Genomic DNA, 144,179 nt, shown 5'->3' with positions numbered 1-144,179 from the left:
AGAGCTGCTGTCATCACTGTGGGCCTCTTCTGTGGGGGGAGTGGACATGTCTGGAACCTCCTGTCCGGTGAGTTGGGTAGGGATCCTGCAGGGGTGTAAAGGCATGATTATTGCATCTGTTTGTGCCATCTTGTGCAATGAGTGGGTGACCCTGTACCCCAGTGCTTAAATTCTTGTGTAGGACCTTGTGTGATATTTGGTTTGGGTATCTGTGTGGGTATCTGTAGTAGACTTGCTTTGGTGATGGGTGTCCATGCTTTGGTGTTGCATGCAGGGCTTGGTGTTGGGATGTGTGGGTTGTGATAGTGGGGCATATGTGAGGTGTTGGAGTAATGGGGGTGAGGGTGGGGTATGTGATAGCATGCAGGTAGGGTGGGGGATGTAATAGTTAAGATTTCACTTACCAGAGTCCATTCTTCCTGCTACTCCTGCGAGGCCCTCAGGATGCAGTATAGCCAAGACCTTCTCCTCCCATTTTGTAAGTTGTGGGGGAGGAGGTGGGGGTCTGCCGCCAGTCCTCTGAACTGCAATCTGGTGTCTTGAGACCACGGAACGCACCTTCCCCCGTACGTCGTTCCACCTCTTCCTGATGTCATCCCTAGTTCTTAGATGCTGTCCCACTGCGTTGACCCTGTCTACGATTCTGCGCCATAGCTCCATCTTCCTAGCTATGGAGGTGTGCTGCACCTGTGATCCGAATAGCTGTGGCTCTACCTGGAGAATTTCCTCCACCATGACCCTGAGCTTCTCCTCAGACAACCTAAGGTGTCTTTGCATTGCCATGGTGTGGTGTGGGTGATGTGTGAGGTGGTGTGTGTTGTGATGTGTGAGGGGATGTGTTTGTGTGTATTGTCTGAGGTGCGTGGGTGTTGTGTGAGTGATGATGGTGTGTGTCTGTGGATGCTAGTATTGTTGATAGTGGTGTCTCTCTCTGTGCTTCTTTCTCTATTTTTGTCATAGGGGTTTGTGGGTGATGTGGGTGTGTGTTTTAGATTGTAGTGGGTGTGTGGGAGTGGTGTGTGTATGTGAATCAGGTGTGTGTATTTCGAATTCTCCAATGTGGTTGTGTTTTGTAAATGTGTGTGTATTTTGAGCGCGGCGGTGTGTACCGCCAGTGGAATACCACAGTTGAAAGACCGCTGCGTGGATTCATGGGTCGTGATAGTGTTGATGTATTCCTGTTGGTGTGACGGTGTCGGTTTTGTTTGCCAGTTTATCACTGACCTTTGTTGTGGCAGACTTGTGTGGGTGTCTGGATTTTGGTGGATTCCGAGATGTGGGTCGTACTAGCTGTAGCGGAATTCCGCCACCGCAGCGGTGTGTTGGCGGTCTTCTGCACGGCGGTAAGCGGCTTTTACCGCCAATGTTGTAATGAGGGCCATAATCATATACAATTTTTTTATTATGCTCATTTAGATTACTATAGTAAGTCTAGAAAAAACACTAATTAATGATATGCTGTGAGTGCAATGCATAGTCTGACTCATTTGTTTTCACCACTGTTCGAAGATGAGGATTTATACACACCATTTTTTATGATGAAGTATAAAAGCTGGGAACAGTAAAAAAGGTAAATTATATTCTTACTACATTGTAGTACAGTCTTACAATATAAGCAGTGTGTATTGTTATGTTTGTGTAACTTTGAAGACTAATGCTCTCATTATGACATTGGCAGTACATCCCTCTTACTGCTGTGCTGATGGCCGCCAACTTACCCCCGCGCTGGCGAATATCTGTTCACAATATAATGACACACACACACCAATCTGACAGAATGCAGCCACATACATAAATCCGCCAGACCAAAGGTCAGTGATAAAGTAGCGGTCCCAAAACCAACACCGTTACGCCAACAGAACAACGCACATCACATAATGACCCATGAATCACCACAGCGGTCATTCAACGGCCGAAAACCATTGACGGTACATACCGCTGCGCTCAGAATGGACACCCACATACAAAACAACACTACATTGTCCAATACCAAAATCACACACCTGACACTCATACACACACCACACCCACACACCCACACCACTATAAAACACCCACCCACAATACCTACCACCCTTAACGAATACAAATTATTGCCACCAGACTGACACCAACACCACTTAGACAACTAGACATACACACCACATTCAGCCATACACCCCTCACTCACTCCATGTCACACGCACCACCACATTACCTACCACACCCTCAACAACACACATCATACAACACCCATGGCACCACAAAGTCACCCCGATTTCACTGAGGAGGAGTTTAGGGTTATGGTGGAGGAAATTGTCAGGGTAAAGCCACAGCTCTTTGGAGCACAGGTGCAGCAAATATCTATAGCAAGGAAGATGGAGCTATGGCGGAGAATCGTGGACAGAGTCAACGCCGTGGGACAGCACCCAAGAACAAGGGAAAACATCAGGAAGAGGTGGAACGATCTACGGGGGAAGGTACGTTCCATCGAAGCAAGGCACTAGTTCGACACTAGGACCCCCACCTCCAACCCCACAACTCACAGCATGGGAGGAGCAGGTACTGGCAATACTGCATCCTGAGGGACTCGCCGGAGTTGGCGGAGGACTGGACACTGGTAAGTCATCTTTTAACAGTTATTACCCCCCATACCTGCATGCCATCACATACCCTCACCCTCACTCTCATCACTCCACCACATTCCACACACTCCGCAGACACATCTCCCTAACTCCAATGCCAGGCCCTGCATGCTGTGCCAATGCAAGGACACCCCTCCCACCCCTGCATGGACACTCATCACCAAGGCATGCATAGCATAGGGAAACTAACAATCCCGCAGTACACCAACATACACAAGCAAAAGCCCCATGTGACTACCTGACCGGGTTCTGGCCAGGTGTCCACTTGGCTCCACCAGCCTGCCCTGTGCCCCTTATCCTGCCGACTGCCGCCTGGACAGCATTTCGAGGCCCTCCTCCACCCGCAGGCACCCACCTGCGCCTCATCCCTGGTGCCTAGTGGTAGGCATCTCCTGTTTGTCGAGTGAGTAATCCTTTTGTGTTTTTGTATTTTGTATATGCCGTTTCTACTGCCGTTTTTTGCATAGCCATCTATTCCTCTGACCCTTATGATTCTCTGCGCTGCACGTTTCTGCCCCTGTTCCCCCCCTGTACTTCTTTTGCTGCCTGCTCTAACCGCCTGTTTTTTCCACCGGCTCCCGCCAGTCACTTTCTCCCTGCCGCTGCGTCCCCTGCGGCCCGGCCCCCATCACACACCCATTGGCCCTTCCTCCCACCTCCCAGCTGCTCCACCCTCCCACCCCACCTTCTTAATGGTGGCCTCTGCGCAGAGCCCCGTGTGATTACTTGACCGAGTTCTGGCCAGGAGTCCACTTGGCTCCACCAGCCTGCCCCGTGCCCCTTATTCTGCCGACTGCCACCTGGACAGCAGTTCAAGGCCCTCCTCCACCCGCAGGCACCCACCTGCGCCTCATCCCTGGTGCCTAGTGGTAGGCATCCCCTGTTTGTCGAGTAAGTAATCCTTTTGTGTTTTTGTATTTTGTATATGCTGTTTCTAGTGCCGTTTTTTGCATAGCCATCTATTCCTGTGACCCTTGTGAATCTCTGTGCTGCATGTTTCTGCCCACGTGCCCCCTGTACTTCTTTTGCTGTCTGCTCTCACTGCCCGTTTTTTCTACCGGCTCCTGCCGGTTACTTTATCCCTGCCACTGCGTCCCCTGCGGCCCGCCCTCCTCGCACACCCATTGGCCCTCCCTCCCGCCTCACAACTGCTCCACCCTCCCACCCCACCCTCCTAATGGTGCCCGCTGCACGGAGCCCCATGTTACTACCTGACCGGGTTCTGGCCAGAAGTCCACTTGGCTCCACCAGCCTGCCCCGTGCCCCTTATCCTGCCGACTGCCACCTGGCCAGCAGTTTGAGGCCCTCCTCCATCCGCAGGCACCCACCTGTGCCTCATCCCTGGTGCCTAGTGGTAGGCATCCCCTGTTTGTCGAGTAAGTAATCCTTTTGTGTTTTTGTATTTTGTATATGCTGTTTCTAGTGCAATTTTTTGCATAGCCATCTATTCCTGTGACCCTTGTGATTCTCTGCGCTGCTTGTTTCTGCCCCCGTGCCCCCCTGTACTTCTTTTGCTGTCTCCTCTCACTGCCCATTTTTTCTACCGGCTCCAGCTGGTCACTTTATCCCTGCCGCTGCGTCCCCTGCGGCCCCGCCCTCCTCGCACACCCATTGGCCCTCCCTCCCGCCTCCCAACTGCTCCACCCTCCCACCCCACCCTCTTAATGGCGCCTGCTGCGCGGAGCCCCATGTGACTACCTGACCGGTTTCTGGCCAGGAGTCCACTTGGCTCCACCAGCCTGCCCCCGTCCCCCTTATCCTGCCGACTGCCGCCTGGCCAGCAGTTAGAGTCCCTCCTTCACCTGCAGGCACCTGCCTGTGCCTCATCCCTGTTGCCTAGTGGTAGGCATCTCCTGTTTGTTGAGTAAGTAATCCTTTTGTGTTTTTGTATTTTGTATATGCCGATTCTACTGCTGTTTTTTGCATAGCCATCTATTCCTCTGACCCTTGTGATTCTCTGTGGTGCTGCGCGTTTCTGCTCCCGTAACCCCCGTACTTCTTTTGCTGCCTGCTCTCAACGCCCGTTTTTTCCACCAGCTCTGGCCGGTCACTTTCTCCCTGCCGCTGCGTCCCCTGCGGCCCGCCCCTCTCGAACACCCACTGGCCCTCCCTACCACCTCCCAGCTGCTCCACCCTCCCACCCCACCCTCTTAATGGCGGGCGCTTGCAGCGGGCGTGCCGCTGGCACGGCTGAGGTGCACCAGAGGCAAGTCCGTCTGCTTCTGTCCGCGCCTGGCCAGCGCCCAGCGCCAGTCCCCCTGGTCCCCCGAACCCAGACTCCCCCAGACTACATCACTCAAGTACCACACTCCACTCCCTCAACCCAGGACTACCCCCCGCCTGCGCCCAAGCCAACCCCAAACACACGCAGGGACCTTTCACCTGCTATGCTTGCCGGTTCTCCTGCTCCTCCACAAACACCAGAAACACCCACACGCCCCACACCAACCCCAACGCTCCCCACAACAACACCACCAGACACCACAACATCAACACCAAAAACTCCCACACAGTCCTCACCCACCCCAACAGACCCTACTCCAACACCAACAAGCCCCACAACCCCAACACACTCCACAACAATGCCACCACAACCCACAGCAACACCAACATACCCCACATTGCCACTAACACCCCCCACACCAACACCATCACGTACCACAACAACTACAGCCCCCACAACCACCTAAACTGCATTTTCCTAAACACCCGCTCCGTACACAAGCATGCCGTCGAACTCTGGGAACTTGTCACATCACACTCAGCAGACATTGCCTTCCTCACGGAAACTTGAATGAATCCCTCATCTGAGCCCGACATAGCCACAGCCACACCAGATGGCTACAAAATCCATCATAGAGACTGTTTAAACAAACCAGGAGGGGACATCGCCATTATTCACAGAAACACTATTAAGGTCACCACCAACACACACAACACCCTAAACAGCGCAGAACACATGCAATTCCTAATTCACATAAACGACAACACCACCCTCAGAGGAACCCTCATCTACAGACCACCAGGTCCTCGCCCCCCCTTCTGTGACGCCATCGCTGACACCATCAGCCCTCACGCCCTCACTTCCACAGACTACATCCTCCTCTGTGACTTTAACTTCCACCTGGAGAACCCCACGACCACAACTCACCATCCCTTCTAGACAACCTCACAAACCTAGGACTCAAACAACTGATCACATCACCCACCCACTCAGCAGGACACACACTAGACGCAATCTTCACCTCGAGCAACCACATAACCTGCTCTCACACCACCGAACTCCACTGGACTGACCACCACTGCGTACATTTCTCCTTCTCCAAACCCCCCCCACACCACCACCAACACACCACACCCTACCGCATGTGGGACAAGATCCCCACAGAACTCCTAAATGCCCAACTCACTCAGAACCCCCCCAACACCAACAACCCCAACATTGCTGCCCATAACCTCACACAATGGATCACAAAGTGCTCAGACTCACTCAACCCTCTCAGAAGAAACATCACCACCCGCAACATCAAGAACGCCCCCTGCTTCACCACTGAACTCCAAGCCTCCAAGCATGAGTGCCACAAAACAGAGAAAGCTTGGTGACAGGAACCCTCAACCACCAACTTCTCCACCCTCAAAACCACCATACGTAAACATCACCAACTCATACGTGCTACCAAAAAGGCATACTACAAGGAACACATAGACAGCAACTCACACAACTGCAAGGAACTCTTTACCATGATCAAAGAGCTCTCCAAACCCCAAGCCAGCAACATCGACCCCACTCGCACACTACACCTCTGCGACTCCCTCTCTAACCACTTCCACCTCAAAATCTTAGACATACACAACAGCTTCACACCACAGGCACTCACCACCTCCACCACCGACATGATCAGCAACGACTCACCCCCCAACCTACTACTCACCTGGGCTCCTACCAACGACGAAGACACCGAAAAAACTATGAATTCCATCCACTCAGGCTCCCCCTCGGGCCCCTGCCCCCACCGCATTTTCAACAAAGCCAGCCCAAACATCGCCCCCAAGCTTCGCGCCATAATCAACAGCTCTTTCGTAGATGCCACCTTTCCAGACTCCTGGAAGCACGCAGAAGTCACCGCTCTCCTGAAAAAGCCTAAAGCAGACCCTGATGACCTCACCAACTACCGCCCAATTTCACTTCCCCGCCAAGGTAGCTGAAAAACTAGTGAACACCCGCCTGTCTCACTTACTAGAGGAAAGCAACTCACTCAACACCTCCCAGTGTTACGACTCTGTCGTCCCATCTCTAGGGGGCGCTGTAAGGAGACTGTCAGAAGCCTGGGAATCACCTTGAACAGTTATCTAAAGTCCCTTGCTGACTCCTGTTTGTTTCTCTTTTCTCCATGGTGCACTTGTGTAGTACTACATTTGCTTCCTGGGACTGCAAATCCCATAATGCACAGCCTGGTAGTCAGGAAAGCCCGTATTCTGTTTCCCATTGTTTTCAATGGGAGAAGTCCAGTTGCTCCTTTTCACTGGTTCCTCTCCTCCAGGACTTGCATGTGTCTGAAACTACACACACCTGAAACCTCTCCTGTGCAGCCCAGCTTGGAACTGCTTATAAGCAGCCATTTCCTCAAGATCCCCGTCGTGCATTGGACTTCGATTCCTTTGTGTTACAGACCCTTTGTCGGATGGTGTTCCAGTTTTGTTCCTGTTCTGTTCCAGCTTGATCCTGTTTCCTGTTTCTCTGCCCTGCTCCTGATTGTTCCAGCTGGAGTTTGCTCCCTATCTCTTAGCCTTGTACCTGTTTGTGTCTGCCAGAGCCTGCTCCCTGTTTCTCAGCCCTGCTCCTGCCTTGTTTCAGCCTAATCCTTCTCTCTGTTTCCCAGTCCTGTTTACTACTCATCCCTACTCCCTGTATTCCAGTCCTGTCCTTGCCTGTTCCAGCCAGAGCCTGCTCTCAGTTTCCCAGTCCTATCTCTGTTTGTTCCAGCCAGAGGTTTGCACCCTGTTTTCAAGTCCTAGTCCTGCCTTTACTTCAACCTGAGCCTGTTCCCAGTTCTTGCCTCTGCCTCTTTGTTTGTTCCCTTCTGTTTCTTCTTGGTTCTTTGTGTCTGGTAAGTGTTCTATCAGTCTTCACCAGTGTATAAGTGTCCTCCTTTGTACTGGGGTTGGCTCCTGGTTTCCAGGAGGCAATTCCAGCCCCCATCCTTGTCTAGTGTTATACGTTGTCTTTCGTGCCTAACAGTGACAGTGTGCCATTGCTGTTTTCTCAGGAATCGCCACTGTGTTTCCAGCTGGACCCACAAGAGCGTGTCCTGTGTATGTAAGTACTATCCTTGTTTGTGCTCTAGGGTCCAGAGACAGAATCACTTCTGCTGCCTCCTTTCTATGGGGCAGGCAGGGTGACCATCTGTAAGAGCAAACTGCACACAGGCATTGAGATTCCCTGTCACTGTGGGAGGTTCTGCGCCCTACTTTGTGTACAACCCCAGCGTGTTTGTCCACTAGTATCTGTTTCCTGTTTGTTCACACAAGGGTTGCTCTGCTTTTACTTTCCTGTGCCTGTTCATAGCTGTCCTTTCTGTGTATGCCTTTAGCTGCTCTTCTTCCCCAGTATACTACCTTTTTAGGATATTCAGTGACCTCAAGGGGTGTCCCAAACAGAGTCCTGATCAAACCAGCCCGAAACCGTGACACCCAGTCTGGATTCCGCAAGAACCACAGCACTGAGACCGCCCTCATCGCATGTACTGACGACATCAGAACCAGAGTCGACAAGGGCGAGACCGTCGCACTCTTCCTCCTGGACCTCTCCGCTTCCTTCAATACTGTCTGCCACCAAATACTCTGCACACGCCTCCACAACGCAGGAATTCGACACAAGGACCTAGACTGGCTTGCCTTCTTCCTCGCCGAAAGAACCCAGAAAGTCCACCTCCCACCCTTCCACTCCAAAGCCACCAAGATCATCTGCGGAGTCCCCCAAGGGTCCTCCCTCAGCCCCACCGTTTTCAACATTTACACGGCCCCACTCGCCAATATCCTACGGCCACACGGAATCACCATCATATTCTACGCCGACGACACACATCTCCCTCACCCGAAACCCTACCACCACCAAAACCAACCTCCACGCCCGACTCCTTGACACCGCCAAATGGATGACAGCAAACCACCTCAAGCTAAACTCCAACAAAACCGAAATGCAACCTCGGCATCATCTTGGACTCTTCCCTCTCCATGACCCATCAAATCAATGCCATCACCTCCTACTGCTTCAACACCATCTGCATGCTGCGAAAAACCTTCAAATGGATTCCCACAGAGACCAGAAAGACCGTCACCCATGCACTCATCAGCAGCAGGCTAGACTACGGAAACGCCCTCTACGCCGGCACCACAGTCAAGCTCAAGCCAAAACTCCAGAGGATCCAGAACGCAGCTGCCCGCCTCATCCTGGACCTCCCACGCCATGAACACATCTCCTCACACCTCAGATCCCTTCACTGGCTTCCGATCGACAAGAGAATCACCTTCAAAATCCTCATCCACGCACACAAATCCCACCACAACACTGGACCAACCTACCTCAACGAAAGAGTGAACTTCCACACTCCCACTCGCCCCATCCGCTCCGCCGACCTCGCACTCGCCACAGTCCTCTGCATCCAACGCCCCACCACCGGAGGCAGATCCTTCTCCTACCTCGCCTCCAAAACCTGGAATTCCCTCCCCACCAACCTCCGCAAGACCCAGAACCTCCTGCTCTTCAGAAAACAGCTCAAGACATGGCTTTTCGAACAGTAAATCGGCCTCCTCCCATCCCTCCCCTCCTCCCCCCCCAGCGCCTTGAGACCGTTACTGGTGAGTAGCGCGCTCTACACATTTTTTTGATTGATTGATTGATTGATTGAAAGCTGGCAGGGTAACAACAACTATAGAGGGAAAGCTACAGAAGTACAAATGTCATGCACTTGAAGTATAATACATCAGTTGCATCCCCACAGGTATCCCAGCCAATGTCACTGGAGAGGAGATGCCACCACTATCCAGTTCCCCAACAGAAGAGGCCCCCAGTGATGACAGTAACTCTGAACTTGTGGATCTGGATGAGGTACCTGGCCCATCAGGGACCACTGGACAGTCGGTCATCCAAGCCCACTCTCAGACCACCACAGATCCTCCCCCATCAGGAAGCAAAACCACAGCACCCACCCAGTGTACCCACGCCTCTGTCCCCAGGACACGTCAATCAACAGTGTGCCCACCAGTACAGGGACCCCAGGCCACCCCCGCCCCCAAGACAATCAGGGACTTGGGGTCAGTGGCAGTGGGCACACCGTTCAGGGGACAGAGGCACAGGACAACAGAGAAACTGGGAGGACTGCTGTGCGCCAGGGGGAGGACAGGAGCTGGGAACCGACTCTCCAGGAGGCACTCTCCAAGACCCTGGGAGCATACCAACATTCCCAGGACACAATGGGAAAGATCCTAGACAACGTGCAGGAGAACAGGCGGCTGCAGGAGGGACAGTATCAGGGGATCAGGGAGGACTTGCAGGCCATTAAGAACATCCTGATCTCATAGCAGGGGTGCTGGCAGACATTGCCAACATCATGAGGGAGGCAACAGCACACCAGCAGGCCCCTACCACTAGCCAGTAATCTGAACAATCCTCCACTTCTGCTGCCGCTACAGGCCAGGAGGCCCCTCCACAGGAATCACAGGCCACCAGCATCCCTCCCCCTACAGAAGGGGAACCACCCCGCAAACGTTCCCTGCAAACCAGACAGAAGCCAGAGACACTTGCCAAGACCACCACCAGGAAATAAGACTCTTCTGATTGTCCCATTTGTGTCTCACTCTGTCACCTTGTTCACTTTGAACTGCAATTGCTCCCCTTCCAATGTCCTCATGGACACTGCACCTGTGCTACAAACAGACTGGAACAATAGCCTGAACTTTCCCTATCCTCCATCATCACCCCATTCCATTGCACTTTCCCTCCTATATTTTAGCACAACAATAAACACCCTTGGATAAAACTTGACTACTAGTATTTCATGTAATGCAAATTAGTATTGATTGAAACAGCTACAACCATTGCAAATGAATTGTACATAGTACGAACATTGAATTAATGACCTGTTGCTAGCTGTTGTGATCACATCAGGACAATGTTGTCATGTCACCAACATCTGTAAAATTAATATCCATAGGTAGCAGTAATTAGGGAAACAAGTGGGTAATGCCAGCATGGCAATGCCACTCAGAATACACCAATAGTCATAGAAATGTAAAGTTGCACTGTCTCACCTGTGTGTCATTGGAAGAACTGACGTATCACCAATGTCCTGTTGTCCACATCCTCATCCTCTGCCTCCTCATCCTCCCTGTCCTCAGGGTCGACTCCTGCCACAGGGTCATCGCCTGTCTCCTACTCCTGCAGAAAAGGTACATGGTGTCTGAGGGCCAGGTTGTGCAACAAGCAGCATGCCACTACTATCTCGCAGACCTTCTTGAGTGAGTAGCACAGGGATCCACCTGTCAGATGGAGGCACCTGAACCTGGTCTTCAGGAGGCCAAAGGTCCTCTCAATGATCCTTCTGGTTCACCCATGTGCCTCATTATAACGTTCTTCTACCCTTGTCCTGGCATTCCTCACAGGGGTCAGCAGGCATGATAGGTTTGGGTAACCAGAGTCACCTGCAAATATTGTGGGACAACATTTAGCCACACACTATCCTATATGGCCAACAGTATAGGCATACACCAACATATACCGGGTGGGAACCAAGGCTCACCTATTAGCCACACCCTGTGCCTCTGTAGTTGGGACATCACATTTGGGATGCTGCTATTAATTAGGACAAAGGCATCATGCACCGACCCAGGATACTTAGCATTGACATTGGAGATGTACTGGTCCACCAAGCACACCATCTGCACATTCACGGAGTGGAAACTCTTACGATTCCTGAACACTTGTTTATTTTGCCGGGGGTGACAAATGCAATATGTGTTCCGTCAATCGCCCCAATTATATTGGGGATATGTCCCATTGCATAAAACCCTGCCTTCACAGTGGCCAAATCCTCCACTTGCGGGAACCCAATGTAGCTGCACATGTTTTTTTATCAGGGCAGACAAGACTCTTGCCAGCACTATTGAGAACATTGGCTGTGACATTCCTGCTGCCAAGCCCACTTGGAAAGAACCAGTTGCTAGGAAATGGAGCACTGATAGTACTTGCACAAGAGGGGGGATCCCAGTGGGATGATGGATAGATGAGATCAGGTCAGGTTCCAACTGGGCACAAAGCTCTGTGATTATGCCCCTGTCCAGTCTATAGGTGAGTATAATGCGCCTGTCCTCCAGTGTAGCCAAGTCCACCAGGGGTCTGTACACTATGGTATGTCTCCATCTCCTAATCATCTGCAGTGGTAGGTATCTAAGGGACACAAGAGTGAGTAGGCTGTCACATTTTGAGCAACTAAACCACAACAGCAGTCCACATCGTGCAATCATGTTTTGGGACAGTTGAATTCAAATGTATGTGCCTATATATCCTGTGATGCGGGAATAATCAATAGGCCTGTGCACCCCCCCTGAAATGGCGACCGCCTGTCCTGTGTGGAGGGACAGGTGGAAGTGAGGCAATGCCGCCGATGTTTTGCGCCGTGGTGGTAGGCGGTCCTGAACTGCTGTGCAATTCCTCATTGGTTTATATTGGGCCCTATGGGGTACAGTGGCCAAAGGTGATCTACGCCGGCGGTGACGGTATGCACTGCTGTGGTCGTGACTGCCATTTTAGTTCATATTCCTCACTTGTTTCCTGACCTTCCATAGAAGAGGACCTTCATTGTATGTGCTGCTGTGACCTGTGTCTGGAACCTACCATGGCCGTGTGACAGGGGAAATGGCCCCAGCCTTCACTTCAGAGGAGTTGGAGCGACTACCCCAGTACAGACTGCTGTATGGTCCTCCAGACCAACAGGTGAGTACACTTTGGGCACGATGCATGTGGAATGAATGCATGGAGTTGTGTGTGAAGGCATCATGTAAGGGGGGTGGATGTCCTCTTAGCCATGCACATGTTGTGCACTGGGCTATGTGTGTGCCAATGGTGATTGAAACGGGTATGGTGGGCCATTTGTGGGACAGGCAGGACTGTATGTCTAATGGTGTTTGCCTGTCTGTATTGCCTCTGCAGTTCAGCGCCCATCATAAGAAGGGGATAAGGCATGCCATCACCAAGGAGGTGTAGAACCTGGGGGTCTAAGGCAGGTGGAGCACCCACTGTCGGAAACTGTGGGAGGACTTGAGATGCTGGGCAAGAAAGACCGCGGAGGCCCCGCTGTGGATGGCCTCCCAACGAGGAAGGGGTGCCCGTCGGACCCTGACCCCCACTGATGGCCCGCATGCTGGTGGTGGCATACCCTGAGCTGGATGGGCGTTTGACGGCATCACAGCAGCCACAAGGAGGTGAGTACAGTGGCTATCATTACAACTTACAGCTGGTGGGGTTGTATCCGGGTGGTGACAGAGGGGGTGATTCTAACCCTGGCGGTCGGTGTTAAAGCGGCGGCCAACCCGCCAACAGGCTGGCGGTCCAAAAAATGGAATTCTGACCCTGGCGGGAACCGCCAACACAGCCCGCCAACTTAACACTCCGACCGCCGCGGCGGTACAGACAAACAGCGCGGCGGTCACCGCCAACAGGCAGGCGGCAGACAATGTACCGCCCACACTATCATAACTCACCAATCCGCCACCTTTTCCGGGGCGGGAGCACCGCCGATAAAAACACGGCGGAAACAGACTACGAATGGGAAAACGCTCACCAAAACACACTCCACGAGTACGGAGGACAGCATGGAACCCGAATTAAACATCCTACCTGCTCTCGTCTACCTTCTCATCTACCACGAGTACGAAGTCCGGCGCAGACGACAACGGTGAGTACTGCACCTACGACACACGGGAGGGGGAGGACGAAAGGTTACGGGCACACACATATGCGACCCCCCCCCCCCCCCAACTATGTACTCACCAATGCAGAGCACCAAGTCACAGTGACACCACCCAAACACCCCTGAAAAATGCTAGGACATAATCATATTTGGAATAAATATTTATGTACCAAAAAGCTCCAGAAAATTAGCGTACAACCATGAAAGATATCCACAACAAAACAAATGACATACACATCAGTGTATAACTGAAGTACCAAGTCCTGCACATCCTACGAATTCAGCATGTCCGTGGGCCAAAGTCTTGAGAAACAAGGGCAAAGCCCACACAGGAGACCTGAGTCCTTTGGAGAGAACACTGCAGGGGCATCAGATGTAAAAACTACAGGCACCTCAGGGGGAAGGGAAGGGGGGGGCACCACAGCCACATGAGTCCACGACACCAGATCCACGAGGAGCCACCATGCCCACTGGACCATCCTGGGGAGTGCAAAGCCACAGTCTCTCAATGTCTCTACAGTGGGTGGGCTGCCCACTGGACCATCCTGGGGAGTGCAAAGCCACAGTCTCTCAATGTCTCTACAGTGGGTGGGCTGCCCACTGGACCATCCTGGGGAGTGCAAAGCCACAGTCCATCAGGTGGATGACAGTCTCCACTGGTCAAGGAGGAGGCATGGTGGGCACAGTGAACCATCAACGGTGCTTGAGACGGCGGTGCCCTGTTCAGCGGTGCTTGAGACGGCGGGGCCCAGCGGAGCGGTGCTTGAGAGGAAGGGCCCAGCGGAGCGGTGCTTGAGAAGAAGGGCCCAGCGGAGCGATGCTTGACAGGAAGGGCACAGCGGAGCGGTGCTTGAGACGGCGGGGCCCAGCGGAGCGGTGCTTGAGAGGAAGGGCCCAGCGGAGCGGTGCTTGAGACGGCGGGGCCCAGCGGAGCGGTGCTTGACAGGAAGGGCCCAGCGGAGCGGTGCTTGAGACGGCGGGGCCCAGCGGAGCGGTGCTTGAGAGGAAGGGCCCAGCGGAGCGGTGCTTGACAGGAAGGGCCCAGCGGAGCGGTGCTTGAGACGGCGGGCCCAGCGGAGCGGTGCTTGAGACGGCGGGGCCCAGCGGAGCGGTGCTTGACAGGAAGGGCCCAGCGGAGCGGTGCTTGAGACGGCGGGGCCCAGCAGAGCGGTGCTTGAGAGGAAGGGCCCAGCGGAGCGGTGCTTGACAGGAAGGGCCCAGCGGAGCGGTGCTTGAGACGGCGGGGCCCAGCGGAGCGGTGCTTGAGACGGCGGGGCCCTGTTCAGCGGTGCCTATCTCCACGGCGGGGCCCTGTTCAGCGGTGCTCTTCTGCACCGCGGGCCCTGTTCAGCGGTGCCTATCTCCACGGCGGGGCCCTGTTCAGCGGTGCTCTTCTGCACCGCGGGCCCTGTTCAGCGGTGCCTATCTCCACGGCGGGGCCCTGTTCAGCGGTGCTCTTCTGCACCGCGGGCCCTGTTCAGCGGTGCCTATCTCCACGGCGGGGCCCTGTTCAGCGGTACTCTTCTGCACCGCGGGCCCTGTTCAGCGGTGCCTATCTCCACGGCGGGGCCCTGTTCAGCGGTACTCTTCTGCACCGCGGGCCCTGTTCAGCGGTGCCTATCTCCACGGCGGGGCCCTGTTCAGCGGTACTCTTCTGCACCGCGGGCCCTGTTCAGCGGTGCCTATCTCCACGGCGGGGCCCTGTTCAGCGGTACTCTTCTGCACCGCGGGCCCTGTTCAGCGGTGCCTATCTCCACGGCGGGGCCCTGTTCAGCGGTACTCTTCTGCACCGCGGGCCCTGTTCAGCGGTGCTCATCCAGCAGGTCAAGGGAGCCAGACCTGGCCTGGACTCCCTGTTCAGTCGCCCTGGGACCGTGACGTTTCTGGACCCTTCGGGGACAGACTCCTGGCCTCCTTAGTGTCCTCCTTCCCAGCTGGGATGTGGCATGTGGGGTCCACCTTCTCCGCGCTCCTGCTGCCCTTCCGCTCCTTTGATGGGGCTCTCGGGCCCTTGCCTCCCCTAGATGGTGTGGGTGGTGAAGTGGCCGCACATTGCTCCTTGGGGGCAGCCCTGTCGGTCCTCGCACGGCGCTCCTTGTTTTGGCGGGTCCTCTTGCCGGGGGGGGGCTGGACGTGTCCTTGCTGCTGATCGATGTGTCACTGCTGGCAAAGGGTGGGCTCCAGAACCCAGGCACAACAGTGACACCCGAAGCTGGGCTGGTGGTGGCTGCAGTGCTCTTGGGACTCTTTGAAGATGGATGGGGGAGGTCATCGGGGGGAAAGAGGTTAAGGTTAGCCAGGAAATGTTTTTTAGGGCCAAGGTAAAGGGTAGGAGAAGTGGAGATGGAAGTGGAGGTAGAGGAGGTGGTTGTAGGAGAGTCAGGTGTGCTGTTATTGGGTGAAGGTGCTGGTGCTGTAGGCTGTCGTGAGGTGGATGGCTGTTGGGTGGGTGGCTGCCTGCGTTTGTGTGTCTTGGAAGAGGGGGTGACAGACACAGTGGGAGAGGACACAGGGGATGTGTACATGGCAGTGGGGGTGGTGACTGCACGAGTGTGGACTGTACTGGAGGGTGAGGTGGTGATGGAAGCACTGGCTGATGTTGGGGTGCATGCAGGTGTGAGTGTAGACGTCACAGGGAGGGAGGAGGGAGACGAGGAGGAGGGGGACACAGGGGTGGCAGTGGCTGTTGGCATGTCTGCATCTGGGTGTTGCTCGGGTGAGTGTTTGCGGGATCTGTGGTGCTTGTGTTTGGATGAGCTGCTCTTGGGTGTTGAGGTGTGTGCAGGCTGGTCTGATGGTGTGGATGGGATAGGCTGAGGGACAGGAGACAGAGAAAGGCTGGAGGCAGTAAGAAGAGGGAGGCTGGAAACAGGCACAATGGCTGCCGTCAGTGCTGAGGCCAGAGCAGTGAACGCTCGTTGATGGGCAGCCTGACCCGAATGAATGCCCTCCAGGTACGCATTGCTCTGTTGCACCTCCCTTTGCACACCCTGGATGGCATTCAAAAGGGTCGTCTGCCCAACAATGAGCGTCCTTACCAGGTCAATGAGCTCCGCACTGAGGGCAGCAGGGGCAACAGGGGCAGGGGCTGAGGTGCCTGGGGCGAAGGAGACGCGCGCCTTCCTGGGCACGGAGCGAAGACTGAGGGGCTGCTGGGAGGGCGGGGCTGGTGCGCTGGGTGGCGGCTGTACCTGTAGAGGCGGGGGGCACGGATGTTGCCGCCACCCCTAGGGAGCTCCCATCCGAGGACGTGTCGCTTTCGCTGCTCTCACCAGCGGTCCCCGTCGTGGTGCTCCCCTCGCCCTCCGGATCACTGGTGCCCTCGGTGTCTGTTCCTGGGCCCACCGGGGCCTTGTGTCCTGCAGCTCCCTCGTGCTCCGATGCCAAATCTCCTCCGCCTGATGATGCTAATGCACACATGCACAAGAAGATGGAGAGAAAGGGTGGGGGGAGTAAAAAGAAGACCAGGTTGAGTGCATGCAATGTCAACATCGTTGGCGGAGAGGACAGACACGGGTGCCTAATGCACTAAGCCGCGCGTTCGGGGTACACTACTCAGTACTACTGACTAAGACAACAGGCCAAGAGACGTCAAACGCGCACATGGGAGATGCTGGACCTTCAATGGCTGTACTTGTCACCCTACCGAGGTGGGGGCCGGGGGCACAGGGCCATGCCTAAGGGAGAGGACTACACTACAGAAAGCGCCCTGGCCTAATGTCACCCACAGCCCTCCTCCCCCACCCAGACGCCTCCACTGCGCAGAAAGATAGGAGAATGTGCTGATACTCACCCCCTTGTGTCTGCTGTGATGTCTTAAAGCGCCCATCCAATTCAGGGTAGGCCACCGCCAGGATCCGGGACATCAGGGGGGTCATGGTGCGACTGGCACCCCTCCTAGGTTGGGAGGCCATCCCCAGCAGTGTTTCTGCGGTCTTCCTTGTTCCGCGGCGGATGTCCTCCCACCTCTTGCGGCAGTGGGTGCCCCGTCTGTTGTGGACCCCCAAGGTCCGGACTTCCTTGGCGATGGCACGCCAAATCTCGATCTTCTGATGGGCGCTGACCTATTAGACATGTACAGGGTGGAAAGGAGAAAATCATCAATGGCCTGCATGTTAGATGTAATTGGCCCCCCCCCACCCACTTTGCCATATGGCACATGCTCTCATCTGTCGGGCGTTGCACTCCTCATTCGCCCCCCACCCCACCAACTTACATCCACCCCAATCCACACAGGCATAGCCCATTCCATTAGCACCCGGTGTACTCACTTGTTGGTCTGGAGGACCGTAGAGTAGCGCATACTGGGGGAGGACCCCATCCACGAGCTTGTCCAATTCTTCAGACGTGAAGGCAGGGGCCCTTTCCCCAGTCGCAGCAGCCATTGTATCTTCCAGACCGAGGTCACAGCAGCACTTGCAGTATAGGTCCTCTCCTGTGGATGATCAGGTCTCGAGTGATTAAGCAGATAGAAAATGGCGGTCAGGTCCGCGGCGGTGCGTACCGCGACCGCCGGCGCACTTCGTTATTGGCTTCTGAAACCCATAGGCTTCAATGTTAACCAATGCGGCTTTGCGCCGCGGTCTTCGACCGCCTACCGCCACGGTGTGCCCCGCCAGCTCAGTGACCTCACATCCCATTGTCCCACTTCACAGGTCAGGCAGCCGCCATTTCAAGGGCCCACATGGCTTAATTTTGACTGCGACACACAGGCCTAGGCCTTGCATTGCCACAGATACACGCCTTTCAACCCATTGCCATTCTTTAACTGTGCAAGCTGTCTGTACGTACCTGTGGTTTGGCTGACTCTGTGCTCCATGTTGTCCTTCCTAGGCACCGTCCGCTGGGACTTGGGATGAGAAGGAGGAATCCTCGCGTGTACCGACCGCTGGTGGACCTGTCGACAATGGAAGAATGCCATATAATACTTCGATACCGACTTGACCGTGCCACTATCCATGAACTGTGTGCCCAGCTGGAGCCAGCCCTGATGTCCCCCATCCGCCAACCCACAGGGATTCCCCCTCTGGTGCAGGTTTTGTCAGTCCTCCATTTTTTGGCCAGTGGGTCATTCCAGACCACAGTGGCCATGTCATCTGGAATGTCTCAGCCTATGTTTTCTAAGATTTTGAGCAGAGTGTTGTCTGCCCTGATGAAACTCATGCGGAGCTACATCATTTTCCCCGAGGAGGGTGACTTGCCCACAGTGAAGGGTGATTTCTATGCCCTTGGACATATCCCCAACATCATTGGTGCCATTGATGGGATCCATGTGGCTTTGGTACCCCCAAAAGACGATGAGCAGGTGTACCGAAACAGAAAAAATTATCATTCGATGAATGTCCAGGTGGTCTGTTTGGCTGACCAGTACATCTCCCATGTAAATGCCAAGTTCCCAGGGTCAGTGCATGACGCGTATGTGATGCGAAATAGCAGCATCCCCTATGTGATGGAGCAGCTACAGAGACAACGTGTGTGGCTAATAGGTGACTCTGGTTACCCCAACCTGCCGTGGCTACTGACCCCAGTAAGGAATCCCCGGACAAGGGCAGAGGAACGCTACAATGAGGCCCATGGGCGTACAAGGAGGGTGATTGAGCGAACCTTTGGCCTCCTGAAGGCCAGGTTTAGGTGCCTGCATATGACTGGTGGATCCCTAATGTACTCACCAAAGAAGGTGTGCCATATCATCGTGGCGTGCTGTATGCTTCACAACCTGGCTTTGCGACGCCAGGTGCCTTTCCTGCAGGAGGATGGTCCAGATGGTGGTGTTGTAGAAGCCGTGGAGCCTGTGGAGAGTGAAGAGGAGGAAGACTCTGAGGACGACACAGACAATAGGGACAGAGTGATACATCAGTATTTCCAGTAACACCCAGGTAAGAATCACCCACGCCATTTCACAATTGCTTATAGCCTCCTGCATCTGTACTTTCTGTAGTTCCCCACAGATGTTTTTTATTAATTTATGCCTTTCCCTTCCCTTCTCAGTGCTGTCTGACTCAGTACCTGACTTCTGCTTGGTTCGCCCATGAAATACAGCGTATTGACATTGGTATGTTGTCATGACTAATTGACAGAACAGAAATTGAACAGTAATATGTTATCCATTTGTTAATAATACAGCATGACTCAAAACAGGTTTGTGTGCAAAATGTGATTTATTTACAGTGCTAGATATTGGTACATGTGATTCTAAGGGTGATGTGTGGGGGTGGAGGAATATCCATGGCAGAGTCCAGTTCTCAGTCTCACAGGTGCATTGTTCTTTTGCCTGTGGAAGGATGGAGCATAGGCAGTTCATGGTTGGACAGGGTGGCAATGTGGGACAGTGGGAAGACTTGAGGGGGTATGTCCTGCTGGCGGGGGTCTTGACATCCTACTCTGTCTTTTTCTTTGGTCTCAGGCTCCTCTTATGGGGTGGTTGTTCTTCAGCAGGAGGTGGGGTTCTGGGGGGCTGTCGAGGTGTTGGGACCTCCTGTCCACTAGCGCCGGCGGAGGTGGTAGGCTGTTCCTGGTCCAGCCTAGTGACAGGGGCCCTGTGTGGTGCACCATGGTCCCGCAACGCGTCCTCTATCCTGTGGAGGGCCAGGACGATGGTCCCCATTGCGGTCCCGATGATTCTCAGCTCCTCCCTGAACCCCATGTAGCGTTCTTCCTGCTGTGCCTGGATCTCAGTGAACCTGGCCAGTACCGTCGCCATCGTTTCTTGGGAGTGGTGGTATGCCCCCATGATGGTGGTGAGGGCCTCTTGGAGAGTGGGTTCCCTGGGCCTCTCCTCCCCCCCCTGTCGCACAGCAGCCCTCCGAGCTGCCCGGTTTCCCCCGGCCTCTGTCCCCTGGCCGGTGTGCCCGCTCCCACTGCCCCCAGGTCCCTGTTGTTGTTGGGGTGTCGGGTTAGCCTGGGTGCCCTGTAGTGGCAGACACACCGCTGATTGAGCTGTCCTAGAGACAGAGGCATGGGCCTGCTGGGTGGGAGCTGTGCTGGTGTCGGCAGAGGGGGTCGGGTCTGGTGTGGCCTGTGTCTGGGTGAGGGGAACCGACTGCCCAGAGGTCCCCGATGGTCCGGGCTGGTCATCAGGTTCACTGTCGACAGAGCTGCTATCCTCAGTGTGGGCCTGTTCCGGTGGTGGGATGGACACTTCTGGACCCTCCTGGCTGGTGTGTTGTCGTTCGGGTCCTGCATGGGGTAAGAGAGTTTGGTTATTGTTTCTGTGTGTGCAATAGCATGCGTGTTGTGGGTGCCCTTGTCCCCCAGTGCAGGCATTCCCTGGAGGGAGGTGTTGTGAGGGTATTTAGTGGGGGGGAGGGGTTAGTGCAGTGGTCATGCTTAGGTGATGGGTGCCCATGGTTTGTGTTGGCATGCAGGAGTTGGTGTTGGGATGGGTGGGTTGTGCTGGTGAGACATTGTCAGGAAGGATGTGTGCTGGGGGGTTGGGGGTGAGGGTGGGGGTGTGGGTTGGCATGCTGGTGGGGTGGGGGGGATATAGTAGTTGAGATGGGACTTACCAGAGTCCATTCCTCCGGCTACTCCTGCGAGGCCCTGAGGATGCAGGATGGTCAAGACCTCTTGCTCCCACGATGTAAATTCGGGAGGGGTGGGTGGGGGTCCGCCGCCAGTCTTCTGGACCGCGATGTTGTGCCTGGAGACCATCGATCGGACCTTCCCCCGTAGGTCGTTCCATCTTTTGCGGATGTCCTCCCTATTCCTGGGATGCTGTCCCACCGCGTTGACCCTGTCCACGATCCGCTGCCATAGCTCCGCCTTCCTGGCTATACTGGTGTGCTGCACCTGCGAGCCGAAGAGCTGGGGTTCCACTCTTAGGATTTCCTCCACCATGACCCGGAGTTCTTGGTCCGAAAATCGTGGATGCCTTTGGGGTGCCATGGGGTGGTGTGGGTGAGGTGTGGGGTGGTGTATGTGATGAGGAGTGTGTTGGTGAGTGGTGCTTTGTGCTACTATGTGGTGTGTGTGATGGTGTAGTGTGCCTCAGTGTGTCTTGCTTTGGATTGTCTGCTGTGTCTCTCTCTCCTTCTCTCAGTAATTGGGGTCGCAGGGGTTTGTGGGTGATGTGGGTGTGTGTTTTATAGTTGGTTGATTGTGTGGGAGTGGTGTGTGTATGTGTATCAGGTGTGTGTTTTTCAAATTGTCCAATGTGGCTGTGTTTTGGTGATGTGTGTGTATTCTGACCGCGGCGGTGTGTAGCGCCAATGGAATACCGCGTTTGAATGACCGCCGTGTGGATTCGTGGGTCGTAATGGCATGGGCGTATTTCTGTTGGCGTGACGGTGGAGGTTTGGTCATCTCCAGTTTATCGCTGCCCGCCGATGTGGCGGGCTGCAGTGGAGGACGGATTTTTGGAGGTTTGGCCGTTGTGGGTCAGAATGACCGTGGCGGTTGACCGCGGCCGCGGCGGTGTTATGGCGGTCTTCTGACCGGCGGTAAGGGCATTTTACCGCCGAGGTCAGAATCACCCCCAGAGTGTCCTCGGGTGCCCCTAGGCCACGCCAGACATAGCAGCTTAGGTCATCTGGAGGCTAAGGGTTAGAATGGAATATACTGCTTATCTAGCTTGTTAGTATGCACTTCAGGGTAGGGCTGCATGGGTCTCAGGTGTGCTGCATTTGGCGGATTGTGCTCATGCCTTGGTGACTAGCCATTTCACTGGTAGAGCAATGCATACTGCATAGGACTGTTCCTTGTGTGTGAGTGTGCTGTGTACGCCAACGGTGGTGTTAGTGCAGTCATTGACCCAGTGTATCCTTTGTCTCTCTCTCCCCCTTTCTTGTTTTGTCATCCTGTCCTTATGTGCATTAGCACCATCTGGCGGAGGAGTAGAGGCACAGGCGACAGAGGGAGCTGCATCCCACAGGACCCTGGAGGCAGAGTCAGCCGAGGGAACCAGAGCGATGGAGTGCGAGGGGAGCACCACGGCAGAGACTGGAGGGGACAACACAGACTCAGATACCTCCTCCGATGGGAGCTCCTTGTTGCTGGCGGACACCTCTGTGACCACCCCACCTGCAGGTACAGCCACCACCCCGTACCAGCACCGCCCTCCCAGCAGCTCCTAAGCAAGTTGCCCGTGCCCGTTCACCCAGGAGGGTGGGCATCTCCTTTTCCCCACGCACCTCAGGCCCTGCCCCAGTGAGCCATGCTGCCCTGAGTGAGGAGGCTATTGACCTCCTGAGATCCATCTTTGTAGCGCAATCAACCATTGTGAATTCCATCCAGGGGCTGGCATCCTAGATGCAGCAATGCAGTGCATTCCTGGAGGGCATTCACAGTGTATTGGCGGCCCAACAGAGATCGATTCTCTGATGGCAGCCATTGTCCCTGTTTCAACTGTCCCCCCTCCAACTTTCACTTCTCAGTCCCATTCTCCTCAACCCATCCCAAGCACACAGGCAGACGAGCATGCACACAAGACAACACACAAGAGTGGCACAGGCAAAAACAAGCACCACACTTCATCCCACAGGCACTCACACAAACACCATTCAGTTGCAGACACGACAACATCCACTGTCTCCCCTGTCTCCCCCCTCCTCCTCCTCCTCCTCCTCCTCCTCCATCTCCCACCCAGTTACGTCCACACTCACACCTGCATGGACTACATCAATATCCACTACCAGAATCATCACCACACCAAGCAGAACACACCTCACTGGCAGACACCTCCACAACATCCATGCACAGGTCACCTGTGTCCTCTCCCACCGTGTCTGTCCCCCCTCCTAAAGAACACAAACGCAAGCACTCAGACACCCAACAGCCATCCACCTCACAAAAGCACACAACCCATGCACCTGCAGCCAAATCCAGCAGACATACACCTCTGACGACCACTCCCTCATTCTCCACTCCCATTACCTCTCTCTCCTCCCGTCCCAACATCCCTAAAAAGCTTTTTTTTTCCCAGGATGGCCTCTTCCCTACCCCTACCCCCAACCTGCACGTATGGGCAGGGTACCAAGGACACAGCCCAGCACCTCAGCAAAACAGTCCACGGGGACAGTTGTAGCACCACCTACTCGTGATGGTAGGGATACCAGACCAACAACACTGAAGGAGAAGGAGGCAGCACAACCTGGGATGAAAGGGAAGAGTCTGGCACCAGCTGTGACAAAGGGGAAGGAACCTGCACCAGCTCTGAAGAAGGGGAAGGAGCCTATACCAGCTGTAAAGAAGGGGAAGGAGCCTGTAACAGCTGTGAGGAAGGGGAAGGAGCCTGCACCACTAGGCAGAGAGGGGAAGAGCCCATCCACCCCTGCCAGAAAGGGTAAGGGATCCCCAAACCATGATCAGGAGGACAAGAGGCACTCTACGCCAGCGGAAGCTGTCAGGCATACACTGCCACCACCAGCAGCTGTCAAAGGGCCCCCACCACCAGCCGTGGATGTGCTGCCAACACAGAGTGCAGAGGCTGCCCAGGAGCCTCCCCCAACCACCACCAGCACGCAGCCATCACAGAGTGCAGGGGCTGCCCAGGAGCCTCCTCCAACCACCACCAGCACACAGCCATCACTGAGTGCAGGGGCTGCCCAGGAGCCTCCTCCAACCACCACCAGCATGCAGCCTTGACAGAATGCAGGGGCTGCCCAGGAGCCTCCCCCAACCACCAACAGCATGCAGCCATCACAGAGTGCCGGGGCTGCCCAGGAGCCTCTGCCAAACACCACCAGCATGCATCCATCACCGATGGAGGACGCCAGGTAGTCCACCCTCCAGGGGCTACTGTGCGGGCTGCCCCATCCAGAACCAGTGGGGTATTCACCCACTCGAGAGACTGTAGCCTTTCACTCCCCAGGACAAAGCACTGGGCATGTTGCCCCCTCCAGAACCAGTGAGAAAGACACCCATTCGAGAGATTGAGGCCTTGCACTCCCCAGGACAAAGCACAGGGCATATTGCCCCCTTCAGAACCAGTGGGCTTGTTTCCACGTCCGGCTGGGTGCCCCCCATCCCTCTGAGGTGCCTGCCTATTTGCAAACTGATGCCCCTGCAGTGATCTATCCGGATGTGCTCAGGATTTGAGTTGGGCCTTCGACTGTGCCCTGTGGCCATGTGGGCCCTTTGAACTTTGGACTGGGCATCATCCCTTTTTTATACAAGTGTACATATCTGCTTCATGGCAAATCGGATTATTAATTTTGATGTTGAACTGATTACAATCACTTTCGTCAATTCCTGTTGTCCTTGCATTATTCTGAAGATTTGTGGGGTCAAATTGTTTTTGTAATGCAGCTGGTTGTGTGTGTGGTGTGTGTGTGAATGGTGTGTGTTCTGCGTGTGTGTGTGTTACTCTCTTTTTCCTCACTATCCCTTGTGTGCTAAGCAGCAGTACTCACCATCATTGTCTTTATCGGCGTTGGTGTGACAGGTGGAGCATAACGTAGAAGATCACCGGGAAAACTTGCAGTTCAGGTTCCTTGGCGGCGTGGTTCTTCCATGTGTCTCCAATGGTGAGTACTTTCACTTTTGTGCTCTGTTTCTGCCAGGCTTTTGTTGGCGTTGGTACCGCCCCAGAAAAGGTGGCAGGGTCTTAATATGGTGGGTGGAACTTTAGCTTGGTGGTAGTGGCTGTTGTTTCCACCCTGGCGGTCGGTCTGGTACATGGTCTGTCTATCGAAGATATCACTGCCATGGTCATAATTTGGCGGAACTTACCGTCAGCCTGTTGGCGGCAATACCACCACTTTTATCACCCATCACCAGGGTCGTAATGAGGGCCTAAATGTTAACATAACTTTCTTTTTCAAAGCAGCTGCAGTTCAATATTGTTAGATATCTCAAAACACTTCTTGAACAACAGACTAGGGGCCACATGTATGTAGCTTTTTGCATGTCGCAAACAGCTAATTTCGCTGTTGGCGACGTGCAAAAAGCACATCGCAATGCACAAACCCAGTTTTGAGATTCGGTAACCTGGTTACCGAATCGCAAAATGGGTGTACGACTCGCAATTAGGAAGGGGTGTTCCCTTCCTAATTGTGACTTGCAGTGCAATGTAGGATTGTTTTGTGACCGCGAACGCGGTCGCAAAATAGTTGCAGTTAACACCCATTTCAAATGGGTGCTAACCCATTCGCAAAAGGGAAGGGGTCCCCATGGGACCACTTCCCCATTTTGAATGTCATTGAATTTTTTTTTTCAGATCAGGCAGTGGTCCTACGGACCACTGCCTGCTCTGAAAAAATGAAACAAAAACGTTTCATTTTTTGTTTTTGTAATGCATCTTGATTTCCTTTAAGGCTGCATTACAAACAAAAAAAACTGCTTTATTGAAAAGCAGTCACAGACATGGTGGTCTGCAGTCTGCAGCAGGCCACCATCCCTGTGAGGGCCGCCATTCTCAAGGGGGTCGCAAATTGCGACCAACCTCATGAATATTCATGAGGTGGGCATTTGCGACCCCCTTGCGAATCACTAATAGTGTCATGGACATTGTTGTGCATAAGGTTTTGCGACTCGCAAATTGCGAGTCGCTCTGACTTGCAATTTACGAGTCGCAAAAGCAAACGTACGTACATGTGGCCCATATTGCTTACTGGTATCCGTGGATAGTGTTTTTAAACCTAAGCTGCTCCTGCCATACCTTCCCATTACTTTCTTTTGCCTATTTCCTACTTAAAGTTTCAGTAATACAGCAGATTTTCAGCTAGTCACACAACCACTTACTGAATCATTCAGGTACTTGTTTATGCAAAGACTCACACAACCAATCACTTACTCTCGCAGCCTCTCACAGAAGCAGTCACTTGGCAATAGAGCCACACACATACTTACTATTTCACGCATACAGTAGATTAAAACCCCACTCATTCACTGAAACAGCTACTGACACGCCCATTCAATCACTCATAATCCACTCACATACCCTCTCAGTCACTGATACAGCCCCTTACAAAGCCACTCACATGTATAGTCACTCTCACACCCACTCTCTGACCCATACAGTTAATCACACACTCTCTGACTGACCTATACATCCATTTACACAGCAACTAACTCACCCACACAGCCAGTCAGACTAGCACTCACACTCATATAGACACTCACACTAGCAGTCACTCACCCATAGAGTCAGTCACACTGGCACTCACTCTCCCATACAGGCACTCACACAACCATTCATTCACCTATAGAGCTACTCACACAACCATTCACTCACCCATACAGCCACACACACAACCACTCACACTTCCATACAGCCACTCACACAGCCACTCACTCAACCAAAAAATTAATCACACAGGCACTAACTCACCCATACACCCACTCATGCACCATCTCACTCACTCATACAAGCATTTAAAAGTATCCCACTCACCCATACCGCTACTCATACAACCAGTAACTCATCTGTACAGCAACTCATGCACCCTCTCAGTCACCCATACAAGCAATCACACAGTCACTCACTCATCCAGCCATCATCACACCCACTTACTCACTGATGCAGTTCTCACACACCCTCTCACTCACCCATACCACCCTTTACACAGCCACTAACTCACCCTTACAGCCACTCACACTAGCACTCACTCACCCATACAGCCATTCACACTTGCACTCATTCACCCACAGAGCCAGTCACACAGGCACTCACTCTCTCATACAGGCACTCACACAACCACTCACTAACCCATACTGCAAATCACACAACCATTTACTCACCTATACAGCCACTCACACAACCACTCACTCCCCATACAGCCACTCACACAGCCACTCACTAAACCAAACAGCTACTCACACAGGCACTAACTCACCCATAAAGCCATTCATACACCCTCTCACTCACCCATAGAGCTATTCATACAATCAGTCACTCATCTATACAGCCTCTCATGCACCCTTTCACTCACTCACTAAAAAAGTCAATCACTCACTCATGCAGCCATTCGAACACCCATTCACTCACCATACAGCCAGTCACACTAGCACTCACTCACTCATACAGCCACTCTCAAAGCCATTCACTCACCCATAGAGCCACTCACACAGCCATTCACTCACCCATACAGCAAATCATACAACCATTCACCCATACAGCCACTCACACAACCACTCACTCTCCATACAGCCACTCACCCAACCAAACAGCTACTTACACAAACACTAACTCACCCATGTAGTCACTCATGCACACTCTCACTCACTCATATATGCACTCACAGTCACTCACTCATTCATACATCCATTCACATGCTCACTCACCCAGACAGCTACTCATTCAGTCACTAATATATATAGCCACTCATGCACCCTCCACTAATACAAGCACTCACACAGCCATTTACACACCCACTAACTCACGCATGCAGTTCTCGTACATATTCTTACTCACCCATACAACTCATTACACAACCAGTCATTCACCCACATGGCCACTCACACTAGCACTCACTCACCCATACAGCCACACACTCTAGCATTCACTCACCGATAGAGCCAGTCACAGGCACTCACTTTCCAATACAGACACTCAAACAACCATTCACTCACCCATACAATCACTCACACAACCATTCACTCACCCACATAGCCACTCACACAACCACTCACTCTCGCATACAGCCACTCACTCAACCAAACAGCCACTCACACAGGCACTAACTCACCCTACATCTACTCATGTACCCTCTCACTCAGTCGTACAAGCAATCTCACAGTCACTCACTCACTCACTCACACAGTCATTCACACACCCACTTACTCACCCATACAGCTACTCATACGACCAGTCAGTCGGCCATACAGTCACTCATGCACCCCCTCACCTACTCATACAAACACTCACAGTCACTCACTCATACAGCCATTCACACATCCACAGTCACCCATACAGCCACTCACACTAGCACTCAGTCACCCATACAGCCTGTCACACTAATACTCACTCACCTATAGAGCCAGTAACAAAGGCAATCACTTTCCCATACAGGCACTCACACAACCATTCACTCACCCATACAACCATTCACACAACCCCAAACTATTCCATATAGCCACTCACACAACCACTCACTCAACATATCAGCCACTCACACAGGCACTATCTCATCCACACAGCCACTCACACACCCTGTCACTCACCCATACAAGCACTCACACAGTCACTCATCTCATTCACTCATACAGCCAATCACACACTCACTGTGTCACCCATTCAGTTCTCACAGCCTCTCACTCCCCCCACAACCCGTTAAACAGCCTCTAACTCACCGATACAGCCACTCAGACTAGCCATAATGTAACCATTCAGCTACTCACACTATCAGTCACTCACCCATAGAGCCAGTCACACAAGCACTTGCTCTCCCATGCAGGCATTCATACAACTATTGGCTCACCCATACAGCAACTCACATAACCTCTCACTCTCCAATACATCCACTCACACAGTCACTCACTCAACCAAACAGCCACACACACAGGCATTACTCACTCATGCATCCACTCATGCACCCTCTCGCTCACTTATACAAGCACTCACACAGTCACTCATACAGCCATTCACTCATACAAACACTCACTCACTCATACAGACACTCACACAACTATTCACTCACTCATACAGCCACTCACACAACCATTCACTCGTTCACACAGTCACTCACTCAAAACATCAGCTACTCACACAGGTACTATCTCACCCATACTGCCACTCATACACCCTGTCACTCACTCATAAAAGCACTCACACAGTCACTCATTCCCTCATATAGCCATTCATAAACCACTCTGTCGCCCATGCAGTTCTCACACACCTCTCACTCACCCATACAACACCTTACACAGCCTCTAACTCACTGATACAGCCACTCAGACTAGCAATAACCTACCCATACAGCCACTCACACTAGCAGTCACTCACCCATAGAGCCAGTCACACAAGCACTCACCCTCCCATGCAGGCATTCACACAACCATTGGCCTACCCATACAGCCACTTACACAACCACTCACTCTCCCTTACAGCCACTCACACAGCCACTCATTCAACCAAACAGCCACTCACAAGGCACTAACTCACCCATACATCCACTCATTCACCCTCTCACTCACTTATACAGGCACTCACACAGTCACTCATAGAGCCATTCACACACCCGCTCACTCACCCATACGGCTACACATACAACCAGTCACTCACCCATACATCCACTCATGCACCCTCTCATTCACCCATACAATCACACAAAGTCACTCCTTACTCATGCAGCCATTCGCACATCTACTCCGTCACCCATGTAGGTACTCACACATCCTCTCACTGACTCATACAACCTCTTACACAGCCAATAACTCACCCATTCAGCCACTCACAATGGCATTCACTCACAGTGAGAAAGGGCCTCTTTTGACATAGCAGCCCCCACTTTATTCCTGGAAAATTATGTGGTTTCAAACTGTAAGTGCTCTGGGCCCCTGCTAAAGAGGTTCCCTGGGCCAGATCTCTTTCACCAAAACTGTACTATTTATTGTCACTTCAGCCACGCTTGTAAGCCTCTAGCAAATGGTACCCCTGGGACCTCGGGCATGCATACTGACGAGGGCCCCCCAGAGCTGTAGCACCAATTGTGCCACTCTGAGAGGCCCTACACCGGCCTCATGCAGACTGCCATTACAAGTGCGTGACAAGGTGCATTTAAAAGTTACAAACTCGACATGGCACTCACCAAGAGTGCCCTGTCCACTAATACTGCATGCACTATAGGTAAGTCTCCCCTCTGGCAGGTCTTACAGTCCTAAGGCAGGGTGCACTATAATGCATGTGAGGTAACATATAGTAAGTGTACAGGGAGGCCATAGCAAATACATGTGCTAGACACTGGTCATTACGAGTTCCCCAGCTACACAATGGCCTCTCTGAATACTGGGTTGTTTGCTATTAAACAATTCAGAACAATAAAACTACACTGATGCCAGTGGTAGATTTATTTTAATATGTACCCAAAGGTAGCCCCTGCCAAACCTATTAGCACTGATATGGTTGCTGTTTAGTTGTTACCAGCCTGACACAACCAGACATAGATCTGGACTCCTTGGTTGAGAGCTCTGCTATCAGGAGCCGGAACAAAAAGCTTTTCCTGGATGGGAGTATTACACCACATCCCCAAGGCAAGCACCCAGGCCCAGCACCCAGGTTTACCAGCTTTGCAACCTGACTCTTCTGCTAGCAGCAGATAGCTGCCCAGTGTTTTGTCCCCCATTTTAAGTGGGAAAACCAGTGGGAAAACTTAATTAGAGTAGGAGGAGTGGCCCCTCTCAGCCTGCACCACCCTCGCGGTGTGGCAGGTGAGGCAACCACTCCATTTCACTTTCCTCCATCTTGGATGGCAAAGCATTAGCCAATCAGGGTTAGGGACGTGACCTCTTAGTGGTCACATAGTGGGTGTAGCCACCCTAAGGTAGGTGGCCCCTTGGCCACTACCAGGTACTCCCCGTAAATGCTCACTAAGGGCCAGCTGTAGCAAGCAGTTTTGCCCATTCTGTGTCTATGGGAAAATGTGTTCGTACATATGGCCCTAAATGCAGTATTTAGTGGACATTGCTGAACCTACAGATCAGATTTGACAGACACAAAAAGACCAGCAACAAAGAATACCCAAGGCTCGGGAACAGAAGTCCTGCCCCAAGAAGGAAAAGACACCAAACTCTGCCTGCTGCACCCAGGACTCAACGATCAAGACTGAGGGGTTGACTGGACATCGAACAGACTCTAAGAAACTGCAGCAGACCTCCAACCTTCCAAAAATTGCTAACAACCTCAATCCAGAGTGAAGGGATCAGTCCCTCCACCCAGCAGGAAAGAATCAGTGAAATATAGTTCACTGACCAGCCACTGACCAATGAATACAGAATTAAATTCAGGGCTATTCAAATAACCCCTTGTCAGTCCTGGGTAGACTTTATGGACTATTCAGTGAAAAATGGGTGGTTAGAAGGTAATAAAGTACAATATTATGATGGACATTATAATTTACTTATGAAAGAACATCTTTTGAGCACTTGTTACAGTGAGAAACCACATCAGTTCCTGGTAGACATAGGTCCACTTTCTCCTCAGGTTTTGGGGAAGAAGACAGACCACTGGGTCAATGCAAAGGGTGATCAAAACAACAACTGATGGAGAAAACCAAAACAAAGAGGCCAAAAAGCCACCCCACCCCAAAGGAAAGATGGGAACCAAAATCAAAACAAAGGGACAGATATACCAAGCGATTTTATATTCGCAAATGGTGCGAATCACAACATTACACTGTTTGCGAATGCAGAATAGCCTTTTTCTGATTAATGAAAGGCATTTGCAGTGCAATTTTAAGGAATCACTAAAATAGCGATTCCCTAAAATTGCGACTCAATTTTGCGAATCGCAAATTGTACTTTGCTACCTTCTTACCACCCACCTATGCACATGTAACATGCATTTCCTAAATGCGAACTGGGCATTTAGGAAATGCAAATACCACCAACTCCAAGTTGGTGGTAACCATGTGCAATTCTAAAAAATGCATTGAATTTTTTTTTTTTTTAAGTGCCATGTAATGCGCACACATGTCACTAGGGAATGGGTGCGCTTCACATGTGCACATTTTTTTTTGGGGTGGGGTGCATCAAACGGGGCCTCAGCACCCTTGGATTTGCATTGCCTAATTTGAGAATTCCTAAAAAGAATTTGCTAATTAGGAAATGCAAAACCATTTGCACTTTTTGGGCCATCAGGCCCATAGGGATGAATGGAGGCCCATAGGGATGAATGGAATCCCATTCCCTAATACCGATTGTGAATTTTAAGAAATTGCTATTAGGGAATCGCTATATTCTTACATTCCATTTTGCATTTTTCGAGTAGCGATTTATTATCCTCGAAACCCTGTCGGGTACATAGCTCGCTTTATAAATTCTTGATTGATTGATTGATTGATTGATTAAAATTCGCTATTTAGGAAATGCTAAATGGTACGTTGATACATCTGGCCCATATTCTTTTCCTCGGGCCCCAAAAAACCTGTTGATGAGGGTGGGCCCAGAGACTCCCCACAACCTAAGGGTGGGTACAAAGGCAGGAGCTCTGATCCCTACAAGGCTTGCTGCCATGATTACAAGAATATAGGGCACCAAACTGGAGACCCTAGCTGTAAAAACAAGAAAAATGCTTCTACTTCAGATGCAGTAAATGAAGTTGCTAATCTCTAGATGGGATCACAGTTGTGGCTCGATGATGTCAGTGATCCCACAGAGAAAACATCAGTCACTGAGGGAGGAGTAGATCTATCCTTTGCTGACTGGCTCACTAATATGAAGAAATACAGGAAGCACCCTTTGATTAATGGGAGTAAGGCAGAAGCTTTGAGGGACACAGGAGCTAGTTTCACCATGGTGACCCAGCACCTGTTCCACTCAGATAAGTACCTGATAGGGAACTCATATCCTGTCATCAATGCAGAAAATGTCACAATGATCCATCTCATGGCAATGGTATCTTTTGACTGGGGGGAGTAGTTGGACAGATGGAAGTGGCTGTGTCCCCATCCACCCCTGTAGACTGTCTGCTTGGAAATGGTTTGGAGCAATCTCTCTCGGCTGAAGTAGAACTGAGGACTCATAAAACAATGCCTGGGCTCCCAGAACGAGGTTGTGACAAAACAAGGGCACAGAGCAATCTCCAGAGTGAAAAAGAGGTATTGAATCCTGAAAGAGCGGACCAACCTTCCAAGAGAGCAGACAAGAAGACTGATGAACGATCTTTTGAACAGATTGCACGTCAGAACCTCTCTTCTCAGTAAGAGGACTTGTTATCACCAGAGTGAACTGAGCCTGCAGAGCTTGGGTCTTACCACTCAGAGCTGCCCTTAGGACCAGGGGTCCTCTCTAGGGAGGATCTGTGCCAGGGACAAAAATCCTGTCCCACTCTTGAGAGCCTGGGGCAGCAAGTGGCACAGGAAGAGAATGGTAGTGTTAGTGGTACCCACAGGGTTTATTGGGATGATGGACTCCTGGTGTAATCAGGAGGGAGGCGGTGCCCCCGCAGTACAGAGTTCCTTTTCTCTATAGGCAATGGCATCGCCCTAGCTGGGAATCTAGGCTGAAACAAAACCTGGTGCAGGCTACCTAATCACTTTTACTGGCCTGGAATGTCCCAGAAGTTGAAGGGCTTTTGTCAGTCCTGTGTCACCTGCAAGCCAGTGGCAAGGCAGGAGGCCACATGAAGGCCCCCTTAATCCAACTACTTGTGGTTGGGGTGTCCTTCGAAAGGGTAGGGGCTGACATTGTTGGCCTTCTTGACCCTCAAACAGCTTTGGGAAACAGGTATATTTCAGTGGCAGTGGATCATGCCACTAGGTACTCTGAAGCCATTCGATATATGACCATCACTGCCCCTGCAGTGTCCAAGGCCCTCCTGGGATTTTTACCTGAGTTGGCTTTCCTAAGCCGGTATTATCAGACAGGAGTTCAATCTTCATGTGTGCATCCTTAAACCACATGTGGCAGGAATGTGGAGTGATTTATAAGTTCACTACCCCATACCATCCACAAACCAATGGACTGATTGAAAGATGTAACCAGACATTGATAGGCATGATTGAAGGACTCCCTGAAAACTCAGAAGGAGATGGGATCTTTTACTTCTATGTCTGCTTTTTGCCTACAGTAAAGTGCACAAAAAGGGAGTAGAGTATTCCCCCTTTTAACTTTTGATTGGGCCTCCTGTTGGTGGTCCATTAAGTCTCATGAGGGAAGGCTGGGAGAGGCCTCTCAAAGAGCCGAAACAGGATATTTTAGACTGTGTGAATGGCCTACATTCCAGGATGGCTAAGCACATGGCAAAAGCTAGTTAAAATCTTCAGGCCAGCCAGGAGCTTCAAAAGCACTGTTATGACCAAAAAGTTGCACTGGTGGAGTTCCGGTCAGGGCAGAAAGTTTGGGTATTGGAGCCTGTGGCTCATATGGCTCTCCAAGACAAGTGGTCTGGACCCAGCCCCATACTTGAAAGAAAAGGGGAGGTGACATACCTGGTTGACCTTGGCAGTTAGTTGCAAGAATCACAAAAGGATTCTACATCTCAACCACCTGAAGCCCTAGTTTGACAGAGTTGATGTGGCCATGCTCTTGGTTACAGATGAGGGACAGGAAAAAGAGAGCGAACCTTCCTCTGATCTCTTCTCCAGCAACCCACAAGATGGTTCTGTGGGTAAAGTGGTCTTGTCAGAAACTCTCACAGGCTACCAGCAGGCTGATTGCAGGAAAGCCCTCAGTCAGTATGCTGATGTATTCTCTCTGATCCCTGGTAGGACTAACTGGTGTACCCATGATGTGGACACTGGTGACAGCTTGCCTTTTAAAAACAAGATCTATAGGCAGTCAGACTATGTCAGAAAAAGCATCCAAGTAGAAGTAAAAAAGATGCTGGATTTGGTAGTAGTTTTAGTCCCCAAGCCTCACTCCAAAGGAGAGAAAAAGGAAATGAGGTTTTGAGTGGACTACAGGGGTCTCAACTCAGTGACAAAAACAGATGCATACCCAATTCCAAGAGCTGATGAGCTCATAGACAGATTAGGGGCAACCAAATATCTGAGTACCTTTGATCTTACATCTGGGTACTGGCAGATTGGACTGAGCCCTAGAGCAAAAGAGAGATCAACATTCTCCACCCCAAGCAGGCTTTATCAGTTTACTGTCATGCCCTTTGGATTAAAGATTGCCTCTGCCACCATCCAGAGGTTGGTGAACCAAGTCCTGGCTAGGCTGTAATCCTTTAGTGCAGCATATCTAGATGATATTGCTGTCTACAGCTCTACCTGTCAAAAGGCAGGCCTCATTATCAAATCCAGTGAGTACCAGATAGGGCAGTGAGAGGTTGTATACTTGGGCCACCTGGTAGTTGGAGGCCAAGTTCAAACAGTAGAGCCCAAGATCCAGACCATTCTGGCTTGTGTGGCTCCAACTACCCAGGCAGAACGCAGGGCAGTCCTTGGCTTGACTGATTATGATAGGAGGTTTGTGAAGGACTATGGCACCATAGTGACCCCGTTCACAGAACTTACCCCCAAGAAAATGCCCAAAAAGTTCAATTGGAAAGTGAGTTGTGAAAAGGCTTTTAACACTCTGAAGGATGCAATGTGCTCTGCCCTAGCCCTGAAACTCCAGATTACTCTAGGCAGTTTATTGTCCAAAAGACACCTCAGAACTTTGGATAGGAACAGTCCTAGCCTAGACTAATGATGCAGGACATGACCAGCCTGTTGCTTTTATAAGCAGAAGAACATTCCCCAGGGAACAAAAATGGAGTGCCATAGAGAGGGAAGACTTTATTGTGGTCTGGGACTTGAAAAAGCTGAGGCTATACTTGTTTGGCTCTCACTTCATAGTTCAAACAGACCACAGGCCTCTCAGGTGTCTTCAACAGATGAAAGGTAAAGACCCCAAACTGCTGGGTGGTCCATATCTCTACAGGGAATGGACTTTAAAGTGGAACACAGAACTAGGACTGCCCATGCCAATGCAGATGGCCTTTCCAGCGTCTTCCACTAAGAGGATGAAGACTCCCATGGGCAAGGGTAGGTTCATTTGTTTCATTTGGGGGGATAGTGTGAAAAAGGCCCTCTTTTGACATGGTAGCCCCCCCACTTTTTGCCTGGGAAATTATTTGGTTTCAAACTGTAAGAGTCATGGGGCCCTGCTAAACAGGTTACCAGTGTCAGATCTCTTTTCCCAAAACTACAATGTATGGGCACTTCAGCTACCCTTGTAGGTCCCCAGTAAATGGTACCACAGGTACCTACGGCATGTGTACTCAAGAGGGCACCCCAGAGCTGCAGCACCAATTGTGCCATTCTGGGAGGCCCCACACTAGCCTCATGCAGACTGCCATTGCAAGTCCATGACAAGATATATAGATATAACCACGACATGGCACTCACCAAGAGTGCCGTGTCCACTAACACTGCATTCGTTATAGGTATGTCACCCCTGTGGCAGGCTTCACAACCCTAAGGCAGGGTACACTATAATGCATGTGAGGGATATGTTTGCATTATCAAAAATGTCCTGACTGTGTCTTTACAAAACCTTAAAACATAGCAAGTGTACAAGGAAGCAGTAGCAAATGCCTGTGCTGGAAACCGGTCATTACGAGTTCCCCAGCTACATGATGGCCTCTCTGAATACTAGGTTGTTTAGTATCACACAACTCAGAATAATACACCCACACTGATGTCAGTGGTGGATTTCTTATAACATGTCCTCAGAGGGCACCTTAGAGGTGCCCCCTACCAAACCTACCAGCCCAGCATGGTTGATGACTGGTTTTCATCAGCTCGCCACCACCAGACACAGATCTAGACTTCTGTGTTGAGAGCCTCTGCTCTCAGGAGCCAGAACACAAAGGTGGTCATTACAACCCTGGCGATCAGTGTTAAAGCGGCGGTAAAACCGCCAACAGGCCGGCGGTAAAATAAATGGAATCACAACCTTGGCGGAAACCGCCAACATAGACAGCCACTTTAACACTCCGACCGCCAAGGCGGTACAAACAAACACCGCGGCGGTAACTGCCAACAGACAGGCAGAACCCAATGTACCGCCCACATTATTACAACAGTCCAATCCGCCACCTTTTCCAGGGCGCATTCACGACAAACAAAAACATGGCGGAAACAGGAATTGGAAGGGAAAACGCTCACCTCTACACACCCCGCGAGGAATCAGGACGCCATGGAACCTGAGCTCCAGATTCTTCCAGCCTTTATCTTCCTGCTCCTCTACCAGGAACAACAAAGACGGCGGCGAAGACCACGGTGAGTACTGCACCTACAACACAGGGGAGGGGAGGTTAAAAACAGTGACACACACACACACAACACTCCCACCCCCACCCTCACCCACTACAACACACACACGAGTACATGTCGATACATTACATTAACAATCCTCAACCCCCCCTGGAAGAATGCAAGAACAAAAGGAAATGAGTCGAACAATTGTAATATATTCAAAGGCAGTATTCAAAAATATATACATGTATATATATATGTGTGTATATTTACACTATAAACAAATATATACACCAAGAATACAAGTCCAAGGTATTCCACCATCATAGTCCGTGGACCACTGGGCCCAAAATGCATGGGCGAGGCCCACACTCAATACCCGAACAAGACGGAGAGAACATTGCTGGGGCATCAGATAGAAATAAAACAGGCACCTCAGGGATGACGGAAGGGGGGCCACCTCAGCCGTATGAGTGCACAACGCAAGATCCACGAGGGGGCTCCATGCCCACTGCTGTAGCCTGGGGAGTGCAAAGCCACAGTCTCTCAAGTCTCTCCAGTGGGTGGTTTGCCCACTGCTGCATCCTGGGGAGTGCAAAGCCACAGTCTCTCAAGTCTCTCCAGTGGGTAGTTTTCCCACTGCTGCATCCTGGGGAGTGCAAAGCCACAGTCTCTCAAGTGGATAACAGTCTCCACTGGTTCTGGAGGGGGCTTTGTGCCCAGAGTGCTTCATCCTGCCAAGGCCTGAGGAAGTGGATGTATTTCTCCACTGGTTCTGGAGGTGGCTTTGTGCCCAGAGTGCATCATCCTGCCAAGGACTGAGGAAGTGGATGTATCTCTCCACTGGTTCTGGAGGGGGCTTTGTGCCCAGAGTGCTTCATCCTGCCAAGGACTGAGGTAGTGGATGTATCCCTCCACTGGTTCTGGAGGGGGCTTTGTGCCCAGAGTGCTTCATCCTGCCAAGGACTGAGGTAGTGGATGTATTTCTCCACTGGTTCTGGAGGGGGCTTTGTGCCCAGAGTGCTTCATCCTGCTCGTGGCGGCCTCAGTAGCTTCAGAATCTTTAGCGCTCACTGGCCTGCGGTGCTGGTGGCGGCGCTGTCCTGTTCAGCGGTGCTGGTGGCAGCGGTGTCCTGTTCAGCGGATCTGGTGGCGGCGGTGTCCTTGGCAGCGGTGCTTGTGGCGGCAGTGTCTTGGGCAGCGGTGCTGGTGGCGGCGGTGTCCTGTTCAGCGAATCTGGTGGCGGCGGTGTCCTTGGCAGCGGTGCTTGTGGCGGCAGTGTCTTGGGCAGCGGTGCTGGTGGCGGCGGTGTCCTTGGCAGCTGTGCTTGTGGCGGCGGTGTTCTTAGCAGCGGTGCCTGTGGCGGCGGTGTCCTTGGCAGCGGTGCTTGTTGCGCTCTTGTCCGCCGTGCAGGTTTTCCCAGACTTGCCGGTTTTACTGTGCCCCTTCCCCAACTTGGTGGCGCAGCTGGCTCCTCACTCCCAACTGTACTCCTGGGAGCGGCTTTGGTGGAAGATTTTTTTCTTCTCTCCCGCCAGGCACTGGCCAACTTTTTGTGCTTTGGAGGTGGGGGACTGTCCATGCTCTGGCTCCTTGGCACACTGGCTGCCCTGCTGCCTGGCGCACTCCAGAAGCCGGTTACTACTGGCACCACTGTTCCCGCAGATGTTGTGGCTGAGGCGCTAGGTTGGGACCTGGAGAGGCGGGCCCTAGGAGACTGAAGGGGTGGGGGAGGTGATGGGAAGAGGGCAAGGTTGGACAGGAAAAGTTTTTTGGACACACTGGGATGGGTAGATGGAGGGGGTTTGGGAGTGGAGGAAGAGGTAGTGCTTGTAGTAGGTGTACGTTTGGTGACTTTGGGTGAAGGTGCATGGACTGGAGGCTGTCGTGAGGTGGATGGCTGTTGGGTGCGTGTGTGGCTGCGTTTGTGTACCTTGGTAGGTGGGCTCACAGACACACTGGTAGAGGACACAGGGGATGTGTGAATGGTAGTGGGGGTGGTGACTGTACGCGAGCGGGGTGTGGTGGTGGGTGTGCTGGTGATGGAGGTAGTGGCTGACGATGTAGTGCATGCAGGTGTGAGTGAAGACGAGACAGGGAGGGAGGAGGGAGACGAGGAGGAGGGGACAAAGTGGAGGCAGTGGCTGTTGGTATGTCTGCATGTGTATGATGCTTGCGTGAGTGCCTGTGGGATGTGTGGTGCTTATGTTTGCCTGAGCTTCCCTTGTGTGTTGACGTGTGTGCATGCTGGTCTGATGGTGTGCTTGGGATAGGCTGAGGTACAGGGGTTTGGGTCTGGGTGGAGGAAGTTGGAGGGGGCAGGCTAGCGACAGGGACAATGGCTGCCATCAGTGCTGAGGCCAGAGTCTGAAAAGCTCGCTGATGGGCTGCTTGACCAGAATGAATGCCCTCCAGGTATGCATTGGTCTGTTGCAACTGCCTCTCCACACCCTGGATGGCATTCAAATTGGTAGACTCCCCAACAGTGAGGGACCTGAGGAGGTCAATGGCCTCCTCACTGAGGGCAGCAGGGGTGACAGGGCAGGGGCTGAGGTGTCTGGGGCGAAGGAGATGCCCACCATCCTGAGTGAGCGGCCATGGGGCACACGCTGAGGGGCTGCTGGGAGGGCAGTGCTGGTAGGGGGGGTGGCAGCTGTACCTGTAGATGCAGGGGGCACAGAGGGGCCCGCCACCGCAAGGGAGCTCTCATCAGAGGAGGAGTCCGTGTCGCTGGTCTCAGCTCCTGTCCCCGCCGTGGAGCTCCCCTCACCCTCCGTCCCACTGGTGGCTTCTGACTCCGTTGTGTCGCCCTCCAGGTCCATGTGGGATGCAGCTCCCTCCTACTTCGGTGCCACTGCTCCTCCGCCTGATGATGCTAATGCACACAAGCACAGGGAGACCACAAAAAGGGAGCGGAAGACAGAAGAAAGACATGTTGAGTGCATGCAATATCGCTACCGTTGGCGGACACCACAGACACAGTAGCCCCCTGCACTACGCTGTGCACTTGGAGTTTCCCTAATCAATCACAGGGACATGGGTTACAAGGCTATGCCCGATTGCTGCACACATGGATGTCACAGGAGCCTGACTAGGTGTAGTTGGCTCTGTACACAGGTGGGGTGGGGTGCCATCCAACTCCGGGTATGCCACCGCCAAGATCCGGAACATCAGGGGGTCATGGTGTGACGGGCACCCCTCCCACGTTGGGAGGCCATCCTGGACTTCCTTGGCGATGGCACGCCAAATATCTTTCTTCTGGTGGGCGCTGACCTACAGGAATAGTACAGGGGAAAAGGAAAAGATATAACCGTCCGCACCGTCACAGTCATTGGCCCGCATCCCTACCCTTGCTATGACGCACATGCACTCACCGTTGTTTCATGCACGCCTCATTCTCCCCCCCTATTTTTCATCCACACCACTCCAAACAGCCATTGCCCATACAGCATGCTCACAGTGTACACACCTGTTTGTCTGGAGGACCGTAGAGTACTGTGTACTGGGGGAGGACCCCATCCACTAGTTTCTCCAACTCCTCCGTGCTGAAGGCAGGGGCCCTTTTCCCAGACACACGAGCCATTGTCTCTTCCAGACTGAGGTCTCAGCAGCACTTGCAGTGTAGGTCCTCTCCTGTCGAAGATCAGGTATCAAGGGATTGAACAGAGAGAAAATGGCGGTCACGTCCGCGGCGGTGCGTACCGTCACCGCCGGTGTACATCGTCATTGGCTCCTCGGACCCATAGGGTCCAATGCTAACCAATGCAGGATTGGGCCGCGGTCTTCGACCGCCTACCGCAACGGTGTACAGTGCCAGCGCAGTCACCTCATATACCCTTTTTTTTTTTTTATATCTTTTATTTCTTTTATACAGGTGATAACATGAATCATAGAAATTTCTAAGATAATCCCCAACTACACAACCCCTCCCTCCCCCCATCGTGCACTTAGAGGGTCATTCCGACCCTGGCGGTCATAGACCGCCAGGGCCGGGGACCGCGGATGCACCGCCACCAGGCTGGCGGTGCATCCAGGCCAATTCTGACCGCGGCGGTAAAGCCGCGGTCAGAAAAGGGAAACCGGCAGTTTCCCGCCGGTTTTCCCCTGGCCTGAGGAATCCTCCATGGCGGCGCTGCAGGCAGCGCCGCCATGGGGATTCCGACCCCCTTCCCGCCAGCCTGGTTCTGGCGGGTTTGACCGCCAGAACCTTGCTTGCGGGAACGGGTGTCGTGGGGCCCCTGGGGGCCCCTGCAGTGCCCATGCCAATGGCATAGGCACTGCAGGGGCCCCCTAACAGGGCCCCACAAAGATTTTCAGTGTCAGAATTCAGAATTACCGCAGCGGTCTTTTGACCGCGCTGCGGTATTCTGTTGGGGGAACTTTGGCGGGCGGCCTCCGCCGCCCGCCGAAGTCAGAATGACCCCCTTAGTACCTCAAATAAGGATCTTATTACGACAGATCTCTGAAGTCATTAAGTAGAGCACTGTTCCAAGCTATTTTATGTAGTAGTTGTAGCTATCTGTTCGGGGTCCGAGTCCGATGTTGAATTGTCCTCCTCCGCGGAGGGGGCATCTATAGTCTTTAGGTTTTCCAGCATCAAGTCCCATTGTGTGGCATTGTCTCTGGGTCTTTGGCCCCGTAATGCTTCTTTCAGTAACACTGAGCCCTCTGTTTCAGCCCATTTTTCCAATGCACCCTGCCATCTATTTACCAGCGGACCACCCGGGTCTTTCCAATGTGAGGTTATCTCTCTCTTTGCTAGAATCAGTGCCAAGTCAGTGAATTTTTATGCACTGAAGGGTGAGGGAAATCCCCTAAGATTACTACTATTGGAGTTGGTGAGAGTGGTCTTCCAGTGCAGATGGCTATTTTCCTGAATATTTCTATCCAGTACGAGTTAATTTGAGGGCAGTTCCATAGCATGTGCATTAGGTCTGCTGCTAGTTCAGCGCATCGGGGACAACAGGAGTTATTCGTGTTATACATTTTGGTTATCATTTGGGGGGTTAAATAGGCTCTATGGTAAATATACAAGTTTATCAGTTTAAATCTTGCGTTCCTGGATACTGCATAGACGTGGGATGTGATTCTAGCCCATTGGGTATCTTCTAGTATGGTGTTAAGATCTAACTGCCATTTGGACTTGAGTTTATTTAGCGGTGGCAAGTGCTGTTCTGTATGGTTTTATATACCCCTGAAATTACCCCCTTCTGGTCTCCTATAGAGCAGAGGAGGCTGCAGCCCTCATGGATGGGGGGCTCGCAGACCTGTGTCCCATAGTTTTTGAATAGTTCTAATGAGAGCGTTGTGAGTGAGGAACAATCAGGGCGGGAGGGCGAATCGTTCTTGTAGCTCTACGTAAGAGCAAAGTTTTCCATTGTGAAATAATTCTCCCAGTTTCGTGATATTAATTGGAACTAATTTGTTGATGTGTCTGGTGATTTGATTTCCTAGGAGGCAATTCAATGACATCAGAGGGATTTCGGTTGCATAAGGGTCTTTGTGTGTGAGCATCTTAAGTATTGATCCCAGCAATGTCTCGTTGCTTCCCACTCCAGCGGGAGCGGCTCTTTTTGTTTTCTAGGGTTCAATACAATATGTAAGATTTTTTCCAGCAGTGCAAGCGAGCATTAATTCCCCTAATTGCTCCATGTATATTCCCCTCCAGTAGGTCATCTACTGTGTGATAAATGTTGACTCCTAGATATTTGAATGTACTCGGAGACCAGGGCAGACCCCTAGTGTCAGGGGGACTCGGAGTGCCTTTGAACATCAGGAAAATGGAGGATTTTCTCCAATTAATCCAAAGTCCCGAGGCTGTCCCGAAGTTTTCTAACATATCGATCACCCCAGGTAGGACCGCCACTAGGTTCTTGAGAAATAGCAGCATGTCATCTGCGTAGAGGGCGATGTGGTGTGTCCAGTTGTTTATTGGGATACCCTTGAAATACTTTTTGGATCTTGCTGTTTGAGCAAGAGGTTCTACCACTAGAGCGAATAAAAGAGGGGAAAGTGGGCAGCCCTGTCTGGTCCCTCTTCCCACTGAGAAAGGATCGGAGAAAGTGCTGCCTGTGCGTACTCTTGCTGTGGGATTAGTGTATAATAGTTTTGTCCAGCGAGTAAAGCCTTCTCCTAGTCCCAGTTTTAACATAACTTGCTCAAGGTAGTCCCACCTTAAACTATCAAAGGCTTTTTCTATGTCTTTTGAGATTATTGCTGCATGAGGTATGGTAGGAGGCACGGAGTGAAGTTCAGAGATTAAGCATCTAATATTTTGTGCTGTGCTGCGCTGTGGGATGAATCCCGACTGGTCTTGGTGAATCAAAGAGGTCATGAAGGGTAAGAGTCTATTAGCTAAGATCCGGCCTAATATTTTGTAATCTAGTTTCAGGATAGATAGTGGGCGGTAGGAACAAACATCTGCAGGTGGTTTCACTGGTTTTAGTAGGGGGATCATTATGGCCTCGTTAGTTGATTGGGGTAACCTGTTATTATGCCACGCTTCTGTGTATAGTGTGCAGAGTCTTGGAGATAGTGTGTCCTGATATAGTAGCTAAAACTCTGTAGGGAGTCCGTCTGCTCCCGGTACCTTACCCTTTGCCATGCCCTGTATTGCTGTTTTGATTTCTGCAATTGTTATAGGGGCAGCTAAGGACGCGCTTTCTTCCCCTCCTAGTTTAGGGAGAGCAAGTGCTTCCAACTCCATAATTTGGGTGGTACTGATTGTGTCGGTAGGGGATGCATATAGGGAAGCATAGTATTCGTAGAAGCAGGTATTTATTTCCTTTTGGCTAAGTACTCTGTCACCTGGGCATTTCTCAATTTCGACTATGGTTGTTTGTTGTTTAGAGGTTTTGGCTAGCCACGCCAGGAGGGCGCCTGCTTTGTCTTCTTCGGCGTGTTGTCTGCTTAAGTACTGTTTATAGTCAAAGTGAGAGAGTCTAATGTTCTCTTCGGTTATTTTTGTTTTAGTTTCATTCAGAAGGGGGGTCAGCTCAGGGTGAGTGGGGTGCTTATGCTCGATGTCTCTTAGGGAGTCTTCGAATTTTTTAAGCTCAGATTCAATAGAGCTACAAACTCCCACGCTCTCCCCAATATAGTTGCCTCTGGTTATTATTTTAAAGGATTCCCACTCTATTGCCCAGGAGGATGCTGTTCCTGTGTTTAACTTGAAATAGTCCTCAATACTGTTGTGTAGGAAGAGTTTGAAAGCCTCATCACCCAGTGCCTCTGCCCCAAGTCGCCAAGTAGGGATTAATGGACACTCCCTAATCCACACCAGTGAAACTAATAGGGGATTATGATCCGATATGGTGCGACCCAAATATTCGGCTGATATCACAGTGGTTTGTAGTTCCGGGGATATAAGTACTGTGTCTAGTCTTACGTGTAGGTCATGTACTGTCGAGTAGAAAGAATATTCTCTATTGTGTGGGTTAAGGTGTCTCCAGAGGTCTCCTAATTGCCAGTGTTGTTGCCATTCTGTAAATGATTTAGCAGTTTTTAGAGTTTGTGCTTGTGAGAGGGGAGGGTGCGATCTATCCATATTAATATCAGCTATACAATTAAAGTCCCCACCTATCACTTTCGGGCTCGTGAGGATCGGACCTAGTTCCCGAGATAGTTTGTCAAAGAATTTCTTATGATCCTGATTCGGGGCATATAGGCCCCCTATGGTTATTTCCCTCCCATATAGTCTTCCCACGATCACAACATACCTCCCATCTTTATCTATGATTGTGTCCAGTGCCTGAAATGGAACGCCGGGGCGCACCCAAATCAGAACTCCCCTTGCAAACGCTGAATAGTTAGTTGCGAATGTTTGGCCTCTCCATATTTTCTTAAGTGCCGCAACCTCCTGCTCAAGTAAGTGAGTTTCTTGCAATATAGCTATGTGTGCCCCTCTGCATTTGAGGTAGTTATATACTTTATATTGCTTGGACATATTATTTAACCCCCTGACGTTCCAGGTTATCAATTTATATTTTGAGGTCATAGCTTTGATTTACTGGTTGTTGGCTGCGATAAGGGGAAGACCTTTGGAGCATTCTGCTGTTACAATTACCTGTCAGGTGTCTAGTTCGAGAATTGTTTATCGCTCTTAGAACCAGTGCACGATGTCCCCCTAGAACTAATTGAACGAACGTATACCCCAACTCCCTCTCCCCAGGACCGGTAACTAAAACTCTTCCTGTCCAAACCTTTAACATTCCTATTGTAATGTCCTATAGGTGGGTGGCGTGTCGGGGGCCGAGACACGTGTCCTGAGCCGCTCCCGGGGCCCGGCCGCATCATGGTAGATTCTTTGTAATATCCACTTTTGTCACAATTTTTATCAATTGGGTGGGGAGAGAGCTACACTGGGTCTACAGTCAAAGTCAATTAAGTTTGCTTAAGTACTCACGGAAAGATCGGTCTGCACACAGTGGGATCATAAGATTTCTTCCGAGGTTCCTGGTGTTATTTTGGGCAAGCTAGTAGTAGTGTCCCGCAAGGATATCGAAGAGCCCCCGCAACTAGAATCAAGGTCCAAGAGGCTGCCAGAGGTCCGAGGTCGATGGCAGATCCCCCCGCTCAGGGCAGCGGCTGCATCCACAGCGTCTCGCATCTCCTGAAGGGATTGGTGTTTTGGTGGGGCCGCCTCCGTAATCCGCCTCGAAGATCTGCTGCTTTTCTTACCTGGCTTGCGGGGGATTTGGGGGAGGGCAAGGAGGTCAAGTTCAGGGATTCCAGCCACTCCCCGACTAGATGAGGCAATAAAAAGAAGTGCGTTTTTCCATCTTGTTCTATTCTGAGCTTGGCGGGGAAGAGCATTGCATACCTTATTCCGTTTTCCCACAGAGTACGTTTATGTTCATGGAAAGAGGCCCTTTGCGCCTGGGTTTCTTTGGTGAAGTCCGGGAAGATCATGACCCGCTGATTATTACACATAGTTTCACCAAGTTGCCGTGATTGTGAGAGTATATAGGGCCTCATTACAACTTTGGAGGAGGTGTTAATCCGTCCCAAATGTGACGGATATACCACCAGCCGTATTACGAGTTCCATAGGATATAATGGACTCGTAATACGGCTGGTGGTATATCTGTCACTTTACCGTCACTTTTGGGACGGATTAACACCTCCTTCAAAGTTGTAATCAGGCCCTTAGTCTTTGTCTTTGTAATGCAGTAGTTTCGCTATGATTGGGCGTGGTCTAGCTCCCGGTGGTGGTGCCCTGCTGGGTATCCTATGGGCTCTTTCTATTGCAAAGTAAGCCGAAAGGCCCTCTGTGGACACTGCGTTCCTAATCCAATTTTCCGGAAAGGATTCCATGCTGTCTGCTGAGGATTCTGAACCTTCCAGCACCCCGATAAGTCTGAGGTTATTCCTGCGTGCTCGGTTTTCTGCATCTTCTGCCCTGGTTTCTAATGTTTTAATTTGGGCGGTGATATGCGTTATTTCCTTAGATGCTGCTTGTTGTGCTTGTTGACCATGTCCAGCGTTGTTTCTTGATGTGTCAAATTGTCTGTGCTAGCTGGGTTAGTGGGTTGGTTAGGGGGTTTCACAGTTGTGGACTCCGTTTGGTTCTGGTCTTCACGTTTTTTAGGTTTCCCCATGTTTGACACAGTTCTGTGATAGGGTGGGTGAGTGGGGCGCCCACGATGCTGGAGGGGATCTGAGGCAATGGTTTCCACCCGGATGGTCCTTTTTGTATCCCCTGGGCTTCCTCCTCAACTCCCAGGCACGGATCGGGGGGGTGTGGGACTCCAATACCTTTCCGCTTTATAGCCCCCGTTTACCGGCGACGTCGGTAGGAATCTCTCTGTTCCAGAAGAGCGAGGGGTGGTCGAAGTTTGAAGTGCATTCAGTGACCTGTTCCAAACTGGGCCGATAAGGTGTGGGGGGTGCGACTTCGCCTTCTGGTCGTGACTTTTGTCAGTTTGTACGCTTCTAAGCCTAGGAGCGTGTATGTTTTAGGGCTCGTAGGTGGGCTCTCCTCGGTCCTTTAGGTGATGTAGTCGGGCACTGGACCTACCCGGGGGCATCTAAGGTTTTTGGCAAGTATTCCTCATCTGTTGGTTTGCCCTCGCTCCGGCAGGGGGTCTGTCCGTGCCGGGCGGGATCTCGCGCTAATGAAAGACGATCAGTTGTAGGAGTAAGGGACGCTATTTGCTCCTCTTTTTTCGTTGGCAATGCTTTGTGCCCAAGGATGAGTAAGTGGGGGGTGAGGGCCCCCTCTTCTTTTTCTTTCCCCTTGTTTGTAGTTCTGGGGTTGCCGGGGCGGGCTTCCCGGCCCGAGTCAGAAGGGGAGGCTTGGGCCAGGGGCGCCACCAAGTCCTTGCTCTGTTCAGTGCTCTTGGAGCACGGAGGGCCCGCTTCGCTTTCCCTGTCGCGACACCCTCCGGCTGTGTTTTTTCTTTTGCCTGGTGCCGTGTTGGGCCGGCCACCCCACAGATCTCGCCCTCCGGGCAGCCAGGCCCTAACCCCTTTTCCGCGCCCAGACGGGGTTTTCGGTTCTCCTTGCTCATGTGCTCCTCCACTCACCGACTCCCCCCGGTCACATCGGGGGTCCGATTGTTCCTGAAGGACTCCCTGGGTGGCGGAGGTCAGCCATCTGGATGTCGCAGGAGCTCTAGCCTTCCGTTACTCTTCCTCTTCCTTAGAAGGCAATTCGGATGGGCGCTGTCGCCATTTTGTTTTTCCCCAGCCGCCAGAGGAGTTCACTTGTTGCCGCATTTACGGGGGCGGAATCTCCCTGGAAAGGGTTTCCTCAGGTGCTAGCCGCTCACCGGAGTTGATTCCAGTGGGTAGTCGTCAGTTTGGGGAGCATTGCAGGGTGTCAGTGATGGCCGGGCCCTGATCGCAGCCCCGGAGCTCTGCGCTAAGTTTGCAGCCTCATCGGCTGCCGGCCACGCCCCCACCTCATATCCCCTTGTCCCACATTACAGGTCAGGCAAATGCCATTTCAGGGGGCCACATGGCATTTCTTTTTACTGCGTCACACATATCTAGGCCTTGCTTAAACACTAATACAGCCATATGTTGATATGAAAACATTTTACGATTAAGTTGTGTTTACGTACCTCGGTGTTGGTTACTCTCTGCTCACTGTTCTCCTCCATAGAACATGTCCGCTGGGGCAGGTGAGGAGATGGCGACATCCTCCGGTGTACAGACCGCTGGCGGACCTGTCGACAATTGAGGAGCGACATGTAATTATCACCTACAGACTTGATCGTTCTACAATCCTGGAACTGTGTGCCCAGTTGGAGCCAGACCTGATGTCAGCTATCCGCCATCCCACAGTACTCCATTTCCTAGCAAATGGGCCTTTTCAAACAACAGTGGCCATAGCATCAGGGATGTCCCAGCCTATGTTTTCCAATGTGTTGTCCAGAGTGTTGTCTGGCCTGCTGAAACACATGCGGAGCTACATCATTTTCCCTCAGGTGGAGGATTTACCTACAGTGAAAGGTGACTTCTATGCCCTGGGACATATCCCCAACATCATAGGTGCCATTGATGGGACACATGTGTCCTTGGTCCCCCCACGCAGGAGTGAACAGGTGTACAGAAACCGGAAGAGTTACCATTCTATGAATGTGCAGATGGTGTGTTTGGCAGACCAGTACATCTCCCATGTGAATGCCAAATTTCCTGGCTCAGTGCATGATGCTTATATTCTGTGGAATAGCAGCATCCCTTATGTGATGGGGCAACTCCAGAGGCACTGTGTGTGGCTAATAGGTGAGGACATGGACCCAATACAGTGTGACTAGGTGTCTGGGTATGTCCCTAACAGTTAGTGTGTGTCTAACAGTTGTCCCTCGCCATTTGCAGGTGATTCTGGTTACCCCAACCTGTCATGACCCCCGTGAGGAATCCCAGGACAAGGGCAGAGGAACTCTACAATGAGGCACATGGACGAACTAGGAGGATTATAGATAGGAACCTCTGCCTCCTGAAGGCCAGGTTCAGGTGCCTCCATATGACAGGTGGTTCCCTATTCTACTCACCAAAGAAGGTGTGCCAGATCATCGTGGCTTGCTGTATGCTTCACAACTTGGCTTTGCGACGAAAGGTGCCTTTTCTACAGGAAGATGGTCCAGATGGAGGTGTTGTGGCAGCTGTGGAGCCTGTGGACAGTAAAGATGAGGAAGCAGAAGAAGAGGACATAGACAACAGGAACACGGTGATCCAGCAATACTTCCAAGAGACACAGGTAAGAAGACAACACTGCCTGCTACATCTGATTTAATTCTTCTACCTCTCATCCGTCTGTCACTTTCAACCAGTGTATGGACACTGAGTTGTCACTTTCCCTTTCGATTTCACAGATGTGGGTCCCACTGTGTGACCTCTGCTTTGTTTCCGCATGGACTAGAGCTGTGTGACATGGGTATGTTGACATTACATTGGATATAGCATTTTGCCACTGTTATTGCTAATACACATTTTCGAAAGCACAGGCTGACTCCAGATTGTTTTGTGATTTAAGGGTGTTTATTTAAGTGCTAAATAGTGGAGGGGGTTGTAAAATTGTCAGGGGTGATGGTGGAGGAATGTCCATGGCAGAGTCTAGTCTATTAGTCTCACAGGTGCATTGTCCAAAGGGGCATAGGAAGTGGAGCTGGGGAAGTTGATGGATGGACTGGGTGACAAAGTGGAACAGAAGGATGACAATCAGGGTGGTCTCATTTCTTGGCGGGAGTCTTGGCATTGTTCTCTGTCTTTGTCCTGGATCTCAGGGACCGTTTGCGGGGTGGTTTTCCATCTGCAGGGGGTGGGGTGCTGGTGTCGTGGTCCTGTGGCGGTGCCTCCTGTCCACTAGCGCCGGCGGAGGTGGTGGGCAGTTCATCGTCCAGGCTAGTGTCAGGGGCCCCTTGTTGTGCCACAGTGTCCCTCCTGGTGTTGGCGAGTTCCTTCAGCACCCCTACAATGGTGCCCAGGGTGGAATTGATGGATTTGAGTTCCTCCCTGAACCCCAAATACTGTTCCTCCTGCAGCCGCTGGGTTTCCTGAAACTTGGCCAGTACCGTTGCCATCGTCTCCTGGTAATGGTGGTATGGTCCCATGATGTTGGAAAGGGCCTCGTGGAGAGTGGGTTCCCTGGGCCTGTCCTCTCCCTGTCGCACAGCAGACCTCCCAGTTCCCCTGTTTCCCTGGGCCTCTGTCCCTTGAACCGTGTGTCCACTACCACTGCCCGAGGTCCCTAGTGTTGTTGGGGTGGTGGGTTAGCCTGGGTTCCCTGTAGTGGTGGACACACTGCTGCTTGACGTGTCCTGGGGACAGAGATATGGGCCCGCTGGGTGGGTGCTGTGCTGGTGTTTCCAGAGGGGGGGAAGCTCTGTAGTGGCCTGTGCCAGTGTGAGGGGAATCGACTGTCACGAGGTCCCAGATGGGCCAGGCTGGTCATCTAGATCCAGTTGGACAGAGCTGCTGTCATCACTGTGGGCATCTTCTGTGGGTGGAGTGGACATGTCTGGACCCTCCTGTCCTGTGACATTGGGTAGGTTGCATCTGTGTGTGCTATGGTATGCAATGGGTGGGTGACCCTGTACCCCAGTGCTTGCAGCCTGTGTGGGACCTTGTGTGATAATGGTTTAGGGGGGTGTATGGGTATGTGCAGTGGACATGCTTTGGTGATGGGTGTACATGCTTTGGTGTTACATGCAGGGCTTGGGTTTGGGATGTGTGGTTTGTGATATTGGGACATATGTGAGGAGTTGAAGTGATGGGGTGAGGGCGAGGGTGGGGGTATGTGATAGCATGCAGGTGGGTGGGGGATGAAGTAGTGAAAGATTTGCCTTACAGAGTCCATTCCTCCTGCTACTCCTGCGAGGCCCTCAGGATGCAGTATAGCCAAGACCTGCTCCTCCCATGTTGTCAGTTGTGGGGGAGGAGTCGGGGGTCTGCCGCCAGTCCTCTGAACCGCAATCTGGTGTCTTGAGACCACGGAACGCACCTTCCCCCGTAGTTCGTTCCACCTCTTCCTGATGTCATCCCTAGTTCTTGGGTGCTGTCCCACTGCGTTGACCCTGTCCATGATTCTTCGCCATAGCTCCATCTTCCTAGCGATGGTGGTGTGCTGCACCTGTGATCCGAATAGCTGTGGCTCTACCCGGATGATTTCCTCCACCATGACCCTGAGCTCCTCCTCAGAAAACCTGGGGTATCTTTGCGGTGCCATGGGGTGGTGTGGGTGATGTGTGGGGTGGGGTGTGTTGTGATGTGTGCGGTGATATTTAGAGGTGTGTTGTGTGAGGTGCTTGGATGTTGTGTGAGTGATGGTGTTGAGCGCCTGTGGATGCTATTGTTCTTTCTGCTGGTGTCTCTCTCTGACCTTTTGTCACAATTGTTGTTGTAAGGTTTGTGGGTGATGTGGCTGTGTGTTTTATATTGTATTGGGTGTGGGGAGTGGTGTGTGTATGTGTATCAGGTGTGTGTATTTGGAATTGTCCAATGTGTTTGTGTTTTGTAAATGTGTGTGTATTTTGAGCGTGGCGGTGTGTACTGCCAATGGAATACCGCGGTTAAAAGACCGCTGTATGGATTCGTGGGTCGTGATAGCGTGGGCGTATTCCTGTTGGCGTGACGGTGTCGGTTTTGTTATCGCCAGTTTATCACTGACCTTTGGTGTGGCGGACTTGTGTGGGTGTCTGGATTTTGGCGGATTCCGAGCTGTGGGTCATAATGGCAGTGGCGGTGTTCCGAGGCCGCGGCGGAGTGTTGACGGTCTTCTGCACGATGGTAAGCAGCCTTTACCTCCAATGTTGTAATGACCCCCAAAGTCTTTCCTGAATGGAAGTGTTACACCTCCACTCCCAGGCAAGCACCCAGGCCAAACGGTCAGCTTCAAAGGCTTTACTGCCTCTGAAATCTGACCTCTGACTCTGCTGAGAGCAGCAGACGGCCCCCAACAGTTTTCCTCCACTTTGAGTGGGAAAACCAACAGGAAAACGTAGAGTTGGAGGAGTGTCCCCCCTCAGTTTGCACCCCCCCAGATATGGAAGGCAAGGTGACCACTCCATTTCATTTTCCTCCATCTGAATTGCAGGGAAATAGCCAATTAGGGTGAGGGATATGGACTCTTCCCACAAGAAGTGGTGACATAGTGGGTGTAGCCACCCTAAGGTAGGTGGCCTGTTGGCCACTGCCAAGTACCTCCCTAAATGCCCACTAAATTCAATATTTAGTCGGCATCCCTCGGCCTACAGATCAGAGTCGACGGACACAAGAAGACCAGCGACAAAGAAGACTCAAGGCTCGAGAACAGAAGTCTTGCTGCAAGAAGAAAAGGGTGCCAGACACTGCCTCATACACCCAGGACTCAACAGTCGCTGCTGAGGGGCCTACTGGACATTGGATGGACTCTGAGAAACCCCAGAGGATCTCCATCCTTTTAAATATTGCCAAGAACCTCCCTTAGAGAGAAGGCTTTACTCCAGCACCCAGCAGGCAAGAACTAGTGAAGTCTAGTTCACTGGCCGGCTGATGACCAATTAACCGGACACAGCAGCCAGACCACATCTCACCCAACAGACCGAGAGGAAAAATCCTGCTAGTGAGCCAAGATTGGTGGCACTGCAACCTCAAGTGGCTGAGACATGGTATAGCACATGGTACTGGATCCCCAAAGTCAGGCACCCAGAAGAAAAGTCCACTCTGGACTCTCTGAGGACCAGAAGCAAGCACCAGTCAAGGAACATTAGGACACCCAAGAACTACCCTCATGAGTGGCCCTTCTGAGGTGCAATCCACCCTCAAAGTGACCAGCTCCTGGCTCCAAAGGCTCCTTGATGCACGACCCTTGGCTGAACTGTCTGCACTGCACCCAGCCTCCATGGCCCCTGCATCAGAAAAACAGTTGTGCTGTAGATGTCCCTAACCCCTTGTAACCCCTACACTCCAAGGGGACCCACTGGTCTTCCCTGTAAGTCCACCTGTGCAGTGTGTTTCCAAGTGGTCCCCTTCTCTGTTCTGCACTACCTCCACGACCTTCGGCTGCTGCTCCGTCTTGAACTGGGAACCATACAAACTTTTCTCAGTTAACCCACAGGACATCTCAACGACCTCGACCTAAAAACAGTGGGTGACACTTGTGAGAACATTGCCTGATTTTATATGCATTTATAAAGTTGTCTCCCATTGACTCCTATCATGCGCAATTACGCACAAAAAGATTATTTATGCTAAACATTGAAAAATCATAACTTAAAAAGTACTTGCCTGATTTTGATGATCTTGGTCTTAGAAATGTTATAGAAATCTGAAGTATATTTGTAAATTGGTCTCGAGTTATTCTTTTGAATGTGTGGTCACAGTTATTGATACTGTGAGTACAACACATGCTTAACACATCTTCAAGATAAGCCTAAGTGCTCGCCTACACTATCATAAAACCAGAGCATTAAGTGGTCTTCATTTTACCTCTGGTTACCAAATTGGGGTTGCTTGGACTTTCTGCACAGTGCACATCTTTTTGTTTACTAACAAGAGAGTCAGCCTCCTACACTTTTCCATTCAGCCACTCACACTAGCACTCATTCACCAGTAGAACCAGTCATACAGGCACTCACTATCCGGTAAGGAGCTCACACAATTGACTTACCCATACAGCCACTCATACAACCACTCACTCTCCCATACAGCCACTCACACAGCCACTCACTCAGCCAAACAGCCACTCACAGAGGCACTAACTCACCCATACTTGCAGTCACAAAAAGTAATAAAAAGAACAGGGGCCAGGTCAGGGACACCCTGACCCGATAGCTCTGGTGCTGGGGTCGCAGAAGGAACCCTACAGGGCAAAAAAACATGTTTTTTTATTTTCAGCAGAAGACCCACAGATCCGCTCAGCAGAAGTTGCAGAAGACCCACAGATCCGCTGAGCCCTGGTTCCCTTGCTTGATGATGCTGAGGCCCCAGGGTGGTCTCAGTCCTTGGGGCATTGCCATTTTAATGCAGTGGGACACCTGCCCCCCTGCAGCCTCAGGGGCCTGCAACCTCCCCAGGGCACTAATGAAAACTAATGTGGGGGAAGTCAGGCCCCCAGCAGCCCCTGGGACAGCCACCACCCAGGGCACCAAAGTAATACTAATGCACCTCCCTGGGGCTATTTTAAAAAGAGATAGGGGGTCCATCTCAGACCCCCAGGCCTTGAGTACCACCACCTCACTGGGGCTATTTTAGTTGGAGGGGCTGCACAGCCCACATTGATTAGCAAATAAAGGCCCTGGGGACTGCCACCCCTCAGGGCGGGCTCCTGGTACATCCTGGGGTGCCCACAGATGCAGGCAGGGAAACAGAGGAAACATTGCTGGCTGGGACTGTAGGGGCCTTCAGTGACTATGAATGGTGCCCTAAGACAACTATAACTAGCACCCTCGTCATGCACTGCTAATTACCCTACATAATACATCACTCATGACATGTTTGATAACATCAATGTAACATTTTCAGAAAAATTATTTAGCAGAAAACTGTGCATGCGGGGGTGCGAGTTATAGTTACTTTAGGGCATGAGTTATAGTTACTTGAGGTAACTATAACTATAACTGATGAATTTCTACAGTTTGGTGCATTTAAAATGTGAGCCTAACTATAACGTCCCTGTAACATTTGTTTTTTTAAGTGAATATATAATATATACATATGTATTTATGTATGTATATACATAAACACACACACATAAAAACAAACGTTCCTTAAACCAGAAAATGTATACTCAGGACCCTGTATTGAATTATTTTATTTTCAAAACCGACACCACTACATGAGACGCATTTCGTATGACCAGCCTTGATTACGCTAGCATGTTCAAACATAGAACCACAATTTTAAACTTACATTGTGGTAGAAAAAGGATTGTGATTAAAGCATAGTAGTGAACCTGGGTGTCGCCATCGACCATTTTAAGGTAGAAGAGTTGCATTTATTATCAGATATAAATGCAGTAATGCTCATAATGATTTCACAGTATATTGGCCTAATGCCCAAAATAATTAAGTATTGATGACAGAGTAATTCTACATATACAATTCAAAGGTCTCACAGCAAAAATTTATCCAAAGTAAATTCAACAATTCTGCAGAAGTGAGCTAACTAACCAATTTAACACAAAATTGAATAATTGCATATATCTATGTAATGTAAAAAAAAAAGTACTTTGCCAAAATCATACCAATCGAACATCATATAGCCTAAGTGGGTGTTAGCTCACTCACAGTTATAAAAAAACAGTGCAAACAAAAGAAATATAGGAGATTTAATAAGAGAAACATTTCAAGTAAGAAAGCTAAAAGAACTGGGTACTCCATGAACATCTATGTGGTTTCATTTATTTTGTTTGCTGTTTGCACGTTCTTTTTATTTCCTCGTTGTTCTTTTTGTTTCCCCTCCTGGATGCAGGGAACGTTAGCGGTACTATTGTTTAATTTGGGAATATATATATATATATATATACATATATATATCTCAATGAAGTCCTGTCTGACGGCTTCCTTCAGTCTCAAATAATCATGCTTCAAAAGCAGCTTTTCTAAATCAGCATTTCCAAAAACAGCAACAATGTGTTTCATGCTCAGTGCTCCTCTTCAGGGCTTAGATGTACTAAGTTTCCCTTTTTTTCTTTGTCTATTCTTTTTAGTAAACCTCCTTTATCATACTCAAAATGGAGATTCTTTTCAATAGTATCGTGGTTACCTTACTGTGATTTCTTCCAAATGTAGTCCTACAAAGTCAGAATATAACGCTGGAGTGCTGTATGGACCATTCTTGGTGTGATTTGGAATCAACACAACCCTCTTTATGTAATCCTCCTTTAATTCTCATACATATCATTCTGTCTTATGATTGTTGTTGTCAAATATATTTTCTCTGTAGTTAAACCAGCTTAATCTTTTTCATAAGGAATACGGATACAGGAATCTCTTTCTTAATAATGAACTCCATCACACTTTGTAATGTTCTATTTTGAATGGAGACTTAAAGAAGCCACCAGATAAGACATCCTTGCTTCAGACTGCTATTTTTTTCACAGTACTTGTTTTATTTTGTATTATACTTGCCAACACTGGCTAAGTACCCATGCATGTAATGATAATTCAAGAGTCGACCATTTTTGCTGATACCCATATATATCTATATATACATAAAAACAAAGGTTACAGGGATGTTATAGTTAGACTTACATTTTAAACATATGAAACCATGGAAATTCACCAGTTATAGTGAGAGGTACCTCAGGTAGCTATAACTTGTGCCCTAAAGTAACTATATCTCACGCCCCCACCATGCAAAGTATTTTCATCAAAAATGTTACTGCGAATATTATAGTGATATTATTAGTGATGTTATCAGAGATGTCATGGGTGCCATTATTTGTGGGGTAATAAACATGGCGAGGGCCAACCCTCTTTAGGCACCCAACCCCACATTCCACACAGCCTTTGGCCGTGCAGGACAGGGGTTGGCTGCAGGGCCTGGGCCTCAGCCAGGGCCCCCTGGGTGCACTTTATAGACCTTGGTGTGAGCAAGGATGCATTCACCTCCATCACGTATTTCAGAGCATTTATCAATGTGGAATTGCAGATGAAATACCCTTGCTTTGCCTTGGATAAGTTCAAGAAGTTGGAGGATTTGTCCTTTACAGAAGCAGAGCTTCAACTGGGGCATCTGCTATGTTTATATTTGTAAGTGCTTCCCATTGAGATTTACTTTCTGTGAAATGAGCACTGGTGGCAGAAAGGATCCTCAATTGCTAATTTATCCAAGAAGAGTCCACAGTTTTGTGCAAAACGTCGACTCAACTGCAAATACTTTCTACTGGCTAATTAGTAAGCGCTACCTCGTTGGGTAAAAGTATAGTGAACATTCTACACTACCACTGCATGAAGGACCACAAGTTAATGTCTCCATTGACTATGTCTGCTTTAATTTAGGCAACGTGACTGTTCCATGAGCATCTTCCTACTAAAATCTGTGTTAACATAAATCCTCATGTAGAGAAGATGGTGATTCTACAAATAGTCGAATATCCACCAAACAAGGGTACTTCCTCCTAGGGATATGAAGTAAGTGATTCTTTGGTGGAGATGTGCTCATATTACTCTGCATCACCAACTCTTGGGGGGCCTTTTAGTAAGCTGTCCATCAGGCTGCAAAAAGGTGGGGAGACCAATGCATACCACTAACATATATGGGGTGGGCCAATTGGGCGAATTGCATGCTCATAGTAACTAAAAGGGATGAAGGATGGACTCTCCTCACACCAGGACAGGACAGGAAAGATCCCACTTGTCACAGTCACCACAGAAGAAATTGCACTCCAATGCAGCAAGGATGCATTCACCTCCATCTAGTATTTTAGAGCGTTTTTCAATGTGGAATTGCAGAGAAAACACCCTTGCTTTGCCTTGGATAAGTTCAAGAAGTTGGGAGGATTTGCCCTTTACAGAAGCAGAGCTTCAACTGGGGCACCTGTTATGTTTATATTTATAAGTGCTTCCCACTGAGTTTTAATTTCTCTGAAATGAGCATCAGTGCCAGAATGGATCCTCACCTGCTTATTTATCCAAGAGGAGGCCTCAGCTTTGCACAAAACTGTGATCTTTTTTAGACTGCGGGGGAGCCTCAATTCCCCTGCGGTCCTATTGCTCCCACATGCAGGGAGGAGCAAGAAATGCTGCTCTCTGCTTGTGGGAGAAATCTTTTCAGTTTGACAGGGACAGGAAAACACATGAAAAGATCTCTCCCTATGAGCGGGAACAGTTTTCCTGCTCCCACCCGCTGGGAGTGTACTTAAGTTGTCTCTCTCTTGCTCACCAAGCAAAAGCAAACTATTACTTCATGAATGTGGGCACCTGGAGGATAGGGAGCTAGGCCTGGGGGGTGGCGGTCCCCAGTGCAATTATTGGCTCCAGAAGGGGGGCCACATGACCCCCTCATTTTTTGTTTGAGGATCAGCGCTAGGGAGGTGTTGATCTCCAGGGCCAAACACAGCCCAGGAGGCTTTTTAGCCTCACTACCAGGCCTAGGCAGTCAGGGTTTTCCTACCATGTCCCCTTCTCATTTCTTTAACTTTTTTGGGGGGGGACTCGCCTGAATCCCCGTCCTAAAATGGCTGCGAAAACTTCCTGGTTGAAGTGTTGGCAGCCAATCAGATCTCAGCATGAGATCTCTTGGATCCGCGAAAGCTCCGCCTCCCTAGATATACAATTTTGGGTTTTGTTTGATTACTCCCAAACTACAGAATGGATTTGCACCAAATTACAAAAAGCACTCTTTCTGAACCAATATCTAGCTAGCTGTCTGCCAAATTTGGTGTGATACTGTTCAGTGGTTTGTGTTGTTGTCATGTCTAAAATCCCAATAGGAAATTGGTTGGGAAAATGCATTTTGGGACCCCCTTTTTTCAGTCCCCACTTGATGGATCACCTCAAAACTTAGCAGAAAGCAGCTGAAGTGAGGAGCATACTAGTTTTTAAAAATTTGTGAAGATTCACCATACAGTGCCAAAGTTATTAGTGAAACAAAAAAACACTTCCCATGGAAACTATATAAATATATTATCTCCTGGTGGTCGCTAGTAGGTATAGTTAGAACCATGTTTCCATAGGAAAAGCATTTTTCGACTTGCTTACACCTTTGGCGCAGTTTGACGGATCTTTATGAAATTCTCAAAAAAAGTGTGCCTGCAATTCTTGCTGCGTATGAAAAGTTTCAGGGGGATCCGTCAAGTGCAAGCCAAGAAAAAGGGAGGTCAAAATAAGAGCGTTTCTCAAATGAACTGCCATAGGGGATTTGAACATGACTACAGCCCGAACCGCTGGACGGAATTACACCAAATTTGGCAGAATGGTAGATTTTGTTCCACAGATTGTTCTTTTTGTTATTTGATGTAAATCTGTCCAGTAGTTGTTGAGAAATGCAGGGGAATCCAAATTTATATATTGAGGGCTGCAGATCCTCCCCAATGACTTTGCAAAGAATAACAAGCTTGTGTAGGGTAATGAGGCGTTCTGATTGGCTGCTAACACTTGAACAAGAAAGTGTTGGCTTCCATCTTGGGTCTCAGCTTTAGCTGAGTCCCACCAAAAAATAGAAGAAAAGCGGCAGGGTACACAGAAGCCCCATGACAGAAATAACTTGCAAATGGTAGAGGGCATATGATAGGATTCAGAATGCAAAAGTGGGTGATTTAAATAACATCCTTAAGTGGTTTTTGTAGGGGGTCGGGGACTCAAAAAAGTCTAAAAACATTTTTATTAACTTGAATATATTTCCACTAATTAAAGTTTTATTTTGAAAATATTTTAATAGTGCTGTAGTGATTTGTTTATTTTGTTCTATATTTAATGCACATGTGGAAAGCAATTTGACATTAATATTTAACTTAAACCTATTTTAATATTTATTTTTAACTTAAATACACTTATTTATTTTTCCTTATAATTTACCATATAATTTGACTATAAAGGAAAAATAAAAAAAATGCTGCAGCACTATTAAATTAATTTTAATTAAAACAGTAATTAATGAAACAATATTATATGAAAATAAATAGATTTGTCTGAAGGTTAAACTTAAAATAATTTTTTGCATGAAGAAAAACAATAATTTGTTTATTTTGCATTCATGTGATGTCTAGAATTAGTTACAATGATTTGTTGAAATAAAATGTATTGTTACATTATTTTTGTTTAAATGCAAAATATGTTATTAGAATATGTCATAATTAAATTATATACATGTACTATTGTTGTATATATTTTTATATTCATTTATATGGTCACTATTTTAAATAATTTAATTTAACATTATTTCATATGGGGTTTTATTTTAAGACCTTCCTTCCATTATTATCTTTGACGGGGTGTTGCAGTACCAGTAGTTGGTTATGTGTATTGCTGGACTTACTACTGTTTTATTTTTACTAGTAATGCACATCCTGAGTTTTTCAATACCGAAAACTAAACCTACTCAAAATCATAGACATTATCAAAATATGATATCTTTGTGAATCAGATCCCTAGTGTTGTATTTTTGGTCTTCAGCAAAATCTGGTCTTCTAATTTTTGTAAGACGCAAAGAGTATATATCAAGAAAAGCCAAATTATAAAAATCATATAAATTGATGAGGGATGGAATATTTATATACAACCATTTTCTCACTAGCTTGCTCAATTTAAAAATCTTTTTGAAAGCTTAGTTAGTATTGGTTCAGTACTGAATTTTATTGTAAAATACATGGTCGATATAATCTGGATAAATTGCACAGGTTGATGCAGTCATTTTAGACATGTGGCCAACGATGTGACACATGCTTTAATAGGGAGACAACTACATTCCTGTTGTCATTCTTCTTGTTGGAGTTTTATTGCATGCAGTAAAGTCCTGTGATTGTGAAGGTGTCCTCAATCACTGCACAGCTCCATCAAAAATAATTCTGCCTGATAGTTTAGGACAGTACACTGAGGAGTGTACTGCTTTCCGTGGTTGCTCAGAAGGCAGAGTTGGAAGACCAGGATTACAGCCATATTTGTGCCTAGGACATATTTCTCTGAGGCTTAGACAGGATTGATTTGGCATGAATTCAGCCTCTATTTCAGAATGAACTGATTGTGTTCATGTGGAATCAGGTCTGATGAAGAGGACATCCAGGCATGGTTCAGAATACCTATTTTGTTTGAACATAGTAAAATAAAAATATGCTGAACACATGGTGCCCATTGGTCGATGAGGCCACATTACCATTGATATAGTATGGTTCTGCAAGCTACTGAGTGAAACCCATCATCAAGAGGACGGAGCTCAGCTGAGGTACCTAATAGACTAGATGTGGAAGATGGGCTTTCCGAAAGCAGCAGAGTGCATGACAAAACTGCCCTGATAGAGGTATACATTTATGAAAGGGTGCAGGCCACTTGATTAGAACATTTGGAATAGCAACAGTGAGTCCTGGAGATCTCTAGCAGCCAAAGAGGTTCTCCAATGCATACTGCCCTCCAGCTTAGTGACACTCTGGGGCACAGAGTGATATTATGTTATGTTAGTCTTGCTCTTAGAGTGTACCTTCACCAAAGGTTTCTTGGCACTACAAAAGATACACTAAACCAGAAAAGGTTATTAGATGCCATAAGCCTGTTTGAATAGCCAAGTTTTCAGTAGTCTACAGAAGACACAGGATTTTTCACCAGTCAGATTGATTCAGGTAAAGCATTCCAGGTGGATTGGCAGAATACTGAGAAGCTCAATTCCCCCAGGTTGATGTTTCCAGAATCTTGGAATGACAAGCTAATTGGATTGCCTAGGGGGCTCATTTTGAGTTCGGCGGATGGTTTACACCGTCGACCGAATTTCTGACGGGGAGGTTGCCGCCATACAGGCTACCTCCCCATTCACCCCATTCAGAGTTTCCAGCTAGGTCAGCGGGCAGAAACCTGAGTTTCCACCCACTGGCCAAGCGGGAAACAGCCTGCAGCATTGTCTCTGGCTCGTAATCGAGCTGGCGGCAAAGCTCTAGAGTGCAGGGTGCACCAGAACCCTGAAGATGCTGGCCAAGGTGGCCCCTGCATCACCCATGCCAAGTGCATTAGCAGTGCAGAGGCCCCCCTGGGGCTCCCTTAACCCATTCTCCCCCAAGATTTTCATGGCGGTGGTACCACCATGAAACTGCTGCCGGAGAAGAGGGTCGTAATTCCCAGGGCAGCGCTGCACTGGTGGATTAGGACCGCTGCCACCCCCAGACCGCCGGGATCTCTGATCCTGGCAGAGCTGGCAGTTCTCTGGTGGCCCGACCGCCAGGGTTGTGATGAGGCGATTGGACCGCTGCCAATCCACGAGCCTGGTGGTCTAGTGACCACCAGGCTCGTAATGAGGCCCTATATCTTAAAATTCAAGATGGTTGATAATAATCAATTATAGCTGCCAGGAAGCTAGGACCGTTTCCTTTCAGCTAACTAAATGCCATGCTTCATACTTTGAAGCAAATAGTCTCTTGTATTGGGAGCCCGTAAAACTCTCTCTGGAGGTAAGTGACATGTGAGAGTCGAGGCAGTAAAAACATTAGTTGTGCAGGTTCATTCTGAATGGTTTGTAGTCTGTGTCGGTCAGTATGAGAGAGCCCTTCATAATCTAAATTAACAATCTAATTGTGAGAGAATGTCTGCTGTGAAAATATGTTACTAGTGTTAAATGACAGCAAGGAGGAGATTTTGAATATTGTCTTTAGTAGAAGGGAGCATTTAGAAAGTACTGCACATATCTGAGGTTTAAGCAACAGATCATCCTCTATCACTACCCAAAGACTCAAGGAAGGCGAAGGAGTAGGTGCCTAGCTGAGATCACTAGGCCAGAACTTGCTACTGCTCCATTGATTAATCCAATTTTTAAGTAGAACAATTTCCTTTTTGTTTACATTTAGCTTCAACTGGTTAGTTGCCATCCAATTTACAACAAATCTTAACGTGCTCTTGAATTTTATATAGCAACCAGCAATGTTGTCCATAAGGAGTAGCTGCGACTCATCCACATAGTTCCATCCAAAAATAAATAGCGCCTTGATTAGGAGTTGCAAATACAAGTTAAACAAGAGGTAAGACAAGGACAAGCCTTGGGGATCTCCACAATCCAGCCTAATTGCTGTAGAAGTAAAGTTACCAAGGTTCACTTATTGGGTGCGATTTTGTAAGCATGACCTATGTCATTTCAAGGCCACACCTCGCATCCCAGCCTCCAATATAAGGTTGATCAAAAATATTCTTGCCCGATCCTCCCAAAAGTGTAGATCATCGAGAATTGCAATAACAACAGATTCAGGGCCTCATTATAAGAATCTGAATCATCAGCATTGATGCATCGGATTTCTTGGCCTGCTGCAAATGCCCTAACGATGCCATGAATGAGCTGTATTTTCAATACAGAGTTCTACGGCGCAAATTTTCACAGATGCATCATAAATTCTGGTGCATCTGCTGACTCTAAAGTGACGCATTGATGGAGTTGCATTGTAAAACTGACGCAACCCCAGCCATGCCAGAATACAGAGGAGAGTCCTTTGTTAAAAGCCCTGCATCGATCCTTACGCCTGGTCTGAGCAGGCATAAGAATTTTGATGCAATCAAGTGACACAGTGAAAAGCTGTAATTTTCACTGCATCATTTCTGCATGTTTTTTAATGTGGGAACGCCTCACCTGCATACATTATATCTGGCACAGCTATACCGTGACAAAGGCCTCTGCAAGCTAAGGCATTGGGCCCAATGCATTAGTTTGAAACATGGAACAGTGTGGAGCACTGATTGCACCAACGCTGCATCAAAAAAAAAAAAATCACACAACTGCGGTGCAAGCCCTTTGTAAATTAGGTCCTCAGTGTTATAGAATGATCTGAAGCCTGCTTCTGTGGGCTGAAGGAACTTGGTTGCTTGTAAATGTCTGCTCAGCTCCCTGGCAAAATTGTCCTACATTACATTGGCCAGAAAAGGGAGAAGTGAAATTGGCTGATGGATCTTTAGAACCATCGGATCTCCTTCCTGCTTCTTCAGCAGTGGGATCACGTTTTAATGTTCAGGGCTGGGTGTATTTAGGGGCCTGAGGTAGGTGGAGTTTAGGTGTAGAAAGGTGTTTTAGGCTAAGGGATGGGTGTTATTTTGGCATGGTGAGGGGTGTTTGGTGGGCAGGGACAGACGGTGTTTAGGAGTGGCAAATTGAAAGCATCTGAAGCAATACTTTCACAATCTAAAAGATACACATCAGAAATTAGGTCTTCTGAAGTAATCTAAACCAAATACCTCCAACAAACCTGTTTCTGAAAGTAAGACCTACAGCCATTGTATTTACACCATAACAAGTAAGCATGAAAAGCCAATTTTGAACAAAAAATACATCATATTTAGTGGTGCTAGTGAAATGGAAAATGCCATTCATTCTGAAACTTTTCATTAAACAGTTTAGGTGAAATGGTTTCTTAGTAATGCTATTCCATTAATACATTTTTCTATAAAATCATTTACACCACACATTAGCAACCCAGTCATGAGCAATAAGCGAGACAACAAACTACTGAGGGCTCCAATAATTGTGACTACCACTGTGAATGGAAAAATAGAAGGAGGTACTCACCTGGTTGTGTTCAAGTTCTTAAGGAAATCTGAGTCATCGCTGGGTTTCAACACATGGGCCCTCATTTTGACTCTGGAGGTCAAGACCTTTTACAAGACCGCCAAAGCTGCGGGCACCAGAAGACCTCCAGTGCTGGCTGCCTTCTGCCCACCAGATCATGAGTGCTGAAGTATTTTGCCAGATTTTGGGCAGAAATCCTCCAGTAGTCGTTCTGGTGGTCGGAGGTGCATGGGCGGTTCCACCACCAGCCCCTCCCTGCCAAAAGGACTCCACCAGCCGTATTACGAGCAGTAATATGGCCTGGCGGTGTGCTGATGGCGGGTCGCTGCCGGCGATGGAAGCGCCTGCTCCCGTTCCCTGCCAGACAACCTCCTCGCCGACAAGGTAAGTCAAGCATCTGACGGGGGGTGGGAGGGTTTGTGTGCGCGTGTGTGAGTGGGTGTGTGTATGCATGTGTGCATGTATGTGTGTATGCGTGTGTGTCTGGGTGTATGCATTTGTGAATGTATGTGTGTATTCATGGTTGAATGCGTGTGTGAATGTTGAAGTGAGTGCGTGTATGAATGTTGAAGTGAGTGCGTGTATGGATGCTTGTGAGTGAAAGCGTGTATGTCAGTGTTGGTGAATGAGTGTATGCGGGGTGCGTGTGGGTGTCTGTGTGCGTGTATGCGGGGGCGCTGTACTAGGAGGGGGCACTGTTCTGGTAGGGGGTAGGAGGTACTGGTATGGAAGGGGTGGGAGGGTATTCGGCTTGTAGGGGAAGTGGGGGAGTTGTCTGCCAGTGACAGGAAAGAAATTTCGGTAGCCTTTCTGCCAGGGTTTTCGTGGCAGTGCTACCGCCACAGAAACACTGGTGGAAAGCTGGCTCCAAATACCTCTGGTGGTCTTTATTGGACCACCAGGTCAGAGATGCTGATCTCCAGCCCGGCGGGTTCAACCGCCCTGGCAGCACAGGTGGGGATGTGGCAGGTTAGCAGACGCCAACCCACCAGGCACATTATGTGGCAGTCTTCACCGCCAGCCCATGGTCCTGGCAGTCAGAAGACTGCCAGGGTCATAACGAGGGTCATAGTCTCCCTACATTTGGCATAAATAAAATGAGATCTTGCTAGGACTGATAGTGTGCCTCTGGCATAAACATGTGTCATGGGGCATTCTCTGCCCCTCATTATATGTATGTATGTATACATGTATATTGTACTTCTTGAGCATGAACCTAGATAAAAGGCAGTGGAAGCCTGTCCATGATCAAAGTCCAGCATAAAGCTGACGAGTGAGAGGAGATATAGCTGGTTTGTGCACTGCTAATGCATTGTAATGTAGTACTTTTAAAAGAGGTGCAACTTCAACTCTGAAATCAGAGATAGTATACAGTGTGAAAATGAGGGAGACTTTTTCTTGATTAGAGTAATATGACCTGTATGGAGTGAGAGCCAATGATCCCTCTGTGCACCTGACTGACTGTTAAATATAGAATGAAAACCACATGCAAACCAGTGAGTACACATTAAGAGACACTCTCACCCATTCTCTGGCCTGGTTTTGATCAGGACTGGGTAACCACCCCTGGTGAATCTACCATAAGGAATGTCCTGGGACCAGAGCCGGAATGAAGAACCAAAAGCATCACTGGCAAAAATGCTTATACCAACCTCGCTCATTCCTCTCCTCCCACAATCTCTCTCTTTCAGTCTATCCATTCTCTTTCCCCTTTCCCCTCTCTTCTCTTTTTCTGGTCACATTATTTATAACTTACCCTCCCATCCTTCTCTTTTTAAACATCCTTATACCTACTGCAATTAACACCGGGGATGTGGGGACACTGACAGAGGCTCCTGAAGTGGTCTTGGTCTCTCAAAGCTGGGCTCCAATGGCTTCAGCCCATCAGGGAAATGCCCTGAGAATAAAAGGCCTGTCCATCCCTGCCTCCAAAGCAGCCATAAATGAGCCTTAATATAGGTAGAGGGCAAACCCCCTCACAACATTCAAGTTTCCTATGTGTAGGAGGCTGGCCTGGTTTGTAGTGGGTACCTTGGGTACTTTCACCTTATACCAGGTCCAGTTATCCCTTATTAGTGAAATGCAGTAGTGTTCTAGCAGCTTAGGCTGATAGAGGTAGCTGTAGCAGAGCAGCCTATGCTGAACTAGGAGACCTGCAAAGCTCCTGCAATACCACTAGAGTTAGACAGTACTTGTACACAAGTAAAGACAATAGTCAGTGTTACCAAAAATAAAAGTAGTTTATTTTAGTGACACAAGGCACAAAATATCTTAGAGGCAATACTCCTGCTGGAGGTAAGTATTATACACAATATATACACTAGACACCAAAATAAGGTAAGTAATTAGACATAGAATAGTGCAAACAATAGAAAATACCATAGAATGCAATAGGTAGAAATAAGTCTGGGGCGACGCAAACCATATATTAAGAAAGTGGTATGTGATTCACAAATTCCCCCCTAGACAAGTGTATTGTGTAGAGAATTGCTGGAAGAGTACGAATACCACAAAGGTGAGTAAAATACCCCACCCTGGAGCCCAGGAAAGTAGGAGTAAAGTACTGCAAGTTTCCTTAGGACACACTACAAGTCGAGATTAGAGCTATTGCAAGAACCAAGCAAGACTGCAAAATCAACAAATGGTGGATTCCTGGACCTGAAGACCTGTAAAGAGAGGAGACCAAGTCCAGAAGTCGCAGAAGAGTCCAAGAAGGAAAGGAGCCCCTGCCAACCTAGAAGATGGTGCAAAAGGCAAGTCTCCGTTGGAAGAAGACTGCAGAAGAGCACCAAGGAAGATGGCTATGGGTTCCGGCATGATGATTGCATCATGCCGGAACCCATAGCCGGATGCAGGATGTCCAACGAGGAGATGTTGGATGCAGGCGAGTTTTGGCACTGGATTCGTCCAACAAGCCTTGGTCCAAGCAATGTCGCGGATTGCATCAAAGTGGCGCTGCCTGGACCCAGGAGGCTACCTGAGGGCCTCAACTCAGACTGAGGAGTCAGAGGGGGCTCCCAACACTGGAGGGAACCCACAGATGACCAGGCAGCACTCATGGAGGCCCCAGGACACAGGGACAAAGAAGGTGCAAATTGCAGTTGTTGCAGCACTACAAAAGGTCCCACGCCACTGGAGAACAACTCAGCGAGTTGAGCATCGCAGGATAGAGTTCTGGGGACCTGGGCCAGGCTGTGTGTAAGGAAATGCCTCCTTGGCATGGTTACCCCCTGACTTTTTGCCTTTGCTGATGCCAAGTTATGATTTGAAAGTGTGCTGAGGCCTGCTAACCAGGCCCCATCACCAGTGTTATTTCCCTAACCTGTACTTTTGTTTCCACAATTGGCACCCCCTGGCATCCAGATAAGTCCCTTGTAACTGGTACCCCTGGTACCAAGGGCCCTGATGCCAGGGAAGGTATCTAAGGGCTGCAGCATGTCTTGTGCCACCCTGGGGACCCCTCACTCAGCACAGACACACTGCTTGCCAGATTGTGTGTGCTGGTGGGGATAAAATGACTAAGTCGACATGGCACTCCCCTCAGGGTGCCATGCCAACCTCACACTGCCTATGGCATAGATAAGTCACCCCTCTAGTAGGCCTTACAGCCCTAAGGCAGGGTGCACTATACCATAGGTGAGGGCATAAGTGCATGAGCACTATGCCCCTACAGTGTCTAAGCAAAACCTTAGACATTGTAAGTGCAGGGTAGCCATAAGAATATATGGTCTGGGAGTCTGTCATGCATGAACTCCACAGCACCATAATGGCTACACTGAAAACTGTGAAGTTTGGTATCAAACATCTCAGCACAATAAATGCACACTGATGCCAGTGTACATTTTATTGTGAAATACACCCCAGAGGGCATCTTAGAGATGCCCCCTGAAACCATACCCGACTACCAGTGTGGGCTGACTAGTTTTAGCAGCCTGCCACACACCAGACATGTTGCTGGCCACATGGGGAGAGTGCCTTTGTCACTCTGTGGTTAGTAACAAAGCCTGTACTGGGTGGAGGTGCCTCTCACCTCCCCCTGCAGGAACTGTAACACCTGGCGGTGAGCCTCAAAGGCTCACCCCCTTTGTTAGAGCACCCCAGGGCACTCGAGCTAGTGGAGTTGCCCGCCCCCTCCAGCCACGGCCCCACTTTTGGCGGCAAGGCCGGAGGAGATAATGAGAAAAACAAGGAGGAGTCACTGGCCAGTCAGGACAGCCCCTAAGGTGTCCTGAGCTGTGGTGACTCTGACTTTTAGAAATCCTCAATCTTGCAGATGGAGGATTCCCCCAATAGGATTAGGGATGTGCCCCCCTCCCCTCAGGGAGGAGGCACAAAGAGGGTGTAACCACCCTCAGGGCTAGTAGCCATTGGCTACTAACCCCCCAGACCTAAACACACCCCTAAATCGAGTATTTAGGGGCTCCCAGAACCCAGCAAGATAGATTCCTGCAACCTAAGATGAAGAAGGACTGCTGAGCAGAAAAACCTGCAGAGAAGACGGAGACACCAACTGCTTTGGCCCCAGCTCTACCAGCCTGTCTCCCCACTTCAAAAGAACTGCTCCAACGACGCGTTCCACAGGGTCCAGCGACCTCTGAAGCCTCAGAGGACTACCGTGCATCTAAAAGGACCAAGAACTCCCGAGGACAGCGGCTCTGCTCCAAGAAAGAAGCATCTTTGCAACAAAGTAGCAACTTTGAAAGAACGCATGTTTCCCGCCGGAAGCGTGAGACTTTGCACTCTGCACCCGACGCCCCCGGCTCGACTTGTGGAGAACAAACACTACAGGGAGGACTCCCCGGTGACTGCGAGTCCGTGAGTAGCCAGAGTTGACCCCCCTGAGCCCCCACAGCGACGCCTGCAGAGGGAATCCAGAGGCTCCCCCTGACCGCGACTGCCTGCCTCAAAGACCCGACGCCTGGTAAGGACACTGCAACCGCAGCCCGCAGGACCTGAAGGATCTGACCTCCAGTGCAGGAGCGACCCCCAGGTGGCCCTCTCCCTTGCCCAGGTGGTGGCTACCCAGAGGAGCCCCCCCCCCTTGCCTGCCTGCATCGCGGAAGAGACCCCTTGGTCTTCCATTGAACTCCATTGCAAACCCAACGCCTGTTTGCACACTGCACCCGGCCGCCCTGTGCCGCTGAGGGTGTACTTTTTGTGCTGACTTGTGTCCCCCCCGGTGCCCTACAAAACCCCTCTGGTCTGCCCTCCGAAGACGCGGGTACTTACCTGCTGGCAGACTGGAACCAGGGCACCCCCCTCTCCATTGAAGCCTATGTGTTTTGGGCACCACTTTGACCTCTGCACCTGACCGGCTCTGCGCTGCTGGTGTGGTAACTTTGGGGTTGCCCTGAACCCCCAACGGTGGGCTACCTTGGACCCAACTTTGAACCCTGTAGGTGGTTTACTTACCTGCAAAACTTACAAACACTTACCTCCCCCAGGAACTGTGGAAAATTCCAGTGTTCAGTTTTAAAATAGCTTATTGACATTTGTGTGAAAACTGTATATGCTATTTTGCTAATTCAAAGTTCCTAAAGTTCCTAAGTGAAACACCTTTCATTTAAAGTTTTGTTTGTAAATCTTGAACCTGTGGTTCTTAAAATAAACTAAGAAAATATATTTTTCTATATAAAAACCTATTGGCCTGGAATTGTCTTTGAGTGTGTGTTCCTCATTTATTGCCTGTGTGTGTGTACAACCAATGCTTAACACTACCCCCTGATAAGCCTACTGCTCGACCACACTGCCACAAAATAGAGCATTAGAATTATCTATTTTTGCCACTATCTTACCTCTAAGGGGAACCCTTGGACTCTGTGTTGAAGGGGTCTACCACCTGTATATCAAGGAGCACGCTCGTCGCCAGGAGAGGAGTTGAAGAGAACCGGTCGTCATCTTAGAAAGTGCCTGCTGGAGCAGGGAAGTGACTCCATTACTCCACGGGAGATTTCTTTGTTCCTTCCGGTGCAAGGTGAAGACAGGGAGTCCCCAGATCGTGCACTCCGTGGAAACTGTTGCAGTTGCTGGCTGAAGCTGAAGTTGCAGAGTCAAAGTAGCCCTTCTGGATACTTTGTTGCAGTTACAGCGGTTCCTGGGGCAGTCTGCGGTTGAGCCGAGGTCAGAGGATGAAGCAGTGGTTGCAGAGGATTCCTGATGGAAACTTGCAAGCAGAATCTGAAGAGAAACCCACAGGAGAGACCCTGAATAGCCCTGAGAGGGGGATTGGCTACTTTATCAGGTATCGACCTATCAGGAAGGGTCTCTGACATCACCTGCTGGCACCGGCCACTAAGAGGCCTCCAGGGTGGCCCCACACCTTGGAAAACAAGACGGCTGAAGTCTGGGACACACTGGAGGAGCTCTGGGCACCACCCATTGGGTGGTGATGGACAGGGGAGTGGTCACTCCCCTTTCTTTTGTCCAGTTTTGCGCCAGAGCAGGGACTGAGGGTCCCTGAACCGGTGTAGACTGGCTTATGCAAGGAGGGCACCATCTGTGCCCTTCAAAGCATTTCCAGAGGCTCTGGGGGGCTACCCCTCCCAAGCCTGTAACACCTTTTTCCATAGGGAGAGGGTGTAACACCCTCCTCCCAAAGGAAATGCTTTTTTCTGCCTTCCTGGGACTGAGCTGCTCAGACCCCAGGAGGGCAGAAGCCTGTCTGTGAGGTGTCAGCAGCTGTAGCTGCAGTGTAAGCCTCAGATAGCTGGTTTGGCAGTACTGGGGGTCCATGGTGGAGCCCCCAGGATGCAATGGAATTGGCTCCCCAATACCAGATTTGGAATGAGGTGACAATTCCATGATCTTAGACACCTTACATGGCCATATTCAACAACAACAACAAATTAATCTTTATTTCGGCCAATTTGGCCATAAAAGATGTACACAAAAAACACACATGTAAACATGTAGAACCATCAAGGAAAAGTAAACAGGGAACACATCAGATAAAAGACCATACAAAAAATAAAAACTTAAAATTAGATAGGAGCCTGCAACTTTAAAATACGGGTACGAATATGCCAGACATTGGTAAGAAATTTGGCTAGTGCAAACACAATTGGACCTGAAACATCAGTTTTTAAAATTCTGTACACCGGAAGGAACTCCCTAAAACCAAGGTTTCTAATAAGTGGTAGGAGCCAATATTTCCTGGCGGCCTTGTAAGTTGGACAAAACAAGACCACATGCAGATCGCTTTCCTCTGCTCCCACACATGTCGGACATAGCTTGGTAGATGGCAGTGTTGACCAGGAGCAGGTGTAAGATCGCAGAGGCAATGTGCCATATCTCCATTGGAGAAATAGCTTCCTGGCCAGCACAGGAGACATAGCATCCAGAACCCTCTCCAGGCGGTATGAGTCCTTGCTTTGCGCGAATACAGATGTTAATGACCCCTCATTCTTGCAGTCTAGGGCCATAACTAATTTCTGCTCGTGGTAAGCACTGACCAAAGCTCTTCGTGGGATCCTTAGTGAGGCGTTAGCTGGATCCGACCACAGGTCAGGGAGGCCCAATCCCATACAGGACTTTTTTATATATTTTATCCACGGGATCTGTAGAGCTTTAGGGTGGGTTAAAAACTCCCTCAGTTCCGCCCTATAAGAAGATAGTTCTTCGGTGCTCCATAGCCTTCGCCAGAAGACTATGGGTCTGAGACCTAATTCATCTGCTATTGGTCTCAGACCCAGATCCATCCTCAGGGGGAGGAGCGGAGTACTGGACGGGAGTGCTACTATCTGTCTAATGAAGTTGTTCTCAGTTATAGACAAACTGCAGGAAGCTGTGTGACCCCAAAGTTCCGCCCCGTACATCAGAGCTCCTCTGGCCTGTGCCTTATATATCTGGATAAGCGGCCCCAGCGGTCGATATGTGGAGCTTCTCATCAACCGAGCAATGCCGCCAGTGGTCTGCACTAATTTAAGATTAACCCTAGTCTGGTGAGTTCCCCAGGACATGGTTTCATTCAACGTTACACCTAGATATTCAAAGGTGGAGACTCTCTCTAAACGTGAAGCTCCCAGTAAGGGGTTCGGGTGTGATCTTGGGGTTGGGTTCATAACCATAAACTTGGTTTTGTTAGCATTGATTTCGAACCCCCTATCTGTGCAAAAAGCCACAAAAGAATCAAGGATCCTCTGTATCCCCATAGGGGTTTTGGACAGCAGCAGGGTGTCATCTGCAAACATGATTGCAGGCACCCTGCTGCCATTCAATTTTGGGGCATCAGTGTATTCAGTTCCATTGAGATGGGCGATTACCCCGTTGACGAAGAGGCAGAACAGGGTCGGTGCCAATACACAGCCCTGTCTAACCCCCCTGTCAACGGGGAATCTGTTCGTTAATTCCCCGTGTTTCCCGCACCTGACCCGGGCATAGTTATTATGGTGCAGTCTCTTTAAAATTATCAGGATGTCTGGGGGGACCCCCATCTCAGCCAGAACACTCCAGAGTTTCCCTCTGGGCACGAGATCGAACGCCGCCCTCAGGTCCACAAATATAGTGTATAAACTACCCCCTTCCAATATTGCTGCCCTCCAATAGTTAAGGTTTAGACGAAAAACCTGGTCCACTGTAGAAACTCCCTTTCTAAATCCCGCCTGATACGGACTGAGGGCACCCGTTTCTTCCGCCCAGTCCTGAAGCCGATTCAGCAGTATCCTGCCAAACAACTTCTGTGACACGTCAATTAAACTGATTGGTCTGTAGTTGGCTGGGAGCAGGGGCGAGCCCTTTTTAAGTATAGGAACCACCTCTGCCCCCAGCCAAGTACTCGGAATTTCCATGCCACACAAAACTCCATTAAACACTGCAGCCAGATAGGGGGCCCAAACACCGGGCTCCTGCTTGAACAGGTCCCCGGGCAGGCGGTCCAATCCTGGCGCCTTTCCTGCTTTAAGTCCCATTAGTGCTACCTTCACCTCCCCCACTGTTATCAAATCCCCGCCATACTCTACCAGTCCAGTACCGAAATCAATCTTAGTTTCTCCCTGCTCGGAACTGTAGAGAGACTGGAAGTGTGCCTGCCACACCCCTCCTGCAATATTTGGTTCTATTGCCGAATGGAGGTTCCCTGACCCCCCGTTTACTACTCTCCAAAACATTCGGTGGTCTCTTGTTGCGAGGGAAGTGGTAAGCTCCTCCCACTGGTTCTCCTCCCATTCGGTTTTAGCATGGATGACCAGTTTTTTATAAGCCCGTCTGCTTTCTCGCAGCTCCTCTCTATCTGTTCCCTCCTTAATGCATCTGAGGAGTTCTCCCTTTGCCTTCCTACAGACTGCATTGTACCATAAGGAGTTATGTTGTTGGATCCTCTTCTGATTCTGGACCCTGGTAAAAAGCTCAGAGGCCGCTCCCTTTATAAGGTCCTCATGAGTCTGATATAATTTCTCCTGGTGGACTATAATGCCCACATCGTTGGCTAGCTCTCCCACTTTTTCCAAAATGGGGATTAAACCTGCGTAGAGCTTCGAAAGTTTCACTTGGCTCGTAGCTAGTTTATCCCACCTGATTCTTCTCCTGTTATTGTCTAATAGTAGTTCAGGTTTGGACTCCCCCATGGTTGTTATGGAGGCCTTTTGCCCAGGATGGCTAAGATCGAGTTCAAGGGCGTTATGGTCACTATCCAGTCTCTCCACCACCCTAAAGTCCAGGATAGAAGACCAGTTCACTATCTGTACAAGAGCATAGTCCAAGCGGGACTCTCTTCCCACTCTGTTGTACGTGGTTTTGCTTGGTACATCAGACTTAATACGTCCATTGCAGGCTCTAATTCCATGCTTTAAGGTGAGAGCAGTAATCTGCAAAGCCACAGGCGTCCATGCCTTTGGGGAAGGTGCTACAACAGAGGGTACTGACCACCTGAACTCTTCTTCCGTGGAAAATCCCTCTACGAGACCGACCAACGGCTCGAAATGGGAATTTAAATCCCCTCCCACTATGTAAGGGATATCTCTTGGCATTTCCGCTAAATATACTGAATGCTCCTCTATAGTGGGGGATTCACGCGAAGCTCCCACTGGCCTGGAATAAATATTTATCAGGGCAAGTTTCGCTAGGTTCGGCCAGGCTAATAAATCCACTAGGATATCATCTGATGGCACCGGTAGGCGTGAAGCCTGACATCCTAAGTGGGAAGCCACCCAAGTTGTGAGTCCACCAGAGGGGCGGCCCTTACCCTTCCACCTAGCCGCGATGGAAAATGACTCGTAACCTTGATGGTTGTAATCTTCCCTTGCCCAAGTCTCTTGGAACATGCAAACATCCCCGGACTCAATGTAAGTTATCCAATCTTGGGTGCCCAGTTTGCTGGCTAAACCAGCCACATTCCACCAAATTAGTCTCATGTGCGCTGGAGAAGCCACAGAACAGATTGCAGGGATGGAGTGGGGGGAAGAGCCAGTACCAAAGCCAGAAACTACACCAATTGCTCTAGAAGGGTCATTTTCAGAAGTGGGTTCAGCCGGATCAGGCAGTTTACTGGGACCATTATCCAAGGTCACAGGATTTGAGTTCGGGTTTGGGGGCAGTCAGTCCACACCATCCAGACCATTCAGGCAGTTAAAACGATTTTGTGGTCCAAAAAGGGAGTCTCCGAAGGTCGATAAACTGGACGTGGAGCATATCCCCTGTATCTAGATCTTCGATCCACCCTTGTCCAATTACCTTGTGACAAGTCATGGTGCAAGCGAATGGGAGGGAAAAAGAAAGAAACTGGCAAAGTCTGTATGGTAGAATCCAGTGATCTATTTGACCCAGCACAAATGTATAGTACTGTTCCAGGGTCTCGAAAAGACACAATGATACAGTCCCCTGCTATTGATTTCCCCGACTTCCCCAACCATGGTACCCTTCTTACCATAATGATCTCATTGTTGAGGTGAGCTGGAAGAGGTCTGTTCCAATTTAGCCATTTAATGGTTTTCCTCTTGAGTGAGTGATAATTCTCATTTTCACCCAATTCTAGAGAGGGAACACCAGCCAACACCACCATGAGGCTGTTAGCCTCTGGTGGTAAGTCGGGTCCTCGTGGTCTAGGGGCAGGCTTACCAGGGAGTATACATTGGAGTGCTGGGCCATCTGTTTCTGATGGTAGGATGTTAGAGTTAGTAGGTAAAATTGGAACTGGGATAGCCATAAGTGGCTGTAAAAGAGGGGCGGCAGTGGTGCCCAAGGGAGGCCCCGTGTGGATCGGTGGGTTTTGTATATTGGCGAAGGTTCCTATTGGTAGATTGGACTCAGTGGTTCTACTCTGTTTGTTGTCCAAAATTTTCAGGGTGGTTAAGGTTGCCTCCAGAGTGGTCAGCCTGAATTCTATTTTCTGCAAGCTCTCGCTAATGGGCAACAAGAGTGATCTAATTAAAGATTCAATGCTCCCCAAAGAGCTACCGGGAAGTAATGTGTTAAGTGGGCTCTTCCCTTTGTCGCTAATGGAAGCAGTGGTAATAATATTGGTACCCTTGGGGAGAGTAGCCTTCTGCACATTAACTAAAGGCCTGTCCAACATAGGTACGGACTTGAGTAACTTTCCAAAATCAGAGTGGGAGATCTTTTTCTTCCCCTGACCACCCCTCATCTTCCTTCTGCGTTTATTTGGTGGTAGGTCATACACCTCTGCCACCACAGTTTGCTTTAGCTTATTAATCTTAATTTTGGCTCTGGTGTGTGTTTGGGAGAATAAGTCAACTGCCGAACTACTGGCAACTAATAGTGGAGTGGTGTCCGTAGTTTGTTTAGGAGGTGGGCCAGAAATGGGAGAACTATCCCGGAATAATAGGGGAACGTCTTCTTGGGATGAAAGATCCGGGCTGCCATTGAGGGAACCTTCCTCTTGGGAGATAGGATAGGGAGTTATGTCACTGAAGGGCCTTTTTTTCATGTGTTCAATCGAGCGACAACGCTCTGTCCTACGCATCTCCAGAGAGGTTTCGATTCCCCCATCATCCTTTACCGATTTAAAGTAATTGTCCAGAGTCCCAGTGTTGGCTCCCCCCTCCTTCGCTGCTGTTCCACCTAGGGCTGATGATGGCATACCCAGAACCTTTTTCGCATACCAAGTGGGATCAAGGAAATGCAGGTGAAAGAGAGTGGGCCCAGCCCAGCCTCCTGCGTGCCCTGACGGCCACAGACGGTCCCGCCCTTGTCCCGGGCTTATCCCCGGGCGCACCCGCGCGCTCCCGCAACGCGGAAGTAGCTGTTTGAGTTTATAAGAGAAAAGTTAAGCTATGAGTAGGGCGGGGCTTGCAGGGAGAGCGGCCAGATGTCAGGAGGCGCGGGTTAACAGGACTGCTGGGAGACGTAGTCCTGTCCCGACGCTCGCAGCCCTGCACTGGAACTGTCCGTAGGTTTTGCACAAGCGGCTCTCACGCCGCAGCGGGACCCGCGAAGCGGGCTCAGCAGAAGTAGAGGAGAGTCCAAAGGCAAACCAGCAACAAACAGCAAGTCCGACGGTATCCCAGGGGAGTGGAGATCAGAGATGGTTTTTCAGGCCGCGAGTGACAAAAGGCGCGGGTCAACAGGACTGCTGGGAGACGTAGTCCTGTCCCCGACGCTCGCAGCCCCTGCACTCGCCCAGTCCCTCACTGAAACTGTCCGTAGGTTTTGCACTCACGCCGCAGCGGGACCCGCGAAGCAAAGGAGAGCCCAAAGTCAAACCAGCAGCAAACAGCAAGTCCGGCGGTATCCGACGGTATCCCCTGGTTATGGTTTCAGAGAGGAGGGTGACCCGCAGGAGTCAGCCGTCCAGTCGGGTGGGCCCGGCCCCGGAGGAAATCCGCTCGCCTCTGTGCTCTGGACGTTGAGACGCAAAATCTCTCATATGCAGCTCCCAGATCCTGAAACCTTTTCCTGGGCTTGTGGGTCATCAGGGTTTCGGTCGGGGTGGAGCTGCAGTGCCAGTTTGCGATAAGCCTTTTTAATTTCCTTCACACTGGCACTTCGGGAGACACCAAGTATCTGATAAAAATCCCGGCCTGCAAGCACCGCGAAAATGAGGATAATTCATTGCATAACAAATACTGTCCCCACGAACAACAGACAAGCATTTGTGCCAAAGCCGGATAAGAAGAACCCAAGCTCTTACTGAAAATGACTTCATATTCGGAGTTACCATTGTGAAGCTACATATAGGTATTGACCTGTATGTAGTGCACACATGTAATGGCGTCCCCGCTCTCACTAAATCTGGGGATTTGGCCCTGGAGAGCGTGGGGGCACCTTTGCTAGTGCAAGGGTACCCTCACACTTAGTAACTTTGCACCTAGCCTTCAGTAAATGAAGGTTAGGCATATAGGTGACTTATAAGTTACTTAAGTGCTGTGAAAATGGCTGTGAAATAGTGTGTGCACTATTTCACGCAGGCTGCAGTGGCAGTCCTGTGAAAGGGTTTGTCTGAGCTCCTTCTGGGTGGCAAAAGAAATGCTGCAGCCCATAAGGATCTCCTGGAACCCCAATGCTCTGGGTACCTAAGTACCATATACTAGGAGTTTATAAGGGGGGTCCAGTGTGCCAATTGGAATTGGTAAATTAAGTCACTAGCCTATAGTGACAAATTTAAAAGCAGAGAGAGAATAAACACTGAGGTTCTGGTTAGCAGGGCCTCAGTGACACAGTTTAGCACTACTCACAACACACATATTAGGCCACAAACTATGAGCACTGGGGTCCTGACCAGCAGGATCTCAGTGAGACAGGCAAAACATACTGACATACAGGTAAAAATGGGGGTAATGTACCAAGAAAGATGGTACTTTCCTACACTATGATAAAGGAGAGCAGGCACACAAACAGGAAAACAATCTCCACAGTGTATCGTGAAAGAATAATCCAGAGGATATCTGGTTCATGATATCAACGTAACCTGCGTCCAATGGGAAACTAAACAGCAGGCAAAACAAACCCTCCCGTCACCAGACCTCTCCGGATTTGTACACAAAACATAGGGATCCAGATCAGCTAGAGGGATGACTTTTCACCTATTCAGGTGTAATGTGTGAAGTCTATGGTCTAGTCAAGTTTGGTTCCAGTTCCAACAGGTGCCTTACCCTGGTTGCCATATTGGTTTGAACATATCATTGATTAGCTATGCCATTATTATTTCCTTGGACAGTACACTCCAAAGTTTTAGATACCAACACAATACTGTTGGGGCCTCTGTTTTTTTTCACTCTGTCGCTATGATTTGTTTTGTGGTTTTTAGCAGATGTTGAATGAATGTTCTTCATCCACTACTTATGCCCCATGCTCTGAAATCCCTGAGTCCCAGTATGATCAATGCTGGATCCTCAGCGACTGAGTAGCCCATTATTTGTTTGAAATGGGAGAGAATTTCTTTCCAGAAATGCTGTAGCTTGTGGCACAACCACCATATATGAGGCTAGTTCCCACCCTTTCAGTACATCTACAAGATACCTCTTACACATTCAGGTAAATCTGTTTTAGCCACTGTGGTGGTGAAGATCAGTGGTCCATCCATTTGTATTGTTGATCTTTGTGCAACACATTTTTTGTGGTGCCTAGTTATATCTTCCCAAAGTTATACCCATTCCCTGCCCAAGATGTGCCTCCCCCAACATTGTTTCCCATCGCTTTTGAAAGCCTCACCGACTACATTTTCCCCATTTTTTAACTTTTTATAGATGTTGAAGATTACTCCTTTGGTTTCAGGACAGTTCTTTATGTATTTCTCAAAAGGATTGATCGGTCTCGTCGCTCCTTCTTTTATTTTTTGGTGTGTGACCCAGTGGCGTAATTGCATATAAGTTATCCTGTCCTTTTCTCCAATTTTAAAGTTGACTTTGCATTGTAGGAAGGATTTTACACTCCCCTTCTCATACTTTTGGCTCAGAGTAAGACAGTCACCGTCCCTCTATATCTGGAAGGCTGTCCCAGTGTTTGCAGAAGTAAAGTCTGAGTTCTGATGAATAGGCATAAATGGGGACGGGTAAGTCTTGAGCCCTAGTTTGCAGTCGCGGCACGCGGCTTGCTGAAGGCACGGGGCAGCACACGGGGGAGGGGAGAATAAACATTAAATAAACATTTTTAAAAACACTTACCTGGATCTTCGACGCCGCCACCACTGTCGATACCACCGCTCCGCTCCTCTGCTGCAGGCTGCAGGCACAGGCTTCCAGCCTGCCCTACAGCCAAGCCTGATGCTGCTCAGAGCAGCGTCAGGATTGGCTAGGAGCACCTAGCCAGGGCGCTCCCAGGCAGACTGGGAGCCTGTGCCTTTTCTCTCAAGTTCGGCAACACAGTGCGAGGCTGGAGAGATCCCTGTGCACATGTGTGTTTGCCGGCCTGAGACAGTCGGCCAAACACACATGCACACTGAGGGGAGTGCTGTGCACTCCCCCCTCAGTGCTCGTCAGAGCCTGTGGCCCCGTCCATTTACAAGAAAACAATAATAAACACAATTTGTTATTGTTTTCTTGTAAAGGTTTTGCAGCTGCCACTGCTGGCACCTTAGCAGAGGAGCCGCCGCTGCTAGTTCATTATCAATACTGTCCAATGTTTTCATGATAGTGCTAAGAATTCCACTGGCATAAGCATTCCTAGACCGTGATTGTTTTGGTAATTAAAGGACATCTCACATTACTGCTTTGTCCATAAACACCCATTTCTTATCTGTTTCTCTAATAGTACACTTTTGGAGGTGTCAGAGGTGTGCTGCTTGGTAGTATTTCGACAAACCTAGCATCGCTAGACCGCCTTTGTTCTTGGTGCCATCATAAGTTTCTTGGAGAGTCTGTCCCTTTTCCCTCCCCAAACAAATATTTCTATATGTTTTTTGTTGTTGTAAAGACAGGATGTCATCTTTAGGTATGGCGTAATGAATGGCCTGGAACTAGAACAAGAGTCTCTACAGCTCTTTAATTTTTACTTTGTCATTCATCCCAGTCAAGAGACAGAGGCCCATATTTATACTTTTTGACGCACAACTGCGCCAACGCAGTTGTGCGTCAAAAATTTTACCGCCGGCTAACGCCATTCCAAAGCGCCATGCGGGCGCCTTATTTATGGAATGACGTTAGCCGGTGCTGCGGACTGGTGTGCGTCAAAAGAAATGACTCACACCAGGCAGCGCCGGCGTAGGGGAAAATGGAGCTTGGGCGTCAAAAAAATGGGGCAAGTCAGGTCTGAGGCAAAATTTTTGCCTCAGCCCGATTTGCGCCATTTTTTTGGGCGCCCAACCCCCATTGAAATGACTCCTGTCTTAGCAAAGACAGGAGTCATGCCCCCTTGCCCAATGGTCATGCCCAGGGGACTTATGTCCCCTGGGAATGGACATTGGGCATAGTGGCATGTAGGGGGGCACAAATCAGGCCCCCCTATGCCACAAAAAAAAATGAAAAAAAATACTTACCTGAACTTACCTTAACTTCCCTGGGATGGGTCCCTCCATCCTTTGGTGTCCTCCTGGGGTGGGCAAGGGTGGCAGGGGGTGTCCCTGGGGGCATGGGAGGGCACCTCTGAGCTCCTTCTGAGCCCACAGGTCCCTTTACGCCTGCCCTGACCCAGGCATTAAAAAACGGCACCCATCAGGCTGGGTCAAAATGACGTCACAGTATAAATAAGGCGCACAGGCCTTAAAGTCATTTTTTGGAAGGGAACGCCTACCTTGCATATGATTAACGCAAGGCTGGTTCCCCCTTCCAAAAAATGACGCACATGGTGGAACTTTGACGCCCGCGGGGTCGGACGTCAAAGTATAAATATGGGGCAGTGTTTGCGGCGATTGTGCGTCAAAAATTTTGACGCACATTCAGCGCAAAGAGAGTATAAATATGCCCCAGAGAGTTTATTCCATATACCCATGTCCTGCCGGATGTCTCTTTTGACATCCACCCAATTAACCTATAACCATCTTTGACCGTGATGCCTAGATAACTAGGCCCATATTTATACTTTTTTAGCACCACATTTGCGTCATTTTTTGACGCAAAAGCAGCGCAAACTTACAAAATCCAGTTGTTTTTTGTAAGTTTGTGCCGTTTTTGCGTAAAATAATGACGCAACTGCAGTGCTAAAAAAGTATAAATATGGGCCCTAATGTGCAAGAGGGGGCTCATCTGAATGGAAAGTAATTTTTTAGTACCTCTACCTCTAGTTGTGATAACGTTAAATTCAGTATTTCCGATTATCAACATTGATGTTGAGTCCTGCGACCTTTTCGAACCACTGCAACTTGGTTGTCATAGCCACCAGTGATGGTGTGGCTCAGTAAGCATCAAAAGGATATCGTCAAAGCTTATGAGTCTCCACACCAAACTGAAGCTCTTGTACTTCCATATCATCTTGTAGTTTCACTGCCAGCAGTTCTATTGAAACCGCAATATTTTGTGTGGATACACAGTCTTAGGAGTCCCAAAGCACAGCTGTTGCAGGGTGTTAACTAAGAAATGCCAGCTGACTTGGACAAACACTTTTACGCAACTAATGTGAGTAGAATCACCGGTATGCGTTTCTTAATGGCTTTTTCAAATAGAAGAGGGTGACCAGCCTAATACTATCATGAGTTTGCCTTCCCTTAATGAAGCCTGTTTGATACAGTTCTACCGGACAAGTGAGAGTTAATCTCCCCGTCTATTTGTCAAGACCTGGGTAAAAATCTCGGCATCTAGATTTAGCTGTGGGATAGATCAGTATACTTGGCATTCTGTGGATGCTTTCCCGGTTTGGGGGTCACTATCACATCTGCTCCCCGCATTGACTGGGATACCTCCTGCCCATAATTAAATGAGTTAAATACCTTAGTTAATAGGGTGCCATCATCCCTCCCAAGGCCTTGTAAAAGGTGGCTGTGAATCCTTCTGGCTTGGTGCTTTCCCTGGTTTGAGTGCTTTGATCAGCTTCAATATTTCCTCCTGGGCCATCGGGCTGTTTAGGTATTTCTTGTGTGCAGTATTTAAAGTAAGAAGATTACACTCCCTCGGATATTGTTCCCCTCCCACTTCATTTTCCACCCACCTTGGTTTTACGTCTCTGATAAAATTATCTGAATAGTTCCACCTTGCCCCTTTCATCCTATATCATTTGGCCCCATTTTCCCAGTTTCTTGCGTCCTACCCCTTAGGGAACGCTGTGAATTCCACTGCTTTCATTCTAGAAACAAGGGGAGCTTCACTTTCTTTCTATTGTGCAGACAAACATTTTGCATGTTAGGTCTGTAATACAATTCTGGTCTACGGTCTTTGATGTTCAGCTATACTCAGCATGGCAGCCACAGAGAAGCTACCAGCAGTTTTAAGCATGCACACTTAACCACCATATATTTAAGAGCTGTACCGCTTGTTTTCTTCATTACAATGCAGTAAGTGTGTATTGTAGGTCTATGGTGCTGGGATGGAACTTCAAAGATTTTTGTACAGCTCCAGATTAAAAATTACTAGGTATTGGTTTTCAAAGTGTTGTGATTCCCTCATCTAGGACTTGTGTTGTGTGCAGCCAGCTACCCCAAGGTGCTGGCTCAATCATAAATAATAAATGTGGTTAACTGCATTGAATTGCCATTGTGAGCTTAATCAAGGCTTGTTACTTGTGCACAGTTACCATTGCCAAGGTGTGCTTATTCTGCTTTATTCTGCTCCCACAAGGCCGGTTTGTAAATATCTGAGCCCTTGCAAGTTTCTAGACAGCTGCTGTCCTGGTTTCTAGGCACCACCCTCCTGCTCTTCTGTTTGCCATGTGCTACACCTGACTTCTTCCAAGTGAGACTTTAAATAGCCTCACACAGGTCAGGCAGTGCTTGGCTTTGGTTCCTGTTTCTGTGGAGCTGAGGTCAAGAGTGTCAGCCAACTCCTCCAAGCTTCTTCTATGTTGCCAGGCAACCAGGGAAAGGACTAGGCTGAGGTCAAGAGCCAGCCCAGCAGAGAATTCCCTAAAGCTTTCTCACTGTTGCTCGGCAACCAGGATCTAGGTCTTTTTCCAGTAAAGCTAAGTGACAAAATAAAAGGCACTCACAGTAGTGTGAATGCTTTTGATTGCTGTTAAACTAATCCTTTGTGTATTTAAAAAAAAGACTTTGGTGACTTTAATTGCAGAAAGAGAGACATTCAAGGTGGTTAGCAAGAATGTCTGAAAGATTGTTTAGCCTTGATTATTTTTATTATTACTTATATCCAATCACATGTTGTCTTTGACTTGTGACCAGTGAAAGAAAGCGACACACCTAAAACCATGTTCTAAGAATAGCACCCTCATTAATGTTTGTGTGCTGCCTGTTACTAACAAAATCACAAATTCCTGCAAATCATTTTCAGCATTGATCCATACTCAATGTCAGTGATTGTCACAAAAATGAACATGGGGGCAATCATGTTTTGAAATTCTTCTGAGCTTTATTGCTCCAACAGTACTTATGCATATTTGCTTGTGGGAAGAACATATTCCTGTTTTGTGCATTTTAGTGAAGTTACATGTCTAGTGTGTGCAACAACGTCAAGAGTGGTTGTTTAACACAATATAGGACAGAGAGAAGTCCCAGGCAATAGTGGCGCATTCTTGCCTGCCCTATGCAGTGGAGAAAAAGTACAAGGAAGCGAGTTGAGTGACAGGTGATTATCTGGGGGTCTGAGTGAGTGTGTGAGCATTAGTTGCTTAGTGGGCAGCACGTCACTCATACCTGTTTCTTTCCTGTACAGAACTTGACTCCTCAACAATGCAGTGACACCGACCACCTGCACCCTCGGAAGTAGGGGCCCAGCTGTACCAGGCAGCAGTGTCAGTATCTCTCTCTGTCATCCAAATCCCCCTCCCTTTGGGGACACCTGCCGGGACTCCCGTGTTAAGATCGACAGTGCCGAGAGGTGTCCTGGGAGGACGGGGGAACCGTCATCGCCCCTGCAGACGACCTGCCTTTCAGGTGAGTGGTTGAGCTCTCACACGAAGACTGCATGAGGAGAGGCATGTGGGCTGCTCTGAATGGAATGTGGGCTGAAAATGTCCAAATCTGGGGGGGATGAAGATTTACAGCGGTGCTGACTCCTTCATGTAGTGCAAGTCTCCTCATCCAGGGGTTAGGTAGGCTTCAGCAGAATGTTCCCCAGTGATTAGGGATGTACAAAATTCAAGTAACTTCATTAAAATTAGATAAATAATGATACATATTTTTACACAAAATATGTTGTTGTAGTTTGACTCTTGCACTACGCACAAATGCTGGTTTAGGGATGACAGCACTTTTGTTTGTAGGCAACTAGGCCAATCCTACAACAAGTCGCAACTGTTGTCCCAACCCTCCCGGCTCACAAGCAGTACCTCACCAAAAACCCAAACAGTAAAAGGTGATTTGTGGCAATCTTCATGCATGTACTCAAGAGTGCGACATCGCAGGGAGGTCATGGTTAAAAGGAGATTACCCCTTTCTCACATGAACAACATGTCTCAGTCATACACAGGCAATTAAATAGATGCAGTGAAGTTTTCAATAGGTTTTCTTAACAAGACTGTAATCTACGATCAATGGCATGGGCTGCAATGATTAGGATAATGCAAGGAACAGAATGGTAAAAACAAGAGTTATGAATACAAAGATACCCATCACCTTGCATTAACATGAAATAAAAAGCAGGTGTGGTATAGACCGTAATACCCTAGCATGATGAAGCTAATCTCTAACCTAAATTGAGTTAGGTGTGTTAAACCTAATCTGCCAGTACCATGCCCATGAGAAGAGCCACCCAACCCTTGTTACCTTGGAATGAGGTCTCTAGATCAGACTTTGTGGGGACACGAAGTCTGGTCCGCATCAAGGTGACATGTAGCATAGACAGAATTGATGGCATCTGGTAGGAATTCCTCTGAGTATCTTGTCTGGGTGAGATGTATTTATACAGATCTAGTAGGACCCCTGACACAGGTATGTTCCCAAACAATAGCTAGGAAGGCATACTTTGGAGGGCAATTATATGAACAATTCCCTGAAGAGGCTCACAAAAGAGGGAAAGTACATAATGTGAATACCTATGTATCTCATTTATCTTTGACGCTGATAGTAATACCTTTACAGAGTGACACTGATAACATGAAACTAAAACATCTTCCTAATTATAAACATGGCAGCCATCTTGGAAGAAATAAATTATTAAATGTACTAAATCAGAGCAAGCTAAGAAGGTGAAAAGTCAATGGGTGATGGGGGCACAGGCCTGCAAACCAGAAGGCCAAGCTAACTCCTGATTTCCATTAAAACTAAATAGGATCCACTACACCCTGCTGGAACAAGTATGACGCCAGACTAATGATGCCAGAGAAAAGTGAATGAACCCAAGCTAAAAATGCTCTGGACTAAAAACAAGCTAAAATCATATTAAAAACATAACTAAAATCTAATTAAAACATGTAAAAAATAGCTATAACATACAAAAGAGACATAGGTGGTCATTATGACATTGGCGGGCAGATGACCACCACTTGGTGATGGCTGTTGTACCGTTGCCAGGTTGGTGGTGAAGACCGCCAAATTATGACCCTAGCGGTGATCCCTCCCATAGAGAGCCATAGACCACCCAAACTGCCAGTGCAGTCCGTCCTCTGACCACGGAGGTAGGCACCTTCAGGCAGGTGGAAGACAATGACCCATCCACCGGAAGGAGACACTCACCTCCAGGGACACAGAGCAGTTTGCAGCCACCATGGAACCCGAACTGGAAGTCCTGCTGATGCTGTACCATGCAATGGCAGTCCAGGAGCACCAACTCCGATGAAGACGATGACGGTGAGTACAGCCACCTAGCACACAAGGGAGGGAGGGGAGAGTGACACACACACACGCAAAACATAAAACAAACACACATACCACACAACCAGACCAATCTGCAGAGTGAATTAACAGCAACACAGGAGCAAAGAAAGCTAGGACACATACCTCTGGTCCAACCACTGTAATAATGTTTGAAAACAAGATCAATTTCAAATAAATAAATAAATTAATATGTACATATGTACAGTAAGGGCCATTGGCCAGTCCACAGTGAACAAATGGCCACAGTTCAACGCCTAAGTCCCAACTTGACCCCTGAGAGCCCAGTCACTCCACTTGGCAGGGGCATCATGTTGTTAATAGGCAGGCACCTCAGGGAACGGGGGATTGGGTGGTGGGGAGGTTTCTTCTTGAGAGTGGGGTCCTGGGGCTTGGGTTTGGGAGGGGGTGAGTCATTACCCTTCTGTTTAGGGTGCGGGCAGTAGGCTTGGGCGGGGGGCAGAGTGCCACTCTTGTGCCCCTTAGTGGCAGGTGAAGTCTTAGAGGGAGGAGCAGGAGTCGAATGGAAGGTGGAGGTACAGGGCTAGTGAGGGGATCTTCCTCTTATGGGCAGGACAGGGGAGGGGAGGGAAGAGGTAAAGGTGGGAAAAGAAAAGCTTCCTAGGACCAAAGGGGTGGGTTCTGGGAGGGGGGTTGGGAGTGGAGGGAGTGGTTGTAGGAGGAGTAGGTGTGCTGGACTTGGGTGCAGGTGCATGGACAGTGTGCATGTGTGAGGTGGATAGCTGCTGGGTGTCTGAGTGGAAGCGCTTATGTGTAATTGGAGGGGGGACATACAGAGTGGGAAAGGACAAACAGGACGTGTGTATGTATGTTGTGGTGGTGTCTGCAAGTGAGGTGGGTGAGCTGCATGAGGTAGTGATGGTGACTGTGCATGTGGTATGTGGGATGCATGTTTGCGTGTCTACTGTTGTGGTGACTGTGGGCAAGACTGTACAGGTGGAACAATCTGGGACTGATGATGCAGTGCAGGCAGGTGTGAGTGTTGATGTGACTGTGAGGGAAGAGGAGGAGGGGGAGGCAGTGGCTGTTGTAGTATGTGCATCTGGGTGTTGGCTGTGTGTGTGTGCTTGTGGAGTGAGGTGTGGTGCCTGTGTTTGTCTGTTGTTTTGGGTGCATACTTGTCAGATTGTGTGCGTGGGATGGGTTGGGGAGAGGGATTTGGGACTGCGAACAGGTAATTGGAGGGGAGAACAGTAGAACCAGGAACACTGGCTGACGTCAGAGAGGAGGCCAAAGCCTGAAACGATCTCTGTAGGGCAGACAAGCCACCGTGAATGCCCTCAAGGAAGGCATTGCATTGCTGCATCTGGGATGCCAGCCTCTGGACGGCATTAACTATGGTTGACTGCCCCTGCAAAGATACTTCCCAGGAGGTCAATAGCCTCCTCACTGAGGGCAGCAGGGCTGACAGGGGCAGGGCCTGATGTGCCTGGGGCAAAGGAGATGCCCACTCTCCTGGATGAGCAGGCACAGGCAACTGGGTGGGGGGCTACTGAGAGGGCGGCACAGGTACGGGGTGGTGGAAGATCTAGTAGCTGGGGTGGTCCCAGAGGGGTCCTCCACCACCACCACCACCAGGGAGCTTCCATCGGAGGAGGAATTTGAGTCTGTAGTCGTGGCTCCTGTCTCCCCCATGGTGCTCCCCTCGCCCTTCAACCCACTGGTCCCCTCAGAGTCTGTGCTCTCTGCCTCCTGGGTCCCATGGGCTGAAGCTCACCCACTCGCTTATGCCCCTGCTCCTTCGCCAAATTATGCTAATGCACACCAGGACAGGATGAGAAAAGGAGAGAAAGTGGGGGAGAAATAAAGGAAGCACAGAGTCAATCACAGCACCAACAGCACATATGGCATACACATCACAATCGCTCACTGGTACTAACACAGTGCAGTATGGACCAGAATGACAAACCATTACCTGGGTACAACAGCAGTAAATAACCCAAACACTACGCCTGCACACCTACTGGGACTCATTAAGCCCTCTCTACCATGGTATTCTAGCTGCTTAGTAATACCAAATATATATACCACCCTACATAGCTAAGCAAGACAACTTGGAAAAGCTAAAGCGGCATAATGGGACACCCACTGACTCGAACCTTGCACCCAAATCCCATTCCAGAGAACAAAAAATAATACCATACAGTCTGCACTCACCCCCTTGCGGCTGCTGCGGTCCCCCTAAGCGCCTATCCATCAGTATGCGGGCCATTGGGGGGTCAGGTTCCGACGGCACTCCTCCCCAACTAGACCGCTGAGGTCTTCCGGGCTCAGCACCTCAGGTTGTCCCACCGTTTCCTACAGTGGGTGCTCTGCCGGCTATGGACCCCCAGGGTCCGCTCGTCCTTGGCGATGGCAAGCCACAACCCTATCTTTTGATGGTCGCTGACCTGCAGGGGAGACACAGACAGAAAGACACCATGAGCTCAACAATCCGCTCTGTAACTCAGATGGCTTACATTCTGCATATAACCCACATAAAGCACACACATGCCCCCCTACCTCTGCATACACATTGAATGCTACCAAACCCCCCCAAATGACACACTGCCAGCACACACACATACATCTATGTGCAGCCATGTCGCATCCAACATCCACATGTTGTACTCACCTGTTGGTCTGGAGGCCCATACAACTGCTCATACAGGGTAGGACCCCATCCACAAGCTTCTCCAGCTCCTCTGATGTGAAGGCTGGGGCCCTTTCCCCTGTAGCACGGGCCATCGCAGGTTCCAGACACAGGTCACAGCAGCACACGCAGTAGAGATTTTCAACCGTAGAGAGTCGGGAATCAAGTGAAGTGGCACACAGGAAATGGCAGTCACGTCCCCGGTGGTGCACACCGTCACCACTGGCATTGATCATCATTGGTTCCTGTACTCCATAGAGCTCCATGTTAGCCAATGACGAATTGCACTGTGGTGCAGACCACCTTCCGCCGTTAAGCCAAATGCTGGTGGAGTGAGGTCACTTCCACCTGCATACAGGACAGGCAGTTGCCATTTCCTAATGCTAGTACTCATGTTGGACTAATTTATGTGCGTCATTGGTATAGATTGTACACACCTATACAATTCCATATTTTGTGTCCATAATTCCTGTAGTCACACACATTTTAATTTTGGCTCACTTAGATACCAACCACAGTGGAGGATGAGGAGGCAAGCACCCATATACAGACCCCTTGTGGACTTGGCTAAACTGGAGGACCGGCACATCATACTCACCTATCGCCTGGACAGGGCCACAATCACTGAGCTGTGTGCACAATTGGATCCTGATCTAATACTGCTATCTGTAGCACTACAGCAATTACCCCTGTAGTACAAGTATTCTCAGTGCTTCCCTTCCTGGCAAGTGGTTCATTCCAGGTGACAGTGGGTTTGGCTGCAGGAATGTTAGAGGCAGTGTTTTCGATTGTACTTGGAAGGGTTTTTGGCTGCCTTGCTCAAACACATGAGCAGCTACATCTCATTCCTCCAGGTTGAAGATTTGCCCACTGTGAAGGATGGATTCTATGTCAGGGGACACATACCACATGTGATTGGGGCCATTGACAGGACTCATATTGCCTTGGTCCCTCCGAAGGCAATTGAGCAGACCTACAGGAATAGGAAGAGTTACCACTCTATAAATGTCCAGATGGTATGCCTTGCTGATCAATACATCTCCCATGTCACTGCCAAGTTTCCTGAATCTGTGCGTGATGCCTATGTATTGAGGAATAGCAGTGTCCCACAGGTAATGGCATGACTACAGAGTCACAGAGTGTGGCTCATAGGTGAGCTTGAGTCTTTACACAATGTATGTCAGTGTATGCCAACTGGAGTTGTACTCCAAGCCATTGTATATGGGTAACGTGTGTCCCTCACTTCTTCCAGGTGACTCTGGCTACCTAAACCTGTCCTGGATGTTGCCCCTGTTAGGAATCTGTGAACTGGGGCTGGAAATTGGTACAATGAGGGACATGGCCGTACCAGGAGAGTTGTAGAATGCACATTTGGGTGGTCATTACACCCTGGCGGACGGTGTTAAAGCTGCGGTAATACCGCAAACAGGCCGGCGGACAAAAAAAGGGAATTATGACCGTGGCGGAAACCGCCAATATAGACAGCCACTTTAACACTCCGACCGCCACTGCGGTACAGACAAGCAGCGCAGCGGTCACCGCCAACAGACAGGTGGGAGACAATGTACCGCCCACAGTATCACAACACGCCAATCCGCCACCTTTTCCGGGGCGGATTCACCGTGGATAAAAACACGGCGGAAACAGCTTTTGCAATGGGAAAATGCTCACCTTAACACACTCCACGACGAAGGAGCCCACCATGGAGCCCGAACTACAAATACTCCCTGTGCTTGTCTTCCTGCTCCTCTATGATCACCAGCAACGTAGGCGCCGAAGTCAAAGGTGAGTACTGCACCTACGACATAGGGGAGGGGGGAGGCAAAAGTCAGGGGGATACACATGCAACACCCCCACCCCCAACCCGACCCTCACCCACTACAACACACACACCAATGCATTTCCGAACATCACAGTAACAACCCCCAACCCCCCCGGATAAATGCTAAGACAAAAGGAAATGAGTTCAAACATTGTAATGTATCAAAAATCAGTAAGCACATATCAGATAGAAATACAACAGGCACCTCAGGGGGAAGGGAAGGGGGGGCACCTCAGCCGGATGACAGCACCACACCAGATCCATGACGGGGCTCCATGCCCATTGATGTATCCTGGGGAGTGCAAAGCCACAGTCTCTTAAGTCTCTACAGTGGGTGGCTTGCCCACTGTACCATCCTGGGGAGTGCAAAGCCACAGTCTCTCAAGTGGATGCAGGTCTCCACTGGTTCTGGAGGGGGACTGGTGCCCAGAGTGCTTCATCCTGTGAAGGACATACAGAGTGGATGCAGGTCTTCACTGGTTCTGGAGGGGGAATGGTGCCCAGAGTGCATCACGCTCCCCCTGACGGTCCCAGTTCCGTCACTGTCCCAGCTGCACATGGCCTAACGATGCTTGATGTGGCGGTGCTTTGCCCTGTTCAGCGGTCTCCACCATGGCGGGGCTTTGCCCTGTGTAGCGGTGCTTTGCCCTGTTCAGCGGTCTTCACCATGGCGGTGCTTTGCCCTATTCAGCGGTGCTTTGCCCTGTTCAGCGGTCGTCACCATGGCGGTGCTTTGCCCTGTTCAGCGGTGCTTGTCTTTGCTGTCTCTGACCTGTTCAGCGGTGCTTTGCCCTGTTCAGCGGTCTTCACCATGCCAGTGCTTTGCCCTGTTCAGCGGTCTTCACCATGGCGGTCTTTGCCCTGTTCAGCGGTGCTTGCCTTTGCTGTCTCTGACCTGTTCAGCGGTACTTTGCCCTGTTCAGCGGTCTTCACCATGGCGGTCTTTGCCCTGTTCAGCGGTGCTTGCCTTTGCTGTCTCTGACCTGTTCAGCTGTGCTTTGCCCTGTTCAGCGGTCTTCACCATGGCGGTCTTTGCTCTGTTCAGAGGTGCTTGCCTTTGCTGTCTCTGACCTGTTCAGCTGTGCTTTGCCCTGTTCAGCGGTCTTCACCATGGCGGTCTTTGCCCTGTTCAGCGGTGCTTGCCTTTGCTGTCTCTGACCTGTTCAGCTGTGCTTTGCCCTGTTCAGCGGTCTTCACCATGGCGTTCTTTGCCCTGTTCAGCGGTGTGTGGCATTACGGACCCTCAGTGCCCAGCGGGGCTGTGGCTGCTGGGGCCCTCCAGGTCACTGACGCTGGTGGTGGTCTCCTGACCAGTGACGATACTGCTGCCCTCCAGGGCACTGACTCTGGCGGTGGTCTCCTGACCAGTGACGATACTGCTGCCCTCCAGGGCACTGACTCTGGCGGTGGTCTCCGGACCAGTGACGATACTGCTGGCGGTGGCTTCCCGGCCGGCGGGGAGGATGGCGGCCTTCTCCGCCGTGCTGCTCTTCCCAGACTTTGGAGACTTCTTCTGCCCCTTCACCACCTTGGGAGGAGTCACAGCTGACTTGGCACTCCCCCCGGGACCCTTGTGAGCTGTTTTGCCGGCAGGAGTCTTCACCCTCTCCCGTCCGCCACTTTCCAACTTAAGGTGCTTTACAGGGGGTGGACTAGCAGTGCTTTGGCTCCATGTCACACTGGCTGCCCTGGTGGCCGGTGCACTCCACACACCTTTAACACGCACCACTGGTACCGGACTTTTTTGGGCTGAGGTGCTAGTACGGGACCTATGAATTGGAGGGGTGGGGGTGGTGGGAAAGAGGTCAACGTTGCTGAGGAAGAGTTTCTGACGAACACTGGGACGGGTAGCTGGAGGGGGTCTGGGAGTGGAGGAAGAGGTGGTGGTTGTAGTAGGTGTAACTTTAGGTGATTTGGGTGCAGGTGCAGGTACTGGAGGCTGTCGTGAGTTGGATGGATGATGGGTGGGTGGGTGCCCGCGTTTGTGTACTTTGGGAGGGGGCGTCACAGACACACTGGGAGTGGACACAGGGGACGTGTAAATGGTAGTGGGGGTGGTGAGTGCAGGTGAGCGGGGTGTGGTGCTGGGTGTTCTGGTGCGAGTCCTAGTGCCTGTAGATGTAGTGCATGCAGGTGAGGGTGTAGACGAGACTGGGAGGGAGGAGGGAGACGATGACGAGGGGGACACAGTGGAAGCAGTGGATGTTGCTGTGTCTGTATGTGGGTGATGCTTGTGTGAGTGCATGTGGGTTGTGTGGTGCTTATGTTTGCCTGAGCTACTTTTGTGTTTTGAGGTGTGTGCATGCTTGTCTGATGGTGTGCTTGAGTAGGCTGGGGCACAGGGGACTGAGTCTGGGTGGAAGAAGTTGGAGGGGGGAGGCTAGACACAGGGACAATGGCTGCCATCAGTGCTGAGGCCAGAGATTGCAGGGTTTGATGAAGGGCAGCCTGACCAGAATGAATGCCCTCCAGGAATGCATTACCGTGTTGCAACTCCCTTTCTACACCCTGGGTGGCATTCACAATGGTAGACTGCCCAACAGTGAGTGACCTGAGGAGGTCAATGGCCTCTTCACTGAGGGCAGCAGGGGTGACAGGGGCAGGGCCTGAGGTGCCTGGGGCGAAGGTGATGCCCACCCTCCTGGGTGAGCGGGCACGGGGCGAAGGCTGAGAGGCTGCTGGGAGGGCGGTGCTGGTAGGGGGGGTGGCGGCTGTACCTGTAGAAGTGGGGGGCACAGATGTTGCCGCCACCACAAGGGAGCTCCCACCCTCCCACCGGCGGACGAGTCCGTGTCGCTGTTTGGTGATCCGGTGACTGACGTGAAGCTCCCCTCGCCCTCCGTCCCACTGGTGTATTCAGAGTCCGTGGTGTGGCCCTCCACGGCCATGTGGGATGCAGCTCCCTCGTGCTCTGGTGCCACTGTACCTCCACCTGATGATGCTGATGCACAAAAGAACAGGGAGAGCACAAAAAGGGGGGGGGGGTGACAGAAGAAAGACAGGTTGAGTGCATGGCTTACCCCTACCGTTGGCGGACAATACAGACACAGCAGCCCCCTGCACTACGCCGTGTTCTTGGCCTCTACAGATGCAATTCCTGGGATCTTGTCTACATGGCTATGGTGGACATCTGCACACATAGATGACACAGGGGCATGTATACCTGTACTTGGCACTCTACAGAGGTGGGGTGGAGTGCCACATGGCCGGCATTCCGGAGTGGCCTAGCCTACGTAACTCGCCCTGGCCTAGGGAAACCCACAGCCCTCCTTCCCCACCCAGACCCCTCCACTGTGCGCAAAGTCCGCTGAATGATGTTGTACTCACCCCCTTGTGTCTGCTGTGATGCCCTCAAGCGCCCAACAAACTCCGGGTAGGCCACCGCCAGGATCCGGAACATCAGGGGGGTCATGGTGGGACGGGCACCCCTCCCACGTTGGGAGGCCATCCCCAGCTGAGCCTCCGCCGTCTTCTTGCTCCAGCGGCGAATGTCCTCCCATCTTTTACGGCAGTGGGTGCCCCGTCTCTGGTGGACCCCCAGGGTCCGGACGTCCTTGGCGATGGCACGCCGAATGTCCTTCTTCTGTTGGGCGCTGACCTACATGACATGTACAGGGGAAGAAGAGAAGTCATTACCAATTGCACCGTCGAAGTGAGTGGCCCCCATCCCTACCCTTGCCATGTGGCACATGCATTCACACTCCTTCATGCTCGCTGAACTCTGCCCCCTTCCTTCTCACAACCAGCCCTCTCCACCCAGGCATAGCCCATACAACGTGCCCCCTGTGTACTTACCTGTTGGTCTGGAGGACCGTAGAGTAGCGTGTACTGGGGGAGGACCCCGTCGACTAGCTTCTCCAACTTCTGAGCAGTGAAGGCAGGGGCCCTTTCCCCAGACGCAGCAGCCATTGTCTCTTCCAGAGCGAGGTCACAGCAGCACTTGCAGTGCAGGTCCTCTCCTGTCGAAGATCAGGTATTGAGTGATTGAACAGATAGAAAATGGCGGTCACGTCCGCGGCGGTGACGTCCGCGGCAGTGCGTATCATCCCCGCCGGTGCACTTCATCATTGGCTCCTGGGACTCATATGGTCCAATGTTAACCAATGCAGCATTGCGCCGCGGTCTACGACCGCCTACCGCGACGGTGTACAACGCCAGCGCAAATACCTCACATCCCATTGTCCCAGTTTAGAGGTCAGGCAGCCGCCATTTCAGGGGCCCACATGGCTTCATTTACTACTGCGTCACACATACCTAGGCCTACACTCAACACACATAAGGAAGAGTTTTGTATTTGGTGTCGTGTTTCTGTGTAGCTGTGGGTACATACCTGGGAATTTGTTGACTCTGTGATCGCTGTTGTCCTTCTTAGGCACCGACAGCTGGGACATTTGAGGAGATGGCGGAATCCTCCGGTGTACCGACCGCTGGTGGACCTGTTAACAATGGAGGAGCGACATTTGATCATCACCTACAGGTTTGACCGTGCCACAATCCAGGAACTGAGTACCAAGTTGGAGCCAGACCTGATCTCACCAATCCGCCATCCCACAGGAATACACCCTGAAGTGCAGGTGCTATCAGTGCTCCATTTCCTTGCATGTGGTTCATTTCAGATAACAGTGGCCATGGCATCAGGGATGTCCCAGCCTATGTTTTCAAACGTGTTGTCCAGAGTGTTGTCTGCCCTGCTGAAACACGTAAGGAGCTACATCGTTTTCCCTCAGGTGGAGGATTTGGCTACAGTGAAAGGTGACTTCTATGCCCTGGGACATATCCCCAACATCATAGGTGCTATTGATGGCACCCATGTAGCTCTGGTCCCCCCACGCAGGAGTGAACAGGTGTACAGGAACCGGAAGAGTTATCATTCCATGAATGTACAGATGGTATGTTTGGCAGACCAGTACATCTCCCAGGTAAATGCTATGTTCCCTGGCTCAGTGCATGACGCCTACATCCTGCGGAATAGCAGCATCCCGTATGTGATGGGTCAACTCCAGAGGCACGGGTGTGGCTATTAGGGGACTCTGGTTACCCCAACCTGTCATGGCTATTGACCCCAGTGAGGAATCCCAGGACCAGGGCCGAGGAACGCTACAATGAGGCCCATGGGCGGACTAGGAGGGTGATCGAACGCACCTTCGGCCTCCTGAAGGCCAGGTTCAGGTGCCTCCATATGACAGGTGGTTCCCTATTCTACTCACCAAGGAAGGTGTGCCAGATCATATTCGCCTGCTCGATGCTTCACAATCTTGCTTTGCGACGCCAGGTGCCTTTTCTGCAGGAGGATGGTCCAGATGACAGAGTTGTGGCAGCTGTGGAGCCTGTGGACAGTGATGAGGAGGAAGCTGAGGAAGAAGACATAGACAACAGGGAGTCAGTCATACAGCAATATTTCCAGTGACACACAGGTGAGAACAATTGTTTTACTATTACATTCACTTTCACACTTCTACCTCTATCCTGTCTGTCAATTGGTAGCAGTATTTGGTAACTGAGTTGTACATTTCCCTTACGGTTTCACAGGTGTGGTTACCAACGTGTGTCATCTGCTTGCATCCTTCATGGACTTGTGATGTGTGACATAGGTATGTTGTCATTACATTTGAAAACGCATTTTGTCACTGTCATTGCTAATATACATTTTTCCAAATCACAGACTGACTCCAGATTGTTTTGTGGTTCAAGGGTGTTTATTGAAGTGCTAATTATTGGAGGGGGTGGCAAAATGGTGATGGGTGATGGTGGAGGAATGTCCATGGCAGAGTCCAGTCTATAAGTCTCACAGGTGTACTGCCCATATGGGCATAGGAAGTGGAGCACGTGCAGTTCCAATCTGGACAGGGTTACATAGTGAGACAGTGGGAGGACAATCAGGGTGGTCTCATTTCCTGGCGGGGGTCTTGCCATCTTGCTCTGTCCTGTTCCTGGATCTCAGGGACCGCTTGCGGGTGGTTGTCCGTCTGCAGGGGGTGGGGTGCTTGTGTGGTGGTCCTGTGGCAATGCGTCCTGTCCACTAGCGCCGGCGGAGGTGGTGGGCAGTTCATCACCCATGCTAGTGCCAGGGGTCCCTTGGAGTGCCACGGTGTCCCTCATGGTCTTTTGTATGTCCTTCAGCACCCCTACGATGGTGCCCAGGGCGGAGCTGATGGTTCTGAGCTCCTCCCTGAACCCCAAATACTGTTCGTCCTGGAGCGCTGGGTCTCCTGAAACTTGGCCAGGACCGTCGCTATCGTCTCCTGGAAGTGGTGGTATGCTCCCATGATGGAGGAGAGGGCCTCGTGGAGAGTGGGTTCCCTTGGCCTGTCCGCCCCCTGTCGCACAGCAGCCCTCCCAGTTCCCCTGTGTTCCTGTGCCTCCGTCCCCTGGACCGTGTGCCCACTACCACTGCCCCCAGGTCCCTGTTGTTGTTGGGGTGGTGGGTTACCCTGGGTTCCCTGTAGTGGTGGACACACAGCTGATTGACGTGTCCTAGGTACGGAGGTATGGGCCCGCTGGGTGGGTGCTGTTCGGGTGTTACCAGAGGGTGGAAGGTCAGTGTTGGGCTGTGCCTGTGCAAGGGGAACCGACTGTCCCGAGGCCCACGATGGTCCGGGCTGGTCATCTGGATCCAGTTGGCCAGAGCTGCTGTCGTCACTGTGGGCCTCTTCTGTGGGTGGAGTGGAGATGTCTGGACCCTCCTGTGTGGTGACGTAATGTAGTGGTCCTGCAGGGGTATGAGAGCATGATTATTGCATGTGTGTGTGTCATGGTGTGCAATGGGTGGGTGTGCGTGTACCCCAGTGCAAGCATTCCTGAGTGGGGGCTTGTGTGATGATGGTTTAGGGGGGTGTATGGGTATGTGCAGTGAGCATGCGTTAGTGCTGAGTGTCCATGCTTAGTTGTGTCACGCAGGGCTTGGTGTTGGGATGTGTGGTTTGTGTTATTAGTACATTAGTGAGGAGTTGGAGTGATGGGGAGGGGGTGAGGGTGGGGGTGTGTGATAGCATGCAGGTAGGGTGGGGGATATGATAGTTAAGATTTGACTTACCAGTGTCCATTCCTCCACCGACTCCTCCGAGGCCCTCAGGATGCATGATAGTCAAGACCTACTCCTCCCATGTTGTTAGTTGTGGGGGAGGAGGTGGGGGTCCGCCGCCAGTCCGCTGAATCGCGATGTTGTGCATGGAGACCACTGAACGCACCTTCCCCCGTAGGTCGTTCCACCTCTTCCGGATGTCCTCCCGATCTCTTGGATGCTGTCCCACAGCGTTGAACCTGTCGACGATTCTTCGCCATAGCTCCATCTTCCTGGCTATGGAGGTGTGCTGCACCTGTGCTGCAAATAGCTGTGGCTCTACCCGTAGGATTTCCTCCACCATGACCCTGAGCTCCTCCTCAGAAAACCTGGGGTGTCTTTGGCGTGACATGGGGTGGTCTAGGTGATGTGTGGGGTGGTGTATGTGTTGATGAGTGTGGTGATGTGTGGTGGTGTGGGGTGTTTTGAGCATGGATGTTGTATGGGTGATGGTGTTGTGTGCCTCTGTGTGGTGGGGTTGTCTATTGCTCTAGTCTCTCTCTTGCCTTCTTTCGGATTTTTTGGTCGTAGGGGTTTGTGGGTGATGTGGGTGTGTGTTTTATATTGTGTTGGGTGTGTGGGAGTGGTGTTTGTATGTGTGTCAGGTGTGTGTATTTGGAATTGTCCAATGTGGCGCTGTTTTGGAGATGTGTGTGTATTTTGAGCGCAGCAGTGTGTACCGCCAATGGAATACCACGGTTGACAGACCGCCACGTGGATTCGTGGGTCGTGAAAGCATGGGCGTGTTTCTGTTGGCGTGACGGTGGAGGTTTTGTTTTCGCCAGTTTCACACTGACCTTTGGTGTGGCGGACTTGTGTGGGTGTCTGAATTTCGGAGGATTCCGAGATGTGGGTCATAATAGCTGTGGCGGTATTCCGCGGCCGCAGCGGTGTATTGGCGGTCTTCTGCATGGCGGTAAGCGCCTTTTACCGCCAATGGTGTAATGAACCCCTTGGTCTACTGAAAGCCAGATTCAGGTGCCTCCATTTAACAGGTGGGTCCCTATGCTACGCCCCTAAGAAGGTCTGTCAGATTGTGGTGGTCTGCTGCATGCTGCACAATTTGGTCATCACTGAGGGCATCTTCAAGTGGAGGACTGGGTTGCCGTGGCACCTGCTCGATGCTGACATTGGCTGGGCCACCTGTGGGGATGTAAGTGTTTTGTCAGGATCATTCTCTGTCACATATTCCCTATTTCTACCTTTCCCTATGGGTTTGGTGTTGTCCTCCCACCTATGGTAGTGTATGGTGATGGATTGTGGGATTGGTAGTTCTACATGCTCTCCATGCATTGCTGGTGGGTGTGCATGCAGAGCTGGAAGGGATGTGGTTGCAGTAAGAAGGGCATGCAGGGGTACACATTTATGTGTGGTCATTGGGGTGGTTCACTGTGTGGGATGGAGTGGGGTGTAGGGAGTCGGGGTGAGGGGTGACATGCCATGCAGGTATCAATAGAGGTAGGTTAGTAAGGGTGACTTACCAGTGTCCAGTCCTCCAGTGACTCCAGTGAGGCCCTCAGGATGCAGGATTGCCAAGGCTTGTTCCTCCCATGCTGTCAACTGAGGGGGAGGAGGTGGGGGTCGACCGCCAATTCTCATGATGGCAACCTGGAGCCTTCATGCAATGGAATGCACCTTCCCTGTAGGTCGTTCCACCTCTTTCAGATGTCGTCCCTTGTGTGTGGATATAGTCCCACGGAGTTCACCCTGTCAACGATCCTCCACCGTAGCTCCATCTTCCTGGCAATGGAGATCTGCTGGATCACTGCACCAAACACCTGTGGCTCTATCCTGACGATTTCTTCCACCATCACCAGCAACGTCTCATCAGTGAAATGGGGGTGCTTTTGAATCGACATGCCTATTGTGTGTTGTGAGAGAGGGTGTTCAGTGTTGTGGTAGGGTGCGGGGTGTGTGATGCGTGACGGATGAATAGGTAGATGTGGTGTGTGTGAGCAGTTGTCTAAGGGGTTGGCCGGGCAAGGTTTAGCAGTCTTTTTGTGCTTGCAAAGAATTGTGGGTTATGTGAGGGTGTGTTTTATAGTGCTGTTGGCGGGTGTGTAGGGTTGTGGATGTGTATCATAAGTGAGTTTTTTGTTCTGGTCAATGTTGGCTTGATGTGGTGTTCGGTGCCCAATTCCGCCGCAACGGTGTGCACCGCCAATGGCTGACCACTGTTGAATGTCTGTTGTGGTGATTCGTGGGTCATAATTTGGAGGGTGGTGTTTTGCTGGCATAGTGGTGAGGGTGGTGGGTCCAACAGTTTTTTGCCTTTATTGGGTCTTGCAGACTTGTAGCTGTGGCTGGTTTCTGTAGGTTTTTTGTTTGTGTGTCATAATCTGGTGGGTGGATTACCGCCTCCACGGCGGTCTGTTGATGGCAGTGTTTGGAATTTACTGCCAATGTCATAATGCCCACCTCAATGTTGACCTTGACAAGCACATCAGGCCAAAGCCAAAGACAATGTGGGCAAACCTTAAACTTTAGAATAGGCCAACGTGCAAATTTATTTAATAGCAGTCATGCTCTTGAAGAATGTCTTCAAAGCCATCAAAAGGAAAGGTATTCAAAAAAGAAGAAACATCGTCAGATGTCAGATCGATGACAGGATTGGCCAATGGAGCAGTAGTGCTCAGCAGTCTCAGACGCAGGATTTCCTGCAAGGGCAGCACTTTCCAAAGTGCCCAAAGGAGCCAGACAGTCCACCAAGGGCGGCTTGTCAGTGGCCTCACGAATCAGCCTGAGTCTCATGGAGCACAACCGTGAATGAACCCTCATCGGGAACATCAGCAGTTCCTTGTCCACAGGAGGCACTGGCTGAACAGCAAGGCATACCTAAGGTAGATGTTCAAACAGGCACCTGGTGCAATGAAAGACTGGTTGCACACACCAAAGGACTGGTCGGAATGACAATGACCAATCATGCTCCAATTTGTCCAGCAACGGAGTACCAAAAAACTACCATGTGATAATGGCGCAGCTGGGCTGGTGGTAGTAGCTCCATCACTCCACTTAGCTGGGAAGGCACAACCATTGCGTATCAGGAACAACAGCAGTAGTATTCCACCGATCAATGCCAAAGTCACATGAAAGCCACCAAACATACTGGAAAAGAGTGAATGGATGGCTGAAGGAATGATTCCGAAGACAGTCTGGATGATGGACACAAATCCAGACCCGACAGCCTTAATGAAATGAACAAACCCCCTAGTGCTCAAACATTAAAAATTCTGGATACCAGGTCTCCAAACTCCTTGGGACGTTGGCATTTAATAGGGATTGTATCTCGGCTGATGATCTTGCTAACTGGAGAGCATAAGTCTCTCCAGCCGATGTCAACGAAACTTGTTTCTGGAACAGTAGCGCCTTTATTCTACTCAGCTTGTCATAATTTACATTAGTAGTATCAATGTGAGACCACATTTCTACTACTCTTATCTCTTGTGTGGGGGGGGATAAAACATGTCCACAACACGTTCCGACCTTAGAGATTGAAATTGCGTAGGCAATTCCTGGTCGCATACCACAACAGCTTTGGTCATTCAGCACCACATAATTTCCATTTGAAAGTAGATGAAATGAGGGCTGAATCAAAGTGACGGGAGTACCCTTTAGAATACAGGCCAAGGTTGTGACCCCTGCATTGCAAAGGCCATGAAGGGACACCTGTTTGCAAATCACTGAATGACTAACAGTAGTCTCACATTGGCTTCCGTTAAGAAAGACCTCTGTTTCGCTGTTCAGACATTTCTATTCAAAGGGCAACTCCTACTTTTCTTTAATATAGCTATTGTCTAGCCGCTCGTATCTGCCTACACCAAAATGTTTTAAGCATTTTGAAAAAAGGAAAGGAGAAATGGACAAATTAATAGTGCTATGTATGAGCCATACTGTCGATGGACTCTCTGCAACTATGAAAGGCAATTTTTCTAGCTTTTATATGCGAAGCACGATTTAACTTGCTTCCCTTTTAGCCATTGTTTGTTGTTCTCTGGACAACTTAAAAACAGCAAACAAGTTACTACAATTAATATACGTTTTTCAGAATCTGTAGTGTCCAACCTAACTGCCTGATGGAAAGCAGCTGACTTTGTCCATGATGTAAAAGAGACATGTCTTTCTGAATGATGTCATCCGCAGATGACACTATGGGGGTCATTACAACATTGGCGGTAAAAGCCGCTTACCGCCGTGCAGAAGACCGCCAATACACCGCGGCGGCGGCGGGAGACCGCCACAGCTATTATGACACACATCACGGAATCCGCCGAAATTCAGACACCCACACAAGTCCGCCACACCAAAGATCAGCGATAAATATGCGGAAACAAATCCTCCACCTCCACAGAAACACGCCCATGCTATTACGACCCACGAATCCACGTGGCGGTCTTTCAACTGCGGTATTCCATTGGCGGTACACACCGCCGCGCTCAAAATACACACACTTCTCCAAAACACCGCCACATAGGACAATTCAAAATACACACACCTGATACACATACAAACACCACTCCCACACATCCAATACAATATAAAACACACACACACTCACATCACCCACAAACCCCTACGACCACAAATTAGAGACGAAGGCCAGAGAGAGACAGCATAGAATAGATAACACCATCACACAGAGGCACACTACACCATCAACCACACAACATCCACGCACAAAACACCACATACCACTACACTCACCACACTCATCAACATATACACCACCCCACACATCACACACATCACCCCATGTCACGCCAAAGACACCCCCGCTTCTCCGAGGAGGAGCTCAGGGTCATGGTGGAGGAAATCATCAGGGTAGAGCCACAGCTATTTGGCGCACAGGTACAGTACACATCCATAGCCAGGAAGATGGAGCTATGGCAAAGAATAGTCAACAGGGTCAACGCTGTGGGACAGCACCCAAGAAATAGGGAGGACATCAGGAAGAGGTGGAACGACCTACGGGGGAAGGTGCGTTCAACGGTATCCAGGCACCACATTGCGGTACAGCGGACTGGCGGCGGACCCCCACCTCCTCCCCCACAACTAACAACATGGGAGGAGCAAGACTTGTCCATCTTGCATCCAGAGGACCTCGGAGGAGTCGTCGGAGGAACGGACACTGGTAAGTCTAATCTTCACTATCATATCCCCCACCCTACCTGCATGCTATCACACACCCCCACCCTCACACCCTCCCCTATCACCCTAACTCCTCACTAATCTACCCATAACACCAACCACCCATCCCAACCCCAAGACCTGCATGACACAACTAAGCATGGACACACATCACTAAAGCATGCCCACTGCACAGACCCACAACACCCCCCAACCATCACCACACAAGCCCCCACACAGGAATGCCTGCACTGGGGTTCACGCACACCCAACCATTGCACACCATGAAACACACACATGCAATAATCATGTTCTCATACCCCTGCAGGAACCCGAAGGAACGTCACCACACCAGAGGGTCCAGACAACACCACTCCACCCCCAGAAGAGGCCCACAGTGACGACAGCAGCTCTGCCCTACTGGATCTTGATGACCAGCCAGGACCATCGTGGGCCTCAGGACAGTCGGTTCCCCTTACCCAGCCACAGCCCAACACTGAACTGCCACCCTCTGGGAACACCAGCACAGCACCCACCCAGCGGACCCATACCTCCCTACCCAGGACAGGTCAATCAGCGGTGTGTCCACCACTACAGGGCACCCAGGCTAACCCACCACCCCAACAACAACAGGGACCTGGGGGCAGTGGTAGTGGGCACACGGTCCAGGGGACGGAGGCACAGGAACACAGGGGAACTGGGAGGACTGCTGTGCGACAGGGGGGGGACAGGCCAAGGGAACCCACTCTCCACGAGGCCCTATCCTCCATCATGGGAGCATACCACCACTCCCAGGAGACGATGGCAACGGTCCTGGACAAGTTGCAGGAGACCCTGCGTCTGCAGGAGGAGCAGTATTTGGGGTTCAGGGAGGAGCTCAGGACCATCGGCTCCGCCCTGGGTACCATCGTAGGGGTGCTGACGGACATTCAAAAGACCTTGAGGGACACCGTGGCACTTCAAGGGGCCCCTGACACTAGCCAGGACGACGAACTGCCCACCACCTCCGCCGGCGCTAGTGGACAGGACGCCCCGCCACAGGACCACCACACCAGCACCCCACCCCCTGCAGACGGACAACCACCACGCAAGCGGGCCCTGAGATCCAGGAACAGGACAGAGCAAGATGGCAAGACCCCCGCCAGGAAATAAGACTACCCTGATTGTCCCCCCACTGTCCCACTTTGTTACCCTGTCCAGATTGGAACTGCCCCAGCTCCACTTCCAATGGCCAGATGTGCAATGTACCTGTGAGACTAATAGACTGGACTCTGCCATGGACATTATTCCACCATGACCTCTCCCCATTTCACAACCCCCCTACATTTTTATGCACTTCAATAAACACCCTTGAAACCTCAATAATATTGGAGTCAGTCAATGATTGTGAACTTTGTTTTGTCAATTACAGTGTTAAAAAAGGTTACCCATTGGAAGGTCAACATACCAATGTCACACATCACAAGCCTTTCAAGGGTGCAAGCTGTTGACACGTAGGTCAACACATTAGTGAAACTGAAATGGAAGCGGACAACTCAGTTAACAAATAGGGAGTGAAATGTAGGTACAGGATAGAGGTAGACGTGTGAAATGTAATATAATGTGAAACATGAAATTGTACTCACCTGCGTCTCATTGAAAATATTGCTGTATGACTGACTCCCTGTTGTCGTTTCCATCTTCATCAGCTTCCTCCTCATCACTGTCCACAGGCTCCCCAGGCTCCCCCGCTGCAACAACACCGTCATCTGGATCATCCTCCTGCAGAAAAGGCACCTGGCGTTGCAATGCCAAGTTATGGAGCATGGAGCAAGCGATGATGATGTCGCACACCTTCTTCGGTGAGTAGAATAGGGACCCACCTGTCATATGGAGGCACCTGAACCTGGCCTTCAGGAGGCCGAAGGTCCGCTCGATTACCCTCCTAGTCCGCCCATGGGCCTCATTGTAGCGTTCCTCTGCCCTGGTCCTGGGATTCCTCACTGGGGTCAGTAGCCAGGACAGGTTGGGGTAACCAGAGTCCCCCAATAGCCATACACGTTGCCTCTGGAGTTCACCCATCATATCAGGGATGCTGCTATTCCGCAGGATGTAGGCGTCATGCACTGAGCCAGGGAACATTGCATTTACCTGCGAGATGTACTGGTCTGCCAAACAGACTATCTGGACATTCATCGAATGATAACTCTTCCGGTTCCTGTACACCTGTTCATTCCTGCGGGGGGGACCAGAGCTACATGGGTCCCATCAATGGCACCTATGACGTTGGGGATATGTCCGAGGGCATAGAAGTCACCTTTCACAGTAGGCAAATCCGCCACCTCAGGGAAAATGATGTATCTCCTTACGTGTTTCAGCAGGGCAGCCAACACTCTGGACAAGACGTTGGAAAACATAGGCTGGGACATCCCTGATGCCATGGCCACTGTTGTCTGAAAAGACCCACTTGCAAAGAAATGGAGCACTGACAGCACCTGCACGTCAGGGGGTATTCCAGTCGGATGGCGGATTGGTGACATCAGGTCAGGCTCCAACTGGGTACATAGTTCCCGGATTGTGGCACGGTCAAACCGGTAGGTCACGATGACATGTCGCTCTTCCATTGTCAACAGGTCCACCAGCGGTCGGTACACCGGCGGATTCCGCCATCTTCCAATATGTCCCAACTGACGGTACCTAAGAAGGACAACAGCGAAAAAACTGTCAGCATTCCTCCAGGTATGTACCCACAGTCATACACTAGACTACACCAGACAATTAACCCATCCGGGAAAGGTTTTGAGTGTAGGCCTCGGTATGTGTGACGCAGTAGTAAATGAAGCCATGTGGGCCCCTGAAATGGCGGCTGCCTGACCTCTAAAATAGGGACAATGGAATTGTGGGGTAACTGCGCTGGCGTTGCACACCGTCGCGGTAGGCGGTCGTAGAGCGCGGCGCAATGCTGCATTGGTTAACATTGGACCCTATGGGTCCCAGGAGCCAATGAACAGGTGCGCTGGCAGTGATGATTCGCACCGCCGCGGACGTCACCGCCGCGGACGTCACCACCATTTTCTATCTGTTCAATCACTAGATACCTGACCTTCGACAGGAGAGGACCTACACTGCTAGTGCTGCTGTGACCTCGGTCTGGAAGCGACGATGGCTGCTGCGTCTGGGGAAAGGGCCCCCTGCCTTCACTGCACAGGAGTTGGAGAAACTTGTGGATGGGGTCCTCCCCCAGTATACGCTACTCTACGGTCCTCCAGACCAACAGGTTAGTACACAGGGAGCACGTTGTATGGACTAGGCCTGGGTGGAGAGGGCTGGGTGGATGAGGGAAGGGGGCAGAGTACATAGAACAGTCATGCATGGGGATGAATGGGACACAGAGATAGAGTTGGGAGGGGGCCAATTACAACGACGGTGCAGTAGGTAATGACTGTTCCTCTTTCCTTGTGCATGTCATATAGGTCAGCGCCCACCAGAAGAGGGACATTTGGCGTGCCATCGCCAAGGAGGTCCGGACCCTGGGGGCCCACCATAGATGGGGCACCCACTGCCGGAAGAGATGGGAGGATATTCGCCGCTGCAGCAAAAAGACGGCGGAGGCTCAGCTGGGGATGGCCTCCCAACGTGGGAGGGGTGCCCGTCGCACCATGACCCCCCTGATGTTCCGGATCCTGGCGGTGGCCTACCCGGAGTTGGATGGGCGCTTTAGGACATCACAGCAGACACAAGGGGGTGAGTTCAACATCATGCAATGGACTTTGCGTGCTGTGGAGCTGTCTGGGTGGGGGTGGTGGGCTGTGGGTGTCCCTAGGCCAGGGCGAGTTAGGTAGGCAAGGCCCCTCCGTTATGTAGGCCATGTGGCACTCTACCCCAGCTCATAAAAAAGGCAAATTGATGTATAGTTGCCCCTTTGCCATCCATGTGGGCAGATGTCTACCATTGCCATGTAGGCCATTTCCCAGGAATTGCATGTGCAGAGGGCAGGACCACGGCGTAATGCAGGGGGCTGCTGCGTTTGTCTTGTCCGCCAACAGTAGCGGTATGCCATGCACTAAAACTCTCTTTCTTCTGTCTCCACCCTTTTTCTGCTCTCCCTGTCCTTCTGTACATCAGCATCATCAGGCGGAGGTACAGTGGCACCGGAGCACGAGGGAGCTGCATCCCACATGGCCATGGAGGGCCACACCACAGACTCTGATTTCACCAGTGGGACGGAGGGCGAGGGGAGCTTCACGTCGGCCACAGGATTACCAAACAGCGACACGGACTCGTCCGCCGATGGGAGCTCTCCTGTGCCGGCGGCACCATCTGTGCGCCCCACTTCTACAGGTACAGCCGCCACCTCCCCTACCAGCACCGCCCTCCCAGCAGCCCCTCAGCGTTCGGCCCGTGCCCGTTCACCCAGGAGGGTGGGCATCACCTTCGCCCCAGGCACCTCAGGCCCTGTCCCTGTCACCCCTGCTGCCCTCAGTGAGGAGGCCATTGACCTCCTCAGGTCACTCACTGTTGGGCAGTCTACCATTGTGAATGCCATCCAGGGTGTAGAACGAGAGTTGAAACACGGTAATGCATTCCTGGAAGGCATTCATTCTGGTCAGGCTGTCCTTCAGCGAACCCTGCAATCTCTGGCCTCTGCACTGATGGCAGCCATTGTCCCTGTGTCCAGCCTCCCCCCTCCAACTTCCTCCACCCAGACCCAATCCCCTGTACCCCAGCCCATCCCAAGCACACCTACAGACCAGCATGCACACAAGTCAACACCCAAAAGTAGCTCAAGCAAACATAGGCACCACACACACCACAGGCACTCACACAAGCATCAGACCCATACAGACACAGCAACATCCACTGTCTCCACTGTGTCCCCACTCCTCTTCTTCTCCCTCCACCCTCCCAGTGTCCTCTACACACACACCTGCATGCACCACATCTACAGGCACTAGGACTCGCACCAGGACACCCAGCACCACAAGCCGCTCACCTGCACTCACCACCTCCACTGCCATATACACGTCCCCTGTGTCCTCTCCCAGTGTGTCTGTGATGCCCCCTCCCAAAGTACACAAACGCCGGCAATCACTCACCCAACATCCATCCACCTCACGACAGCCTCCAGTACCTGCACCCAAAACAGCTAAAGTGACACCTCCTACAACCACCTCCTCTTCCTCCACTCCCAGAGCCCCTCCAACTACCCATCCCAGTGTACGTCAGAAACTGTCCCTATGTCAAATTGACCTTTTTGCCCCCCCCTCCAATTCATCAGTCCCGTCGTAGCGCCTCAGCCAAAAAGCCTCCAGTACCAGTGGTGCGTGTTCCAGGTTTTTGGAGTGCCCCGTCCACAAGGGCAGGCAGTAGGACCCGGAGCCAAGGCACTGTCAGCCCACCCCCTGTGAAGGCTCCGAAATTGGAGATTGGACGACGGGACCGTGTCAAGACTCCTGGTGGTACAAACAGTGAAATGGGATCCAAGGCGATTGGTGAGTCATCTGTAACTCAAAAGAAGGTGGGGAAGGTCCTGAGGAAGTCTCCCCAACCTGTTGTGAGTGTCACGGCGGAAAAGTGCGCCATCATTTCCGGCGGTCCAGACACAACCGCCAGCACCGTCGTTACTGGTCAGGAGACCACCGCCAGAGTCACAGCCCAGGAGGGCCCAAGTATCGTCACTGGTCCAGAGACCACCGCCAGAGTCATAGCCCAGGAGGGCTCAAGTATCGTTACTGGTCCAGAGACCACCGCCAGAGTCATAGCCCAGGAGGGCTCAAGTATCGTTACTGGTCAGGAGACCACCGCAACCGCCGGAGTCACAGCCCAGGAGGGCTCAAGTATCGTTACTGGTACAGAGACCACCGCCAGAGTCATAGCTCAGGAGGGCTCAAGTATCATCACTGGTCCAGAGACCACCGCCAGAGTCATAGCCCAGGAGGGCTCAAGTATCGTCACTGGTCCAGAGAGCACTGCCGGAGTCATAGCCCAGGAGGGCTCAAGTATCGTTACTGGTCAGGAGACCACCGCAACCGCTGGAGTCACAGCCCAGGAGGGCTCAAGTATCGTTACTGGTCCAGAGACCACCGCCAGAGTCATAGCCCAGGAGGGCTCAAGTATCGTCACTGGTCCAGAGACCACCGCCAGAGTCATAGCCCAGGAGGGCTCAAGTATCGTCACTGGTCCAGAGACCACCGCCGGAGTCATAGCCCAGGGGGGCTCAAGTATCGTTATGGTCAGGAGACCACCGCAACCGCCGGAGTCACAGCCCAGGAGGGCTCAAGTATCGTTACTGGGCAGGAGACCACCGCAACCGCCGGAGTCACAGCCCAGGAGGGCTCAAGTATCGTTACTGATCAGGAGACCACCGCAACCGCCGGAGTCACAGCCCAGGAGGGCTCAAGTATCGTTACTGGTCAGGAGACCACCGCAACCGCCGGAGTCACAGCCCAGGAGGGCTCAAGTATCGTTACTGGTCAGGAGACCACCGCAACCTCCGGAGTCACAGCCCAGGAGGGCTCAAGTATAGTTACTGGTCAGGAGGCCACCGCCGGAGTCACAGCCCAGGAGGGTCCAGAATCCCACAGCCCCGCTGGGCAATGATGGAACGTCAAGCCACACACCAACGTCCAGTGTGGAGATCGTCATGCCACACACCAATGTCCAGTGTGGATATCGTCATGCCACACACCAATGTCCAGTGTGGAGTTCGTCATGCCACACACCAATGTCAGTATCTGAACCGCCATCTTAGGCTACCACTGAACAGTCCATAGGCAGCCATGGCAAAGCACTGCTGAACAAGGCCAAGACCGCCATGGTGAAGACCGCTGAACAGGGCAAAGACTGCCATGGCAAAGCACCGCTGAACAGTCCATAGACAGCCATGGAAAAGCACCGCTGAACAAGGCCAAGACCGCCATGGTGAAGACCGCTGAACAGGGCAAAGACAGCCATGGCAAAGCACCGCTGAACAGTCCATAGGCAGCCATGGCAAAGCACCGCTGAACAAGGCCAAGACCGCAATGGTGAAGACCGCTGAACAGGGCAAAGACCGCTATGGCAAAGCACCGCTGAACAGTCCATAGGCAGCCATGGCAAAGCACCGCTGAACAAGGCCAAGACCGCCATTGTGAAGACCGCTGAACAGGGCAAAGACCGCCATGGCAAAGCACCGCTGAACAGTCCATAGGCAGCCATGGCACAGCACCACTGAACAAGGCCAATACCGCCATGGTGAAGACCGATGAACAGGGCAAAGACCATGTGGGTGTGAATAGTCCGGCACATCAGGCATCGTTCTCCCATGTGCAGCTGGGACAGTGACAGGACAGGTACTTTCACGGGGAGACTCATCCAGTCTGGGCACCAGTCCCCCTCCAGAACCAGTGGAGACCTGCATCTACTTGAGAGACTGTGGCTTTGCACTCCCCAGGATATGGCAGTGGGCAATCCACCCACTGTAGAGACTTGAGAGACAGTGGCTTTGCACTCCCCAGGATGGCACAGTGGGCAAGCCACCCACTGTAAAGACTTGAGAGACTGTAGCTTTGCACTCCCCAGGATGGCACAGTGGGCAAGCCACCCACTGTAGAGACTTGAGAGACTGTGGCTTTGCACTCCCCAGGATACATCAATGGGCATGGAGCCCCGTCGTGGATCTGGCTTCGCATTCATGTGGCTGAGGTGCCCCCCCTTCCCTTCCCCCTGAGGTGCCTGTAGTGTTTCTATCTGATGCCCCGGCAGTGTTCTCTCTGATTTTGGTCAGGTATCTATTGTGGGCGTCGCCCATGCATTTTTGGACTGTTGGTGCACGGACATTGTTGTGTACATATCTGCACTACTTCTTGTTTTGTACATTTATTTTTGACAGATTTCGTGATATATATCCGTATATTTTTTAATGAGTAGTATATTGGCACAATACAAAGTTTGACCGCTATTCGCTTTCTCATTGCATTCTTCCGGGGGGTTGTGGGTTGTTACTGTGATTTTTGTGACTGCATTGGTGTGTATGTTGTAATATGCGAGGGTGGGGGTGTTTGGTGGGTGTCCCCGTAACTTTTGCCTCCCCCCTCCCCCGTGTCGTAGGTGCAGTACTCACGGGTATGTTCTGCGCCTACGTCGCTGTTGGTCGTAGATGAGCAGGAATGCAAGGGCAGGTAAGATTTGTAGTTCCGGGTCCATGGAGTCGTCGTTCCTCGTGGGATGTGTTGAGGTGAGCGTTTTCCCATAGCAAGAGCTGTTTCCGCCGTGTTTTTATCCATGGTGAATCCGCCCCGGAAAAGGTGGCGGATTGGTGTGTTGTGATAGTGTGGGCGGTACATTGTCTTCCGCCAGTCTGTTGGCGGGGACCGCCGCGCTGTTTGTCTGTACCGCCGTGGCGGGCGATGTGTTAAAGTGGCTGTCTTTGTTGGCGGTTTCCGCCAGGGTCGTAATTCCCTTTTTTTGTCCGCCGGCCTGTTTGCGGTATTACCGCAGCTTTAACACCGTCCGCCAGGGTTGTAATGACCACCTATGTTTTTAAGGGAATAAATCCTGTTGGACAGAGTGTTCATGCCATTATCAACAACAGGTAAAACCTTTTCCAAATTGTATTTGTCTATCTGCCTTAAACACGCAGCAGCTTCTATTTGAGAAAGCTTCCAGGTCTCATTGTATATGGCATAGATGAATCTTTTAGAGCGTGGCTTTCTTGGACCTAACAAGAAGTACTGCAAGTCTATATCTTCAAAAAGAGTATTAAAATGTTTCTTAACTGCTGCTAAGGTATTAGTCTGTAACCATTGTTGGCAAGGTTTACCCAGGCTGTATGTTGTATACCCGAGTGTTGACCCGAGACAAAGCGAGGGTCTGGCTGGCTAATCGTAAAACCCCCTGAGGAATTCACAAAACGTGTCTGACACCCATTCGTATCCACTGCCACCAATAACCACCCACCAGGACTGGAAAGTGAAGAATTATAGGAACCAGACTCAACCTTTGCATCTAGTTCTTCCTCTGTGGCTTTCAGGAAAGATTGCCAGTTAGTGAATTTTGAATGTTACCTCTGTAGGGATGCTGGGAGCATTAATTTCCTTCATTTTGGCTAACCCTAGACAGGGTGTCTGTTGAATTGTGTCATTTAAAAAGATAATTTGCACAGAAAAAGGCATGCTCTAAATAAAGCTACACTACCCTGAATTTGTCACTCTTGTGTTCCCCACACACTCTCTACATGAATAGTGTTTTTGTGTTAGTTAGCAAAATGTTTCTAATTTTAGAAGGAGGTAACTTGAAATAATATGACCCTGCAGTTATAATGTCATGCCAAAAAAAAATAAGTTAATCTATCTAAATGATGTTTTGGGCTCCCCACAGGTGGAGTTGAACAGTGTTCCCACTATATGTAATTGAATACTGATCTATTTCTAGTTGCACAATGCAGGTAGTAATGTCCCCAGTGGTTATAGCAGCACATTTCCCCATAATTCCTTCTGTTAGTGTACACATCATCACTTTCAAATAAAGTGTAATCCCTCATTTCATCTAACATGGAAACAAAAGTTTGGACACCCCATTCATCAGATACAACACCAAGTGTAAGTACATCAGTCAGTGACATTTTGAAGACATATGGAATTTGAATGACCTCTGTAGGCCCGTATATATGTCAAATGGAACTTTATCCCACACAATCCCATCAGGAATCAGTACTGCTTAAATGTTCACAAGGGACAACTCTTATAACCTTATGCGAGGAAAGATATGGAGTTAGAACTTCAGCCACAGGTTCAACACAGGAAGGTAACAAAACCAATCCATAGAGAAAATGCAAGCAATGTCAGAAATAACCACAGATAGTTTAACGGATAAATCAATTAGTTATTTTTCAGCCATGTGTACAGCTTACGTGTCTTTGAAATAGTTTCAACAGCAGGTGTGGGTGAAGATGCAGAAAAGTCATCAATATTGATGAAATAACCAAAAGCAGTCTCTGCAAACATAGGAGCAGGTGCATTACCGGTGAATAGATACACTTCACGTGGAGGCTCGTAGTAGACAATGTTGTCAGTTTGTGTTATGTTGGTATAGAAGACAGCCACATCTTGGTCAGGTGTTGTCATTGAAATGGTGACAGGAATCAGCAAGAGCTAATTTTCTGCCCTCCCCATGCTCGAGGAGGTATTTGTAGCATCACTGGATATGCTTGTGTAGTCAGAAGTGTTGTTATTTCTTCTTTGAAGAGGTATGTCCTGTTGGGTAGGGAGAGGGGACCAAGAACTAACCAAGGGACCTCTGAGTCTGCTGTGCAGGATCGGCCACATGATTCAGTTTGATGATGTCAGTGAAGACAAATCTCTTTGCTTTGGAACCAGGCAGCGGTGGTAGGATGACAGTTCAGTTATCTTGTATTCCCAGGACTTAGACCAGTGCTCTGTAGGATGGGCAGAATTCCTTCTTCACAGCGATCTTTTCATGAACTAGATCCCCAACTTTAGGAATCCAGCCTGTAGAAGTTGTTGGCAAATCCCTTATTCCTAAGGTGACAGAACAGGCGTGTGGTTTATCATCATGAAATTGCTGAAGCTCCTGTAAGACACTGAGATGTTCATTTATGTCAAAAGGTGTATCTGCAGCCACCAAACCATGGCCATCTAGATCTGGGACATACATAGGTATTCCAAAGAGAACCTCATAAGGAGTGCGTCCCCCAAGGACCTTCTTGACAGATTATTCAGTGCTGTCTGGAACCTATATAGGTGATGAAGCCAGCTGCAGCCAGAACCTTATACTCTAACTCAGTGGTTCCCAACCTTTTGTCTTCTAAGCACCCCCAATTTATCAATACTGGAACCCGGGGACCCCCACTGAATCACTATTGGAATTCGGGGACCTCCCTTAGTCATTACTGAAGGCTGGGGACCTAATCAGTTAATATTATTACACTTTCTAAGCAGTCAAGGACCCACTGAGGAGGCTTCAGGACCCGCAGGGGTCCCCGCACCACAGGTTGGGAACCAATGCTCCAGCTGTTAAGGACTGCTTTAGATCTCAATTTCTCCTCTCCACAACCAAATTTCCCTCAGGATGGTAGGGTGAGGAGTAATGGAGTTCAACACCCATCATCCCCATGGTATCCCTGAATGCCTTAGAGGCAAAAGCAGGGCCCTGGTCCGAATGGAATGCTGCAACCGCATATGCACAGATGAAGATCAGCAAGTCTTCAATAACAGTTTGAGCGTCAGACAACCGTTGAGGTCATAACCACAGGAATCTAGAACAAAAGTCTATAGCGACTAAGATGTGTTTGTATAAGGTTGTAGGGGACCACAGTGTTCCAGGTATACACATTGTAGTGGCAAGTTGTACACTAAGAGGGAGGGATGTCTATGGAGGGTGTGTTATGTTTGAACCCTTTGTCTGCTGGCAAATGTCACAACAGAGGACATATTGCTTGGCCTGTTTGTATAGAATTGGCCACCAGAAGTGTTTCTGTAAGAGTGTTTTTATGGCCGCAATACCAGCATGTGCAAAGGTGACACCCTCATGAGCTGCTTTTATCAGATCTAATCTCTGTTCTTGGTTGGGATCACTCGCTCTCCAACTGCAGGAAGTGTTGCATAAGCAATGTTCTGTGCATTGATGTGGTAAGAGTAGTTTGTAGGGTATGCTTTTGGGAGAGGCTCGCCTTCAGCCAAAGCTTTCACGGCAGCCAAAATTATACACTCTTATCTGAAAATGAGTCACTGCAGCCACAGAAGCCGTAGCTACTGCAGATTTGGCTGCTTTCTCAGCCAAATTATTGGCAATAATGTGTACTCCTACATGTTGGTGGCCCAATGTATGTACTACATGGACACAAGGTAGCTTATCCTTAAGATCAGCCACCCTTTCCCACAGAGTTCTGTGTTTTATGGTGTTTCCTTTGGAATATCTGAACCCGTTCAATCGCCAATGATTAAGATAATCATTGTAGGACTGGAAGCAGTAGTATCAGTCACAGACAATCAAAATCAGTAGTCCTGCCTCTGTATTTTCTAGTGCTAAGATAAGAGCTTTGAGTTCAGCCAGTTGAGTTGTGCAGTCCCCTAGGGTCTGCATGTAAGTATTTGTGGAATACACCATCCTTCATCACTCCGTTCTCGGCTGCGCAAGCGGCTGACTATTGATGTTTGATACATACGGCTGGTTGTGCTGAATCAGCAGTATAAATGACAGTGTGATATCTGTCAAGTGGTAAGATGCCCAGAGGTGTGGGGTATTCCTGCTTGTATTGGAGAAATTCTTGTGTCTGAAGTTTTGGATCAAAGATGTAATCACTATCGATGGCAGTCAGGGAGGTTGCACACTGAATCCAACGTGGAGGTAATGCTTTAGCGTTAGGAATACTTGTTTGGTGACAGCCTCTAAGGCCGGCTCCGGGGTAACAACACTAATGCGTTTCCCTTGGGGAAGTGACCTCTCCTTGATGACAGCCATCTGGACTGCAGTAAGAATTTCTTCTGTGGCTGCAAAGTGTTAGTTAGACTTGGCATCCTTGGCATGGTCTCCCCTAACATTTTGCCTTTGTTTCCCAGGTAGTTGTTTTATTCTGGACTCTGTTTTTGCTGTTTTGTAACTCTGGGCACTTTACCAGTGCTATCCAGTGCTTAAGTGCAAGTGCTCCTATGCAAAATGTATGTGTAATTGACTTTCCATGATTGGCATATTTGGTTTACTAGTAAGTCCCTACAACAGTGCAATAGAGGTGCCCAGGGCCTGTAAATCGAATGCTACTAGTGGGCCTGCAGCTCTGGTTGTGCCACCCACAATAGGTGCCCTGTGAACATGGCTCAGACCTGCCACTGCAGTGTCTGTGTGTGCAGTTTTAAACTGTGAATTCGACTTGGCAAGGGTACCCACTTACTAGCCCTTAACTTTCCCTTTTTATAAAGGTAAGGCACCCCTAAGGTAGGCCCATGGGCAGGGTGCAGAGTATGTTAAAGGTGGGACATGTTCTTATATGTTGTACATGTCCGGACAGTGAAATACAGCCTAATTCGGTTTTCACTGTTGCAAGGTCTATCTCTCTCATAGGTGAACTTGGGGGCTGCCTTTAAATATTAATTAAGTTCAGATTCCCTTTGGGAGCAGATAGAAATGTGTGGTTTAGGGTCTCTCAAATCACAATTTTAAAATATATCTTTTAGTCTAGTTTGTTTTTAGAGTGTGTGTTTGAAAATGCCACTTTTAAAAAGTAGGCATTTTCTTCCTTACACCATTCTGTGACTCTGTTTGTGGATTCCCTGTCTGAGTCAGTTTGACAGTTGGGCTGTTTGCACCTCTCCTCTAGACAGTGACACAAAGGGAGCTGGGGTATAGCCTGAATATCCTGATGGGCCATCTGGGCTAGAGGGGAGGGGAGGAGTGGTCACTTACACCTGAAGGGGCTGTGCCTGCCCTCACACAATATAGTCCGAACCCCCTGGTGTGTGTCTATAGCCTGGCTGGGCAAGGATCTTTAAAACAATAGAGACTTCTCTTTGAAGCAGGCCTACTTCAAAGGCAGAAAGGGTTATAAGAAGAGCACCCGAACCCATGAAGATCAGATCACTTCTGGAATCAAGAGGAACCTCTGCCAAAAAGAAGAGCTGAAGAGCTGAGGAAAAGTGCTACCCCTGCCTGTGACTGTGCTTTGTTGGGCTATATTGCAGTTGCTGCTTCTGCCTGTGAAAGGGGACAAAGACTGGACTTTGTTGTGCATTCCTGCTTGAGAAGAATCTCCAAGGGCTTGAACTGAGCTTGCCTCCTGTTGTTGAAGTCTCAGGACCATCAAAGACTTCCCCTGCCAGCACTTGGAATCTCTACTGAGACTCCTGCCCTGCTAAGTGGTGCCCTTTCCAGTCCCTGGGTGCTTGAGAGGTGAAGCTGGCAGCTAAGAACTGAAAATTCACGCAAAGACTGCCATGCGGGGAAACTTTTGACGCACCACCTGCCTCGCGGCTGATGAACGACGCACCGCTGGCCTTGCAGCTAAAATTGACGCTCCACCTGCATCGCGGCTGGAAGATCCACGCAATGTGGCTGGAGAAACAACAGGCAACACCCGCAGCGGCTGCTGTTAACGATGCAAGCCCCCACGCAGCACGGTTTCTTGAACCATGTGACCGGATTTCAACGCAATATTGCTGGGTGCGGAATATCAACACAAAGACTGCCCGAACCCGAGGTGCCTGTCCGGATTAACGGATTGCTCTCTTGCGGGAGAGAGGAGACGACAGTCACCGAGCCAACCGAAGGAAGAACGATTCACATTCTCGCTTGCAGGTGAGAAATCGACGTATCGCTAGCTTTTTTCAACACACAGTCGCCTGTGCTGCTTCACTTTGATGCTACCCAGGTACTTTTGTGAAATAACAGCGTTCTCACTGTTTTCTAAAGATTAAGGGGGTCATTACAACATTGGCGGTTAAATTGGCTTACCGCCGTGCAGCAGACCGCCAACACACCGCTGAGGCAGCGGAATTCCGCCACAGCTATTATGACCCACAGCTCAGAATCCGCCAAAATTTAGACACCCACACAAGTCCGCCACACCAAAGGTCAGTGATAAACTGGTGATAACAAAACCGACACCATCACGCCAACAGGAATACGCCCACACTATCACGACCCACGAATCCACGTGGCGGTCTTTCAACCGCGGTATTCCATTGGCGGTACACACCGCCGCGTTCAAAATACACACACTCTTACAAAACACATTCATATTGGACAAATCGAAATACACACACCTGATACACATACACACACCACTCCCACACACTCAATACAATATAAAACACACACCCACATCACCCACAAACCCCTACGACCACAATTGCGACAGAAGGCCAGATAGAGACACCACCAGGAACAACACTAGCATCCACAGGCACTCAACACCATCACTCACACAACATCCACGCACCTCACACAACACACCCCTAAATATTACCCCACACATTACAACACACCCCACCCCACACATCACCCACACCATCCCATGGCACCGCAAAGACACCCCAGGTTTTCTGAGGAGGAGCTCAGGGTCATGGTGGAGGAAATCATCCGGGTAGAGCCACAGCTATTCGGATCACAGGTGCAGCACACCAGATTGCAGTTCAGAGGACTGGCGGCGGACCCCCACCTCCTCCCCCAGAACTAACAACATGGGAGGAGCAGGTCTTGGCTATACGGCATCCTGAGGGCCTCGCAGGAGTAGCTGGAGGAATAGACTCTGGTAAGTCAAATCTTAACTACTTCATCCCCCACCCTACACCTGCATGCTATCACATACCCCCACCTTCGCCCTCACCCCCATCACTCCAACTCCTCACACATGTCCCACTATCAGAAACCACACATCCCAAACCCAAGCCCTGCATGGAACACCAAAGCATGGACACCCATCACCAATGCATGGCCACTGCACATACCCATACACCCCCCTAAACCATTATCACAGAAGGTCCCACAGAAGAATGCAAGCACTGGGGTACAGGGTCACCCACCCATTGCACACCATGTCACACACAGATGCAATAATCATGCCTTTACAACCCTGCAGGACCCCTACCCAACGTCACAGGGCAGGAGGGTCCAGACATGTCCACTCCACCCACAGGAGATGCCCACAGTGATGACAGCAGCTCTAGATCTAGATCTAGATGACCAGCCCGGCCCATCTGGGACCTCTGGACAGTCGGTTCCCCTCACACAGTCACAGGGCACTACAGAGCTTCCCCCCTCTGGAAACACCAGCACAGCACCCACCCAGCAGGCCCATTCCTCTGTCCCCAGGACACATCAAGCAGCAGTGTGTCCATCACTACAGGGAACCCAGGCTAACCCACCACCCCAACAACACCAGGGACCTGGGGGCAGTGGGCACACGGTTCAGGGGACAGAGGCCCAGGAACACAGAGGAACTGAGCAGTACTGCTGTGCGACAGGGGGAGGACAGGCCCAGGGAACGCACTCTCCACGAGGCCCTCTCTAACATCATGGGAGCCTACCACCATTCCCAGGAGACGATGGCAACGGTAATGGGCAAGTTTCAGGAGACCCAGCGGCTGCAGGAGGAACAGTATTTGGGCTTCAGGGAAGAACTCAAATCCATCAATACCACCCTGGGCACCATTGTAGGGGGGCTGAAGGAACTCGTCAACACCAGGAGCGACACTGTGGCACAACAAGGGGCCCCTGACACTAGCCTGGACAATGAACTGCCTACCACCTCCGTCGGCGCTAGTGGACAGGAGGCACTGCCACAGGACCACAACACCAGCACCCCACCCCCTGCAGATGGAAAACCACCCCGCAAACGGTCCCTGAGATCCAGGACAAAGACAGAGAAAAATGCCAAGACCCCCGCCAAGAAATGAGACCACCCTGAATGTCATCCTTCTGTTCCACTTTCTCACCCTGTCCACACTTAAACTGCCCTAGCTCCACTTCCTATGCCCCTTTGCACAATGCACCTGTGAGACTAATAGACTGGACTCTGCCATGGACATTCCTCCACCGTCACCCCGTACCAATTTACAACACCCTCCACTATTTTGCACTTAAATAAACACCCTTAAATCACAAAACAATCTGGAGTCAGTCTGTGCTTTCGAAAATGTGTATTTGCAATGACTGTGGAAAAATGCTTTATCCAATGTATTGTCAACATACGTATGTCACATAGCTCTAGTCCATGCGGAAACAAAGCTGATGTCATACAGTGGGACCCACATCTGTGAAATTGAAAGGGAAAGTGACAAATCAGGGTCCATACACTGGGTGAAAGTGACAGATGAGAGGTAGATGAATTAAATCAGATGTAGCAGGCAGTGTTGTCTTCTTACCTGTGTCTCACTGGAAGTTTTGATGAATTACCGTGTTCCTGTTGTCTTTGTCCTCTTCTTCTGCTTCCTCGTCTTCACTGTCCACAGGCTCCACAGCTGCCACAACACCTCCATCTGGACCATCCTCCTGCAGAAAAGGCACCCGTCGTCGCAAAGCCAAGTTGTGAAGCATACAGCGGGCCACGATGATCTGGCACACCTTCTTTGGTGAGAGGAATAGGGAACCACCTGTCATATGGAGGAACCTGAACCTGGCCTTCAGGAGGCCGAAGGTCCTTTCTATAATCCTCCTAGTTTGCCCATGTGCCTCATTGTAGCGTTCCTCTGCCCTTGTCCTGGGATTCATCACTGGGGTCAGTAGCCATGACAGGTTGGGGTAACCAGGGTCACCTGCAAATGTTGAGGGACAACTGTTAAACACACACTAACTCTTATGGACATCCCCAGACCCAGACACCTAGTCACACTGTATAGGGTCTATGTCCTCACCTAATAGCCACACATAGTGCCTCTGGAGTTGCCCCATCACATAAGGGGTGCTGTTATTCCTAAAAATGTAAGCGTCATGTACTGAGGCAGGAAACTTGGCATTCACATTGGAGATGTACTGGTTGGCCAAACACACCATCTGCACATTCATCGAATGGTAACTCTTCCGGTTTCTGTACACCTGTTCACTCCTGCGGTGGGTACCAAGGCCACATGTGTCCCATCAATGGCACCTATGATGTTGGGGGTATGTCCCAGGGCATAAAAGTCACCTTTCACTGTAGGCAAATCCTCCACCTGAGGGAACACGATGTAGCTGTGCATGTGTTTCAGCAGGGCAGACAACACTCTGGAGAACACGTTGGAGAACATAGGCTGGGACATCCCTGATGCATTGGCCACTGTTGTTTGAAAATACCCACTTGCCAGGAAATGGAGTACTGACAGGACCTGCACTAGAGGGGGGATTCCTGTGGGATGGCGGATAGCTGACATCTGGTCTGGCTCCAACTGGGCACACAGTTCCAGGATTGTAGTACGATCAAGTCTGTAGGTGATAATTACATGTCGCTCCTCCATTGTCGACAGGTCCACCAGCAGTCTGTACACCAGAGGATGCCGCCATCTCCTCACCTGCATCAGCGGACGTGCTCTATGGAGGAGAACAGCGAGCAGAGAGTCAACCAACACTGAGCTACGTAAAAACAACTTTATTCTATAATTTTTTGAAAATCAATACATGCCTGTATTAGTGTTTATGCAAGGCCTAGATATGTGTGACGCAGTCAAAATTAATGCCATGTGGCCCCCTGAAATGGCGGCGGCCTGACCTGTAATGTGGGACAAGGGGATAAGAGGTAACTGCGCTGTCGTTGTACACCGTCGCTGTAGGCGGTCGCAGACCACGGCGCAATCCTGCATTGGTTAACATTGAACCCTATGGGTCCCAGGAGCCAATGACGATGTATGCCGGCGGTGACGGTACACACCGCCGCAGACGTCACCGCCATTTTCTATCTGTTCACTCACTTGATACCTGATCTTCGACAGGAGAGGACCTACAGTGCAAGTGCTGCTGTGACCTCAGTCTGGAAGAGACAATGGCTCATGTGTCTGGGGAAAGGGCCCCTGCCTTCAGCACGGAGGAGTTGGAGAAACTAGTGGATGGGGTCCTCCCCCAGTACACGCTACTCTACGGTCCTCCAGACAAACAGGTAAGTACACTGTGAGCATGCCGAATGGGCAATGCCTGTGTGGAGTGATGTGGATGAAAGATGGAGGGGGGAGAATGAGGCGTGCATGAAACGACGGTGAGTGCATATGCGTCATGGCAAGGGTAGGGAATTCGGGCCAATGACTGTGACGGTGCGGACGGTTATATCTTCTCCATTTCCCCTGTACTATTCGTGTAGGTCAGCGCCCACCAGAAGAAGGATATTTGGCGTGCCATCGCCAAGGAAGTCCAGACCCTGGGGGTCCACCACAGACGGAGCACCCACTGCCAGAAAAGATGGGAGGACATTCGCCGCTGGAGCAATAAGACGGCGGAGGTCCAGCTTGGGATGGCCTCCCAACGTGGGAGGGGTGCCCATCGCACCATAACCCCCCTGATGTTCCGGATCCTGGCGGTGGCGTATCCGGAGTTGGATGGGCGCTTGAGGGCATCACAACAGCCACAAGGGGGTGAGTACACTCTCATTCTACTGATTCAGCACACATTGTAGGTGTCTGGGTGGGGGAGGTGGGCTGTGGGTTCCACTAGGCCAGGGCAAGTTTAGTAGGCAAGGTCCCTTCTTAAGACAGGCCATATGGCACCCCACCTGTGTTCAGAGCCAACTACACCTAGTCAGGCTCCTGTGACTTCCATGTGTGCAGCAATTGGGCATAGACCTTGTAACCCATGTCTCTGTGATTAATTAGGGAACTCAAAGTGCACGGCGTAGTGCAGGGGGCTTCTGTGTCTGTAGTGTCCACCAACGGTAGCGGTATCGCATGCACTCAACATGTCTTTCTTCTGTCTTCCCCCCTTTTTTGTGGTCTTCCTGTTCTTGTGTGCATTAGAATCATCAGGCGGAGGAGCAGTGGCACTGGAGAAGGAGGGAGCTGCATCCCCCATGGCCCTGGAGGGAGACACAACGGAGTCAGAAGCCACCAGTGGGACGAAGGGCGAGGGGAGCTCCACGGCGGGGACAGGAGCTGAAACCAGCGATACGGACTCCTCCTCTGATGGAAGCTCCCTTGCGGTTGCGGGCCCCTCTGTTCCCCCTGCATCTACAGGTACAGCCGCCGCTCCCCCTACCAGCACCGCCCTCCCAGCAGCCCCTCAGCGTGTGCCCTGTGCCCGCTCACCCAGTAGTGTGGGCACCTCCTTCGCCCCCGGCACCTCAGCCCCTGCCCCTGTCAGCCCTGGTGCCCTCACTGAGGTGGCCATTGACCTCCCCAGGTCCCTCACTGTTGGGCAGTCTACTATTTTGAATGCCATCCAGGGTGTAGAGAGGCAGTTGAAACAGACAAATGCATACCTGGAGGGCATTCATTCTGGTCAGGCAGCCCAACAGTGAGATTTTCAGACTTTGGCCTCAGCACTGATGGCAACCATTGTCCCTGTGTCCAGCGTCCCCCCTCCAACTTCCTCCACCCAGACCCAAACACCTGTACCTCAACCTATCCCAAGCACACCATCAGACCAGCATGCACACACCTCAACACACAAGGGTAGCTCAGGCAAACATAAGCACCACACATCCCACAGGCACTCAAGCAAGCATCATACCAATGCAGACATACCAACATCCACTGCCTCCCCTGTGTTCCCCTCCTCCTCGTCTCCCTCCTCCCTCCCAGTCTCGTCTCCACTCACACCTGCATGCCCTACATCTTCAGCCACTACCTCCATCACCAGCACACCCACCACCACACCCCGCTCACTTGTACTCACCACCCCCACTACCATTCACACATCCCCTGTGTCATCTCCCAGTGTGTCTGTAAGCCCACCTCCCAAGGTACACAAACGCAGCCACACACCCACCCAACAGCCATCCACCTCACACCAGCCTCCAGCCTATGCACCTTCACCCAAAGTCAGCAAACGTACACCTCTTACAACCACTACCTCTTCCTCCACTCCCAAACCCCCTCCATCTACCCGTCCTAGTGTGTCCCAAAAACTTTTCCTGTCCAACCTTGACCTCTTACCCTCACCTCCCCCACCCCTTCAGTCCCCTAGGGCCCGCCTTTCCAGGTCCCAGCCTGCACCTCAGCCACAACATCTGCGGGAACAGTGGTGCCAGTAGTAACCTGCTTCTGGAGTGCGCCAAGCAGCAGGGCAGCCAGTGTGCTAAGGAGCCAGACCACGGACAGTCCCCCACCTCAAAAGCACAAAAAGTTGGCCACTGCCCGGCGGGAGAGAGGCAAAACATCTACCACCAAAGCCTCTCCCAGGAGGACAGTTGGGAGTTGGAAGACAGCTGCGTGACCATCCACGTTGGGGAAGGGGCACAGAAAAACAGGCAAGTCACCTAAAACCTGCACGGCGGACAAGACCGCCACCAGCACCGCTGAACAGGACACCGCCGCCACAAGAACCGCTGCCAAGGACACCGTCGCAACAAGCACTGCTGCCAAGGACACCGCCGCCACAAGCACCGCTGTCAAGGATACCGCCGCCACCAGCACCGCTGAACAGGACACAGCCGCCACAAGCACCGCTGAACAGGACACTGCCGCCACCAGCACCGCTGAACAGAACACCGCTGCCACCAGTACCGCTGAACAGGACACTGCCGCCACCAGAACCGCAGCCAAATGAGCGCCAAAAGCTCTGACGCTACTGAGGCCGCCTTGGCAGGATGAAGCACTCTGGGCAGCAAGCCCTCTCCAGAACCAGTGGACATTCACATCCACTACCTCTGTCCTTGGCAGGGTGAAGCACTCTGGGCACAAAGCCCCCTCCAGAACCAGTGGAGTATCACATCCACTACCTCAGTCCTTAGCAGGATGAAGCACTCTGGCCACAAAGCCCCCTCCAGAACCAGTGGAGATTCAAATCCACTACCTCTGTCCTTGGCAGGATGAAGAACTCTGGGCACAAAGCCACCTCCAGAACCAGTGGAGTATCACATCCACTACCTCAGTCCTTGGCATGGTGAAGCACTCTGGGCACAAAGCCCCCTTTAGAACCAGTGGAGTATCACATCCACTACCTCTGTCCTTGGCAGGATGAAGAACTCTGGGCACAAAGCCACCTCCAGAACCAGTGGAGTATCACATCCACTACCTCAGTCCTTGGCAAGGTGAAGCACTCTGGGCACAAAGCCCCCTTTAGAACCAGTGGAGTATCACATCCACTACCTCTGTCCTCGGCAGGATGAAGCACTCTGGGCACAAAGCCCCCTCCGGAACCAGTGGAGTATCACATCCACTCCCTCAGTCCTTGGCAGGATGAAGCACTGTTGGCACAAAGCCCCCTCCAGAGCCAGTGGAGAAAGGCATCCACTACCTCAGTCCTTGGCAGGATGAAGCACTCAGGGCACAAAGCCCCCTCCAGAACTGTTATCCACTTGTGAGACTGTGGCTTTGCACTCCCCAGGATACAGCAGTGGGCAAACAACCCACTGAAAAGACTTGAGAGACTGTGGCTTTGCACTCCTCAGGATAGGGCAGTGGGAAAACCACCCACTGTAAAGACTTGTGAGACTGTGGCTTTGCACTCCCCAGGATAGAGCAGTGTGCAAACCACCCACTGTAAAGACTTGTGAGACTGTGGCTTTGCACTCCCCAGGATACAGCAGTGGGCATGGAGCCCCCTCGTGGATCTGGCATTGTGCACTCATCCGGCTGAGGTGCCCCTTTCCCTTCCCCCTGAGGTGCCTGTTGTATTTCTATCTGATGCCCCAGCAGTGTTCTCTCCGTTTTGATTGGGTATTGAGTATGGGCCTCGCCCATGCATTTTGGGCCCAGTAGTCCACGGACGTTAATGGTGGAACACCTTGGACTTGTATTCTTGGTGTATATATTTGTTTATAGTGTAAATATATATATATTTTTGATTACTGTATTTTAATAGATTACAAACGTTCAACTAAGTTCCTTTTGTCCTTGCATTCTTCCAGGGGGGATTGGGGGTTGTAAATGTAATGTATCAACATGTACTTGTGTGTGTGTTGTAGTGGGTGAGGGTGGGGGTGGGAGTGTTGCGTGTTGCGTGTCTGTGTCACTCTTTTTTCCCTCCCCCTCCCCTGTGTCGTAGGTGCAGTACTCACCGTGGTCTTCGCCGCCGTCTTTGATGTTCCTGGTAGAGGAGCAGGAAGACAAAGGCTGGGAGTATCTGGAGCTCGAGTTCCATGGCGTCCTAGTTCCTCGTGGGGTGTGTAGAGGTGAGCGTTTTCCCTTCCATGTCCTGTTTCCTCCGTGTTTTTGTTTGCGGTGAATCCGCCCCGGAAAAGGTGGTGGTCGGAGTGTTAAAGTGGCTGTCTATGTTGGCAGTTTACGCCACGGTCATGATTAAATTTTTTTTACCGCTGGCCTGTTGGTGGTTTTACCGCCGCTTTAACACCGACCGCCAGTGTTGTAATGACCACCTAAGACTCTTTTTCATTTTACATTTATAACTTGATTTGTCTATGTCAGATTTTTGTTGTTTTGGTCTTGTTTAGATAAATATTACCTAGTTTTCTAAACCTGTGCTGTGTCCTTTTGTAGTGTTTTCACTGAGTTACTGTGTGGGTTGGTACAAATACTTTACACATTGCTTCTGAAGTTAAGCCTTCCTGCTCATGCCAAGCTACCAAGGGGATGAGCGGGGGTTAGCTGAGGGTGATTCTCCTTTACCCTGACTAGAGTGAGGGTCCTTGCTTGCATGGGGGTAACCCGACTGCCAACCAAAGACCCTATTTCTAACAGTGTTCTGCGTTGGAATATAAATGTGATTTATATGCAATGGGCACCGTGTCGCTTTCATTAAAGGTGACATAGGTAAACCCAATGGCATCAGCAATTATTCTGATGACCAAATTTGCTTTGTTGTCAGGGGTGTGTAAGTGTTTTGCTTCTAGGATGTCCTGTTGCAATCCTCTAGGGATGCGGGTATGTTCTACTGTCCAGTATCTGCTAGAAAAATCTGGGCACATTAAGTCATAGAGTGGCTTTATACATTGTGCATAGTGAGGAATGTAAGTTCTGCCAAGGTTAAAGAAACCAAGTAAAGACTAGTTTCTTGATTATATTTGGTGGCTGGAGTTGAGCAATGTTTCTTGAAAGTGCGGGCCAGACTCTTGCCCTTATTTGATAGCTCGTATCTCAGGAACAATACGCTGAGAAAGGCTATTTTACTTTTCCTAAAATTACATTTATAACCAAGGCCTGTGAATCCTAGAACTATCTGATCGACCCTGGAAAGATTAACGCTGAGGTTGTCATCCGAGAGGTAGATATCATCCACATAGGACAACGCTTCGGGATCAATATCATGCAATATTAATGTTACACTGGATAAGAACAGCCCTGGGCTGTTCTTATAGCCTTGGGGCAAACAGCAGAAGTGTTTTTATGAGCCAAATTAGAATGCACTCAGGTCCCGACTCTCATGAGCTAAGTTTTGGCAGAAAACATCATTGGAGATATCCAAGGTTGTTTTGTATTTTTTGCGCACTATGTTGTTAATTAGTGCAGTGCTTTGTGAATTTTGTATAGTGTATGCTCATGTACAGGAGCTTTTCTATTTTCTCTATTTCTGAGATTATGGCCCTCATTATGTCCCTGGAGGTGAGTGAAAAAGTGGCGGTAATATCGCCAACAGGCTGGCGGTAATTACCTTCAAATTATGACCATGGCAGAGATAATTCCCATAGACAGCCAATGTACCACACCAACAGGCAGGGCGTTAACACCACTGACCACAGTGGTGCCCAACAACAGCCAGGCAGAAGACAAAGTCCCGCTCACCATATTTTGACCCTGCAATCCACCAAGATTTCCGGGGGGTACCAACGCCATCAAAAGGCAGGCGGAAACACATCACAGAAGAGCAAAGACTCACCATCAGAGACACAGGAAAGAACAACGCAACTATGGAACCGGAACTGCAAGTCTTCCTGATGCTCATCTATGTTATGCTCCATCTGGAACACCAACGCAGACGAAGACGATGATGGTGAGTACAGCCACCTAGCACACATGGGAGGGAGGAAAATGAGGGTGACACACACATGCACGACACACACCCGACACACACCATACTGCAGACCAAAAACAATGGCACACAATACATAGCAGAATAATCGAAGGACAACAAGAATGCAGTTATGAGAATGTATTGATATAAACAGCTACCAAATGAACCAATTGTCCAAAAAACAGATATGTACAAATGTACACAAAGGGCCAATGCCCAGTCCAAAGTACTATGGGCCCACATGACCACAGGGCACAGTCCAAGGCCCAACTCGAATCCTGACTTCATCCGGATAGAACTCTGCTGAGTCATCAGTTTGCAAGTAGGAACGCACTTCAGGGGGATGGAGGGCAGGGGGGCACCTCAGACAAATATGGGAACAAGCCCACTGGTTCTGGAGGGGGCTCCATGCCCATTTCTCCTTGCTGGGGAGTGCAAGGCCACAGTCTCTCAGGTGGGGAACATGCCCACTGCTTCTGGAGGGGGCCTCTTGTACAGCAGTCCCTGGAGGGTGGCCTTCATGGCTTCCGCTGGTGGTGATGGCTGCACTGTGTCATCTGGAGGTGAGGGCTGCATGGTGTCAGCAGGTGGACGTGCCTCCTGGGCAGTCTCTGCTGGAGGTGAGGGCTGTACCGTGTTGGCAGGTGAAGGTGCCTCCAGAACAGCCTCTGCTGGAGGTAAGGGATGCAATTCCTCAGCTAGCAGTGAGGGCCCCATGACCACTGGTGGTGGTGGTGTCACCCTGACAGCCTCCACTGGAGTCGAGGGCTTCTTCCCTTTCATGGCAGGATGTGTGGGCTCCAGAGCCTTCCTAGCAGGAGTCTAGGGCTTCTTTCCCTTCATGGCAGGAGGTGTTGGCTCCTTCTCTTTCATGGCAGGAGCTTTGGGATCCTTAACCTTTCTGGCTGGTGGAGTGGGATCCTTCACTGACTTGCCACCACGACTAGGTGGTGCCACTACTGTCTGCGTGGACTGTTTGGCTGAGGTGCTGGTCTGAGCCGTTAGGACCCTGCTCTTACGGCCAGGACTAGGGGGACGGGAAGGGAAGAGGTCAAGTTGGGTAGGGAAAAGCTTCTTATGGACATTGGGGTGGGATGAGGGAGGGGGGATGGGAGTGGAGATTGAGGGAGTGGTTGTTGGAGGTGTATGTCTGCTGGACTTGGGTGCAGGTGCATGGGCAGTGTGCTGATGTGAGGTGGATGGCCGTTGGGCGTGTGAGTGCTTGCGTTTGTGTCCTTTAGGGGGATAGACAGGGTGGGAGAGGACACAGGGGACGCGTGCATGGATGTTATGAAGGTGTCTGCTAGTGAGGTGTGTGTGCTGCTTGGTGTGGTGATGCTGGTGGTGGATGTTGATGCAGTGCATGCAGGTGTTAGTGTGGACGTGACTGTGAGGCAGGTGGAGGAGGAAGAGGTGGGGGAAACAGTGGAGGCAGTGGATGTGATTGTGTCTGCAGCTGTCTGGTGTTTGCGTGAGTGCTTGTGGGATGAAGTGTGGTGCCTGTGTTTGACTGTGCCACTGTTGTGTGTTGTCTTGTGTGCATGCTCATCTGTATGTGTGCATGGGATAGGTTGGTGTTGTGGAGACTGGGACTGGGAAGTGGTAGTTGGAGGGGGGACGGTAACAACAGGGACAATGAGATGCCATCAGAGAGGAGGCCAGAGCCTGAATTGATCTCTGTTGGGCCACCAATTCACAGTGGATGCCCTCCAGGAATCCATTGCATTGCTGCATCTGAGATGCCAGCCCCTGGATGGCATTCACAATGCTTGACTGCCCTACAGAGATGGATCTCAGGAGGTCAAGAGCCTCCTCACTCAGGGCAGCAGGGCTCACTGGGGCAGGGAGGTGCCTGGGGCTAAGGAGATGCACACCCTCCTGGGTGAGCGGGTATGGGCATCTCGCTGAGGGGCTACTGGGAGGGCAGTGCTGGTACGGGGGTGGCGGCTGTACCTGCAGCTGGGGTGGTCACAGAGGTGTCCACCACCACCAGGGAGCTTCCAGCAGAGGAGGTATCTGAGTCTGTGTTGTCGCCTCCTGTCTCTGCCGTGGTGCTCCCCTTGCCCTCTGTCCCACTGGTTCCCTCAGCGTCGGCATCGGCGTCGGTGGACTCTGCCTCCAGGGCGCTGTGGGATGCAGCTCCCTCTGTCACCGGTGCCCGTTGCTCCTCCGCCAGATGAAGCTAATGCACACATGGACAGGATGACAGAAGACAAAAGGGGGGAACAGAGAGAAAGAAAATACTGGGTAAATTACTGCACCAACTCCACAGTTGACATGCACAGCTCGGTCACACACAGGGATCAGGCTTGAGCACTATGCATTGCACTGCCAGTAATTTGGCTAGATGCCAAAGCAAGATGAGGTCCACACACCACCAACTGCACTCCTCCTCCACTGTACTTGCCCCTTGTAGCTGCTGTGATGCCCTTAAGCACCCATCCAGCTCTGGGTAGGCCACCGCAAGTATGCAGGACATCAGAAGGGGTCAGGTTCCGACAGGCACCCCTTCCATGTTCGGAGGCAACTACCCAGCTGGGCCTCTTCGTTCTTCCATGCCCAGCGATTCAGGTCCCCCCACCTTTTTCGATGGTGGGTGCTCCGCCTGCCATAGACCCCTGGGGTCCACACGTCCTTGGCGATGGCACGCCATAATCCCTTCTTTTGATGGGCACTGACCTGCAGAGGTATGCCCCATATTTTCCAATGAGGAATTGCACAGCGGTGCAAGACCACCGTCAGCCACGATGCCCAACGTCGGCGGAGTTACCTCACTTCCACCTGTCCCTGCATACAGGATAGGCGGTGGCCATTTCATGGTGGCGGACAACCGTCATATCAACATTAACTGCGTCACAGCCTAGATGAGCACATACCTCGCCATTCCCACTGTAGCATGATGGCATTAACTTCCATTGCATCTTAACTTATTGTCACCTATGGCTTGTCATTTTACAGATGTTGGTGAGATAACAACTGTGTACTAACGTGAAAAGTACAGAAAGCTACAGGTCATTATTTCTATGTTCTCACAGTGTTCAGATAATTTGCACTAGATGTGACTGGTTCCATAAATGCACATTTTCAACATGTAGAATACTAGTAGTCACGTTGTGTTCAAGGGTGTTTATTGAAGTGCTATGAAATTGAGGGAAAAGTGCAATGGAATGGGGTGATGATGGAGGAAAGTCCAGGGTATTGTTCCAGTCTGTTTGTAGCACAGGTGCAGTGTCCAAGGGGCTATAGGAAGGGGAGCAAAGGCAGTTCAAAGTGGACAAGGTGACAGTGTGGGACACAAGGGAGACAATCAGGTGAGTCTCATTTCCTGGCGGTGGTCTTAGCAAGAATCTCTGGCTTCTGTCTGGGTTGCAGCGAACGTTTGCAGGGTGGTTCACCTTCTGCAGGGGGAGGGCTGCTGGTGGCCTGTGGAACCTGTGGTGGGGCCTTCTGCCCACTAGCTGCAGCGGAAGTGGAGGGCTGGTCATTGGACTGGCTAGTCGTAGGGGCCCGCTGATGTGCTGTTGCTTCCCTCACGATGTTGGCAATGTCTGCCAGCACCCCTGCAATGGAGATCAAGGAGGTGTTGATGGGCTGCAAGTCCTCCCTGATCCCCTGATACTGTTGCTCCTGCAGCCGCCTGTTCTCCTTCACGTTGTCAAGGATCTGGCCCATCGTGTCCTGGGAATGTTGGTATGCTCCCAGGATCTCGGTGAGTGCCTCCTGGAGAGTCGGTTCCCTGGGCCTGTCCTCCCCCTGGCGCACAGCGGTCCTCCCAGTGTCCCTGTTGGGCTGTGTCTCTGTACTATTAACGGTGTGCCCATTGCCACTGACCCCAGGTCCCCGATTGTCTTGGGGGCGCGGTGTGGCCTTGGGTCCCTGTACAGGTGGGCACACTGCTGATCGATGTGCCCTGGGGACAGAGGTGTGGGTACGCTGGGTGGGTTCTGTGGTATTGGATACTGATGGGGGAGGCTCTGTGGTGGACTGTGAGTGGGATTGGGTGACCGACTGTCCAGTGGTCCCTAATGGGCCAGGTTGTTGGTCCAGATCCTGAAGTCCAGAGTTACTATCATCACCGGGGGCATCTTCTGTTGGGGAACTGGATAGTCGTGGCACCTTCTCTCCGCAGACATTGGCTGGGGCTCCTGTGGGGATATAAGTGATGTATTATGCTTCATGTCTGTGACATATTGTACATCCCTGGCTTCCCCTCTATCGTTGTTGTTGCCCTGCCACCTTTGTTTGTGTATGGTGATGTATTGTGGGATTGTTAGTTTCCCCATGCTGTGCATGCTTTAGTGATTGGTGTCCATGCAGGGCTGGGAGGTCTGTCCATGCATTGGTGCAGCATGCAGGGCTTGGCATTGGGGTTAGTCATATGTGTAGATGCGATGTGTGGAGTGGAGTGGAGTGATGGGAGTCAGGGTGAGGGGATGTGATGGCACCCAGGTATGGGGGGTGATAAGTGGTAAAATTTGACTCACCAGTGTCCAGTCCTCTGGCTACTCCAGCGAGTCCCTCAGGATGCAGTAATGCCAAGACTTGCTCCTCCCATGCTGTGAGCTGTGGGGGAGGAGGTGGGGGTCCACCACCAGTCCTCTGTGTGGCGAGCTGGTGCCTTGCTGCCACAGAACATACCTTCCCCCATAGGTCGTTCCACCTCTTCCTGATGTCGTCCCTTGTTCTTGGGTGCTGTCCCATGGTGTTGACCCTGTCCACGATTCTCCACCATAGCTCCATCTTCCTTGCTTTGGATATTTGCTGTACCTGTGCTCCAAACAGCTGTGGCTCTTCCCTGACAATTTCCTCCACCATGACCCTTAACCCCTCATCAGTGAAACGGGGTGCCTTTGTGGGGACATGGGTGTTGTGTGGTGTGTGTTGGTGAGAGTGTATTGAGTATTGTGGTGGGGTGTATGATGTGGGGTGTGTGAGGGATGCATGGATGTATATGATGTGTGTGTCTAGTTGTCTCTGTGCTGTTTGCTGTTTGTGTCAATCTCCTGGCAGAAGTTGTTGTTTGTAAAGGGTTGTCGGTAATGTGGGTGTGTGCTTTATGGTGCTGTGGGTGGGTGGGTGTAGTGTGTGTATGAGTGTGAGGTTTGTGCTTTTAGTATTGCCCATTGTAGTGTTGTTTTGTATGTGGGTGTCCATTCTGAGCGCGGGGTATGCACCACCAATGGTTTACCGCCATTTAGTGTCCACTGTGGTGATTCGTGGGTCATAATGTGGTGGATGTTGTTCTGTTGGAGTAACGGTATGGGTGTTAGTTCTGCCACTTTAGCACTGACCTGGTGGATTTGTGAATGTGGCTGTATTCTGTTGCATTGATGTGTGTTTGTCATAGTATGGGGAGCAGATATTTGCCACCACAGAGGTAATTTGGTGGCCGTCACCGGGCCGGTAAGCTGGATTTACCACCAATGTCATTATGAGAGCCTTTATCTCCTGTCAGAGTTCTTCGGTTGTGGAGAATCTGCTCTCTGACTGTTATTTGCTTTTGTCCATCCCAGAGCTTTTTAGAACCCTCTTGTACTTGTTTAGACACTTCCTTAGGGGTGGTACTCTGTATTTCTAGCTTTTTCGGCTTGGCTCCCAAACTATCCCATCCTATACTGGTATAGGTGTCAGAAATTATTTTCTGTAGCTGTTTTTCCTGTTCCAGGTGTGGAATATCTTGGAGCCGCTGGCATATAGCCAGCGCTACTGCTTCCCCTTTATTGTTACTGAGCATTATTGAGGAGACTGCTTCGAAGTTATGCATTAATTTCATCCTCAAGTCTAGAGCTGGTGCAGCCCCATGCTCATTCTGAATTACTTTTAACAATTCCGGTAAATTGGCAAGTGTTGGGGTACCATGTGTGGTAGTATATCTTATAGCAAAGACTGTACCCCATAAGGCGCAGTCATCCACTGAGGGAACCATCCCCCAAGGGCAAGCACATTGTGAGAATTCTATGTTTTTCCTGTGATACATTATGGGGAAACAAAGCTTCCAGCTGATTAGTTTTCTGGGATATCCAGAACGGGATCTTCTCTCGTTTTGTGGGTACTTTACCCATGATAGAATGTACTGTTTGTGGATTAATCCTAGAAGAAGCCAATTGGTGTCCAGCAGGTGCTGGTGGTGCTGGATGCGCTGGTGTAGTGTTCAGATTTCACATTACGAACTGAACAAGTCATCTATATAGTGTTACTAGCTCAAGGTATAGATTGCGCAGATCTGCTGTCTGCATATTTTGTACCCCAGGGTGAGGTGTATATGTGGCAATCAAAGGCCACGTTTGTCCTTCATTACCTAAGGGACCTAATCTCACCGGTTGTATTACGTGTGGTAGGGTGCCATTAAAACAGTTCTGATGTTCTTGATAAGTAATCGGAATTTCAAGATAATGGTACGCCTGGTACCATTATGGTACATTGGCAATTCTGTAAGTGTGGAATATGAATGATCTTTGGGCTTCCTCAGGAAAGGTGACCCAAGAGTAGAATACTTCTGTTTGGTAAGCTTCACTAGCTTCTACTATGAATGTGACATCCCCGCCTTCGTCTGTTAAGCCATGCGCTACTAGGTGTAGTGTTAATGCTTGTCTAGCTTTCTCAGGAATGTCTATGGCGTTAGCCATATTGCGCAATGGGTATGAGATAGAACACCAAGGCAGGAGAAAGCCCTTTTAATGGTTCAAGCTCGAACAACCTATAGCCTAATTAGGTGCTTCTTGTTAAGCTGATGAGCATCTTCCCCAAGACCACGGACATCTCTGTATAATGGTACTTAGGGTACCTGTTGTATGTGAGAGTGATAGTCAGGGTATCCGTAAATTAGTGCCTAAACACCATCGTTGGTGGTGCCATGTCATAGTTTGACTCTTGCTCTAGGCAAAACTGCTGGTTTAGGGATGACAGCACTTATATTTGTAGGTGGGTGACTAGGCCAATCCTACAACAAGTGGCAACTGTTGTCGCAACCCTCCCAGCTCACAAACAGTACCTCACCAAAAACCCAAACAGTAGAAGGTGATTTGTGGCAGCTTTTACGCACGGACTCAAGAGTGCAACATCACAGGGAGGTTGTGGTTAAATGGAGATTACCCATTTGTCGCATGAACAACATGTCTCTGTCATACACAGACAATTAAAGAGATGCAGTGAAGTTTTCAATAGGCTGTATTAACAAGACTGCAATCTATGATAAATTGCATGGGCTGCAATTATTAAGATAATGAATAATGCAAGGAACAGAATGGTAAAAACAAGAGTCATGAATACAAAGACCCTCACCATCTTGCAATAACAGGAAGTGTAAAGCAGGTGTGGTACAGACCCTAATAACCTACCATGATAAACCTCATCTCTAACCTAAAGAGAGCTAGGTGTGTTAAACCTAATCTGCCAGTGCCATGTCCATGAGAAGAGCCCTCCAACCCTTGTTACCTTGGAATGAGGTCTCTAGATCCGACTCCATGGGGACACGAAGACTGGGTCAGCATCAAGGCGACGTGTAGCATAGCGTTGATGGCGTCCGGTAGGAATCCCTCTGTTTATCTTGTCTGGGTGAGATTTATTTACACAGATCTGGTAGGACCCCTGACGCAGGTATTTTCCCAAACAATAAATAAGAAGGCATGCTTGGGACGGCAATTTTATAAACAATTCCCTGAAAAAGTACATTATGTTACTGGCATATGAAAATGAGAAGGTACATAATGTGAATACCTACGTATCTCATTTATCTTTGACGCTGATAGAGACGCCTTTACAGAGTGGCACTGATAATATGAAACTAAAACATCTTCCTAACTATAAGCATGGCAGCCATCTTGGAAGAAATAATTTAATAAATGTGCTAAAACAGAGCAAGCTAAGTAGGTTAAAAGTCACTGGATGATGGGGGCACAGGTCTGATTCCCATTAAAACTAAATAGGATCCACTACAGTGTCCTTGCATTCATTTTTGAAACAGGGATGCACTTTGTTCTATAAAATAGGATGAAAATCAGTTTGAGTTAATTCTTGTCTTGGCTCATGCAGTAAACTTTTGCCACAAGTGATATGAAGTTACCCGACCTGGCATAATGGTGTAATTTTGGGACTTTCTCATAAGAAGTCTAACACAAGAGGCCTGTTTTTTTAAAAATCTTAGGCAGTCTTAAATAGTACGTTTAGACTGTATGAGAAACACATTTCTTGTGGATAGTACTGTGCAATAGAGGTGTGATGTTTTCCTGCCTTGTTCTCAGAAACATCATTAGAAACATATATGGTCAGTTTGCAAGATTCTTATTCAATGTAAAACTGTATAACGAGCTGATTTTTAGTTTGTATCTACCAGTGCTTAATTTATGCCTATTGTTTCTAGTGCTGAGCACCAGCACTTATTTTTTAGGGCTGGCGTTTATTCTGCCTCAAGCATCTGCTGCGAGCAAAAGACACATATGGGAAATACAGAGGAAGAGAAACACGAAAAAGCGTATCAATGGGAGAAAGCAGAAATCTGCAAGAGTGAGCTGAAAGGAGAGAGAGTGGCTGTAAATGGATTGAAGAGGCCCAAGATGGCTTGAGGATTACGCTGCCTCAGTATTCTGTGCTCGCACATTTAAATGCAGCAGCCGCATGTTTAAGAGGAGGGCTTTGGACACTGGCACGTTTTTATTTACAAATTAAGCACTGGTATCTACAAAAAAAGTTGCTATGTTGAAGAACATTCTGAAGTGCTACGTTTCTTATCACTTTGACTCAGGGTGTTAGGGGAATCCTCAGAGAAGTATGGAAAAAAAGTATGAGGTGAGGTGTACATTTCTAGAGAACTTCAGAAAACAAGAAAAGATTCTGTTTGTCTGTTTTTGTTAGATATTTGGAATTTTATTTGCATTCTCTTTATTATTTACCTGTGCTAATGGTCTATTGTTAATCATTGCAATAACTATTTGCCAATCTTTGTACGTTAGACCTGTGTATAATAAAGGTCTCTAGATACCAATTGTTGTACTCCTGGACTTTTATGAATCAAAGAGGGAAGTGCTTTGCCACCCGAATAAGTTGCTGTTAGCTCTGATATTTCTGCAGACTTCAGTCTGCGCCATCCTGTGGAATAGCACAGACGTCAGTGAAGCCCCTGTGAGTGCTTTCTTCCTCTGCAGGTTCACAGGGTAACAACATGAGTCTGGTGGCCAAAGGAGATCTACCAGATGGGCTGAATTTCCTGGCTCACATAATTTCCTTGATACTCAGACTGACGGTGACACAAGATTTCTTGGCATTTGGCCTTACTATGGTGAGAACACTAGGCCCTCTTTCTTATTGACTGTGAAAGCCGTTTACACCAGGTAGAGTGCCTGGTGAATGCTGTATATCTGGTGCTATGAGAAAGTATACAAAGAAGTGATGGATGGAATGCTTGAATCAATCTCAGCCACTGGTAATGACTTGGGCCGCATCCCAGCCCACTGTTGTATTGCACATTCATTATACCATCACACTTTCAACCAACCAGTCTTGACCCTGCCCCAATAGGAACATAGAGGCCCAAACTGCCAAGCTAGGTCCTCCCTGAACATAAACAGCCCAGAACCAGCTTTGCCCTTGTTATGGGCTCATCAGCCAGATATAGGCGGTCATTAAGAACATGGCGGTTTGGCCCACCATGCCGGCGTTGGTGGGTGAAACCGCCAGCCGGCATGGCGGCCCAAACCACCACATAATGAATCTGGTGAGGGCCGCCATCGGCAGCCCTCACTCACCGCCAGGCTTCCTCCGTCAGGCAGCCTGGCGGCGGGCAGAAACATTATCTGACAGGGCAGCGGTGCTACCCCTCAGATGATGTTTCGTCAGCCTCCAGCCTTTCCCTGGCGGGTTTCCCTGCCAGGGAAAGGCTGCGGAAGGGGTGCACCGGGGCACCCCTGGGGGCCCCTGCACTGCCCATGCACTTGGCATGGGCAGTGCCGGGGCCCGTGCAGTGCCCCATCACGCAGATCACTGCCCAATTTTCGGGCAGTGATCTGCGCAGCACCCGCCGCACAGAGGCATTGGCGGTGGCTCTATGTGGAGCCGACGTCAATGTCCCGGCCAGGCCTTCCTGTGGGCCCACCAGCCCACAGGAAGGTTCTTTATGCGGCCGGCGGGAATCCGGGGACGCTGGCAGTCAGTGTTTTGATCCGCCAGCATGAACACGGCTGTTGTTACCGCCGTGTTCATAATGATCGCCATAGTTTGGTTCTAGTGACACACTGTGCACAGGACCCATGTCTGGGGTTACCCTTCACACTTAGGGTGATATACTACAGTATACAAAAAGTGATGGATGGAAAGCTTCAATCAATGTTATCTAGTGGTAATTACACAACTACATCCCAATCCATCGCTTTTTTGCACACCATATCACCTCAATTTGGGCTCAGCCACATGCAAATTATATGCATATGCAAAAAAGTAAAGCCTTTAGCTTATTTTTTAATAATTAGGAAAACTGTACTGTAAAACTTCCAAATGGCTCGTTTTATCCTTAACATTCTTGAAAGTTAGGAAGAGGCCCCTGAAAACTCACTAGGTGGGCTACAGTCACTCAGCAGACTATGAACTGCTAGAATATTTCACTTGTATCCCTTTAGACCTACATGTTAAAGATACATTTTTGTCCTGCTTTTAAAAATGTTGATGGGGTAGAATTCACCGAGGAGGAAGTCAGGCTCCCTCGCTTTGGCAATCAGGGAAAGGATTTACGTCCTATCTGTTTTAAAGTTCATCACTGCAACAGTTTGGAGTCTGGTATTATTTATGACTGATGGATTCAAAATCTTATCCCTGGATGAGCAAACTGGCAATATAGAACACACACTCCTGTCAAAACCCTCCCTTCTCTTAGAGGATATTCTAAAGATTTGCTGTCTTTAGTCAATGGGTGAAGAAGAAACACTTTTCAAGTGAAGGATTGAATGTAAAATCTGTGGCTGTGGTTCGCTTTGTCAGCCTTGGAAAATGGTTTTAGGTATTGGAATCACAAAACAATATATGCCGTTCATTTTAGTGGCGATATCCTGAGAGACAGTTTTTTTAAACTATTCTAAAAGATGCAAAGAAAACATAAACTGTATGCAGAAAACAACACAGATAGATATATGTTCGCCGGAAGCAGATTGAGTTTTCGTCCACGACCATTTTTTTCCTATAGTAGTCATCTATCACTTGGATGATAAAACTAACAGCATCTAAACTGATCAAAACACTCTCTGCCACCATGTGCAGCATACGCTGAGACGTTTTATATGAGTCATAAACTCTCATCCCTGTACTCTTTTAATCTATTTTGAGAGTGCTGTTGCAGAAATAATAACAGACTTCCGTACACTATTTTAAACATATGAACAATTGAACGACGCAAAAACCTAAAACCAAAGGGAAAAGCGAAAGAAGAAAAAACGTACATATCGCCTTTAAAAGAGCCAACTTTTCATACTGTGTTAAGGGATCTATATCATTTTATATTGCTAAGCAACAAATAACTGGCAGGTGTGAGGAAGGCACTGGAGGGCATCAATCTTGTTTTACTTTATGAACAGAAATGACATTCCCCAACGGTATCCTGCGGACGTGTGAGTGGGGATAGAGACGCTGTGACCACAGTCAGCATCGACGTCAGTGCTGCTGGCTGATGGAACAGTCAAATGAACCAATGAACTGTGTGCCCTGGGACCATGAGTTGGAGGAGTCAGTGACGTGCACTGGAAGTGTACAGACTGGAAAATACACACCCTCGCACGTAAAAAACAACAACTTGTAAAAATATTGGACTTTGTAGGTTCAGATTAGAAAAATATGGGATGCTTTATTTGATTAATATAAATCCTCCCATAATTTTCTCATTTGATGTCGAATCCTATAACTACTTACACAAATGAAGAAGAGCAAACAAACAAATGACTGACGTTTAATTGGCTGCATTTTGCACTGATAACGTAGACCTCACTGTGAGAAAACACTAAAGAAATCCTAGCCAATATAGTAAAAAGCATTAACAATGTCAGTCATTTGGACGATGAAAAGGTTTTTACCAAGCTTTGCTAACAAGCTACCTGGTACTGCATGGGAAAGAGCATTTATAAGACTTCTTAACACAAATATCATATAGAACAGGTTCGACTTCGTCATAGATAGTGGCAGTGACCCATTTCTTCACCTACAAAGAGAGGTAGCAAAACAGGTAGCTCAGTGACCACTATTAGACAAGAGCACCTGTACGTGCAAACAACAGAAAACAGACAGCATGAGAGGCAGCAGTTTAGGCGTCCTTCCCCTGCTCTTTACATTTCTGGTGCAATTCCAACCAAAGGACTCAAGGTTGCAGAAATCAGGGACATTGAAGTGCGCCTGGTTTTAGCCACTGAGGGTCATTTTTATGGCCAAGTGATGCAGCGCAGCAAGTCACCATGCCTCGCTTCGTCACAGGGAATGGGCAGGAATGTGCAGTGTTTAAACAAATATGGCTCATTCCTACCTTTGTCCCTGTGCTGGAGTTGTTTTGACAGCCTAGCGCCAACACAGGCACCCTTACATTATGATGGAAGGGGGCCTCTGTTGTAGGGAGAATTGTTTTTGTGCAAGGGGCATCTTCCTGCACAAAAAGAATCCCCTGAGGCATATTTCACTTTCTATGTTTTTTGCAGAATGCAGAACACCTAGAAAGAGAAAGTAACGAAGAGAAATAAAGATATTTCTCCTCGTTATGCCTCACCTGGGATGGTATACGTTTTTGGAACATTCCCAGGTCTACCACTTCTGGTAAATCTGTGAATGCATCAAAATCCCTGCATGTTGCGTGGAAACACCCACACAACACCCATGGAATGCCTCCCTGGCGTAGAGTAAGGCAACACAGTGATTTGCGCTGAGTTGCTTTACTCAAGATTTATCAAGCTGCTTATAGCCACACAGGGTGGCATTGTGTCGCTTCATAAATCCCATTTTGGGTATTCATCCCTCTTGCACCACATTGGGTGGTGCAAGAGTGTTATAAGGCTCCCGCTGTTAGATCAAGACTGCTGGATTAGCGGTGGCAGCACCACCGTTTTTTGGTGACTGAGTCAATCCAACATCATCTTGGCAGCAGTCAGCCCAGCCCTTTTGGCTCAGCAGCACCTCACCAAAACCTGAAAGAAAATGTGATTTGTGGCTGCCTGAAACATGGCACTCCATAGCTTCTCAGGGGACGTTGTGGTTGACAATTCTCACCCCCTTCTCTTGTTAGCAAAAGTTCTCATACACACAGGTAGCCCAAATAAAGAGATGCAGGATGGTTTTCAATACTTTTATTGAAAAGACTGCAGTCTAAAATGTGTTGGCTGGAATTATTAGGGCAATGAGACATAATAGTATTAGAATGGTGATGACCAGCGAGAAGAACAAAAAACAGTCCCAACATTTTGCAATAACATACATAGATTAATTCTACCTAACCCTAAACTCTTAAGCAAGAGCATGGCGGTAATAGCCTAATCTGTCCATATTTAGTCCATGAGCAGAGCACCCACCCCAATTACCTGAATAATGGGGGTCTGCCCGCTGTCTCCGGGGTTGGCTGTAGAGACAGGACCGACGTCATCAATATAATGGCATGCAGCGTAGATACAATCCTGGCTGGAATAACTTCACTCCTGTCACTTGCCCTGTTTAGTGTTTTTATAAGAAACATATTTTTGTTCTGTAAAAAAGGTCTGACGTGGGCATCCTCTTACGTGTCGGACTGTTTACATACTCTTGTGGCCACAATTGCTAGTTGGATTGTCATGTACTTGTTCTTGTCAACCTTGGACAGGGGTACATGGTGAGAGGTTGTGCATAGAATAATAATAACAATCCTTTCTCGATTCATAAAGTTACAGCTGATTAAAAATATAAAAAAATCCAGCTGAAAGCAGGCTAACTAAAAATGAATAAAACTGAATAAATGAAATCAGAGCACATTTGTAGGTAAAAGGGCACACACCACAGGCCTAAGCTAAGCTAGAATATGTGTGTTTAAGCAGAATGTAGACAAACCAACGACATCCTCCCCATTGTCAAGGTAAGAATGTTATCCAAAAAATGCTTCTAAAAACTTAAAACACTAAAAGCATGTTAAAATAAACATAAAAGAGATAAAATGTCGAAGATGACAAGCAAGATAGGCCAACAGGCAGGCCAAATTAACTGGCAACTTGGTAATTGAGACAAAAGTGCCAATCAATCAAATTTAACAATAATTATGGCCCTGCAGGAAATCTCCAATTTCTTCAATGGTGATGGAAGCCAAGAAGAATTCCACCTAAGCAGGCGACAAGCTGACTAGCGCGTTAGCGGAACCATCCACAGAGCATACGTGTGAAGAAGTCTCAACCAGAGGACCGGCTGAAGGGCCACATTCCTGGCCGCAGCAGATGTTGAAGGAGCTAGGAAATCCACAAGTGGTGGCTCATGGGATGCCTCGCGTACCAACCACAGTCTCGATGGACATATTCGTGAATGAGCGCTGAGCAAGAATATCAACAGATCCTTGTCCACGGAAGGCACAACCTGCATTGCAAGGCATAGCTTTGGTGCACCACAGGCGGTGGAAAATCAGCTGCACACATGTCAGCATTGGTCAGAATGTCAGCGACCAATTAAGCTCAAGCTCCTCCAGCAGTGAAGCCCTGAAGTACTACATCATGGGATCACGACTCAGATGGGCTAATAGGAGGTCCTGTACTCCGCTTAACTGAGATGGGACAGCCATTGCGTATCAATAATAGCAACAGCAGACTGCCACCAATAAATGCCAAAGGTATTGGGAATCTACCAGACAGACTTGAAAAGAGTGAATGGAGGCCTGAAGGCTTATCTCTAAATATAGTCTGGAAGGTGCTAACAAATCCAGAACCAACATCCTTAAAAAAGTGCACTAGGCCGGCAGTGTTGGATGCATTAAAAATTCTGCTCACCAACTCTCCAAAATGATTGGGAAAGTTGGTATTTAATAAGGACTGTATCTCTGCTGTTGACCTTGGTAACTGAAGGTCATAGGTCTCTCGGGCTGATGTGAAGGCTACATGCTTTTGGAACTATAATGCTTTTAGTTCCCTCAGCTTGTCAAAATTTATATTTAAAGTAGCAATGTGCAGCCACATTTCTGCTACTTTTATTTCACGTGTGGAGGACAAAACAGGAATCACATAGACAATTCCAGGCTTCATTTTGAAACAACCTTCACTATTCAGCATCACATAACTACTATTCAAAAGTATCTGAAATACCGAGTTAATCAAAAAGATGGGAGTACCCTTCAGATAGCACGCAAGTTAGCTATGGCAGAGTTCCAAGTGCTGTGCAAGGACATCTGCTTGCAAATCACAGAATGACCAACAGAAGTCTCACATTCACTTCCGCCAAGAAAGACCTCTGTTTCGCCATTTAAACATTTGTAAGTGAAAGGCAACTCCCACACCTCGTGAATGTAATTGTCCCCTAACTGCTAAAACATGCCAACCGCAAAAAGGTTCAAACACTTGCTGAACTGAAATATGGAAATGGACAGCCTTATTGCCCTGAGTATTAGCCATACTGCTGATGGAATTTCTGCTACAGCAAAGGACAACTTTTCCAACTTCTCAGTGCTAGGCATGATGTAACTAGCTTCTTTTTTAGCCATTATTTGTTGTTGTCTGGTCAAAGGCAGCAAATAACTCAGTAGAGTTAACATGCTGCCAGGGCATGCAGCCACTTTTCAGAACCTGCAGCGTCCACCCAACTGCATAATGGATCTAATTTGGCTCCATCCATGATGTGAAAATGACACATCAATTTGAATGATATCTATCACAGATGACACAATGTTATTTAATGTGTAAATGCGGTTGGACAATGTGTTCATACAATTCTCGTCAACGGCTAATGCCTTTACCAAGTTTTAGCAATCTGCTTTAAACGTGCACCAGCTGACTTACGCAAAAGCTTCCAAATTTCATTATATATGGCATATAGAAAATGTTTTGAGAGAGGTTTTTTAGGACCCAATAAGAAATCTTTTATGTCGACCTCTTCTGAAAGCAGACTATGGTGTTTTTCTGAAAGCTGCTAATGTGGAGGAACTTAACCACTGTTAGCTAAATTTACCCACACTATATATAGTAATGATACCTGAGTATACCTGAGTATTGAACTGTGACGTAGCAGGAGTCCAGTCAGCTTGCTCTGAAACCCTGTGTGGAATTACCAAAACGTATCTGCACACAATAACCACCCGCCAGGATGTGAAAGGGCGGAATTAAAGGTAGCATTGTGAACCCAACTAGTAAGCTAATCTTCAGTGGCATTTACAAATGTCTGCCAATTGTGAAATTTAGCTGGTGTCAGGATACTGGGCACATGAAGTTCTTTTATTTTTGCTAACCCCAGGAGGTTGTTTGTTGAACGGTGTCATTCAGAACTGATATTTGTAAGAGAATAAGGCATGGTCTAAATTAAGCTACTGTATCCTGTATTTACCAAGAATGTGTTCCCCATACCCTCTTTAAATCAACAGAGTTTTTCCAATATTCATATCCCTCAACAGCCGCCAGGGAAATAAAGGAATCCGACTACATAAATTTTGTGTTGGTTAGCAATATTTTTCTCACTTTAGAAGGAGGTAATTTCAAGTACTATGACTCAGCATTTTTAGCATCATGCCCAGAAAAATATGCAAACTTTTCAACCTACATTTTGGAACTCCTCACTGGAGGAGTCGGACAATGCTCCCATTGTGTGTAGTTAAAAATGATCTTGGGGTACTAGCTCTGTGCAGAAAGTGATG

The sequence above is a fragment of the Pleurodeles waltl genome, chromosome 8 (genome assembly GCF_031143425.1).
Source record: "Pleurodeles waltl isolate 20211129_DDA chromosome 8, aPleWal1.hap1.20221129, whole genome shotgun sequence".
In the NCBI taxonomy this organism is placed as follows: Eukaryota; Metazoa; Chordata; class Amphibia; order Caudata; family Salamandridae; genus Pleurodeles; species Pleurodeles waltl.
Note: the sequence above shows the minus strand (reverse complement) of the source record.